Raw genomic sequence first — 125358 nt, forward strand, 5'->3', positions numbered from 1 at the left:
CTCTTGTTACCCAGGCTGGAGTGCAATGGTGCGATCTCGGCTCACCGCAACCTCCGCCTCCTGGGTTCAGGCAATTCTCCTGCCTCAGCCTCCTGAGTAGCTGGGATTACAGGCACACACCACCATGCCCAGCTAATTTTTTGTAGTTTTAGTAGAGACGGGGTTTCACCGTGTTGACCAGGATGGTCTCGATCTCTTGACCTCGTGATCCACCCGCCTCGGCCTCCCAAAGTGCTGGGATTACAGGCTTGAGCCACCGCGCCCGGCCAATTTGTTTTGTATTTTTGGTTTCACCATGTTAGCCAGGCTGGTCTTGAATTCCTGACCTCGTGATCTGCCCGCCTTGGCCTCCCAAAGTGCTGGGATTACAGGCTTGGCGAGACCCAGAATCTATAGCCACCCTTGGACTATGGTTCCATGCACTACAAGCCCCCATGAAGCTGCCACCCTGTCCTCAGGCCCACACAAGGCTGAACTCACAGCCCCAAGATGCTCCAAAGCCAGCAGCTTCGGTCCAACAGCACTGAGGCCAGCGGCTGCAACCTGCTCCTACTCTCTCCCACAGGGACCAGAGCGGGCAGGCCACCAGGTACCACGTAAAGACCCTGCAGCTTGGGGTGGGCACAGGTCTCCACCAGGGTCACATGTGCCCATCTGTACCTGCGCATCAGCATGGCCCCACACAGGGATACTGCAACACACACACACACAGATGTACATAAGGGAACACCCCACGGTCAGGTATCCACTGACATGCGCGTGATCACATACCACATGCCCCCTACTCACACATACACAGTACTAACACATAGTGGCATGCCACACACACACCCGCACACATGTGCACACTAGCATTCGCATTCACCTGTGCGCTTTCATTCATTCAGCAGTTATTTACTGAGCACCTGTTATGTGTCAGGCAAGCATAGCGCACAGTGGTGAGCAAAAGAAACCAAAGCCCTGCCCACATGGAGCTGGCATTCTAGGGAGCAGAGTCAGATGACAAGAGCAGTAAAATGTCTAGCATTTTAGATGGTTCCAGATGGTGGGGACAGCTGGTGCACAAGCCCTGAGGTACGAGCATGGCCGTGCGTGTTCACATCTCTGCACTCTTCACAGACGTGTGTGCCGGGACACGTGTGTACACAAATGCTCACTGACCGACTGCAAGCCCAGGCCCACAGGCATGGCGTCTCGTGTGTGGGTTAGCTTAGTGGCCACCCAGGAAGAGCTCCCGCCTCCTCCTCTTCCCTCTAAGCCCCTCCCCACCTGCTGTCAGACCTTCCCGAAGCAGCTCCGCCTGGAGCCAGACCCCACTGGGTGAACACAGTGTCACAGGCGCAACTCCCCTCCCTAAAGGCAGCCCCCCACCTCCAAGCTAGCAGAGCAGGCGATGGGGATTTCCTTCCCCCAGCCACAGAGGGAGAAGAGAGGGGAGTGAGGGAGGCTGGAGGGAGCTAGGAGAGACAGGGGCTCCACAGAGGAGAGACAGGGGCTCTGGGGGCACTCCAGGGGCTGCAGGGACCCGGGTCAGCTGGAGGGAGAACTTCCCTCACTGATGTGACCTGGGGCACCGGGAAGACAGAATGCCAGGGAGCCCCTCCATAAGCCAGGCTGGTGGGGGTCTCCAGACCTAACTGTACTCCCCACCCAAGGGCTTTGTCCCTCCCCCCTCACTCCAGGCCTTGGCACTGGTGGGGTCTAACTGCTCAACATCACACAACCTTGATCATGTGAGTGAGGGCTGTGAGGTCTAGAGAGGTCAACGAGGCTGCACAGACATCACCTGGCCTGGCCACCCATGCTGGAGCCACCCCTCAGCCTGCCAGGAGGAGAGGCCCCTTCCCTGCCCACCCCAGGCTGGCACTCAGCTGGGACCTAGGCTCCCATCCCAGCTCTGATGCGGCCACCCTGACTTTGAGCTGACACATCATTGACTTCCTCTCCTGCCCCCTCCTCAGAAATAGGACATCGCCCTCCCTTCCACTGCGCCCCGGGACTCCAGGAAGACAACATGCAAAGAGCTGTGGCCTGGGTGCAGCAGATGAAGCCACAATACAGTCAAGTCCCCTCCCCCTCAATGGCAGCAAGAACCTGATCCGAATCTTGGAAGGGGAGGGTGGGGCAGGCCCACTGGATGTGCCAGGGACCAGGACCAGGCATCTGGGCCACACTGGGTCAGAGCTGTCATGGTGCAAGCCCTCGCACAGAACCACAGAACGTGCTCAATAAGCACGTAAGCTTAGGGGCAGCGCAACCTACCCTAGGGCGCAGGGCACCTGCCATGGGCCGATGGCGTGTTCACCAGGCCAGGCACTATCTCACCTAATCACCGCAGAAACCCTGGGATGAAGACCCTGCTATTACAACTGTATGCCCATTTTACAGATGAGAAAATGGAGGCCCAGCAGTGCCCTGATACAGCCAAGAGAAGGACTGTGGGTAAGCAGCAGAGCTAGGAACAGACCCTAGCTGTCCCCACTGGCGAATGCACAAAACCATTACATCATCTCATCCCCAGACCCAGCCAAGAGGCACCCACACCCCATGGCAGCAGAGGCTGAAGGCCTGGAGATAGGAGAGGAGGCCCCCACATATCCCAGCACCCAAGGCAATGAGAGAAACTGAGGCTCTGGAGGGTGCTACGTCCGTGAGGAGGAAGGTGGGAAGGTAAGGCAAGCTGCCTGGGCAGGGCGGGGCCACCCGGTTAATGATTCAGTTAATAATTTCTGCTCCCAGTTCCTTATCAGGGAGGGCAAAGTCCAAGGGCAGTAGCCAATCAGCAGCCCTGCTGGGCTGTTACCCAGAAACCTCTGCTGCCAGGGCCCTCCCATCTGTAACCCCTTGGGATTGGGAAGTAGGGGGCCAGGCCCCCAAGGAAAAGGACATTTTGCCCTCAAATGCCTTCCCTGGCTCTACCTAAGACCCCAAGGAGCACTCTGTCCAGCCTTCCAGACTCAGGAAAGACCCTGAGGCCAAAGGGCTGGAAACTGCCAGCTTCTCAGCCCTGCACTGACCCCAGGCCCTCCAGAGAAGTGCTTTCCGGGGTTCGTCCCCCACCGCCGCCGCCTCTGCTCACATACCATTGTTGTCTCTGTTGACCCTGAGAACACTTCCTGCCCACTCCCCCACCCTGCCCTGCACTGGGTGCTGGGGACATGAGGATGAGTCAGACCCCCTACTACCGTTTCCTCTCCTGCCTGGGCTCAGGGCCTGGGGCAGGTCTGGCAATCAGCTCCATGCCTTGGAGGTGGGACAGGAGTCCTGGGGCGGGGCGGGGGGGCTTCGGGTGGGCCCAGGAGGCAGGTCCTCTCCTTGAGAGTCAGGGGTCAGGAAACTCTGTTCCTGGCCACCCCTCCCATCTACCTACTCCCTCAATGCTCCAGGGACAGATAGAGACGGACAGGCTGACATGGCCACAGTGCCACCCCCATCACACGGCACAGCCCAGCCCCAGATTCCTGGCCAGGTGGGGTCCTCTCTTCCAAATCCTCAGGTAGTCTCTCCCTGGGACCTTGTCCTGAGGCAGAGATCCTGGCCGCTGACAGGTAGCCCCTGACCCCAATGCTCTGGTGGCAGAGCAGGGAGCTGGGGACTAAGTGTCCACTCTGGCTAACTCCAGCCAACTCCCTTCTCTCTGAGCCTCAGCCATTCCCCTCCCCTCACCCATCCCACAGCTGGGAAGGGTGGCTTTCAAACCAGTATCCTGGTGCACCGGAGGCTGTGGGGAGCCCAGCCCTGCTTATTCACTGTAACTGTCCTGTCAGGAGACCATGAGTTTGTTCGATGGCTACAAAATCACATTGGAAGCCTCTGCTCTGGTCCAACCCACTGACTTACCCTGGGAGGGGAATGAGGCCAGAGAAGGAAATCACCAGTCCAGGCGGCCCATCAGGTTCAGAAGGGCTGAAATCCCCGTCCTCCCTCCTCCAGCCCTGGTAGGCTCCAGAGGCCAGGCAGAGGCCTACTGAACTCCAAGTGGTCTTTCCAGCACCTGCTGGAAGGCAACTTCCCTCCATCCTTCAAGGCTCCCTGCACAACACCTGCTTCCTGGGGGGCACTGGCTGCTCGCTCGAGCCTCATGTGCCCCCAGAATCTGGAGCCAGCAGCTGCCCTTCGTGCCATTCATACTCTAAAATGTTCCTGGTCCCCAGGGCTGGGAGGTGAGGTTCTTCAGAGCTGAGAAAACTTTCTTTGCCACCCCCTCCTGTCTTGCAGCTGACGAAAAAGGACCTAGAGAGGGCAAGAGCTCTCTGGGGGTTCCTTGGAGGGCACAGACGGTCACCCCACTCTCAGTGGCCCAGCCTGTCCCGGAACTCTCAGGTTCTGGCCAAATCCTGTCCTGGCTCTGGGAGTCCAAGGCCCCAGCCCATGAGTGGATGAGGAGCACACCTGACCCTGGGACCCGGTTTACCTGCTGGGAGCCAGTGCATCCTGCCGGGCGGGTCCCCTCTCTGCAGGCCCTGTGCCCGCCGATCTGGGCTGCCTGGCCTCTCTCTAGGGGATTAGCTGGGCGGTCACGGGGGCCCGGCTGTACCAGCCTCGAGGGGGCCGCCCTGTCCCAGCCTCCCACCCGAGGCCCAAAGCGCCTTAGCCCCCAGCCCACCACTGGCACAGGGCAGGACCCAGCACCTATGTCGTCGTGCCCAGGGAGGGGCACCGCGTCAGGTGAGGGGGCTCGCCGTGCTCCTGCCCCTTCAATAAAACCCTCTGCCAGTCTCCCAGCCCAGAGCCAAGAGCACAGGGTCCAAGACCCACTGTCCTGAAGGATGATGGAGGCCAACTGGGGACCAGGATGAGAGCTCAGGTGTCCCTAGTCCTGGCCCCAAGTGTGAGCGCACACATGGCTCTCATGCGCTCAGGAGTGACGCAGCCACCACTCAAAAGCACAGCTTCCACTCCCTCCACTTCACACTCACACACACACCAGGCCCCGCCACCCCCAGGACCTCCCTCACACCTACAGGGGGTCCCCCACATGGGCTTCCCCCTCCCAAGTGGCCCAGAGACCCCGGCCCTCAGCGCCCACCCACACCTTCCCCCACCACAGGGGCTAGGAGCCATTTCCAGCCCAGCCCTCCTAGGCGGGCAGCCTCACTCCCTCCCTGCTCCCCACAGACATTCTTGAGTCTCCTCTTATCTCTCTGGAGGGAGCAGCACAGCCTCCCCCCACCAGGCTGCCGCATGGCTAAGCCGTGGCGTCAGCCCCCACCCCTCCACCCATGGCCAGGAGGGAGCCAGGGAGTCCAGGCCGGCCAGGCCCACCCCTCTGCTCTCTGTCGGGGCCCTGGGTTCTGGGGGAGGCAGTGTAGAAGTCAAGGAGCCTGGCTTATGGGTCCTCTAGGTACCTAGCAGGCTCAAGGCACCACAAACAGTAACCCAAGCAAGCACTAACGTCTTGTCCCCTCTTCCCTGAAGGCCTCAAACCTCGACAGGCCCCTCAAGAGCTCTTAAGGATCAACCATTGTCTGGGGAGAGACAGATGCGGGGTGGCCTAAGACCCTCAGATGGCCCAGCTGACTCAGGATCAAACATTCAATCTAGTCCAAGCCTGAATTCTTGGGGTCTGGGTCTGCAGGGTGTCCAGAATCCTGGAGGGGGACGACTGAGTCTTGGGGGTGCCCCTGCATGGGCTGCTAAGCCAGCAGGCATGAAGAAGGGTTCCCACCTCCCAAGTCACAGAGGAAGAGAAACTGAAGCACAGAAAGACCTGCTTCTGGCCAGGCGTGGTGGCTCACACCTGTAATCCCAGCACTTTGGGAGGCTGAGGCAGGCAGATCACAAGATCAAGGGATCAAGACCATCCTGGCCAACATGGTGAAACTGCATCCCTACTAAAAACACAAAAATGAGCTGGGCGTGTGCGCCTGTAGTCCCAGCTACTGGGGAGGCTGAGGCAGGAAAGTCGCTTGAATCCTGGAGGTGGAAGTTGCAGTGAGCCGAGATCACGCCACTGCACTCCAGCTTGGGCGACAGAGCCAGACTCCATCTCAAAGAAAAAAAAAAAAAGACCTGCTTCTCTCCTCCACAGGACTCCACAGGAATTTGGGGCTTGGAACTTGGACCCGGGTTCCCTGCCCTGAAGCCCTGATAGGGTCACACACGAAAGGAAGGTTCTCAGTGCACCAAGGAGCAGGATGTGGCCTTAGGGACCGGGGACAGGGGGAGTTCCGGCCAGGGGCTGGGCCCTGACGTTGGTAGACAGGGGCACAAAAGAGGGCCAGAGGGGTCTGGCTAGATGTTCCAGAGACGTTCTGAGAAGCAGAGTGGGCTGGGAGGTGTCAGCCTGCACCTCCCCTCCCCCTCCCACAGCCATCCCATCCCTCCAGAACCCAGCTCCAGGAGGAGTGGCAGCCCTGCAGGAGAGGCAGGGGCTGCCCAGGAAAAGAGGGGGAGTTGGTTAGATGTAGGAGGAGACCTCCAAAACCAATGTCGGGGTGGGGGCAGGAGAAGCTATTATGAGGTGTATTTCAATTCCACCCCAGTGGGAAGGTTCTTTCAGGGTGGGGGGGTGAGGTCACTCTTTGAGGGGAAGAGGTCAGAGAGGCACAGCTCCAGGACTGGGGACATAGTGCTGAGCAGCCTCAGAGGGCTGGAGGAATGCAGTTCACAGCACCGGAAGGGTCTGGGAGAGCAGAGGTGGCTGGTGGTGGGGATGTCAGCTTCAAGAAGGTTCCAGCCCTAGGAGAGCATGCTGTTGGAGGGGGAGTACGGGGGAGAGCGCAGCCCCAAACAGGAGAGGAGTCACTAGGGGCAGCATGGTGGAAAGCAGGTGGCAACGTCAAGTGGCAGTGTCCTAGGGGTCGGGGTCTCCAAGGTGGTCCTACTCTCATGGAAGCACAGTGGGGCGGTCCCAGCTCCTGGAAGTCAGGGCAGATGGCGCCAACCTGAAGGGCTCACTGGGGTCTTGGACTCTAGGCGGGGGTCCCAGATTCTGGGAAGCAGGCTGGGGTGCCAGCCTCAAGAAGTATAAGAAGGTCCTAGAAGGCACACTGGGGTCCTGGGCCTTGAAGTGGGTGCTTGGGGTACTGGGGTTCTGGGGAAGCACAGTAGAGGGTCCCCAGACTCGGGAAGTGCGCTGGGGCCGGGAATGTGGCAATTTAGGGAAAGCTCCGGGTCCTGGAAAGCTCAAAGGAGGTCCGGACCTGGAAGGGGGCACAGCCCCAAGGAAGCTGCGAGTTGAGGAGCGGGGAAGGGGAGCCCAACTCCAGCGGCGGTGCGTGGTAACCCCCGGGAGCCTGTCTCGGCGGGCTGGTGCCAGCCTAGAGGAGGGTTCCAGTCAGAAGAGGCGGAAGAAACACAGCGGGGGACCCCAGCCCCGGGGGAGATCGGCCGGGGGATTCCCAGAGCCAGAGTGTCGCCTCCGCCAGCCCGCGGTTTCTCACCTTCGAAGAAGCGCTGCAGCGCCTCTGTCTCGTCCACCACCTCCATGTCCCGCCTGCCCGGCGCGCACTCCGGCCGCGGCCCCGCTACAGCCCGGCCCCGGGGCGCGGCATCGCCGGCGCGGCCCGCGCGACAGTCCCGGCTGGGCTCCTGCTGCGATCCCGCCCGGTCCGCCGCCGCGCTCGCCCCCCGCGCGGCCCTGGCCCGGCCCCTGCCCGCCCCACGCGCCCCACGCGCTCCGCCCGCCGCGTCCAGCGCCCCCTGCCGGCCCGCGCTGCGCCGAGCCCCGCGGCGGGCACCACGCGCCCGGCTCCTGCAGGCGGCGCTCGGCGCACGGCCGTCCCGGGTCGGGGGGCGCAGGGCCGTCCCAGGCTTGCGGGACGCGGAACCTTCCCGGATCGGCGGACGCTGGGCCGTCCGAGGTTTACGGGGCCCGGACTCGTCTCAAGCCGGGGGAGAGGGGCCATCCCAGGTTTGCGGGGCGCGGGGCCCTCCCGGGTCGGGGGGTTGTGGGGGCAAGGGCTGCCTGGCCTCTGTGGGGTCCGGACAGGAAGGGCCTGTCCCCGCCGTCCTCGCCTTTGCCTTGGACAGGACGAGACGTCAGGATTCCGAATCCAAACCTCAGAGACAGCCCCCATCCCTCTCCTTACCTACCACCCCAGCTCAGCAATAATAACGGCCTGCATTTAGGGAAACGTGTGTTCTGTGCCGGGCCACACAGGCGTTAGTTATCTCACGTAGTCCTCACAGGCACCCTAGCAAGGAGATACTGCTGTTACCTGCATTTCACAGATGGGAAGACTCAGGCTTAATGCATTAAGGACTGCCAGGAAGTCCTGTCCTGAGGCTGTGATGATGGAAACGTTCCCTGTGTTGTCCAATACGGTCACTAGCCACAAGTGAGCACTGGAAAGGTGCCTATTGAGACTGAGGAACGGATTTTTTTTTCATTTTGTTTACTTGTAATTAGTTTCAACAGTCAATTGTGGCTGTGGTATTGGACAATACAGGCCTGAGAGTTTCTCTTTTTTTTGAGGTGGAGTTTCAGTCAGTTGCCCAGGCTGGAGTGCAATGGCAGGATGTCAGCTCACCGCAAGCTCTTCCTCCTGGGTTCAAGGGATTCTCCTGCCTCAGCCTCCTGGGATTACAGGGCCCCGACACCACGCCCAGCTAATTTTTGTATTTTTAATAGAGAGGTTTCGTCATGTTAGCCAGGCTGGTCTCGAACTCCTGACCTCAGGTGATCCGCCTGCTTCAGCCTTCGTAAGTGCTGGGATTACAGGCATGAGCCACCATGCCCGGCCCTGGCCAAGAGTTTCAAGGTCATTAAAGTTCAGAGCTAAATCCTGGCTGCCCCGGGAATCTGAGCCCTCCTTCACTGTGGCGCTGTCTGGTAGAATGAAACCTGGAGGTTCTAACTCGAGATATGTCCCGGATAAAGCCATTGTCCTTGTGCCCCTGCTTTCACCCTTATGACTGTCTCTGCATCTCCATCCTACCCAACTGCACAGCCTCTCTTCTTACTGATTTCCCCTACAATCCTCCAAATCACCCTTTCTGAAACATACATCTGATCATGTCACTCCTTTGCAAGTTTCCCTTTGCACTCAAAACAACATCTGGCTGGGCACAGTGGCTCAAGCCTGAGCCACCTGAGGTCAGGAGTTCAAGACCACCGTGAACAACATGGAGAAACCCAGTCTCTACTAAAAATTTAAAAATTAGCCAGGTGTGGTGGCTTATGCCTGTAATCCCAGCTACTCGGGAGGCTGAGGCAGGAGAATCGCTTGAACCTGGGAGGCGGAGGTTGTGGCGAGCCGAGATCATGCCACTGCACTCCAGCCTGGGCAACAAGAGCAAAACTCTGTCTCAAAAAAAAAAAAAAAAAGTAAACAAACAAAAAAACAAACCAAACAACATCTGAACGTCTTGCTCTGGTTTCTCAGGCCCCGCCTCTACCACTGACCTCAGCTCTTTCCCTCTCTCAATTGCTCACTGAATAACAGCCACCGAGGTCTCCTTGCCATTGCTGAAACATGCCACGCCCATACCTGCCACAGGCCCTTGACACATGCCATTCCATCTGTTTACAGTGCTTGTCTCTACATGGCTAGTCCTTCTCAGCAGTTTGCCTCAGCTCAAATGTCATATCCCCAACCACCCTACCTAAAGCAGTTCTCCCTACCTAGGCCTTTCTTTCTCACCATGTAAAAGATTCTTATTTAGTTTCTGTTATCATCCTTCTTGCTCTTGAATGGAAGCCCTATGAGGGCAAGAGATTTTTCTTTGTCAGTCACTGCTATAGCTTCAACACCAAGAACACTACCTGGCTGGCACACAGTAGGTGCTCAATAAATGTGTATTGAATGAATGGATGATGGCATCTTCAAACTCCCAAATCCCGTCAGGCTCCAGTGGCTCACACCTGTAATCCCAGCACTTTGGGAGGTTGAGGCAGGAGGATCACTTGAGGCCAGGAGTTTAAGACCAGCCTGGGCAACATGGCAAGACCGTGTCTCTACAAAACATAAAAAAAGTTAAATAGGCACGGTGCCACATGCCTCCACAGGCACTGCGCCTAGTTAACTTTTTAAATTTTTTGTAGAGACAAAAATAAAAAATAAAATAAAATTTTTTGTAGAGACCAGGAGGCTGAGGCAGAAGGATTGCTTGAGCCCAGGAGGCTGAGGCTGCAGTGAGCCATGTTCATACCACGGCACTCCAGCGTGGGTGACAGAGCAAAACACAAACACAAAACAAAACAAAAAACTACAGAATCCCCGACCTCTGAAACCTTGTGAGCAGATAATTCTGGAATCTCAGGCCTAGAGAATCATCCCACTTCAGAGTGGTTCAACTTGAAGCCTCTCATGACCCTTCAAGGCAGCAAGTAGAAGCTGGAAAAGCCTATCCCACCCAATCACTGTTTGACAGGCCACTGAACAGAGGCCAGAGGTGTGGGGACTGCTGGCAGATCAAGATGCCAGCCTGGCCAGCCTCCAACTCTCACCTCTGCCTTGCAACATCCCCGGGAAGGGCGGGGCACAAGCAAGGCCACGCGTGGGGATGGGGCGAGAGCCTGGAAGCTGCTCCCACCCCAGCCTCCCTGTCAGTCCTCACTGGCCAGCCGTGGGAGAGGGGCAGTCAGTGCCTGAGCCCAGATGTGGCCCAGTCAGCAGGCCCGTGGTGGCCTGCTGCGGTGGGTCAATGCCACGACAGTTCTGGGGTTGGGGGAGGGGTGCTGAGGCTGGCGGGCGCCTCACAATGAGGTTTTGTCCCTCTGGGGGCCACTCTTGGAGCTGTTGCTCTTAGATATATAGAATGGGATTTTGCTGGAGGCCCCAGCTGTGTGTGCTGACTGCAGCTCCCCCACCACCCCCGCAGGGGCTGGGCTGAGAGGGGGGAGAGGGGCCACACTGAGACGCCTATTCTTTTCCAGCTGATACACCCCAGAGGTTTTTCTCCCTCCGCAGACTCCCTTAAGACAATTGTTATTCTCCACCCCGCCCCTCCTCCACCCAGGGCCAGGCCTGCCGGTGGACAACGTAGATACCCGCCTACACCATACGATTCTTAAAAATGGATTTATGTTGGTCGGACGCGGTGGCTCGTGCCTGTAATCCCAGCACTTTGGGAGGCCAAGGTGGGAGGATCACCTGAGGTCGAGAGTTTGAGACCGGCCTGACCAACATGGAGAAACCCAGTCTCTGCTAAAAATACAAAATTAGCCGGGCGCAATGGCTCACACCTGTAATCCCAGCATTTTGGGACGCAGAGGGGGGATTTCGAGACCAGCCTGATCGACATGGCAAAACCCTGTCTCTACTAAAAATACAAAAACTAGCCAGGCATGGTGGCACGTGTCTGTATTCCCAGCCAGTTGGGAGGCTGAGGAAGGAAAATCGCTTGAGCCTAGGAGGCAGAGATTGCAGTGAGCTGAGATCGTGCCACTGCACTCCAGCCTGAGCAACAGAGACTCCATCTTAAAAAAAAAAATTAGCCCGGCGTGGTGGCACATGTCTGTAATCCCAGCTAATAGGGAGGCTGAGGCAGGAGAATGGCTTGAACCCAGGAGGTGGAGGTTGCAGTGAGCTCAGATCATGCCATTGCACTCCAGCCTGGCCAACAAGAGCGAAACTCCGCCTCAAAACAAAAAATAAAAATAAAAAAGAATTTACATTATGAGCTGCCTAGGTCCAGCCGCAGACCAGCTTCTCTGTAAGCCTCCATGCACCCACCACTCCAAGCACTCCATATCCCGAGTGCTGCGTAACTGACCACCATCTAAGGGCTCACCACCATCCGCTGAGCTGCTCGGTGTCCTTGTCCTGGTCAGCAAGCACTGCAGGTAGGAGGGAAGACTCGTATTTTCTCCCTAACACCCCAACTCCATCGCATTGTAATGGATTAAGATTATAGGTAGTTCAGTCTCTGGAGTAGCCTTGAAGTTGGACAGGGCGGAATGGAGCCTCCTGTTAATCCCATACGAGCTGACCCGGCTAAGGAAGCTCAGGCCCTGCCATCTCCCCTGTTCCACTTGGTCACTGAGCACAGGAGCAGCTGTCCCCAGGGATTTTTATCTCTGGACTGGAGGAAAGAGGTGGCTGAAATGTCCCAGACTCAAGGACTCAGCCAAGAGTCAAGGCTGCCACTGGCCAACTCCATAATGAAGTTGGGGCCCAAGCTGCTGAGGCTGAGGTTGGGGCAAGAAGGTGGCTAGGTTGGTGCAAGGGCCCCAGGGGACTGGCACATCAGGAGCGAGGGGGTCCCATCAATGGAGATGAGTCCCCATCTGTGCCCCGCCTTCCCTACTGAGCCACAGTGAGTGAGGGGCTGAGATTTCAGCCCTACTTCAGACGACAAGGCTGTCCCCTGTGGCCAGCTCTGCTTGTTCCCCAAGGCCTGCCCTCTGTCCTCAGATGCCTCATCTATAAAGCACGCTCAGTATCCCTGCCTCACAGTGGAGGTAAAGTGCTGGGTAAATGCTGCCGTCTCCAGTTCTGGTCAGCTCTCAGCACCCATCACTGGCCCTTGAGTGGCAGTAGGGCCAGGAGGAGGTGACAGACAGAAGGCAGCGCTGGGGAGAGGGATGCTGGGACCTGAAGGTTCGTGGCTAATGGGCATGGAGGCCAGCCCAGGAGAAGGTAGAGCCCTGTCCTCCCACCTCAGGACTCACCTGCCCTCCCACCCCGGGACTCACCTGCCCTCCCACCCCGGGACTCACCTACCCGCCCCACCCTGGGAATCTCCTGGCCTCCCCACCCCAAGACGCTCTGGGCCTACCATGGACCCACCACAGCACTGGCATGAGGCCATTTCGAAGAGGAAGAGAGGAGGGCTCAAAGTGGGGTGTGTGTCAATCCAGCAAGCCAGTGAGGCTGGGGGTGCAGGTTGCCTGGACTAGGGCCTGAGGGCACATCTGAGTGTGGGGGCCCACAGGGTAGACTCCCCTCCTGACTGCAGAGGCACTGGGACAGGAGGGGGCGGCTGCAGGTACTGAGTGGACCTAGAGGCAGAGTGCCTCTCTAGGCTTTCCCAGCACCTCCCTCTCAAGCCCCTCCCCATGCCACACCCTGGCCATGGCCACAAGCATGCCACAGACCCTCCCTGGCCTTCAGTTTCTTCCGCCTGCGCTGCACTCACTGGACAGGATAATTTGCAGACCAGTGAGACCACTGAGGGCAAAGAACCTCTGAAAACCATCCGGTGCGGTGGAGGCCAGAGTCCTAGGCTGGGAGGCCCTGATTCCGGTCCCCAGTCTGTCCCCACCTCCCATGTAACCTTGGGCAGGTCTTCACCTTTTTTGGCCATTTCCTCTTCTGTTCAGCGGCTGTGGGTGAAGACAGGCTCTAAGACAGAGGGTATTCTTTTTTCTTTTTCTTTTTTTTTTTTTTTTTTGAGGTGGAGTCTTGCTCTGTCACCCAGGCTGGAGTGCAGTGGTGTGATCTTGTTTCACTGCAACCTCCGCCTCCTGGGTTCAAGCAATTAATTCTCCTGCCTCACTCCCGGGTTGCAGGTGCCCACCACCATGCCCCGCTAATTTTTGTATTTTTAGTAGAGACCAGGTTTCACCATGTTGGCCAGGCTGGCCTCGAACTCCTGACCTCAAGTAATCCACCCACCTCAGCCTCCGAAAGTGCTGGGATTACAGGCGTGAGCCATCGCACCTGGCTGAGGGTATTCTTCTATCACCCTCCCCAGCCCCTCACCAAGTAGGGTCACTGGCACTGGGGGCCAGAGATGGCACTGGGGGCCAGAGATGGGGGCAGGGTGGGGGAAAGGGAAAGGTTGGTCAGTTTGGCTAGGTCAGTGCCTGGGCGGGACTCAGCGGCCAAGGTGGGACTGGCTGGAGGAACAGCGCCACCTGCTGTCTGGAGGGGGCAGGCTCCTCCGCCTGGGCCTTCCAGCCAAGCCAGGCTGGGCTGGGGTCCCTGGGCTGCACTGCGCCTGGGCAGGTATTTTGTGCCCTCTTAGGAAAGCCCTCAGCAAAGACTTCTAGTGGCTCCTGCAATTCAGTGCTGTCCCACTGGGATCTTCATCCTTGCCTTCCCTGGCTGTCCACATTGTGAGGGAGGGAGGTGGCGATGGTCAGACCAGCCTGGTCCCCTAATCGCCAGCTCGGCAGTCTTGGGCACCTCATCCCCTCTGAGCCTCAGACCCCCTGGGAGGAAGGGGTGGCTAGTAAACTGTATCTTTCCAGCCCGTAATATGAGCGTGCTCCCCTGGCACATCTCTCAGGCAGGACAGCACAAGTGGCTGCCTCCATTCACAAGGAGCTTCGAGGGTCTTCTATTCCCTCCCTGCAACTCAAAGTGTGGCCCTGGGGCAGGGCACTGGCAGAGCAGGAGCAGGTTAGAAATCTATACTCTGGGCCCCAGCCCGGACCACTGTACTCACACCTGCATTTTAGCAAGCGCTCCAGTGAGTCATGAGCACCGTGAACTTTGAGAAGCAGTGTTCTAACCCAGCACAGCCAAAGGGCTGTACCTGAACCACCCAAACACACCTTGCGTCTTGGGGGTGAAAACGGGCTCTTCCCAAGGAAGCCGTTTCCCCCTGAGGCTTTCTGTTTCATCCAGGGAACAGTGGCAGAGGTCCCCCTGCTCCCCGCCCCACACCCACCCCCTGCTCTGCTGCCACCTCAGCATCCCGTTTCTGCCCAGTCCCCACCTGATGCAGACAGACAGTCAAGGCAGCCAGCGTGCTTCTACATCCAGTTTATACACAGCTCTATACAATATACAGAAACCTTTATATACAGATATATTTATAGAATAAGCTATATTAATTTGTCTCTCCTTTTTACAGCAATATTAGTTTGGATCTTTCATACATTAAGTACAAAAAAGTCTGGGGAGAATGGCACGTAGAGAGTGCGTGAGGGTCTGCGAGGCCCGGCTGCTCACTACCGATTGCATATGGAGTCACCCGGGCCCTGGGTGGACAGGCCTTCGCACTTGTGCTGCAGGTCTGGGGATGGAATGGGGGTCAGTCTGAGCCGCGCTGGGCTGAGGGGGGTGGCTCAGACCCCCCAGTGTGGTATGGGGTGGAGGAGGGAGACGTGCAGCAGGCCCATTCTTCAGGGGCAAGGTGGGTAGGGGGCAGGTTAGGGGTGGGCTGCCCCCTGGGTGCCCAGGACTGAGCCCAAGCCTGCCCCAGCCCCAAGCCTGCAACACGGTGTGGCTGCAGCCTTGGGGGTGGGGGGGTCTGTCCCTGATGGCTCAGTCCTGGGATGAGTGATGTGCCTATGTTAGCAGTCCCAGGACCCACCCTGGCAGAGGAGGAATTAAAAGGCCAGACATCAAGTCTCTTCCTGTGACTGGCCGGGGTGCTTGTCAGATCTTTCCTCTAATGGAGTCGTTTTCTAAGCTCTAAGGGTCACTGATTTTGTCTTGCTTCTGTGCTAGGCTGAAACTATGCCTCAGCAGGGGCAGGACGTCCTTGAGTCTGGTGAAGGTGTGAGTTACAGAGGATAAGGGGAGGCCCAGCTCCCAGGTCTCTGTCCCCTCTGTCAGGGTGGGCAGGGATCCCCAGGACAGCCATCCAGGCCAGTCCCAGCTATGTGGGGAGCCAGGGGCCAGGCTTCAGGCCCCTGGGTACCAGTGATTGTGAGATGGGGGGCTCTTGGTCAGGGGAGCCGAGGCCACCCAGGGAGGCTGCGGGCAGGGCTAGAGTGGGAGGGACCATGCCACCGCAGAATGAAGGCACGAGCAGGCGGTCAGCCGTGCGGTCAGCGCCTTGGTACACGCCAGTTTTCCAAAACGGGTCAGAACAGTAGGCGCAATGGGAACAGATGGTGTCTAAAGCTGAGCTTGTCCCTCGGCCCTGCCTCCCAGGCCCCATCATGCTCTCTGACCGTTTTCTTGGCAGGCTAGGAGGGGCAGCAGGCAGGCAGGGCAGGTAGGGTGGGCAGCCCCAGCAGCCCCTTCCTCAGGAATGGTGCACACTCATGCACATGCACACGCGCCAACACTAGCATGCACACCCGCCTACCCCTCTTCTGGGGAAACACCAGGGGCTACCTCCCCAGCTGCTTCCCAAACCCAGCAGGGGAGGAACCTCTATGGGGACCTCAGGCTAAACTGGGACCACTCCCAGCCCCTGGCCCCTCCTTGGGCAGTGGACAGGGGTCTCCAGCCAAGGCCCACCATATCCCAATCTTGGCCCCACCTCCTACCAACAGGACATTGGGAGTGGGAGGGAGAAAGGCCTGCTTCCCAGGAGGGTGCCCAGGCCAGCGAGGAGGGAAGGCTGAGAGGGGCAGGGCTGTCGGTTCCAGATCCCAGGCCCAGAGCTGCTTAGGCATGGTGGGGCTGACCCAAAGGGGTCAGGTGGGGCCCCCCAAGGAAGGGGGCTCTCAGTGCCTTCCTTCCTCCCAGGGCAGTGACTCTGCAGCTGGGGTGGTCACAGCAGTGCCCACCACCCTTCGAGTGGCCAGGATCCTTGGGGGTAGAAGGGAAGCCAGGAAGCCAGGAAGTAGCCAGCAGGCAGGGCAGGCCTGGGTACTAGGACCCATGGGCAGAGGAGGCAGCATGAGGGGCACCAGGTGGAGAAGGGGCGGCCCTGACCCCACCCTCCTCTGGCCTCTCCAGGCCCCTGGCTGCCTCGGGCCCTGCTTAGAGGAGGGCTACTGAACATATGATCAGGCGAGGGGCTTGCAAGCCCAGAACACACCCTGAGCCCAGCCCAGCAGCTTCTGTAAACATATACAGCACTGCAGGCCACCTCGGCAGGGGCACCCCAGGGGGCTGGCCAGCAGGCACCAGATCTGGGGGGTGGCCAGGGCAGAGGCCGGCCTGGACCACATGTGAGAATGTGTGTTGGGGGCACTGCTCTCCACCTGGGCCCTGGGACAGCAGCCAGCAGGCAGTGATGGAGGCAGCTTGCCCGTGGCCTGCCCTGGAACAGTGGGTGCCAGAACGCCCCCATGGAGGGCAGTCAGGCTGAGAGGCTGAGTGTGGCCCACCCAGCAGGCAGCCCTGGCTCCACATCCTTCTCCGTCTTTCCCCATCTGTGGAGCCACCTTGGCTCTGGGGGTCCTAAGCTGAGGTAGGGATGCGGACCCCCAGCTCAGCAGCAATGCCTGTGCCTGAGGCTAAACTGCCCCTTGGGGTCTTTTCTCAAAGCTGCCCGGCAGGGGGCAGCCGCGAGCTGCCCACAGAGCCACCTGCTCCTGCCCGGGCCCGGCTAGCCATGCGACGGGGGTGCTAGCGTGCTGAGATGACCAGCTCATCCTGCTTGGCGGGGCTGGCCCCATGGCCAGTGGGGGTAGAAGTCCGGATCTTGTCAGCTGCCAGGCATTCCTGGCTGCTGAGGCCCGTGGGCGTCAGGTCCATGAGCTCACCAGAGGAGCTGAGCGGGAAGGAGGGTGAGAGTGAGATGCCCGAGGAGGGGTCGGCCGAGCCGGCAAAGAGCCTCGGGGGCTTGGGCACCAGGTTGGGCTCGAACTGGGCACGGAGCAGGATCTCTTGCTGGCTGGGGGACTTGGGGCCCTCGGCATAGTCGCTGGTGGGGCTCTCGGGCACCACCATGCAGTAGAGGTCCTGGAAGGAGCTGCTCTTGCTGTCCAGGTTGAAGAGGCTGTCGATGAACTCGGCGAATTCCAGCACCTGAGGGCTGGGTGAGTCCCCCAGTCGCCCGTTGTGCAGCGCCAGCTCCCCTCGGGAGGCCGGCCTGCCACTGCCGCCCCCCACCTCTTCCTCCTCGTTGGCCGCGGCACTAGGGGGCCGCTCAGGAGTGACGCCTCCACTGCCCAGGGCCGCTTCCAGGGGCTGCGTGTCCTGCGAGTGCTTGGACAGGCTATCAGCCGCCAGCAGCTCAGTTCGTGAGCTCAGGGACGGGTTTTCCTCGGGGATGGCCGGGTCAATGTAGAAGAGGTGGCCCTCGTCACGCTCCAGCACAGCGTGGAGGCTGGGCGAGCCTCGGATGCTGCGGAAGCCCGAGGAGCGGCGCGAGTCAAAGCTGTACAGGGACTCCGTGTCCGAGAGGCTCTCCATGGTGGCCAGCGGCGCCCGCCGGACCTGCAGCTCTGCAGCCAGCCGCTCCTGGGTGGACAGCAGCAGCAGCTCCACCGGGTCCTGGCGAGCCGCCGCCGCCGCAGCCACGGGAGACAGCAGTCGCCCCTCCGAGAAGCCCTCCAGGCTCATCTCAGACTGGGACTTGCTCCTGCAGAGGGAGAGGAGAGCAGGGGTGTGAGACTCTGAAGCGAGAGGGCACTGAACCCCACCCAGCTCCCTAGCTAAAATGAGCTTGCAGGGAATGAGGGATACAGTTCATTTAGCAGTTGTTGAATGGTTTGGGCCAGGGAATGCTTATTTCTTATTTTTATTTTTGAGATGGAGTCTTGCTCTGTCACCCGGGCTAGAGGGCAGAGGTTCGATCGTGGCTCACTGCACCCTCTGCCTCAAGTGATCCACCCGCTTCAGCCTCCCAGAGTGCTGGGAGTGCAGGCATGAGCCACCGTATACAGCTAGGAATGTTTATTTATTTTTGTTTTTATTTTATTTTTGAGACGGAGTCTTGCTCTGTCACCCAAGCTGGAGAGCAAATGCACTATCTTGGCTCACTGCAACCTCCACCTCCCCCAGTGAAGCAATTCTCCTGGCTATTATTTGTATTTTTAGTAGAGAGGGGATTTCACCATGTTGGTCAGGCTGGTCTTGAACTCCTGACCTCAGGTGATCCACCCGTCTCAGCCTCCCAAAGTGTGGGGATTACAAGCATGAGCCACCACGCCTGGCTGGGAATGCTTATTTTTTAAAAAACAACTCACAAGAACCCAAGGTAGAAGACAAACAAGCTGCAGCTTGAGCCAGGGTGGGGTGCCTGAGGGTCTAAGGCCCTGCAGGCAGCACTGGGGCTTCAGGAGTGCCACTGGGGTTCCCTGCACCAGAACCCCCATCACTGCACCGATTCGAGAATGAGGCTCACTCATGGGCCACAGTGGAATGGGAGAGAAGAGGGAGGGAGAGAGGGACAGGGGGCAGCAGGGAGACAGGGAAGGGAGAGGGCCCTGCCAGGAGCTGCCCTATTGGTTCCACCCCAATCTCAGAGAGAGCACCCCTGGGTGCCGCTCCCAGAGATATCATCACTTCCTTCCTCATTCGGGTCTCCTCCTGCCTCTCCCATGGGCTGCGGCCCTCTGCTGGACGGGGAACCCTGGAGCCCCTGGCTCCGCAGACCACCCTGCAGGGGGGTGAGTGACACGGTAGGGAGCGGGTGGCTCGCAGCAGTCACTGCAGCCGGAAATGGACACTGGCTCCCTCATCTGGTTGGGCAGCCGCCACAGGAAAGGCACAAATGGCAGGGAGAGATGTCCAGGTGTCCCTACCAAGGGCCAAGAAGCAGCCTCTTGGCCGGATCTGTGACCAAGGGCACAGGCCTGGGTGGGAAGGTCCTAGAAAGGCAGGACAATCCTCCCCTGGAAGGACTACCACTTAAGAGCCTCGCACCCTTCAAAGAGTATGTGAATGGGTACAGTGCTATGGCCTGCACATGCACCCACCTGTGAGCGTGTGTGTGCATCTGTGAGCGTGTGTGTGCATCTCTGTTCATGTGTATGAGTGTGTAGGCCATGTCTGTGTATGTCAGCTGGCCTATGTATGTCCCTACACCCGTGTGCCTGGGTCTAAGCACAGGTGTATTCATGCATTGACATGTGTGGCTGCCTGCCCACGTGTGTCCTTGTATACCTGTGTCTACACTTTTGTCTTGGTGTGTGTCTTATACATGTGCATGTCTGTAGGGGGTGATCTGTATACTTATAACTAACAATTGTGTGCACATGCATATGTGTAAGCTTAGATACAAATATGTAAGTAAACAGGTGCTCATCTGTTTGGGTCTAAGCGTGTAAGAGTGAATCTGTGCTTTTGTGGCCCAGGGTTTGTGGGTCTGTGTACCTAAATGTCCCCTAGCTCATGATGGGCTTCAGGGACAGGAGGCTGGGGGACAGCTGGGGCACACCGAGAGAGCTCTGGAGCACAGAGGGTGTGTTTGATCCCTCCTATGCACATGTGCAGAGATGAGCCTGGTGCGTGCACAAAACGCACGTGCATACAAGTTTGCGTGCTCTGAACCACACTCACCCTGGAGGGGCCTGGGAGTAGCCAAGCTCACCTGACGTTGCTGTTGCGGTGGTCTGCAGCCGGCAGCTCCAGGGCGAGGCCAGTGGGCATGGGCGGCCCCGTGGGGAGTGGCTGCTGCTGGAAGATGAGCTCAGGAGTCAGGTCCACCTCGGTAGGGCTCACCATGACCTTGGCAGCAGACAGCAGAGCAGTCTTCCCCTTGTTATAGTTCTCCAGCACCTGAGGACAGGATGGGGAGGCTGCGGATAGGGAGGGGAGGGATGGCAGACCCCACCCTGGGGCCAATGTGGAGCCAGGGCCCAGGCCTTGCAGGCCAAGCAGAGCCTCATGGAGTCACTTGGGTCCCACTCTCCTCTTCCTGAGGTCACCGCTCCCCAAGGCCTGAGACTTGCCCATCTGGTCACGATGCGCCCCACAGCCTGGCTCCTGCTCTTGCCCTGGCTGCCTTCAGCCTTTCTGCAGCCAGGGGATGGCTGTGGCTGTCACTGCTTGCCCATGCGTCTGGCAGGTGCCCTTCAGGGCCTCTGAGCTTAGCCCGCCTCAGAGACAGGCCCCTGGGAGTCTCCTTATTTCCTCCCCACCATGGGGCAACGTGGTGATGTGGAAAGAGCCAGGGGCATGGGGGTGAAGTGTCTGAGTGGGGCTTTCTGGCCCAGCCACCTAACTTCTCTGAGCCCCAGCACCCTTGCTTATAAAACGGGGCAGTGCTCCGAACTGCAAGGCGCCTGCGGGGCTCTGCTGGGCGCCAGGCCTTGCTCCCCGGAGCAGTCCTGCCACAAGCTGCCTCACCTTGTTGAGCCCCTCCATGACCACATACGGCAGGTGCTCGTGCAGCATGGCTGGTGAGATGATCACCTCATTGAAGGCCTTGTTGTCGCCCCAGATGGCAAAGTACGTGGGCTCCTCCTGCTCACAGCAGCTGAGAGGGACATGGAGAGAGGGGAGCTGAGGGTGAGGTGGTGGCCTGGTCCTTGGTGCTAGGGCCTCCTGGCAGCAGGGCTGTGTTCCCGGCCTGGCTCCTGTCCTGCCCTCAGCCTGGGAAAGGCTGACCTTGAGCCTCAGCCACAGTCCCTCCGCAGCCTTCAACCTGCTTTTGGCCTGGGCCACGCTGGCTCCACCTAGGGCAGGGCCCAGCTCGCCAGCTTGTGTCAGGGGAGGCAGCCAACCCTGGAGGGAGGAGCCAGGCCCTGCGTCTGGAGGCACGTAGAGTGGGAAAGGTCTGCCCTCGTGCCTCTCCTGTTCTGCTCCTGCCTCGGCCCCCACCTGGCTCACAGCTGTCTCCCAGGAATCCCCCTGGTAAAGCCAAGTGACAACTGACAACTGAGGTGTGAGCCGGCCAGGGCCTGAGGGGTGAGCCCTCCAGGGTACCCACTTTTAAATGGACCAGGAGCGGGAGAGCTGCCGTGGGGGACACCAGGGAAGGCTGACACCGGAGGTGAAGCTGGACTATGGAGAGAGAAACCTGGAGTCCTGCTCAGGGCTGGCCTTTTGTTCCATTTCCAGGGCCTGAGGCTGAGGAAGGCCTCCATGGGGCCCTGGACCATCTTCTTCGAGCCTCCACCCCCAGCCCCGAGGGGCAACTGAGCCAAGGCTGGCCCTGCCCTCCACTGCCCCGCCCCCGCCACGGCCCTCTGCAGCAGCAGACCCTGGCAGAACCTACCAGCACTGCTCTGCAGGGTGGCTGTGGACCACGTGGATGATGCGGCCGGGCGGGTAGAGTGGGGTGCTGGCCGAGAGGGCGATAGTCAGGTCACTGGGGTGGGTCCAGAGCCGCGTGCTGGCCAGGGTGGTCACCTCTACCTCCTCAGGCAGCTCTGACTTGGGGATGCATTTGGTGGCCCCCACGATGATCCGCCACTGTGTGGGGTGGAACGGGGGAGATGGAGCAGGGCTAAGTGGCACTGGCTGGGGGGCAGGGGCAGGGTGCTGAGAAGGGGGGCTCAGGAGGTGAGAGGTGGGGGGCGAGATGGCAAAGGGCAGGGGAAGGGCAGTGGCCGGAGCGTTAGACGTCGGTGCCCACCTGAAGAGGCAGTGGCTGAGGTGCACGGTGGCCAGACGGCCAATAAGGTGCCAAGTACAGATGACATGGAATTGTTGAATTTCAGGGCTGCCAAGGGGCTGGAAGCCCAGCCAACCCCTCATCTGGTAGATGGGGAGACAGGCCCAGTGAGGGGAAGGGACTTATTCTGGGTCACTCCGCAAGTCTGAGGCCAAACAGACCCTACAGCTGAGTCCTGCTGGACCTGCCAGGCCTGGCCTGACGAAGGCCCAGAATTAATCTGGTGGGAGCCGTTCCACCTCCCCGGAACCAGGCTCCTCCAGGCAGACACGGCCCCACAAAGCTTTGCTGCCCTGCTCACCGCCTGGCACCTGGTACCTGGCCCAGGGCCCTGCCTGCATAGAGTCTAGGGCACCAAAGCTGGGAACGGTCCAGACGGGGCTAAGACAGTGAATGGGCTGAGGGCCCACCCAGAGCAGGGGGCGGGGGGTGAGGACGGGTGACTACCCAGTGGACCCGCTCCTCCTCCTGTGCCCCGGCCTGCCTCGGCATGTCTGGCCACCGCGCGCCCACCCCCACCTGGCCAACCCACCCGGCCAACCCACCCGCCATGTCCTCCAGAGACCTGATGCGGATTAGGAAGGGCTGACCCTCTCCTCTTGGCCACAGCAGAAAATCAGAACAAACTGTACCCAAATCCTCTCCACAGCTCATTCCCAGCCCTCCCTGAGCCTGGGGAATCTCGGCGGCGTTGGCAGAGGCCCTTCCTCACCGCTCAGTTTCCGCATCGTTCTGACTGTGGGCAGCTCCCAGGTCAGTGTGACGGGAGCCCCTTGGTTCCCGTCCTGATTCTGTTCTAACTTGCTCTGTGAGCAAATGCAAATCCCTTCCACTCTGGGTCTCAGTTCCCCCATCTGCACAATGACAGGGGTTGGATGGCTTGAGCTTGGGGATGCTGAGGGTCTGACAGTCTCAAGTTCCCATGACAGCAGCCACATGCTGCCCTGGCCTCCCATGGCAGGGCCTCTTGTACTTTGCCCAAGAAACCAGTGGGGGACAAGGGCAGGGACGGGCGAGGCTGCACAGAGGCAGGGTGCCCAGGTGGGGGCTCACTTTGGGCTTGGTGCTTCGCTGCAGGACATCCAGGAGCTGTCTGCGGAAGCCTTCCAGCTGGGAGAGGCCGATCCTGGGGAGGGAGTGAGACAGGGCCGTCAGCCAGGCCTGGTCAGGGCTATGAGAGGTACGGGGCAAGGAGCAGAGGGTCAGACACATCCCAGCCCCGGGAACAAGAAGACAAGTCTGCAGGGTCATGGGGTGGAGAGGAGTCCACAGAGCAGCTCCCCAGGGCAGAGTCGAGGAGCAGGAGCACAGGCAGGGCGGGCGCCGGCACGTGTGTTCACCTGGGCTTCTCTCCACTGACAGGGCAACTAAGGGTGGGAAGGGGCGTGGAGTCCCTTGAAAGATGGGAATCGGAGTGAGACGGATGTGGGGGCCGGGGAGAGGCCTGGAGGAGGGAGAAACAGCCTGGCAAGGGACCATGCAGCATGGGGAAGAACTCACCTGGGAACGAGGTCTTTGCCCAGAACCACAGCAGTCACGAACTCCTTGGAATACTCCATCGCATCCTCACTGCAAGGGAAGCCGAAGCAGAAGCTAAGGCCAAGGGGGAGGGGTAGTGGTGATCTGGACTCGGGGGTCCAGCCAGATGCAAGCCCTGCCCTGCATCCTGGGTTGGCTCCTGGGGAGCTGGCTGGTGGCAGGCTGGGCGGCCTCCTCCCTGCTCTGTCTTTTCCACTGGCAAGGCTTTGCTGGGTGGATCCCGGGGGCACATGGCATTTCAGACCTCCACCCTCCACTCTCCGGCCCCCAGACCTCCACGTGATCAGAACTCCGACTCCCAGTCCAGCCCGAGCCCCAGCCAACCCTCAGCCCCCACTGGTGCCAGCTGCCCCAGCCAACTCAGATGGCTTACCTCAGCAGGCCCCCTGGGGGGGAGTAGGCAAAGCACTTGAGGGTCGGGTACTGCGGGCGCAGAAGGAAGGAGAGGATGGCAGCCGTGCCCGCACCCAGGGAGTGGCCCACCACAATCAGGCCATAGTGTTTGGTTCCACGACCCTGGAGACCGAGAGAAGTCTGAGAGCCCTGCCCGCTGCCGCCAAGTGAAGGTCTAGCCAACCCAAGGGAGGCCGAGGGGTCTTCCCAGAGTCCTGGGATCATGTCTGTGCCGTGTGAATGCTGGGGCAGAGAGAACCAAGCTAGGTCCCCACAGAGCAACTGCTTAGCCAGACTGTTCTAATGAACTCCTACTTACGCTTCAAAACCTTGCTCAGGGGTTCTGTGCTTGGGGCAGCCCTCCTGTTGTTCCAGGAGTGGCTCACTCACTCTACTCATTGCATCTGTAGCGGGGATGGAGCTTTTTATCACTATGGTCATTACTCTGCTACAATCGTGGTTACCTGACCCCATCCCTCTACCCTCACTACTAGGCTGAAGTCTCCTGAGGCCAGAGCCTGCTTTGCTTTGGAAGGGGCAGCGGGTGGCACCTCAGGAGCTACCTGCACAGACCATGGCCAGTGGGCAGGGCTCAGAGCCCCCCAGGCAGAGAGGCGCCCTAGAGGGCACCTCTCTGCTCTATATTTTGAGCCTCTCCATATTTCCTTCTGACAAATGATTCTGCAGCTATCACGCTGAAAAGCCGCCTGCCCTGAATCATCGTCGTGCCTCGGGTGTCTGGCATGAATCAGGTGCCCGATGACTGTAGGTGGGGCAGAGCAGGCTGCCCGAGGGCCCTGGCACAAGAGAGGAGGGGTTGGGAGCCAGGCTCGAAGGGGTGGCGGGAGCCTGGCTTTCGTGGGAGGTGCGAGGTTCCATCACTCATCCATCCTCTCCTCTCTCTGCTGCCTCGGAGGAGGGGGACCCGGGTCTGACAAGGGCTTGGTGTCGTGGAAAATGCCTCACCAGGTCTCGCCCGAAGGCCTGGGACAGGACCATTTCCTGCTCCAGTTTCTTCTTGATGTACTCAGCTGAGAGCACCATTCCCTGGGTGGGCAGGAACAGAAGCAGGGTTAGTGGGAGGCCTCCCAGTGACCAGCAAAACCACAGTGACCTGTAGCTCAGGAACCCTGCCCCGTTCATATTCCCCTTTGGGCCTGGTGACAGCCCGGCTGTGGGGGCTGGTGGACTCGCTGATCGTGTCATTTCCACTTCACAGGTAGGCACTAAGGCTCAGAGGGGCGGTGGGGCTAATGGAGCTGCTGTGAGCTCTTCTCGGCTGCCTCTCCGGCTTTTCCATGGACAGGCTCTGGGCTGGGCAGGGCTGTGGGGTCACAGCAGTGGGCCTTTCAGACTCATCCATGCCTCTGACCCATCTCTTCCAGCACCCAGCGAGCAGGGAGGAACCCCCAACAACACATGCTTCTGCATGCTGGCAGAGGAGGGAAGAAGCCCAGGGGCCCTGGGGCCATGACTTGGGTACCTTGTGGCCCAGCCAGGTGCCGTGGTGTCCCTCCACGGGGAGGCGCTCAGCATCACCCGTCAGGTCAGTCAGGGCGTCCTTGGGGAGAGAAGAGACAGGTGAGGGGTGGGCTGAAGAGGTCAGAAAGAGGGAGGCAGGCACCCCCGGGGGCTGGGAGCCACAGGTAGCGTACCTTGGGGGACAGGGTCCCCCGGATACTGATCACCACCTTCTTCTTGTCATGGTCCACCGCCACGTAGAAGGGCGTTTCGTAGACCTAGGAGGCGGGCAGCTCGTGAGCCTGAGCAGCCCTGGTGAGGCCAGACTCAGGGAAGGTGACCAGGCAGGTCTCCTTCCTGGCCAGGAAGTCCGGATCCACCAGCCACGGGGCCTCTGCCCTTGGAGAGGCTGATGGGCTCCCAGGGTCACTGCGGATCTCCCATCCCTAGCCACAGGCCTGGTCTGCCCTCCCAGCTCCTCATTGCCTCTGGCAGCCCTGAGTGCCACCACTCGCAGAGTCCAGGTGATAGCTGCCGCTCCCCGAAGCCTCCCTGCTGCTGCCCTCACCTCCTTTCCCCGGAGGGCTAGGGCCCAGCAACCCCAACACTGGGTGTGGGGCTGATGTCTGCTTTCCCAGCCCCAGAGGTGGTGCAGGCCAGGGTCTGGGGAGGACGAGGGGGCCACCTCTGGTCTGCCCAGCTGGGGATGCCTGGAAGCTGCAACCAGCCAGCACCAACCAAGCAAGGGCTCCTGCTGGCCTGGAAGGACAGCCTCAGTACCCCAGGCCGTCAGGCCCCAGCCCTGCCCGCCCTGCCTGGCCTCACCGCATCGTGGCAGGAGGTGTAGACGATGTCCACCGCCGTCATGTTCTCGTCCAGAAAGTGGCGCCGGATGGCAATAGCATTGCAGCCGCAGCAGTTGTCTTCCTCGATGGTGACTCCAGGGGCGAACCGTGGCCTCGCAGGACACAGGCAACACCTGGGGGGTGGCAGAGAATTCAGGGCCAGGGAGTTCCCAAGGGAACCATTTTCTCCCCCCATCATCCCTGGAAGCAGTTCCAATGGGCTTTCAGCCCCACTGCCTCTCCCAAAGCGCCCTCGCTAAGTCCTGGTGACCATGCGACCAAATCTGCAGGCCACTCTTAGCCCTCCTCTTAACCGAGCTCTCGGCAGCACCTGACCTTTCGGGCCCTTCCCTCTCCTCACCTGGCTGGGGCCCCCTCCTCTCTGGGACTCCCCTGGGCAGTGCCTACACACCGGTATCCCCAACACTGAGGCCCTGGGGTCCCTCTAGGAGTAGTGGCTCCACCATGAACTCATGCAGTCTTGTGTTTGGACACCACCTGCACACTCAGGAATCCACCCCAGTCCCGCCCCGACCCCCAGATGCGTCCATCCAATGGCCTAGGCAACACTCCCTTGGACACCTGACAACCTGCCAGCTCCCAAACCCCAACCCTGCTATGTACCCCATCCCTGCCGTGTACCCCATCCCTGCCGTGTACCCCATCCCTGCCGTGTGCCCCATCCCTGCAGCGTACCCCAGCCCTGCTGTGTACCCCATCCCTGCAGTGTACCCCATCCCTGCTGTGTACCCCATCCCTGCTGTGTGCCCCAGCCCTGCTGTGTACCCCAGCCCTGCTGTGTACCCCAGCCCTGCTGTGTACTCCATCCCTGCGGTGTACCCCATCCCTGTGTACCCCAGCCCTGCTGTGTACCCCAGCCCTGCTGTGTACTCCAGCCCTGCTGTGTACCTCATCCCTGCTGCGTACCCCAGCCCTGCTGAGGTCTTCCCAAGGCCCCTTGGGCTCTGGCTTGCAGCTGTCTGTGGCTCCTCAGCCCTCACCCCCACGGCCATGCTACTCAGTCAGTACACGTGCTCAGCCTCCCTTCACACTCAGAGCCATACTTTGGGTGTTCCCTTCCTCCCCCGCCCCTGCCCTGGCAGATCTGCCTGGGACTGCCCTGGTGGCCTTGACTGGCCTCCCTGCACTTGCCCCTACCCTCTCAGCTCAGCAATGAACTGGCCCTTTTAAGGTGAGTCGAGCCACATCATTTTCTTCTTAAGCCCCTGCAGCAATGCCCTGTCTACCCACCAGGCCCTGTTCTCTCTGACCTGCTGCCGGTGTGGTCAGCAGCACCTGAGCAGCAGCAGACCTGAGGCGGTGTGGCCTGGGCCCTGGCCCCTCTGGGCCTCTGTTCAAATGTCCCACCACAGTGAGGTCTCTCCTGGCACCTCATCCAACAGCCAGGGCTCTCCAGGCCCCAGCGCTCCCCATCCCGACCAGGCACCCAGCTTTATGTGGGTCCAAAGCGCCCATCTGCTCCACCACGTGTCTTATTGCTTTGTCTATGCACTGTCCATCTCCCTGCTGGGCAGTGAGCACCTCAGAGAGGTTCACTGCTGTATTCTGGGCACACAAACAGTGCCAGGCACATAGTAGCCTCCCTGAAGAAATGAATGAGGCAGCCCTGGAGCTGGGCACCCAGCTAGGTGCAGCTGTGCCTCTGGCCACCAGAGGGAGCCAGCACCCCACTGATCAGGCACTAGGAGCTTGCGCCCACGTGACTGGGCCTGCCGGTTGTCACGGGATGACAGCTGAGATTTTATTAGGAATCTTAGATTCCGGTGATGCTGGGAAGTTTGTCTTTACTTGGAGCATCACCTGGGTGACTATTACACACTTTCCAATGGGGAGAGGCTTCACTAAGAAAGCCACGGGGCGTAGGGGGGACAACCCCGGTGTATGATGGGAGAGCATGGTCTGCCACACTGCAGGTCAAGTGTTGGCAATCAGGGTCTAGTGGCTGACTACTGTGTTCAGGCAGCTGTTCCTACTCCAACCTCAGCTGAGCATGAGGCTGTAACAGCGTGGCCTTTGGAGGCTGGAGGCTTGAGTCTGAAGCCTTGCTGTGTCACTTCCTGACCCCAAGGGCCTGGAGGGCACTTGGCCATTCTAATCCTCAGTTTCCTCCTCTGTAAGAGCAGGTGCTGACAGCTACGTCACAAGGCTGGTGTGAGATCAAAGGTCCAAGATGCAGAAAAGGTCTGGCCTATAATTGGTGCTTAATAAAACGTGTCTCCCCGCTTCTCCAGCGACAGGGCTGCCTCCGAGTCAGTGATCTTCACGCCAGGGGAACCAGTCAGGGGAGCAGGGCCAGCACCCTGGATGGGAGGGCCCTGGGGTCATCCAGGGCAGGGCTGGAGCCAAGCCAGGAGCAGGCCTGGCTCGCTGTACTCTGCATGGGCTGAGAACTGCTGCCCATGGGAGAGAGGGGGAGAGGCCTGGGCCCAAGACAGAGGCGCAGCCCTCTTCCCTCTTGCCAGGCTGCTGTGGACAGGCTGGGGCACTGAGAAGGGCACTGGCCTCTGGCGTCCTCCCAACACCCTGGGCTGTAAGCCTGCCTCTCTCTGCCCCACAGGCACCTGGTTCTCAGGCAGAGGCCTGGCTGGGCCCTCATGAGGTCTAAGGACTCTGCTCTCTCTGCAGCACTAAGACACCTAATGCAAATACCAGCATCCCTCCTGTTTGCAGGGCATCAAAAGAGCCCTGCCTGCCAGTGACGCCCTGGGTTCTGAAACACCCAGGCAGGAGAGATACTGCCTGTTACAATTTAGGAAACTGAGGCTCCAAGAGATGTCCCCACACTGCCAGTGAGTCATGGAACAAGGCCTGCCAGAGCCCAGGTCTCAGCACTCAGCCTGGGGCTCATTTTGAGAAGTTCTCTGCCATGGCTGGTACTCCCAGGGATGCGGGCAAGAATGCCAGGCACGTGCAGCTGACAAAGACGGGAAGGGGGCATGAGGGGCTCCAGTCCTCTCTGATCAGTCGCCAGATGGATGATGAGAATCAGGCCCCCCCCAGAGCCGCCCAGCTTTCTGAGGACAGGTCAGGCTCTGCAGAGTGGGTGTGGCTGCTGCGGGTCCCAAGGGCGGGGATGTAGAGGACAGAAGCTGCCGCCCAGCATGCCAGCCTTTCCAGAACGGAAGCCCAGGGAGCTGTCCTCCTTCTTCCTGGCATGAGCTGAGGGTGGAGACACCCAGGATAGGGAGGGGGTTCCTCCTGGAGCAGGTGACCGTCTCTGGCCCACTTAGGAGAGCAGAGTCCACCCAGCCCCCAAGTGGTAGGCTGAGGGCGGGGCCAGGCTGCAGGCCAGGTCTGGGGGCTAAGGCCTTTCCAAGATCCCCCGGAAGGTTGCAGCCTTTAACTAATGGGCCTTCTCGATGCCTTTTCAGAGACCTCTATGGATGGGGCCTCCCTGCCAGGAAAGCCCTTTTTTCCAGAAAGGCAGAGCACATGAGGGGAGCCGAGAGAAGGGAAGATGTGGGCAGGAGGGAATGGCTGAGGGGGCAGAGAGAGAACGCCAGAAGGGAGGGGGGGCAGCAGTGTGGGAGTTATGCAATATCTCATCCAGCCCTCTCCAAAAACTTCTACGAGGCATGCAGCAACATCTCCACTTCGCAGATAAAGAAACCGAGCCTCAGAGAGGTAGACTCGCTAGCCCAAGGCTGCAAGTGACAACGTCTGGATTCAAACCCATCACTGATTTCAAAGGCCACAGCTTCACTGCTCAGGGATAATACAGAACTAGAAAGGCCCAGAGAAGATGCAGAAAAGCAGCCAGTCAGGGCAAGGCAGTGGGCACAGCCCCTTACCTCAGCCCTTCCTCACACAGCACCCGGGAGAAGAGGCGCGATCGCTGGGCGACAGGACAGGGGTACTCACGAGCAAGACCGAGCCAGGTGGCAGAGGCCGCAGGCGGGTTTCCGCATCAGGTACATGGGCCAGCCGTAGGCGGCCAGGGCGAACAGCATGTAGTAGCAGACCTCTTTGTAGCGGAGCATTTCTTGCTAGAAGAGAGGAGGCAGAGGGCGGTCACCTCCTGCCCTTCCTGCCTGTAGCCTCAGGGCCCAGCAGTTCCCCAGGGTGGGAGCCTGCAGACCCACCCCCAGGCAGGGAGGGGCTGCTGGTCCCCTGTGGAGGTGCGGGGCCCAGGCCTTACAGGAGGGACACTACTCCAGGCGATAATTGCATTTCCCTAATTATCTCCATGCAACCAGGACACAAGTCCTCTGAGACCCGTCCTGTTGCTCCAGTCTCAGAATTAATGATTTGGGGTCAGAAAATTACTTGGTCGGTTTCCTTGCCTGTTTTCCAGAGAAGGGAAGAGTTGAGGGGCATGAGTAGTAATCCCCCCCAACCCCCAGCAATCAGCCCTGAGAAGGGCCCTTGGTGCTGTGAAAACGTAGCCCTGAGAGGTCCTGGCCCTCCAGCTGGGCGGGCTGTGTGGGCTTGGGCAGCAGGACGTCCTTGCTGGGCCCAGAGGCCAATCACCAAATCTCTGGCCCTCGGGTTGTCTGCAAACATCGAGAGCCCTCAGCTTGACTCAGACAGCTGCAGGCTCCCAGGGCTCCAGGCAGGGGCTGCGTCTGTGCAAGACTGGGATCTCTCTGTGCGAGACTGGGATCTCTCTATGGGAGATTGGGATCTCTCGGGAGAAAGGTGCCAGTTTGAAAGCCACTGTGTCTAAGGCCCTGCCGCCACTGTTGACACTGAGGAGGTTATTGGTTGCTAGGGTGGAGGGAGGAAGAGGCAGGGGTGTCCCAGCAAAGTGCCTGCCAGCTTCCAGTCTTTCCCGAGTGCCCCAGGCACCGAGAGAGGGAATTAGCCACCTTGTAAAAGTTAAAGAGGGTGATTAGTCACCTTGTGAAGTGAAATAGGTGGCACCTTAATCAGGGCCCCGAGGCCCATGGAAACATCCCTGGCCAGGCTGGCTGCTCTTCAGGAACGAGAGTGGGAAGGTAATCATCCTCTCCCTGTCGGGAGCTCCCTGCAGCCTCGGGGGCGGGGCGGGCCCTGGCAGCCTCTGCCAGGTGGCAGGTGTGACCCTGGCACCTCAATGGGAGTTGCTTGATGGGAGTCACAGCTGCCTGCCCTCCCTGCTCCCTGTGAGGCGTGGGAGGGAGAGGGTGGTGAGAGCAGCCAGGGCAGGGCCTGGCAAGCAGAAATGGGCTGTTTGGGGCACCCACTATGGATGTGGCTACTTTTAGAAAGGATCCAAATGCCTGCTTTGTGGGAGAGTAGGGGCAGACAGGGCGGACAGAGGATTTTCTAAGGGACTGAGTGTTGGGGTTTCTTTTCTTCTTTTTAGGAAACAGTGCAGCTGGAGTGCAGTGGCACAATCATAGCTCACCGCAGCCCTGATCTGGGCTCAAGCAATCCTCCTACCTCAGTCTCCCAAGTAGCTGGGGTCACAGGCATGTGCCACCATACTTGACTATTTTTTGGGGGGCGGGAGGTAGAGACGGGGTCTCACTATGTTGCCAAGGCTGGTCTCAAACTCCTGGCCTCAAGCAATCCTCCCGCCTCGGCCTCCCAAAGTACTGGGATTGCAGGTGCGAGATGGCACACGTGGCCTAAAGGACAGATTTCTAAGAGATGGAATTCTTTCCATCAGCATCCTGGCTGGCACTGTGGCTCCCCGGCACTGTGATGGGAATGGCTCATGTCCTCCCAGCACAGCTCTGGTGGAAGTTGTGCCCAGTGTCATTTCACAGATGAGGGGCCTGCTGGGGGTTGCAGCGACCGGCATCAGAGCAGATGCACACTCTAACCGTTCGCGTCCCGAGGCAGGGCCTGTTCCTCCCGGCTGCCAGCTGTGGTTCCAGCCTGGGCTGTGCTGGGCGCGGGGCTGGGCTCTCCCAGCACTGTACTGGCAGCACCTTTCCCTGTAACATGCTGGATTTCCGCTAAAGACACTTGAGAAAAGGTTCCTCTACTAAAAAAGCTTGGAAATCAAGTTCTACGCCCGCTGCGTTTCATAACAGCAGCAGCAAAAATCCTAGCAGCTCACCCTGTCATCTCAAGAGGCCAGGACCAAACACTTCTGAACTTGGTAAAGGAATTCAGGGGATTCGTTTGTAGAACCGGTGTGAGGTGGGTGGTTCTTGTGAAGGGCATGATCTGAACAGGGAGGCTCTCCAGGGAGCCGGGAGGGAGACCGGGCGGGGGCAATGTGGCTGATACTGCAAGGACAGCTGGGAGGGGTTTGCTTAGGTCATTGTGGCAGAGAGGGAGGGGTGGGGATGGGGTGGGTGGGGTGGGAGGTGATCTCTGACTCACCGAATTCTTGAGGTCGAGGTACTTGGTGTTTCTTGTCACTGGCATCCCAGACAGAAAGGCCAAGATGTCATTGTTTGCCTGTAAGACGGGCAGGTGAAGACGGACAACGGCTGGCCCAGGCCCGGCTGCATGGCCGGGAAAGGGGGCCCAGGCCCTGGCATCTGCCTGCTTCCCAAAGGCCAAGAAGCCCAAAGGAGCATGCAGCTTCTAGTTCTTCCAAGATTCAGCCACTTTTCCAAAATCTGAGGTTTCTCCATATTTCCAGATGCTCCCCTTCTACCCAAAAACATCAAGCCCCTGAGGACATTCCTGGCCCCTAGTGGGGGGTGGGGAGGTATTTTTATGAGATGCTGAGAAACCCTAACTGGGGTTGGTGTGTTGGTGGGGATGTGGGGGCACGGAGTGGTCATGCAGAAGGCTGGCTCGGGAGCTCACGGTGCCCACCAAGCCTGCAGTTAGATGTCCTTTGAGGGCCAGCTCCAGAGGCAGCCATGCAGGGCCCGGAAAGTCCCTGCAGTAGTGGTCACGGAAAGCCTGGCTAAGGGATAAGCTCAGGAAAGCAGGGGGGGCCCGCGGCAAAAGGTGGCCTCCAAGATGCAAGAGGGCGCGTGGTGGCTGCGGAGCTGCGTGGGAGCAAGCCCTCTGCTGCAGGGGCCGCAGGGAAGGGGCCCGAAAGGAGGGTGGTGTGGGGCGGTCACGGAGGAGGGGCTGGCGGGGCTCACCTCGTCCAGCACGGCGTTGCGCTTGGCCCGCTGCCGCTGCCGGAGCAGCACCAGGCCAGCGATGATGTCGGACGGGACAATGTCCAGGTCCCGGAAGAACTCCGCAAAGAGGTAGGCGATCTCTGAGTAGGCATCCTACGAAGTCCAGGAAGGCAGGAGGCAGTGGCAGGGGAGCAGGAGAGAGGACGAGAGGCCAGGAGTAAATCCCCCTGGGCTGGGAGGCCGCAGAAGTGTCTTCTCGGGGACCCCCGGGCAGGTTCTCCCTGGCACCTCCGCAGTCTCCGCTGAGCCTGACCCCGTGCGGCCCTGTGCTCCTGTGACCCTGAGGGCCCTGCCCAGGGCTCTGGCCTCCTAGACCTGGCAGTAGCTTGGAATTTCTGGGGTGCCCACTGTCTACCTAGAGCAGGTGCCAACTTGAGCCACTCCTTTTCACTTTCCCAGACACTGGGATCAAGGCCGGTGGCTCCGGTTTGTTTCTCCTCTAGCCTTTCTCTCCAGCAGAGAAACCAAGCTAAGCTCCTGGCTCCCTTGGACCCACCAGCTGTGACCTTGGAGGTCCCTCTTCAGGCCTCTGTGGAGCCTGCCAGGTCTCAGGCCTCCTCCCTCAGCTACCCACAGGCTGCTGACTCAGTGACCCCCACAATGTGCCCTAGAAGGGGGTGTTCTCGCTGGCCCAGCGGCCCCCCACAGCTTCTCTCCAGTCCCTTGGCCTGAGGACAGCGTACGTCTGGGCCTCAGGGCAGGAGGCGAGACCTGCTGGCTGGTGCACCTGTCTTCCCTTCCCCGCCCCACACTGCAGCCCAGAGCCTCTTCCCTAACCTGTCAGGAGGGGCTGAGGTGGGAACCACCACATGGCAATGAACTCTGTCTCACTAGGTCTCGCCCCTGAGTGTCTGGCACTTGTCGTGGAAAAATCAAGGGCTGCCAACTCAAATGCCAAATGTAGCAAAACAGAGCCAGCTACTGCTCGGCTCCAGCTGACCGGCCCTGGGAGAGGGCCCACTTCCCCAGTTTCAGAAGTGCAGGAGTTTATGGAAACGCCCTGATTTTTAAATGCTGGCATCCAATTAAAATGTGTAAGCAACACAACACAGGCTAACCAAACTGTGCTTGGGACTGGACCTGGCCCCTGGGACCGTCAGTGCCTATCGGGACCCTTGCCCTGGGGCTCCGCTGCGAGGTACTGCCTTTTCCCCAGATGCTGACAACAGTCACAGCTCTACCCACGCGCCTGGAGAGGTGGGTGTGCCCGCCACACAGCAGCCCCAGCCTCCATCTGCCAGGGGCCGGCTCTCTACCCTCTGCCTGGCCTGCCTGCGGCCCAGACCCCTCAGACCACCCCAGAGAGACCCAAGGGGGTGCTCCCCACCCACCAGGGAAACTCGGGGGCTTTCTTCCACTGGATTACTCACTCTACGGCTCACCAGGGCACGCTGGTGGGCAGGAGCCACTCAAGGCTTCCCGGTGGCTTCCGTGGAAGGCACTTTGCTGTCTGCCTCAGGGAGGAGTGGTCTCCTGACCTCACTGGCTCTGCTACTAACTAGCTGTGGGACGCTGAGCAAGTCACTCCACCTCTCTGGGCCTCAGCTGCCTGATCTGTAAAACGAGGGGTGGGACTGGATGATCTCTAAAGTCCCTGCCCACTGTGGGGTGCTCCTGGAGGACCCCAGGGCCTGCCTCCCTTCCCTCCCCTTGGGGGCCACCCCCAGCTGGCCCTGTCTTCCTTCTGCAAGTGCCTTGGCTAGGTCTGGCCCTCTGGCCACTTTTCTGAGCTCCCAGGTGCTGAAGACTGACTATGTGCACCCATCTGGGACCGTGCTAAGTACCTATTGGCTTTACCAGGTCTTCCTGATTAATTTGCTGCTGGTGAAACGCTAGTTTTCTTTGTCTTCAGGTCACCCTGACTTTGAGTATTTCTTCTCCTAAACTAGAGTATAAGTTCCAAGGGCTTTGATACAAAGTCTTCACAGCTTTCTGTTCCCTTGACAAAGCAAGTGGACGCTGTCTCGAATGCTAGAGCCAGTGAGTCAGTGAATAACAGGCCCCCGTATGAGCAGGCTGTATTTGCTCACACTGGAAACCCTGCTCCTTCCCACCAGCCCTGCGCCATCCCACTTTGCCAAAGGAGCAAACGGCCCCCAAACCACCTGACCACAGGATGTGAGCCAGAGGGGAGCGACCTCCCAGTACTTACTGACTGGGAGTCTTTCGTCCGCGTGCAGCAGAGGAACACTTTGAGCCGGCGTGACCAGCTGGTGGCCTGACCCTCCTCTAAGCGGTGCCTGCAAAGCGGGAGAGGCGGTATGTGTGAGGTCAGTGGGCTGGACCAGGCATTATGGAAACAGGGCAGCCTGTTCCCAGGACCCTACCAAAGCGTTCCCACAGGGGGGTCTGGGGGAGAACAGAGCCCAGGCCATTCCAAAGCTGGTGGCCAGTGGCCTGGCTGCTGGCTAGCAGGGGCACTCCCTGACAGACTCCTGCTAGCCTCAGATGGTGTGTGCTGTTGGCCACGGGTGAGTGGGTCGAAGAGGGAGGTGGGGAGCGGTGGAGAGGCTCCTTGGCATTTGGAAGACTGGACCCAGGCAGGCTCTGGGACTTCAGAGTTGGGAGCCTAAAGTGGGGCTATGCTGCAGCTCAGGTGTCCAAAGGCTCAAACCCTGGGAGAGGTCAGCAGGGTGTTGGGCCTCTCTGTCATCTCATTCTAAGGCCTGGAACAGACCTTCCAGAAAGACCTGCTTTTCCCCAGAAAGGATTTCAGATACCTATGTATTTACAGGAAACTGATGGGGCTGAATGAGGCTCTGCATTTCTCAGTTCCTTAGATCTGATACCTAGGTGGGGGGAGGGCTCTACCCCTCCCCAACATGGTCTGTTCTCTGTCTATTATTACCCCCCAATGCCACCCCCAGTGGATCTGGCTGCTCAGATGGAGAATCGGGGTCTCCAGGAGTCTGTACGCAAAGGCAGAGCAATGGGCCAGTGATTCACGAGGTTCCTCCTAGGCTGGATGTCTGGAGTCAGTGTGTTTGAACATAAAGATAACAGATCCAACATGAAAAGTGCAGACCTCCAAACCGAGCGAGAAGGGGCTGGCTTGCTTTTGTGCCATGTGCTGGCTCCTTAAAAGCCTGATGCCGGGTGGTCAGGAGAGGAAGGCAAGGGTGACCCTCAGATGAATTCAAGGCAGTTAACGCCCATCAGGAAGGACAGGCCGGGCCCTTTTTGAGCCTCTTGGCTCTTCCCCGTGTCTAAGGACTGCTTCCCACTCTCCAACCCTGGCTCCCTAAGGCAGATGGCCACGAGGAGGAGGGCAACAGGGTCTTTCAGGGCTGCAAGAAGGGAGCAGGGAAGGGTGCAGGGACTTGCTGCTTTGGGGACCTGCTGGCTCTTAGGGACTTGGGCAGCTGTACATGCTAAGACAGTGTCCCACCTTCCAGGGGCCTGATGAAGGGACAGTGTGCTGGCCAAGCAGGGTTCCCAGAGCACTGTGGGATGGGTGGTGGTGGCCAGCTGGGCTGGGAGGGAAAATGGGCTCCAGGGCCTTGGCACCAAGACCTGACATTTTGGGCTGGGAGGTGGCCAGAGCAGGCTGTGGCTGCAGTGGTGAGCTGACATGGAAGGTCCATGGGAAGCCGAACATAGGCGCAGGAGGGTGGGATGGGGAGAATTCCTGCCAGGCAGGGGGCCCAGGCAGCCCGCTCCCCAGGTGAGGGTGCTTGAGCCAGCTACTCCGGGCTGCAGGTGTGGTGCCAGTTCTGCACCCCAGCAGCATGGCCCGGGGCAGGTGACCCACCCTCTCTGAGACTTGGATTCTTCCTCTGTAGAATGGTCTCACAACAAGGCTGCGGCTCACAAAGGGATGAAATGGATGAGCTGCATAAAGGGCTCAGCATGGAGAGCTCCTTACATAATGCACCGTAGAAGCCCCATTCACAGGAGGTACTGGGGCCCACCCTGGAAGCCCCGCTCTTTTTCTTTCAGCACTGCCTGGATGCTCTCCCTCATTTTGCCTGCCATGGCACACTTTCCCCCATCTTTAAAACATCATGCAAAATTCACCCCCTCTAGGAAGCTTTCCTTGACTAACCTCTTCCAATCTCTGAATTCTAGAGGCAGCCTAGCCTAGCATTAACAGTTAGTTAAGTGGCTGGGCATGGTGGCTCATGCCTGTAATCCCAGCACTTTGAGAGGCTGAGGCAGAAGGATCACAAGGTTAGGAGTTGGAGACCAGCCTGACCAACATGGTGAAACCCTGTCTCTACCAAAAATACAAAAATTGGCCGGGTATGGTGGCACATGCCTGTCATCCTAGCTACTCAGGAGGCTAAAGCAGGGGAACTGCTTGAACCCAGGAGGTGAAGGTTGCAGTGAGCCGAGATCATGCCACTGCACTCCAGCCTGGGAAACAGAGCAAGACTCTTGTCTCAAAAAAAAAAAAAAAAAATAGTTAAGCAAGGGCTCCAAAGCCAGATTGCCTGAGCTAGTTCCCAGCCTCACCATTTTCTAGCTGTGTAACCTCAGGCAAGTCCCATAATCTCTCTGTACCTCAGTTTCTCCACCTGTATTATGGGGAAGATGACAGCTGCCTGGTGGAGCTGTAACTTACTATGCACAATGCCTGCCTTTGCTATTGGCATTGTTCTTATCAGCACTGATAGTGATGACAGTAGCTACTATTTACTGAGCACATACCCAGTGTGAGCACTGCGTTAGTCCCTCTGCAGGTATTAATCTCAGTTAAATCTCACAACAATATCATGAGACAAGAACTGTTATTATTTTATAGCAGTTTATAGACAAGGAAACAGGCAGGGAGAGGTTAAGCCCTTTGACTAATACCCACAGCTCACACAAGGTTGGCCTGCAGTCTGGGAGATCTAGGGCAGCCTCCTGGAGAATGGAGACCTCTGCCCACCAGTCAGCAAAGCCCACCCGGGGGCTGCCCGCCCACCCTGCTGACTGACCGCAGGTTGTAGGTCCGAAGGTTACGCTGCCGCCTCTTGGTGGCTCTCAGCTTGACAAAGGTGCGGCCCGTGGGGTCGAAGACACAGAGGACGGTGATGCACACACTGAGGATGACTACCCAGTTGCAGACAACCATCCCTGCAGGCAGCAGTCGGGGGCAGTAGGTAGAGGTGCTGGGGACACGTCGCTGCTTCACCCGCTCTAAAGAAAGGGATGCTGGAGCCTCCCTCCCCCCAAATGCTTCTGGGGACAAAAGCCAGGCTCCAAAGCCCCTGGTCCCAGCCTTTGGCCACATACGTGGCCACCCTTTTGCCTACCCACAACTCCAAGGGCCACTCCTGGCTCAGAGCAAGTGGCTCTGTGGGTTTTCAAGGAGATGTTGAAGAGCCTCGACTTGAACTAGGCAGCTCCGTGCCTGCTGCAGCCCACCCCAGACCAGGGTCCCCTAAGGGTGGCTGGCAGGATTCAGGGGTGAGGGAAGCTGCCTCGCCCCGCCAACCTGTTTGTGCCCTGACAAAAGCCATTTCCCTCCAGTGATGCCCAAGCTTCTTCCTCTCTGAACTGATCCCGTCCCCTGCGCCCCGGGGCTGCTGAGGCTCCAGCAGGCCTCGCCCAGACGTACCGAGGGTGACATTCTTGGCAGTGAGGTCATTGCAGGAGTTGTAGTATTGAGTGAGCCACACGATGCCCACGATGGCGTAGATGAACTCGATCACCAGGATGGCTGCAAGGAGAGCAGGCCTGGCTGAAGGATGGCTACCACCTGCCCACCAGGGAAGGGCCTGGTCTCTCCTGTTACAGAGCCTTCAACCAGCTCAGTAGCAAGGGCAGAGGCAGTGGGCCAGCAGCCATCCCCACCTCTGCCTCACAGGCCCCAAGGCTGTCCTGTCACCATTTGGCCCTGTTGCAGGGGCCCGACCCCTTGCAATGTGCCCACCACTTGTCCTAGCTTCTGTGCCTTCAGGTCCCAGGGCCTCCCTGAGAAGGTGGCTGGAAAGGTGGGTGATAAAGAGGCATTTCCTCATCCTTCTTTTTTTTTTATTTTTGAGTTTTGCTCTTGTTCATTGCCCAGGCTAGAGTGCAATAGTGACATCTCAGCTCACTGCAACCTCCGCCTCCCGGGTTCCAGCGATTCTCCTGCCTCAGCCTTCCGAGTGGCTGGGATTACAGGCACATGCCACCTCACCCAGCTAATTTTTGTATTTTTAGTAGAGATGGGGTTTTACTATATTGGCCAGGCTGGTCTCGAACTCCTGACCTCAAGTGATCTACCCGCCTCGGCCTCCCAAAGTGCTGGGATTACAGGCATGAGCCACCACACAGGCCCATTTCCTCATTCTTTCAGGATTTCAGAATCATGTGTCCAAAGTCTGGAATCAGACACATCTTAGGCAAGTCACCTAATCTCTCTCTGGGCCTCCATTTCCTCATCTGCAAAATGGGGGTGACAACAGCTATGTTGTAAGACTATGCAAAAGTTAGATGAGAGTGTGTTCACTTTATGGAAACTCTTTCCCAGCAAGAGGCCCCTGAAACCTGATGGAGGAGAGGGGAAGGGCCCAGTGGCCGGTCTGCTCAAGTCTGCATCCAGCTCAGGTCCCTCAGTACTCGGAGCCCAGGGCCGAGACTGGAGGGGTGGGGTATGGAGTGGTGGCTGAGGAGGAGATCTGCTGGCCTCACCGGGGCAGCATGGGAAGTCCCAGCCCCACAGGCAGCAGCGTGGCAGCTCAGAGACCAGACTTTGGAGCCAGATGGCTTGGGTTCAAATCCCATCGCTGACATTTACACACTTACAAGTTGTGTTACCTTGAAGGGGCTAGGCCTGAGCCCCAGTTTCCTCGTCTCTAAAAGGAGACCAATAACATCTGCTCCGTGTGAGTTAACACAGGGAAAAGGGCTTAGCACAGTGCACAGAAGCACAAGAGGAGTTCACTAGGAACGACCAGAAGAAAGGGCTGCAACCTGAGCCCAGGAAGAGGACACAGGCTGGTCCTCTGGGGAGCCAGCCCAGACCCCTGAGGGGGTTCCCAGGAAGTGGTGAGCCTGTACAGAAAAGGATCACAGGGAAGACGTGCTCTGAAGAGATGCACATGGTTTAGGATAGGGGTCAGCAGCCTTTTTCTGTAAAGGGTCAAAGAGCAAATGTCTTGGACTCTGGGAGTCCTACAGTCTCTGTAGTAACTAGTCAACTCAGCTGTTATAGGGGCAAAGCAGCTGGAGACAACACCTAACTGAATGGATATATTCCAGTCAAACTTTTTTGTTTTTAGACTGAGTCTTGCTCTCTCGCCCAGGCTGGAGTGCAGTGGCGCGATCTTGGCTCACTGCAACTTCCACCTCCTCGGTTCAAGCGATTCTCCTGCCTCAGCCTCCCAAGTAGCTGTGATTACAGGCACGAACTACCATGCCTGGCTAATTTTTGTATTTTTAGTAGAGACGGGGTTTCCCCATGTTGGCCAGGCTGGACTTGAACTCCTGACCTTGTGATCCATCTGATGTGGCCTCAAAGTGCTGGGATTACAGGCGTGAGCCACCCCACATCTGGCCTAAAACCTTACATATAAACACATACAGCAGGCTGGATTTGGCCCTCGGGCTGCAATTTGCTGGCCCCTCGTCTAGAACATAAGCCATAGAAGGCCTTAGCTCACTGGTGTACCCCAGTGCTAACACAGGGCCTGGCTCATAGCAGGTGCCCAGTAAATCCTGGCTGAATGAATGGAGAGGTGGGAGTTGTCTGGGGCAGCACCCCAGGGTGGGTGGCCCTTACCCAGGCGCACGTAGAGCACGTACTGCATGGAGTCGCGGGGCTCCGTGTAGAGGATGCCCCCACGCATGCTCAGCCAGATGATGGCCATCTCAGCGATCATGCAGCTCAGCAGGATGCCCAGGTAGCCTCGGCCGTGGTCCACCAAGTTCAGGGAGCAGGCCTCGTGCGGGCTGTAGACCAGGCCGAAGAGCACCACGGACAGGATCACAAACCTGTCAAGGGAAAGCGCATGTGAGCAAGGCCAGGCGGCCCCCACACCTCAAGACGCTCCTAGCAGGCAGGCCCTTCCCCAGCCCGGATTCAGAGGAGGGAGGGGTGGCAGCAGGTACCTCCTCCTAAGACCATTGTCCACCTGGCACTGAATGCCTAGAACGGCTGGGTGGCCAAAGACTCAGGGTCAGCCTTGGGGAGACAGTGGCAGCAACCCTACCCAGTGCCGGGGTTAGGTCCAGCAATGGTAGCAGGGGTCTCAGCTCCATGTGGGTACTGTCCTAAGGGGCTCAATGTTTCGGGCACCTCCTCCGGGCAGCTGGGAGCATGACAGGGTCAGGACTTGGGCCCAAGCAGAGAGGAACAAAGGGCCAGAAAGCTTCCTTCCAGGCCTGTCTCCCCAAACCCAGGCCTATGGCCCCAGGCCTGGGGACTCACCAGGTGGTGTGCAGGAGGAAGAGGAAGATGGCCGGCAGGACAAGGTCATCGCTGCCCACAGACCAGCGCCGCCGGAACACCACGATCCCGGGCATGGCTGGTGGCTCTGCAGAGGCTCAGCGGGCCTGGCGCTCACCTCCTGCAAGAAAGCAGAGGACCCTGTGGCTGCCTGGCGACGTGGCGGCACCCAGGGCCACTGCATTTCTCGGCCACTGGATCAGTCCCTTCTGTGGCCAGCAGTGCAGGCATTTTTGGAGCTGGCCACAGGAAGTGCTGACCCATCTCCGGGCAGGAGCCCACACAAAGGACCTTAGCAGCAGGACACAGACTTCAGCCTTCCCCCTGGGGTCTCTCCTGTCCCCCGAGACTGGCATTGGCCCATCGGTTTCTACCTGAGGTTACCCCAGTAGTCACTATCCAGCTCTATTAAAAACCTAGGCTCACCCCCCCTGTTTCCTCCTACATGGGATCAGGACCCTCAGCCTAGCCCTCAAGCCCTATAATCTTTAGACCTGGCCCAGTGCACACTGTCCTTGGAGTCAAGGGAGGGGGCTTCCCAGACCAAGAACAAGCCTGCCCAACAGCACAAAGCCTGGCGAAGCTGGAAAAAGGCTGAAGGCCTTGGGAAGGTGGGGGCAAGGGAGCGTGTATGGTCGGACTCACGAACACGGAGGATGAGGACTGCCTGGCAGACAGCAGGTGCTCAATAAGTATTTTTTTTTCTTTTTTCTTTTTTTGAGACAGAGGAGTACAATGCCGTGATTTCAGCTCACTGCAACCTCCGCCTCACAGGTTCATGTGATTCTCCTGCCTCAGCCTCCCGAACAGCTGAAATGACAGGCATGCACCACCACACCAGGCTGATTTTGTACTTTTAGTAGAGACGGGATCTCTCTATGTTGGTCAGGCTGGTCTCGAACTCCCGACCTCAAGTGATCTGCCCGCCTTGCCTTCCAAAGTGCTGGGATTACAGGCATGAGCCACCGTGTCTGGCCGTTAAGTATTTCTTTTTTTTTTTTTTTTTGAGACAGAGTTTCACTCTTGTTACCCAGGCTGGAGTGCAATGGCGCGATCTCGGCTCACCGCAACCTCCGCCTCCTAGGTTCAGGCAATTCTCCTGCCTCAGCCTCCTGAGTAGCTGGGATTACAGGCACGCACCACCATGCCCAGCTAATTTTTTGTAGTTTTTTAGTAGAGACGGGGTTTCACTATGTTGACCAGGATGGTCTCGATCTCTTGACCTCGTGATCCACCTGCCTCGGCCTCCCAAAGTGCTGGGATTACAGGCGTGAGCCACCGCACCCGGCTCGTTAAGTATTTCTTGAATGAGGTTCTCAGTGTCTTGCTTTGCTGCAAGTCGAGATCATGCTCTATGACTTGGTTTTGATCCCATTAGACAGAAGTCCCCACCACAGCAATGCCTCCAGGGAGGGAAGGGAACGGTTGAGGTGCAAGGTCAGGAGTAGGGCTTGGGACACCTTCCACCCCACACTGCTGGAAGGATGGGGTGAGCCCTGCAGGGTAACCCCCCTCCTGGCAACAATACCTCCCAAGCCCACCCTGAGCCGTGCAGCTTTTACGGCTGGATTTCCAACTCTCTGAAGTAGCTGAATTCAAGTCAGCCCCAAGCAAGCTCAGGGAAGAGTGCCCAGGAACTCAAGGCCCCCACTCCTCAGCACCCCAGAGAGAAGGGAAGCAGCATGGGTGGGAAGTGACCCCACAGGCAGTTTGGCTCCCCAGAGATACCCATAAAGGGCTCCAGGGTAGCCCTGCACTAAACTGTGCAGAGGGAGCCCTGCTGCAGGGGGATAGTCACCAAGTTGGTGGGCAGCTGCCCCCCCAGGCCAGTAGAGGCTTACATGGCACCTGGTCCGGGGCAGGCGGCAGATCCTCCTCTCCCCAGTGACGGCTCCAGGGAAAATGTGTGTCCAAGGAGCCCGGCATTATTCGGGAAGGAAGCAGCCAAGTCTTCCCTGGCCAGTGGGCATAGCCCTTGGGGTGGGCGAGAGGGCGTAGGGCTGGGTGGCCAGCCGGCATGTCCGCCCGGCCCGCCTCCTTATCCCCGCTGCAGCCACTTGGCAAGCTGTGGCCCCGGGCAGGCTGGCGGGCTAGCCTGCCGGGGTCGTGCCTACTCCTCCCCCCACCCTCAGGAAGTGACATCATCCCACTCTCTCTCCAAGGAGGAGTCGGAGCTCAGCTTCTGGGAAGCGGGGAGAAGGGTGGAGAGTGAGGGAGCGTGGTGGTGGGGTGGCTGGACTTGGGGGGGCCTGTGGACTGCAGGGGACCGGGGCTCCAGCAGTGCCTGTGACAAGTAGCTGACAGCACCAGCTTCAGATTAGGGTTGGACAAGATAGGACAGGAGGGGGCTGGGGCACCGCGGGTGGCAGCTGGGCTGGGCCAGAACAGAGCTGCCAACAGCTGGTATTGCCACCCCCTCCCCCTCTCTCCAGGTGGCTCACAGAGGGTAAGGTGCAGCACAGGGTCGGGCTCAGGGGGCTGTCAGGCTGCCGGGAGTCCCTCACATGAATGGAATGAAATGGAATGGAATGGAATGAATCTTGAGGTAGGAAGGCAGCACGCCCCCGCAGGTGCTGTAGCTCCGCATCCTGCTCTGATCTGGCCAGACGGGGGAGGAGGGAGCAGTGCTATCCCAGAGAGGCTGGCTGGCGGGCGAAGGTCCAGCCCTACCCAGCCTGCACCCAGCCTGCCCCCAGGCTTGCCCCTGTCAGCACCCCAGAATATCTCCTTCTCAGGTCCACCCCGTGGACGGCCCTTCCTAGTCACCCTAGGAAGTCCCTCCTCTTGCTGCCACCTTGGCATCATGGAGCCCAGGATAGCTAACACTCCTCCATCTCACACACCATCCACCCAGCACACTCACACTCACTCTGCACTCCCCTCCTCTGCCCAAACCGTGCCTGCTCGCCCCAGCTCTCAGGCTGGAAGGAGTGCGCCGAACCTGGCACTGGGCCCTGCAGAGGTGGCTGCAGGACTGTCAAGATGCTGGAGGGATATAACCAGTGGTCACCACTGCCACCAGCTCAAGGTGACCAGCCTGAGGCCAACTGCCATGATCAACACTGGTGCCTACCTAGAGCACGTGGCAGGACTCCTGGGGGCAGACCCTGCTGGGTCCCCGGTGACAGGCCTGCACCTGTGGCCAGCCCACCACCATAGAATCCAAGGCACAGAGGTTGGGATTCAACTGCCAGGCTGGCTGGTTTTGAACCTGGGCTCTACCACACACCCACTGTGTGACTTGTGAGTTGTGCCTCAGTTTCTTCAACTGTTAAATGTCAGTTTGTAAAATGTCGATTATCCCTACTTCCTAAAGTCCTGGTGAGAATTACATGAGAGAAGATCTGCAGAGGCCCTAGCTGTCTTAGCCGGGGTGGGTGAGGCAGAGGGAGTGCAGGGGAAACCTTTCAGGACCAGCTGCCCCTCCCGCCTGGCCTGGTGGATTCTCCAGCTGGTCATCAACAGGTCAAGGTCTGGGGTGGGGGTGGCAGGGCCTGTGCGGCAGGGGGTTTGGGGGTGGGCCACACCACTCTACAGGCCAGTTCATACATCTCTCCAGGCTGCTATTTTTAAGGGCCTCAATGGTATCCTTTCTCTAGAGACCCCAGCCCATCACAATAAGGGCCTGTTCCCCTGCTGGGGATGTGATTTCATCTGGAGGAAATGTCTCAGGAGGGGGAGGACAGAGGCTATTTCCTGGTCTGGGGCTGCCACAAAGCACCTCTTCTGACTGTCTTCCCCTGGGGCACAGGGTCCTGCCCTCTCACAGCCACAGTGGGGCATGGGTGGGTGCTGTCTGTCCTTCCTATCCCACACCAGTGGGGCTTCCAGGGCAGGCACGGCACACCTTCCAGCAGGGGGCACGCATTGCTGGGGGCTCCTCCTGCCTCCGGTTGGGCCCCCAGCACAGGCAAGTGTGAACGGGGTGCCAGGGCTCCTCTCACATGGATGGAATGACTTCAGCAGCCCGAGGAAGCCTTGTTCTTCCCCCACCCACACAGCCCAATTTCACCGCTGGTGATTCAGGCCCCTGGACTGAGTATTAACCCTTCGGGGAGTTCCTCCTTCTAAAAATGCAAACGCTTTTTAAAAATGCACGTTGCCCCCTACTTTAAAACCCTTCCTGGCCCCCCATGGCCTGCAGGACAAAGTCCAAGCCCCTCGGGCAACAGCTAAATGCCTCAGTTACCCTGGAAGGACAGCACATGCCTCACCCTCTCTGAATCCATGCATTCCTTTATCCCCTGAGCAGAAAGGGATCCTGGTTCAGACAGACTCCAGCACAGAGCCCACCCTCGGCTGACCAGTCCTTCTGGCTGGGGAGGCTCTCCAGTACCTTCTTACACTGCCACACCCTTCTTTCTTAACACCCCCGAAATATGCTGCTCCCCAGACACTGGAAGGGTCCATGTTTTGCTTACTCTAGCTCTGACAAGTGAAATTCGACTCATCTCTCTAAGTCAGCTAAAAGTCACCTCCTCTCTGAAGCCCTCCCTGACATCCTCCCTGTACCCCACTCTCCTCCTGGGAAACAGGCTGCTCTCTTATGGGAATCCTGGACCCCTTCCCCCAGCGTGGCCCTGGTCACACTGTGTTACAGTTAACCTGCTGACTCCTTGCTGCCCATCCCCTCTCCAGCTCAACAGAGAGTCCCTGGGGCCCGAGTCTCACACCACCTATCGTCACACCTCCGGGTACCAGCTGCAGTGCCTGGCTCCAGCCCCTCAGCCCCACCCCATGGCCTCCTCGACACAGCTCCCCTCCCAGTCACAAGGGCTGAAACAGTGGCTCCTTCCCCCTCTGGGCTCACACCCTTCCCTCTGGGGAAACGTCCCTCCCTTCCTGACTGCCAGGCTGGGCTCCCACCCCAGGGCCTTCCCTGACAGCTCAGGGAGAACCCTCTCCCCATCCTCTGGCTGGATGAACTGCTCTGGGGCCTCAGTTTCTTCTTTTATAAAATAGGGTTAACAATACCCCTCTTAAGGCTATGGTCAAAATGGACTGGGGTGACATCACTACAGGACTCTGCACAGCCCAAGGATCTGCTGATGGCTGCTGCTGCATCAGCAGACACCCGGGGGTCTTTGTGGGGACCTCCTGTGATGTGACCTGTGCCTCGGTCCTGGGTCTGGAAGGTGCTGCTGGTGCCCAGCTGGTCGGAAAGGGCTGGAGCGAGCAAACAGAAGCCCTAACCCAGGAGCCTGCCCCCACCGTGAGCTCTCCGGTGCTAAACGCACCCTAGGCCGGGCCTCGACCCCTCGTCCCAAGGTGCCCTGTGGGCTTGACCCTGGGAGCAGGTTTTAGGGAGCAGAGCCCCTTGTAAGCAGGACTCCCAGCAGATGGGACTCCAAGAGCTCGCGGGGGAGGGAAGAAGGTGCTGGCTCAGCCCTCTGGAGTGTCCCAGGGCACTGGACAATGAGCTGGGGAACGCCAGCCAGTGCCACCTTTAGCCCATGAGATTTCCCACCTGGCCAGAGATGGCCTTAGTCACTGGCCTGGGGATGGGATGGAGGTTGAGCCTGAAGGAGGGGATGACAGCCAGGTCCAGCCATGGGAACCCATCTGACATTAGCTGAGCACCTTCTGTGTCCCAAGTCCTAGACTAACTGCCTTCAGTCCTCATAGCAGTAATGCAGGTGGCAGTGTCGCTCTTGTTCCACAGAGTGCGTGAGGGGTGATTAAGAGCCGACACTCTTAAAAGCAGGCTATATCTGAGTCTTGGCTCTCACAAGACTTGGACAAGTTACTTCACCTCTCTGTGCTTCAGTCTCCTCATCTCTAAACCAGGGATAAGAGGATTACCTACCTCCAAATGATCAGGAGGGTTAGATCAGTCAACACTTCAAACAGCGCCTGTCATCTGGTAAGTGCTCAGCAGACGCTGCTATTATTATTTCTACTGAAGAATTCGGAGACAGATGCAGAGACTGCCTGACACCACTCAGGGATCCAGAGGCCGGGCAGGCCCGAGGCGCAGGTCATTCCTACTGCCATCCAAAGCCCACACCTAACAAAGGTCAGAGTTAAAAGGGGTCTCAGGACAGTCCCACTGTCCCCTTTTATGGGTGAGGTTCAGAAAGAACACAGAGGCCCTAGCTCTTCCCACAACGTCCATCACTGCAGCGTCACCGTCAGGGGCTGGACACACAGCCTGAGCCCCCAAGCCAGCCCACTCCCTTCTACCCCACTCCATACCCCACTCAAACTCCCCAGTGACATCAGCATTAACAGCATGTCGCCCCAGGGAGCCTGGCTGAGATCCTGTCTTTGATGCTCTTGGAGATGCCCAACCCTCCTAGAAGCCAGCAAAATCGCAGGAGCTCCCTCGCTGGAGATAAATCTGCAGGGAGGCATCAACCATGTGTCTACTTCAGTCACCTGGGGCTGGCTCTCTTGCCTGCAGCAGCTGTGGTTAACAGAGGGGAGACTCTCAGACCCAGAAAGCCACCTTCCCTGGGCCCCCATTTTACTCCTGCCTGCTGGGGCTGGTGATGGGGACCAGGTCCAGCCACACCCTAGAGCTGCCTAGTGCTGGACCAAGAGCAGCGTCCCCAGGAAAGAAAGTCCCGACCCCTCTAGGCCCCAGTAAATCAAAACAGAGGGCCCGGGAGGATGAATCCGTTGCACACGTGTGAGACATGAGGGCACTCACGGCTGCTGTAAGTAAAACTATCACCAGCCAGGCGTAGTGGCTCAGGTCTGTAATCCCAGCACTTTGGGAGGCTGAGGTGGGCAGATCACGAGGTCAGGAGTTTGAGACCAGCCTGATCAACATGGTGAAACCCCGTCTTTACTAAAAACACAAAAATTAGCCAGGTGTGGTGCTGCACGCCTGTAATCCCAGCTACTCGGGAGGCTGAGGCAGGAAAATCACTTGAACCTGGGAGGCGGAGGTTGCTGTGAGCCAAGAGTGTGCCATTGCACTCCAGCCTGGGCGACAGAGCAAGACTTGTCTCAAAAAAAATAACAATAAAAAAAATAAAACTATCACTGGATACCACACTTCTTGGTGGCCAAAGTAAATGGGGAAACAGGCAAGTTTGTAAGGGCTCTTTTCAGCTCTGCAGGGTTTTCTGACTCTTGGTATCATGAAGAGAGAGCCCAGGACTCCCATTTCCATGATGAATGGGATTCCCGTGTGAAAGGGATTTGAAACTGGAAGGTGCTCCAAAGTAGTCAGAGAAACTCATGCCTGCTGCCTGGTAGGCCCTCGTGGTCCATCTGATTCTGAGTGCACCTGTGTTGGGTGCTGGAGCTTTTCTGGCATTAGGGTGGACATCTGATCTGGGGAACTTAGCACTGTGAGGCTGGGCCCCTGGTAGCCTGCCAGGCACTGGTGGCATCCCCCTAGCAGAGGCGCTGTGTTCAGTGGCTCTACCCAAGCTAGGGCAGGCTCAGCAGCAGGTCACTGTCTGCCCTCACTAGGGTGGCAGACAGGTCCTGCTCTCTTTAGCAAAGGCGTTGGTGGTGGTGAGATTCCAGCTGTTGGCTCTGCAGCTGTGGTAGCGAGTTAACCGCTCTGCGCCGGCTCACCAGGCTGACAGAGGACAGCAGAGGGAGGGGATCAACACCTAATAACTGGAACCGTTTTACAAAACTGCAAGGTGGCTCCAGGGTCCTAGGTGATGATGGGGACGGAATGAGCTCAGCCCACCTGTAAGTCGGGGACTGGGCTGCTTCGGTTCTCCTAACATTTATGAATTGCTTACAAGGTCTTGGAGCACGGCTCTGCCCTTTATAAACACGAACTCATCTAGTCCTCATAATAGCTCTGTGAGGTAGGTACTACCTTTTCCCTTGTTTGACAGATAAGCTGAAGTGACTAGCCCATAGCCACACAGCCTAGGTCCAGAACCCAGGTCTTAACCTTTGTGTGCTGCTTCTGAGAAGCCCGACTCAGCTAAACACCTGTTTCTGAACTCAAAAGCTGGCTCTAAACCTCTTCTTACAGACTGAGAATACTTCTGGGTCTTCATCTGGCTTCAGACTCACAATCATATGGGAGAGCATGGGACCCATTCTGCAGATGAGGAAAACTGAGTCCAGGGGAATTCCACTAAGCAGGCTGCGGAGTCGGGAGAGCACAGCACGAGAAACACTATGTGCCATCCAACTCCAGCCTCATCAGGCCGCGGGGGTATTACCCCAGCTTTACAGATGAAGAAACCGAGGCTCCAAGAGGCAAAATGGTTTGCCCAAAGATCGCTCCATGAGGATGTCGCAGAGCTGGGATTTCAAGCAGCCTCCTTGAATTACTTGCAAGAAAAAAACCCTCTCTGCATGTCAGTCTGACTCCTTATCCTCACAAACATAGAGTCAGAAAGACCCACACATCCCACCCAGGGATCTGGGGGCTGCAGAACCATCCCCTTCTTCCCAGTGGCCGAGTGGCTGGCCTCCGAAAGCTCAGGAGGGGGAAGGTGACAAGGGAGACGACGGAGAGCAAGCACGTGTGGGCTGGGGGCCGCATGCGCCACCAGCCTGTACCCGGGTGTGTGCAACCCAAGTGAGGGGCCTGAAAGCTGTCGCTTTTCACACGTCAGCTGTGCTGGAGCAGAAGGCAGAGTGGAGCCTGCCCAGGGCTGGGGCCGGATTTCAGTATGAGATAGGTCCTCACATGCCCAGGCCCAGGGATGAAAAGTGTACCTGGTGCAGCCGGGGGCAGGAGTGGGAGGCCTCTGACATTTGTCTCCTCCTACCCGCCGCCCAGGGTCTTGTACTAACAAACACCTTTCCCACTCTACCCGAGGACAGCCTGGAAGGGCCAGGGGAGGCGGCTCCTCCATCCCTCGCCACGTGCCAGTCACATAACCATCCTCGCCGCGACCCCAGGGGTGGGTCGAGCTGTTTGCATGTCATGGATGGGGAAACTGAGGCTCCAAGAGTTTAAAGAACCTAGTGAGTGAGTGGCTGAGTCAAACTCTGAAGCCAGGTCTATCTGCTGTGTTCTTTCTGTACCCTCCTCATTCTTCTTGGCCAGAGACCCCTCCCTACAAAACAGCAGTCAGGCAGCTGGGCAGAGTTCAGGGAGGAGAACGAAAAGAGAAACCCTAACGACTTGGGGGCAATGCTGGCCTGGGCTGGACCCACAAATAGTTCCAACAATTATTTAATCGTATGTTTATTTAAAAACAAACTCTTATATAGCATTCGCTACATGCCGGCTACTTTAACAAGCAGTTCACAAAGATTACATCCTGTAATGTAATCCTTTTAACAACCTCTTATGCCCTGTGTTATGGATGAAGAAACGGAGGCCCAAAGGGGCTAAGTAATTTGCCCAAGACCACTCAGCTCCTCAGTGGCAGAGCCAGGCCTGAGGCTCTGGAGCCTGTGCTCCAAGCCTCACCCCCGAAGCCTTCACCAGGGCCCCATTTATTACCAGGCTCCAGCTACTCATTCTCACGCTAATTATTTTCTACTCGTCTGCAATGAGCAGAATTTGCCATCTGCCATCAGCCCTGCTACGACACCAGCCAACTCCCTGGGAATCAACTGGGGCCTTTCGTTTCCTGCTGGTTGTTCTGGAAGGGTGGCTGGCTGCTAGGGAGCGGGAAGCGAGGGCCAGGAGGGCAGCAGGACCGTTTTTTGGCAGCCAGGCTGGGCCCTCCTCCTGCCCCCAGCCTCCCTCTGACCTCTCCTTTCCGGTGGGGGGTTCACACCAGGGCCCACTCAGTCCTGGGCTCCGATGGACATTTTCCAACAGTGGAAGGAGTCTCCAGGCTCTGGCCAGGCCAGGTCTGGCTTCTGGACTCTTCCTTGGAGACTATTCATTTTTCTGAAACTCGGAACAAGCCGATGGTCCCACACGTCCACGTCCCCTCTGGAGAGGCCCAGACAGGCGGGCTCTGCGGGCCTCTGTGATGGGTGTGGCCAGGCGGCCTGGATCTCCAAGCCCTCGCACACAGGCTGACACGCCCCACACTGGGTGGCACCAGGCCGGTTTCTCCTGCCTGTCTGTGGGGAAGGGCGTCTGCGGTCTGCGTCCTCCCTACCCGCCCCTGTGGTCTTCTCACTCCCCTCACGGGGCTATCTCAAGGGTGTCGACGTGGACGGGGGTGGCCATCCCGTGAGCTGACCCAGGCCTGCCTTCCGGCCCTGCAGCGAGACAGCCCTGAATTTGTATCTTAGTTCCATCACTTCTACTTGTCTATGACTGTCACTTCTCTGAGCGTCAATCTCCTCATCTGTAAAATGGAATAATGAAGGTACTCACTTCATAGGGAGTGAGTCATGAGGAGTTAATGAAAGAATGCACACAAAGCGCTCAGCTCTTAGAAGACAGGAGCCGCCATCATTGCGATTTAGTAATCATCTCTCCCCAGTGTGCGGAGAACCTTTCCCTCACCTTGCGAGGCAGGGGCAGTAACTCTCTGTGATCTAAGTCAGCCCTCCCAAACAGACAGGTGACCAGGCTGACCGCACCTGCCCTCACCCTTCCAATCTGCGGAATCCTCTGACCTGCCTTCGAGAGCAGGCAGGGCTGCATCTCCTAGGAGCCCAGCCTCCTTTAACCCACAACCACCCAGGGAGAGGGGACTCAACACCCAGGACAGCTTGAACCACAGAGCTCTCACCCAAGGTCCCAAGACTCTAGAACACTCCAAAGCCTGAGATCCTGCCGGGATGCCCTACCATCTATCTGCTTGCATGTCTGAGCTTCCGGGTGTCTCATTGCAGGCCTCTTCCCAGCTCAAACGCAGGATGCCCTGACAGGTAGAGACCCCCCCACTCCCGCTTTTAAGCCCATCTGCCTTTCCAGCTTTCCACCGACCCCACCCTCTGCTCCTCCCTCTAGTCACCCCCTCTCCTAGGAGCCACTTGCTGGAAGTTCACTCCCCAGATGGCCTCCCTGCCAGGCAGTTCATCAGCTCCCAGCAAGAATCCCGGTGCTCTGGCTTCTCAGAGCTTCCTCCAGAGGAGACTCCGTCTGGGTGCTGGCAATGCCTCAGTGAAGAATTAGCACCTTCCACTTCATTAGGGAGCCCCCTAATGAAGCTGTTAATGATATGCTAAGTGGGCACACCTAGCCTGACACCTCCCCTCTTGGGGCCCCGCCCCCTTGCCCAGCCTACCCTGAGCCCTGGTCCTGCTGCTTCCTCTTCTCAGGCTGTGGGCTGGCCCTTGGGGTCTGGCTGGCATGGGTGCATGCTGCTCAGAAGTGGGGAGGCTTCGTAGGCCACCTCCCTAAGCTGCATGGCCATCTAGGGCACAGGCTGGCCACTCAGGCTATTGGGTTTCCCTTTAACTGTTTCCCGGGCATCTGGAAAGCAAGCAGGGATCGAGTGACTTCGTAACAGGAGTCTTTCCCCAGGGGAGGAGGTCTGCAGAGCTCCAGTATGTGACAGGAAGGGCCAACATCCCCTGCCCCCATGGAGACTGGAGAGGGAGGTGGCATCTGCTGCCACCAACAGCACACAGGCTGCACCCCGTCCCCTCCCTCTGTCACCCTCCTCTCCTTCTGTGCTCAATGAGGAGGATCTCGGCGCTCTTCAGTGGGTTTTCCGAAGCCCTTGGGGACCCCGGATGAGGGGAGGAGGCCATAGTGGGCAGGCTTCAGGGGGCTCGCAGGCAATGTCAATCAGAGCAGCTTGCAGCTGCTTTATGTATTGGGGTTCCTTGTAACATTGTGTTTGAACAGAACAGTTTCAGGGCTTAAAAATGTTTGAAGGGGCCGGCACAGTGGCTCACGCCTGTAATCCCAGCGCTGGGAGGCTGAGGCGGCAGATCACCTGAGGACAGGAGTTTGAGACCCGCCTGGTCAATATGGTGAAACCCCATCTCTACTAAATATACAAAAAATTAGCTGGGCATGGTGGCACACTATGCAACTGTGGCAGAATTGCTTGAACCTGGGAGGCGGAGGTTGCAGTAAGCCAAGATGGCACTATTGCAGTCCAGCCTGGGCAACAGAGCTAGACTCTGTCTCAAAAAAAAAAAAAAAAATTTGAAAGCCACTGAACAGGATGTGCTGTCAGGTCAATTCTAGACTTAACTTTGAGAGTTTTACCTGCAGAACGGCCAAGGAAAGCACCTGGGGGCTCCATACAGGTACCCAAGCTCACGCAAGGATCACAGCGTCTCCTCCCCTTGCCTGAGCGAGGAGGGCAAAAGGGGCCACAGAAAAAAGACACTGACCCAGAAACTTAGAGACCTGGGCCGACAGCTGAGTATTCTGTCCTTCAGACCTCCCCATTCCCTCCCACCACCCCAGGCAGGGCAAAGCCGGACCCAAGCACAAGGCCTCCAGGAAGGGGCAGGGGCTCAGAAGGCCCTCTGCTGCCGGGTGGAGAACAGGACTGGAGCTGGCTTTGGTCCCAGTGCCTTGATTTACTCAAACGGCCACAGAGTTGTGACCTTCAACATACAATGCAGGGGCTGGCCACTGCCCAGGCTGAATCAACCACCCTCTCCTTGTCTGTCAAACAGGATGATGAAGATGACAGTGCCTCCCTCTTGGGGTGGCTGGCAGGACAAAGAGGGTTAAAAGTTGTAAAGTGTTGAGAGCAGGCTCCAGCTTAGAGGAGGCGACTGGTGGCATCCAACTCTAATTAAATCCACCCCCAAGCCAAGTGCGGTGGCTCACACCTGTAATTCCAGCACTTTGGGAAGCCAAGGCAGGCGGATCACTTGAGGCCAGGAGACTACTAAAAATATAAAAATTAGCCAGGCGTGATGGTGGGCACCTGTAACCCCAGCTACTTGGGAGGCTGAGGCAGGAGAATCACTTGAACCAGGGAGGTAGAGGTTGCAGTGAGCCGAGATCATGCTACTGCACTCCAGCCTGGGCAACAGAACAAGACTCAGTCTCAAAAAGATAAAAAATAAAATAAATAAATTCCTTTCTCAAGAGCATATTATGACTCCTAAATGACCTTTAAATAAAATTAAAACTTCCAACCATCAGCTATAAAGCTTTCCATCAACCACACCCCTACCCCGCCCTGCCCAGCCCTGCCACGAGCACCCACACCCTGAACTTTGGCTGGCTCGGTCCCTGCCGGCCGGGCATACCCACTCCCGCTCCTGTCTTTCCACCTGCTCAGCCGCTGAGTGTGCCCTGTGCCCAGGCATTTCCTCCTTTCCAGATGGCCCCACTAGCTTCAGGCACTCCTCCCCAGCGAGGCCTCCATGGCCTCCAAGGCCTGCTCAGTGCCTGTCCCAGCTGGCCTTCAGCCCCAGCCCTGGAAGACCAGCCCATGAATGATCAGGTAAGCCCACGATCCACTTTCCTGCCGGCTTCTGGTGCACCTGCCTCGCCTCCTCCGTGACACGGTGGGTCATGGCTTCCACCTGCTTCTCTCCACCGGCCTGTAGAGGAATAGGCCAGGAGGCTCTGGGCAACATGGAGAATGGAAAGGGGAGGGGAGCTCGGGCCTCTGTGATGAGGGCAACCCCAACAGACCCCTGACAATTACCAGCCTCTGCCTGCCCATGCCTGAGCAGGGCCACGGACCCATCTGTTCTGGGCAGGTAAGGGCCCACCTGCTCGACCTCTAACCCCGGAGTTTGGCATCACTTTCCTTCCCAGGGCACTCGCCCTCAGAAGTTTGGGGCCCCAGCCTTGTGACGCTGTCACTTCTGTGACCTCTGCTTCCTGACCTGCTCCAGGGGTGATGGGAGGTGAAGCTGGGTGGGGCCACGTGCTCGGCACAGCCCCTCTAGTCCGAGTAGCACTCCGCTCCTACTTCAGAAGGACAGGGCAGGGAGGCGGCGGGAGTTTGGCAGGGCCTCATCCCAGTCAACAGGGGCCGGCACAGTCGGCCCCCTTAACTATCAGCAGTGGGGCGGAGGCAGGCCCCGGCTGACCCCTACTGCCCAGGGGAGGTCAGTGAAGCTGCCGTCACTCCAAAGGATAAACCTTTCCGCGAAAGAGCTGATGGCACTGTCTGAGAGAGAGCAGCAGTGCTAATGGGATGCCCAGCTGGGGCTGTCAAGCCAGACAAGGTCCTGGTGAGACCAGCTGAGGCCAAGGCTCCTGCCAGGCAGAAAGTGGCACCTCATCTCCTCTGGGGTATGGGGAGGCAATGTGACAATGCCTGCTTCCTCAGCAGGCCCAGTTCTTCCCTGCTCATCCTAGGAAGACTCTGGAATGGGGGCAGCGGTAAGGGACTCAGTGAGAGCTAGGGGACCTCGGCGGGGTCAGCCTGCGTCACAGCTCATGCTGACTTCTCCACCCTCAGTGGCCGCTGGCTGCTATAAATACCACTCCTGTCTCTGGATGTTGCAGGAGGTGACCTAGAATCATGGGCTCTGAGGCCTCCTGGGTGCGCTCCCCGCCTGTTTTAGACAGAGCCTGCTTGACCAGAAAATACTGGTAGCTTAGAGCCCACCCCCAACCATGAGCAGGGCCCTCAGGTAAAATTCCAACCCTCAGGGAGATGGCTTCAAACCCAGATCTTCCTCCGTCTTGCACCTCGACATGTTCATGGGCAGGACGCAGCTACCAGGTCCCTGGGAAGCAGAGCCCTGGTCAGCCGAAAGAGACATGGCACCCAGAGCCACTGGCTCAGCCCGAGACCTGCTGCCATTCATTCTCGTTCATGCCCAACCCACTCTGAGGCCCAGCTGGAGGGTGAAGGCTCCAAAGCCATTTGATCCCAAGTCCCTTCCCCGCCCCCAACTTCTCAGTCCCATGCATGTCCTTGATTCTTGAGTCAGCCTGGTTTCCAAACTTGTCATCACCCTGGAAGCCTCTCTGGGATGCAGTCTACTTCGAAAGGGGACCTGTTAGACTGTTCAGCAGTTGCAGTGAGTCCTCGACAGTTTCATACTTCTGCTCAGTAGCGTGCTTCTGAGCGAGCCCTTCCCTCTTAGAGAGGTCCCACACAGGCCCAGGCCTCACATCCCAGGCTTGGCTGACCCAGGAGCAAGGACAGGAGGTGGTCCTGGCCCTGGCAGGTGTGAGGACACCAACACCCACAGATGGCCAGGGCTTGGTTCCAGGCTCCTGGCTTAGGACAGGGGCAGGCTCTCAGAATAGAAAAGGCTGGAAACAGCGCTGGGACTGGGCCCCGGGTGGTGTGAACACAGGTGAAATCTGGATAAAGTCAAGTTCATGCATGCAGCCATTCTCCATCCATGCATCCTTCCACAAATCACCAGAGTGCCTACTATGTGTCAGGGAGTGGGTGGATGGTGACACATAAAAGCCGACACAGTGCCAGCCCTCATGGAGCCTGTAGCCCAGAAGGAAAGAGACTGAGCAAACCTTCACATACCACAAGGAAAAATCCTCTGATGCATGCTCAGACAGGGAGGTGAGGGCGGCTGCCTTCAGAACTAGGAGCTGAAGCTGTTTCTGAAGGAATAGCAGAGGGAAGCGACCACAGGAGAGGGCGGCAGGGAACGAGCACCGGAGGATACCCTCGGCAGCAGGGCCCAAGTGTGAGGACAACGGAGGCCGGGAGGATAGAGCCGAAGCCAGGCCAGCAGAGAGGAGGCCGAGGCAGACAGCTGGCAGGGCTAGGACCTGGGCTCTGAGCCTGGGAACAAGCCAAGGTGGGTGTGAGGGCGAAGAGAAGTGGGTGGCCCAGACGGAGATTCAGCAGACAAAATGGGGACAGACAGGGTGGGTAACAAGGATGTTTACTGGGCTGGGAGCCATGGCTCACACCTGTAATCCCTGCACTTTGGGAGGCCAAGGTGGGCGGATCACCTGAGATCCGGAGTTCAAGACCAGCCTGACCAATACGGAAAAACTCCATCTCTATTAAAAATACAAAATTAGCTGGGTGTGGTGGCACATGCCTGTAATCCCAGCTATTCAAGAGGCTGAGGCAGGAGAATCGCTTGAACCAGGGAGGCAGAGGTTGTGGTGAGCCGAGATCGAACTACACTCCAGCCTGGGCAACAAGAACAAAACTCCATCACACACGCACACACACAAAAGGATGGTTACTGCCCACTGTAGCACTGGTGCTATGAAAGGCGACCCCAGCTGTCTGGCCCATGCGACTGGGCGAGCAGAGGGGGTACCCAATCCCAGAGGAACGCCTTGAGAATGTGCCTGGGGCTGCCCACCCCACCCTCAGGGCTACAGCTCCGGGAGCCAGCCCTGGGCTCTGTGAACACAGGTGAAGTCTGTATCCTCCCCTCCCCCAGTCTCAGTTCAGTCCAGTCCCGAGCTCAGGCGAGCCCGGGCACAGCAGGTCAGGACATTGGTCCAGGAGTCCCACTCGGGTAGTCAGTGGGCTCTGCCCCCACGGCCAAGGGTTCCCAATCATGTGCTTGAGGGGGTTTGGGGCACTTCTCCTGAACATTCAGCTCCCCACTCTTCCTGTCATGCGGGCCTGACCATGAATAGGACCATGCAGAGGGGCTCTCAGAGCTACTTCAACCTATTACAGGAGGGGAATGGAGAGAGGGCCTCTGTATGCCAGTCATCCCCACGCTACCATCTGTTGGCACTCAGAAAATGGTACCACAAAGTGAAGTCCTCACAGACAGCCTGAGAAGCAAAACTTTTCTCTGGCCTTCCACCTTCCTGTCTCTACCCCTCACTCTCCTGACATAAGACACAAACCACAAACTGTAGAAACTAGAATTCCTCTTTCACAAGACAGGTCATAGAAACCAGAACTCCTTTTCCCCAAGGCCACCCATAAAACCTAAAAGTATCAGCCTGTCCCCGCCTTTCTGTATAGGAGCTGGCCAGAAATACATTCTCTGGCTCGGTGGCTCATGCCTGTAATCCCAGCACTTTGGGAGACCTAGATGGGCGGACCACTTGAGGTCAGGAGTTCAAGACCAGCTTGGCCAACAGGGTGAAACCCCATCTCTAGCAAAACATAAGAAATTATCTGGGCCTGGTGGCACTCATCTGTAATCCCAGCTACTCAGGAGGCTGTGGCAGGAGAAGTGCTTGAAACGGGAGGCAGAGGTTGCAGTGAGCCGAGATAGTGCCACTGCACTCCAGCCTGGGCAAGAGAGTGAGACTCTGTTTCAAAAAAAAAAAAAATTATCTATTTTGTTTGATAGTAGGTCATGAGACCCCCATTCAGACTCCTGCCCCATACTCTGGAGGAAGGAATGCAGCACAAGAGGCCAAGAAGAATCTGAAGGAGCAGGCCTTGCTGGGTTGCCCACTCCGTTACTCCCATGAGGTCTTACTTTTTCTGTCCAATCCCAGTTCTACCTGGTTGTCCATTTCTCCTCAAACTTAAGTAGCATAAAAATGGAGTTTTCCCTGGATCTTTGGGTCTTCATTCTGAAGGCTCCCATGTCATGTAAAACTTTGATTAAATAAATTTGTTATGCTTCCCTCTTGTTAAGCTATCTTTTGTTACAGGAATGCTGGCTGTGACCCTTATAATGGGGAGAAATGGGATCACCCCATAGCTGTGCCTACAATCCATCCATCCATCTATCCCTCCCTCCCTCCCTCCCTCTATCCTTCATCCGCCCACCCACCATTTCCAGTCATTTTATACTGTTCAACACACTTAGAAAGCCCTCTCTCAGCCGGGCGTGGTGGCTCACACCTGTAATCCCAGCACTGTGGATGCCGAGGCAGGTGGATCACAAGGTCAGGAGTTCAAGACCAGCCTGGCCAAGATGGTGAAACCCTGTATCTACTAAAAATGCAAATATTAGCCAGGCGTGGTGGCGGGCACCTGTAATCCCAGCTACTCGGGAGGCTGAGGCAGGGAACTGCCTGAACCCAGGAGGCAGAGGTTGCAGTGAGCCAAGACTGTGCCACAGCACTCCAGCCTGGGCAACACAGCGAGACTCCATCTCAAAATAAATAAATAAATAAAGCCCTCTCCCTCTCACGCTGGCCTGCCAGCCCTGCGGCCTGGCCTCTGCCTGCCCTCACCTGCCTCCCAGGCACACTGGCCTTCTCTCTGTTCCTGCAGCAGGCCAAACATGCTGAATGCCTTTGTCCTCACCCCTCCTCTAGCCTGGACAGAGCCCCATCCCCACCCCCAGATCTCTGCGGGGCTGGCTCCCTCCTGTCATTTAGCTCCTAGCTCAAACATCCCCTCCTGGGACTGCCTGCCACATCTCAGGTACCCCGAGCGCCCCATCACAGGACCCTGTTCTGTTTTCCTATCAGCACTTCTCACGATCTAAGGTTCCCCTTAATGTGTTTACTGTCTGGCTTCCTCCACCAGGGTGTGGCTTCTCAGGGAGGGGTCTTGCTTATTTTCTTCCTTGCCAGGTTCCCTGCACTGAGTAGAGATTTGGCAGGTGGGGGGAGCTCACCACGGCCCTGCTGCCTGAAGGAGGAACCATTTCTGAGCACAGCCTGAGAAGGACAGAAACAGGAGATTGTAGGAGCCAAGGCAGAGCTGCACCTAGAACCCAGGGCTCCTGAATCCCAGCCCTAGGCTCCTTCCACACCATCTGCTGGCCACGCCTGGGATCCACAGCCCTATCCTGAACTGCCCACATATGCGACTTCACTGGCCACCGAGGACCCAGCATGGTGGAGGCAGGGAGGAAATGCGGCATCTTGACTGATGAGGCAACTGTGACAGGAAGGGCTGCAGGGCGATTCGCCTGCAGTAATGCAGCAAGTGGTCCTGCTACTGGAAGGCTCCCCAGCATTGACAGGCCTGGCTCCACGCCGCCTCCCTGTGCATCTGGGTGAGGGTGACTTGCGTCCACCTCTGTACAGCATCCTGTGGGAGGGAGGGGGTCCCTCCAGGGAAGAGCACAGAGAGCTACATTCTCAGGATGCAGCGAGGAGACTCAAGCCCTTTCCCACCCCGGGCCTGGAGGGCACCTCAGCCATGGCCTGGCCATAAGCGAGAAGGGGAAGGACCTGGGAAAATGACTTCCCTTAGTTCTAAGGGCCTCAGCGTCTTCATCTGGAAGATGAGGAGGTTGACCAGATGTTCTCTAGTTTCCCTAGGATCTACTTCCCCTGTCCCCCTGCTCAGTTCCTAAGGGTCTGTAGCCTCTGGCTAAGGAATATAATCCCACAGAAGTCTCGGAGCCTTCAGGTACTATCGTCTTTCTCACCCACTTTCTTCTGGTCCCCAATGCTGTCCTGGAGGTAGGGAGGTCAGGAATCTCCACATCATGGCCCAGTGCTTTAAAGGATTCCCACTTTTGAAATCTGTCAGAACTAAGTTCAAAACAACATGTTCAGCCCGCAATTATCAGAGTAAAAAAAAGGAGACAGAGAAAACCCAACATGGATGGGCTAGGTGTGTTGGCTCACACCTGTAATCCCAACACTTTGGGAGGCTGAGGCTGGAGGATCATTTGAAGCCAGGAGTTTGAAACCAGCCTGGGCAACATAGTAAGTACCTATTTCTACAAAAAAAAATTTACCATTTAGCCAGATGTGGTGGTGCATGCTTATAGTCCCAGCTACTCAGGAGGCTGAGGCAAGAGGATTACTTGAGGCCAGGAGTTTGAGACTAGTTTGGGCAACATACAGAGAATCTGTTTTTATTTAAAAAAAAAAAAATTATCTGGGCATGGTGGCAAATGGCTGTAGTCCCAGCTACTCAGGAGGCTGAGGCTGGAGGATCACTTGAGCTGAGAAGCTCTAGGCTGCAGTGAACTGTGATCCCAAAACTATACTGAAGCCTGGGCAACAGAGAAAGACCCCATCTCTAAAAACAAAACAAGAAAAGCCTAACCTGCTACTGACTGCCGCCGTGTGACCTCAGTAGGTTCGGGGGTGAGACTGGGGAAAGAGTAGGTTCTCGGTGTCCTCATTCACCCGCTTCCCCGTGACCCAGAACTGCCCTCTGCCAGCTTCCTGCAAATGTGGGAAACAAGATATACTGAAGGTTCCGTGGCTGGGCATGGTGGCTCACATCTGTAATCCCAGCACTTTGGGAGGCCGAGGCAGGCGGATCATGAGGGCAAGAGATCGAGACCATCCTGGCCAACATGGTGAAACCCCGTCTCTGCTAAAAAAATACAAAAATTAGCTGGGCATGGTGGCATGTGCCTGTAGTCCCAGCTACTCGGGAGGCTGAGGCAGGAAAATTGTTTGAACCTGGGAGGCAGAGGTTGCAGTGAGCAGAGATTGTGCCACTGCACTCCAGCCTGGCACCTGGTGACAGAGCGAGACTCTGTCTCAAAAAATACATATATATATGGAAGGCTCCTTAGAGGAAAGAACAAGAAAAATCCTCAGCAATATTCTTTCCCTTTAAGCAGAGCCTTGGGCTCCTGTGTGCACACATCCCTACCACGTGGGGCTCATGGAATGCTGGCTTCTCTGCTCCTCCAGGTTCGCACAATCCAGGAGAGCAGAGGAAGACAGCAGGTGCCCAAGATGTGCCTGACACTCAGCAGCTTTCCTACCCAGAGCAGAAGGCGAGGAGGGTAGCGGGCATGTGGTGGGGCTGAGGCTGGCGGCGGAGAGACCGGCTCCTAATCCCTATGGCCCCTCTGAACCCAGCCTTCTCTCCCTTCTTCTGGGGCCTTGGCAGGACACATGAGATCACGTCTGGGCGGTGCTCGGGGCATCTCAGAAAGAAAAGGCCCAAGGGATGGAGGTGGGATTAATTATGTATTAACATGCTTCTTTATTAGCACTTCTGTTTACTGCAGGGCACAATGGAAAACACATGGGGCTTGGTGTCAGAGAATCCAGGCTGGAAATGGGTCATTCAAGAGGTTCATTATGGCCTCTACCACTATGCCCAGATCATTTTTTTCCCGGTCATTCCGGCCATTCCAGAGGTGTGGGCAAGTCATAACTTCTTTAAGCCCCAACTCCTGGAAAAAGGGGATGAACATCTGAGCGATGTTGGACAAAGCATGACACAAATCAGATTTCCTCAGCTGTCCGTGGGATTGCAGGAACACCAGCCTCCCGGCATCGCTCACTGTGAGGAGACCAAGTGTCTGGCCTGGGGCTACATGTGAGTGACACGAGGGGGTCTCATTATTGCTGCTGGAGGAACAGGGAGGTACAGAGTGAACAGCCTGAAGATCGGGCTGTTGGCAGTGCCGCCCAGGCTGGCACTCTCTGGGTGTGTCCCAGGTGGGCATGCTGGGCCAGCTCTCCCCAGACGGATCCCCACAGGGCAAGAGAAGGAAAGGGCTGTGCAGGGCCAGGTGGGCCACGGCAACTCAAACAAGTCACACGCCTCAGAGGGAACCAGCACGCCCTCTCCTCCACACCTGTCTTGCCTCCCAGCTAAGAGGCGTGGGTGCACCTGGGCTCCCCATAGCCAGGAGCCAGAGGCTGCCCTACCCAGGTCAGGCTACATTGGCCAGGCTCCCCACAACCCCTAGTACATATCCAGGCTCCCCAAGGGCCAGCATAGGAGTGACCAGGCAACCTCCTACAGCTGTGTCCACATGGGAAGGCTGCCACCATGACTGCACCAAGATCCCCCCCCCCGCCCCCGCCAAAGCTGCTCTATTTACAGAGCTCTTTGCCCACAGAGGGCACAGTACAGCCTCTTGGTGGCAGTCTGCACATACTCATGGCTTGTATGACAGGTACCAAGTGGTGGAGAGATCACAGGCCAGAGCAGTGGGTTTGCTAAAGGCCAAGCAGGGTGGAAACTCCAAGACAGTGCCTTGAGATTCCCCTCCCCACAGGACCAAAGCCATTCCCGGAAGCTGGCCATAGGCGGGACTGCAGGGAGGGAGGCACCTGGCTCCCTGCCTGGCTAATGCAAGCCCCTCTTTGAAGTCCCAGCTGTGGAAGAGAAAGGGCTCCCTCTTCTTAGGATGCCAGATCCATCAGCAGCTGATTAAATCTGTTCTCCTTGGCCTGAAGATCACGACCACAGCCTCAAGGTGTCACTGGCCAGGAGCTCAGTCTGACAGGAGAGGATGCTGGGAGGCCACACCCTCAGGAGGGCAAGTGTTGGGGAGGCAGGTCCAGGGCTTCTGCCTCCAGGGCAGGCCCAGAGGCTGGAGAAGTCCAAGTTCAAGTTCCTGGGGCTGACTCATCAGAAAGAGGGTAAAGAGAAGGTCAGGGCAGGGACTGGTTGCATCAAGACAGGCTTTCCTTGCTAGGAGGAAGGGTGAGGGCCTGCAGACTGGCTGCTGCAGAAAAGAAAGGGGCAGATGTGTCCACAAATACTCCTGGGTCCAATCATGTGCTCCTCTGCCTCCTGCCATACAAAAGTCCCATTGATGCATCCCCTTACCCCCACGCCACAGGCCAGTGCCCCAACAGGAGGGCTCTGGGGGCCTCTCCAGCTCCAGTCCAGCTGCTGCTGCCCTGGCACGCCAGGCATGCCAGGCCCGGGCACTGCCAAGTCACATGCTCTGAGTGGGCTAGGCCAGACACTGCTGGGGCAGCCTCGGGGACGCAGGGTGACATGGCATTCGCAGATGATGCGGGGCTGCAGGAAAGCTAGGTGGCCAGAGGCAGCTGGCCACCTGTCTGCCACCCTCCCCAGCCCCACCCACCTTCCAGGGGAGAAATCCTTGGGCAAACAGTCAGCCAGGTGAGAGCAGCACAGCAAACGCAGGGCTGGGAAAAGCAAACACGGAGGGCCTCCACGCTGCGGGGCCTGCTGCCCTACCAGGTGGCTTTCAGGTGGCTCTGCCCACAGCTGCCACTGGTGTCCTCAGCACTTGGCCCAACAGTATTTGCAGGTCTCCCAGGATGAATGCTTTGGCCTTTTCTTCATTGTAGTCCCCAGAGGGGCCTGACTGTGAGGTGACGGGGGCAGCCACAGTAAAGGACCGGCAAGCCATGAGTCTTCAGAGGGTGAGGCGGACCTGGGCCTGGAGTCTCTGCTGGGCCACGCCTTGGCTGGGTGACTTGCAGCAAGTCAAAGGAGGACCTTAGGGTCAGGGATGCCTATCGCACATGGCCTTTGTGAAGGTTAAATGGGATGAGGCCCATGTGGGACCACTGAGAGAGGATTTGGCACAGAAGGGGGTCTGGATGCATGGGTGCCCGGCCTAGTGCTGCCTGCGGGTATGGGGCAGAGCCAGGGCAGGTCGCAGCAGGAGAGGCAGTGCTGTGGCGATCTGGACACCACACTCTCCCAGGGCATGTTCACTTGGCTGATCTGTGACCCCCTGGCCTCAGCCCCAGGGTAGTAAGGCCAACACCGGACTGTAGAGCCAGCCAGGAGAGAAAGATGGTCCAGTTCTATTCCACCAGCAGGGGCTGCATCTGCTGGCCCCAAACTCAGGGCAGAACTCTCCCCAGCTGAGGAAGGCCTGTGCCCCCACTGGCTCCCATCCAGGGCTTCAGCTTGAGGCTGGCCCCCACCATTCGCGGCCAGAGGAGGCACTGTCTTTCTGAGGTGCACAGCATGTCCCACTTGCTCTGCTCTGCTGCGTGCCACGGTTGAGCGTGCTCGGCAGGCGGTCTTCATGCCTCTGCCTTTGCACAGTCTGTTCTCTTTGCCCGAAAGGCCTTTTCCAATCTTGCTCTCCTGGGAACACCTCAGTGTTCCAAGGCTCAGCCTAAACACAACCTCCTCTGTGAAGCTGCCAGGGCCCACCAACCCCCAGGGGCAGACCTAATCAGTGCCCCTCCGTTCCAGGCTCCCCACTGGGCTGGGAGCTCCAGGAGACCAGGACTACACTTTGCATCTCTTGTCCTTGGCACCCGGCACCATGCCTGGTGCCTAGCAGCTGCTAGAGAAATGTCAGACAAGGCCCCCGGCCCAGCTCCCTTGCTCCTCTCAGCTCACGCTGCCAGCACATTTGGCCAAAGAGACTCAGAGATGACGTGTGGGAAGCAGGGCAAGAGTGAGCTTCCCAGGGGAAGCAGGTGGGGCATAAGGTTTCCTTTCCTTTGGAAACTGTCCGTGCTACGTGCACCAAGCTTCACCCACAATCAGAAGTGGCTCTGGAGGCTTGCAGGCTGCCTCCCCATCTCCAAAAGCAGAAACCAAAGTTAGCAGGGTGGTAAGCAAGGGAAAGGGAAGTGCACCGGAACTGCAGAAAGAAAGGCAGTTGTGGCTGCCATCTGCTGTGAGCAAGATGTTTGGAGAACATGCACTCCCCATTCTGAGGTCTCCCAGCCAACTTGCAGAGAGCTGGGCCACCCCTCTACAGATGGGAGCCAGCAGCTCAACCAAGCTGCAGAGGCCCCATAAGAGAGATGTCAGGGACCCTGCCTGCCTGCTCTGACCCTCTGGCTGTCCCAGTCTGACCTTCTCATTCTTGAGCAGACTGGGAGCCAGGATGCCAGCCCAGGACATGAGTCACACTGCCTTTTCCAGGGAGCCCCCAACAGGCTCTGAGATGGCAACTCCACAATAAGGCCGATGATAATGTAAACATAAGGGTGACAAGGGCAGTACCAGACATCGCTCACTGAGAGCCCAACTACCTGCCAGAAGACCCAGTACTGGGAACTTCCAGCCATTATCTCACTTTGCCCCATGACTCTCAGGGGAAGAGGAAATGGAGGGTCCAAGAAGGGACCCTGGCACTGTTCCTCACTGCAGAGACACCTGGCCACCCAGGGCCATCACAGGAGAAAAGTAGCTGGGCATGGCAGGGCACACCTGGAGTCCCAGCTGCTTGGGAGGCTGAGGTGGGAGGATGGCTTGAGCCTAGGAAGTCGAGGCTGCAGTGAGTGCAGAGAGCTATGATTGCACCATGGCACGCCAGCCTGTGTGACAGAGCAAGACCCTGTCTCTTGAAAAAAAAAAAGAATAGGAGAATATCTGAGTGGGAAGGAACCTCTGAGCTCTAAGCCACTGAGTCACAAATGCTCATTTGAGGGAGGAAGGCAAGGGTCAAGGAGTAGATAGCTGGCCCTGTCCAAGCAGAGGTCAGCAGCAGGCTGGGAGCAGAACCTGGAACTCTGCAGCAGCCCAGGCTCCTGGGGCTTGGTGCGCTCCTGTGCAAGAATGGCTCCTGTTACTTCCTGTCCTGGGTCCCCACCTCAGGGCTCAGCCACTTGGGGCCATTCCCCCAAGCAGCTCAATTCATTTCCTTTAGCCCAGGAGGACTGAGGTAAAGCTGGCCCTGCCTGGAGGGCCCATCTCAGTTTGGACCAGGCCTCCCCTCGTCCTGTTCCGGCTTCTATGCTCCTGACCACAGCAGCCGGCCAAGCTTGGGAGGCTGGGCAGGGCCAGGCCAACATTCCTTTCTAGGACCACCCTACCCTGGGCCTACCCACAGAGGAATGAGCACAGCCAACAGGCTCATCAGTCACTGGACTGTCCCATGGCACTGGGCCAAAGAACCCGCTTCATTTCTCACCGGCCAGGCAAGCAGGTAGGGGGATGAGAAGTCTGCCCCCCAATACCAAACCATGCCAGGGTCCTGAATGTCACCCTGTGCCCTCAGCCCTGGCAGACCAGTCCCCAGAGGCTATCATCCTCCGCTATGCCATCCCAGGGAGGTCGGGGTGACCTTCCTCCCATTGGCGATAGGAAGGTAAGGATCTTGGGGCCAACCACCCAGATCTGCACCTCCTGTCCCATCCCCCATGGCTCTGCTGCGACCGCCCCCACAGGCCAGCTCACAAGCCGCACACTCCACCAATCTGTCTGCTCAGTCCTCCCCCAGCCCCCCACACACTGTAATTGCAACACCTCCGCCCCACTGACAGCGCCTGCCGCTGCCTGCTCGCTGCCAAGGGGGCTGGGAGGGCCCAAAGATGTGCTTCACGCAGACCTTACTATGGGAAGGGATGGCAGTTTGCCCCCCTTCTCCAAGGGGTCATCAGATCCGGGTGCTGACCCTACTTCCTGCCTCTCTCACTGCTCCCCACCCCACCCGCAACCCCGGGTGGCCCAGTCTGCAGAATGCCTCTTACTCTGGGAGGGGTGGAGGGAATCAATGGCTTCCCTATTCTCCTGCTTCTCCCACAGGGGAAGGGGAGGGAAGGCATGTGGCCCCTGGGGGGATCTTTCAGGGAGCGCCCGGCCCCATTGCTCCTCCTCTCTGGGAAGTAGGGGTGGTGTGCCTGATGGACAGCTGGGCTTCAGGTCCACAGGGAGTGGAAGGCAGGCAGCCAGGGTGGTGGGCACCTCCACCCCCAATCTCCCGCTCCCAGGACTCCATGGAAATCGCTGCCACTATCCAGACACCTTCACAAAGAACTCATGCCTAGGCTGAGGCACAGCCAGGCCGAGGGTGAGTCAGCCAGGGAAATCCCAGCACTGGCACCCACCGCTGGTGACGGTTCCGCTGACACCTACAGAACGGGGTGCCCAGCCCCGCCCGCAGAGGGTGAGAGGAACACCCGGGCTCCCCTACTCCCATTTCCTGCTCCCTGAGAGCGAGCCTGGTGGTGGGGGCAGGGAGGAGTCTCAGTGGGGGCGGAGTCCTGGAGCGAGGCCTCGGGCACACGACTGCTGTCTCTGGGCCTCTGGTCCCTCATCCTTGGACATCAGTCGGGGAGGAAGTGAGAGAACGGTCACCACGGCTTCTGGGCTCTGGCCTGGAGCCTGCCACCCCCACTCTGGGTATCAGGCTTTCCAGGGTCTCATGGGGGCATGTGGGGATGCATACCTCACCTCATTCCTGAAGGGACTGCCCCTGCCCTCTTCCCAGGCAAGGCCACTGTTCTGCCTGAGCCCAGCACCCCCACTATATGCTGCCCAGGACCCCAAAAAGGCAGAATGGAGAGCAAACTCAGGCCAGGAGTCAGTGCCCTACCTGGGAGGAGAGAGGCGGAGCAAAGAGGAGCTGAGAAGAACAGAAAGCCAGACACAAAGCCTCCTCACAGCAGGACGTCCTGTCCCTAGAGAAGCGCCTGAGGCCAGGTCCCCACAAACCCGCTAGACCGGTTGGCTGGAGGGGGTGGGAGGCTCAGACCTGGGCCAGAGAGCAGGCCTAGGGCCTGGAAGCTCCCAGCCAGGAAGCTCCCACCATTCCTCCCCTACTGGGAAGTGGGGGTGAGCTGTACTCAGCAGGCCCTTAAGCAGGAGCTTCTGGGGACATGGACTCAAGGGTGCCAAGCCCTGTCCTCAAGGAGCTCACAGTGCAGAGTAACAAGGAAACTGGGCAGGTCGGTAAGCACAGAGCTTTGATGCTGAGGCCTGTACCACTGCTCAGCCCCAGGCAGACGGAAAGCTTCCTGGTGGGGCCTCGTGGTTGAACAGAAAGAGTGGGGAAAGCAAGGCTAGCTACCCTCCTCTTCCCCCTCCTCCCACCCGGTATCCAAAAGCCCCCCTGGTATCCAAAAGCTCCCCCTACCCCAAGCCTGTGGGCAGATGCACCTTGTGCAGGGCTGGATTCCAGCCAGCAGAGAGTCTGGGCACCACCATTGGCTCCCAACAACCCTGCCTCTCGGTTGCTGGCAAAGGTAGCTTCCGCAGGTTCCCCAGGCCAGGAAAAACACACTTGAGAGTAGAGAGCGGGCCCGTGGGGCTGCCTCCCTGGCATCACCAGAACGCACATGCTTGGTATTGCCCAGGCAGGGCCCCTCCACTGGCGGGGGGACATGCGCGTGTTCCTGTTTCGCCAGCCCCCCAACTTTTATCTTCTAGGCTTCCCCTCTCCATGGTTCTTCCTGAAGACCAGGCCTCTTGCACTTCCCAGGCAGGGAAGCGGGTGATGCAAGCGATCTAGAAACCCATCTATTACTTTGAAAGAAGACTGAAAACATGTGACCGCATGAATCCCATGGGTTTACTTCAATGTCTTTAAAACAAATGGCTTGAATGGATTTCTCCCACCCTTCCTCCCCATGGAGCCACTCAATGGAGAACAGCAGCTCAAAGGGCCACAGACTCAGGGCTGCCGGAAATGGGGTATCAGACACAAAGCCTGGCAGGGGGCACTTGAATAAAGGCAGCTTTGGCCAGGAGAGGATGAAAGGCAGACACCTGACAACCGCCAGCGCAGAGCACAAAGGGTGCACGCGAGGCCGACGTCAGGTCCAGGCATGCACAGGCACCCCGGCCCTTGGCCACGGGTGGTGGATGGCTCTCACGTCCCAGCACAGGTCTCCCTTCCTCCTGCCCCGGCATGGAAGCCTGGCTGTGGTGACAGCAGGGCCCTTGCTCAGTCCCTTGCCTGGAGAGCCCTGACCCGAGCAGCCATTTACTCGCAAACTCACTGGGCAGCTGAAACACGCAGGTGAGGTCTTCTTAGGCAGCACAAATTGCTGAGAAAAAAAACAGGCAAGGAAGCAGGGCTGAAGACATGTGACAGTCCCCAGAAGATGAGAGCTGGAGGGGCCTGGGGATCTCAGAGGCCAAGCCTCCCTGATTCCCCGAATCCCGCAGATGAGTACCCTAAGCTCGTAGAGGAATGCTGACGTGCCAAGGTCACACAGCTTTGGGCCTCAGCCCCATCCTTGGCTGCCATCCCAGCCTCATTCATGCAGACATTACTTTCTGAGCACATCCTATGTGCCTGGACTCTGGAATTTAGGTTTAGTCGCCTAGGTGACGTCCTGAGAAAAACTAAACTTGGCCACAGAGGTTTGCAAGCTGGGGGCTTCCCGCCTCTCAGCTGTCCCCTCCCCACCCTCTCCTCTTATGTAAAATGGGAGGAGTGCTGGCCATCAACAGGAAAGACTCAAAGCAGAGAGGAAGTAAGAAAGCAGGAGAGGCCGGGCACAGTGGCTCCTGCCTGTAATCTCAGAACTTCGGGAGGCTGAGGAGGGTGGATCACCTGAGGTCAGGAGTTCCAGACCAGCCTGAGCAAAATGGAGAAACCCTGTCTGTACTAAAAATACAAAATTAGCTGGGCATGGTGGCGCATGCCTGTAATCCCAGCTACTCACGAGGCTGAGACGGAATAATCACTTGAACTCGAGGTAGAACTGTGGTGAGCCGAGATCGCACCATTGCACTCCAGCCCGGGCAACAAGAGCAAACTGTCTCAAAAAAAAAAAGAAAGCAAGCAGGAGAAGTGGTCTGAAGGCCTGGGGATCATCAGCCACACCCTGAAGGTGAGGGAGACAGTGAAAGTCACCCCAGTAGAGGAGTCTGGGCTGCCTCTGGCTGGAGGAGGCCTCAGCTCAGGTAGGGCAGGTGTGCTGTGACCAGGGACCCCAAACCAGGCATACTAACTTATGCAGACCATTTTCTTCTTATTACAAAAATATTCTCTATAGAAAATTGAAACCGGCCGGGTACAGTGGCTCACATCTGTAATCCCAGCACTTTGGGAGGCTGGGATCACCTGAGGTCCAGGAGTTTGAGACCAGCCTGGCCAACATGGTGAAACCCCATCTCTACTTATAATGCAAAAATTAGTCAGATGTGGTGGCGGATGTCTGTAATCCCAGTTACTTGGGAGGCTGAGGCGGGAGAATCGCTTGAACTGGAGAGGCGGACTGCACCACTGCACTCCTGCCTGGGCAACAGAGTGAGACTCGGTCTCAAAAAAAAAAAAAAAAGAAAGAAAGAAAGAAAACAAAATAGAAACCAAAAACAAGAAAACAGAAATCACCCATGATCCCTCTAGGAAAACTATCAACTATTAGCATCCTTCTCGTCTTTTTTTCTCTGTCCAAATGTGGGATCATTCAGTACCTATCACGTTTTTTCACTGAACTAAAAGGTGAACACTTCTCCTCCTTAAACATTTTCCTGCCACCACCTTTCCTCATTATTGTGGAGTGGTCCACGTACATGATGTACGGAAGTTCATTCAACCAACTCCCTAGTGGAGGATGCTGGGTTGTGAGAAAACCCTGCAGCTGGGCCCCAGGCAGAGTGGCTCTGGGGTCCTGGGCTTCGGTGGCAGGATCATGCAGGAGCCCCAAACTCCTGACCCCAGCCTGGTATTCCTTCTCCTCCTGGCAGAGGTGAAGGTTTATGTGCAAGGGGTGGGAGTGGGGAGTGGGGATTCTGCCCTTCAGAGCACTCAGGCAGTGAGTGGTCCCCTAGTGACTCTCAAACTCATGCAGATTCCCAGGCCCCACCCAGCATTTCTGAATTAGTAAACCCAAGGCAGGTCTCAGGAACCTATATTTCTAGGTTCCAAGTTGGTTTTTGTTGTATTTTTTTGTTTGTTTTTTTTTTTTTTTTGAGATGGAGTTTCACTCTTATTGCCCAGGCGAGAGTGAGTGCAATGGCACAATCTCAGCTCACTGCAACTTCTGCCTCCTTGGTTCAAGCGATTCTCCTGCCTCAGCCTCCCAAGGAGCTGGGATTACAGGCATGTGCCACCACGCCCAGCTAATTTTTGTATTTTAGTAGAGATGAGGTTTCTCCATGTTGATCAGGCTGGTCTCGAACTCCCAACCTGAGGTAGTGATCCACCTGCCTTGGCCTCCCACAGTGCTGGAGTTACAGGCATGAGCCACCGCACCCAGCTAGGCTCCGAGTTCTACTGTGGCCAACCCCAGGAGACTCTGAGGCTGGCGTTAACAAACCTGCACTCAGAAACCCTGCTCTGAAGGATGAGTCCTGACCAAGACTGCTCAAGTGTGATAAGCCGAACTTCCAGAGCTGGTTGTGGGCTCCTCTCCCAGCAATGATGATGTGGAGGAGGTGGTGGTGAAGGGGTGCCAAGATGCTGCATGTCTAACCTGGTCCCAGGTCATGCTGCTGCTGCCTCTCATGGGCCATGTGGGCACCTGTGCAGGCCCTGGGCTCTGCCTGGACATATGATCACAGCAGGCCCTAATGCACTGACTATGGGTCCAACACTTCGCCCTCCAGGCTCCAGGTAAGCTGTGCTCCAGGGCCCGCAGCAGCAGCATTACTGGGCGCTTGTATAGAAATGCACATGTGGGCCCTGCCAGCCTGAACTGGAATCTGCATTAGCAAGCTCCCCAGTGATCTGTGTGCCGATCAGAGAAGCACGATGCTGAGTCTGTCACAAGCCAGCGTCATCTCACGTCACCTCCTAACACTCCTCAGAGGCCAATTATTCCCTGATTTTATAGGTGGAAACTGCAGCTGAGAGGTTAAAGGACCTGGTTGAGGACTGAAGACTAACCCCAGCAGGAGCTGCAACGGGAAGCCAGACTGTCTGGCCTGAGCTCTCAACCCCACATCCCAACACCCCCTGCGGTTCCCCATTCAATCACCACCAGCGCTCTGAGTGGGTCCACGCTCCATTTTATGGCGACTTGAGGAGGTCAAATCAACTGCTCCGAAGCTCTCCCTGGAGCACGGTGGAGCCTACCCCTGTGCCTGTGTTCGTTCCCTCTCAGCCCGCTCTGTCTGCAGGCACAGAGCCAGAGCACAGGGCCAGGTTGGGGTGGGGGGGTCCCACCTCCAAAGCCTGCAGACTCTGCAGACACAGTTGGAGCAGGAAGTGGGAACCGGGGCGGAAGAACCGGGAGCTCAGTTTGGGGTGAGGATATTCTTTCTTTGCAGTCAGACTCAGTTTTGTGTGCCTTTTGAAAGGAGACAGAGAATAGCTGTGCTCGGCCCAATGAGGCCAGCCTCTTTCAACCTTCTGGTTGCTGCCATTTCCAATTACAATTTCAGAGGGCTCCTATCATTTATACATCCCAGGATGCACTGCTCCAGCTGCTTTATGATGGGAGTTCATTACACCATTAGGTTAAACTTTTATAAAGTACTGAGCAGCTGGTAGGCTGGGCGCTCGGCTTCGTTACTGCTACTGGAAGCCTGCTGAATAGGGTTCACCTGGGGAAGGAAGAGGGTTAAAGGGGCCAAGAAATGGAGACGGCAGCTGCTCAGGTGGCTCGAGCCCTCCATTAGGCTGTGTCCTAAATTGCATGGTGTAGCAGGAAGGCAGCAAGGAGAACAATCTGGAGTGGCTCAGCAGCACCGGCAGGGGTGTGTGGGGTGAGAGGAGCCATGCTGTGTGAGCCTGAAAGCTGCCTGCCACGGCCGGCGAGGAACAGGGTCCGTGAAGGTCAGGTTGGGCGGCAGGAATAACAAGGTGGCCCCAGCCACGGAGGGGTCTACCCGTGGGGGGCGGCGAGGGCTTCCTGGGAGTGGGGGCTGGCCTTCACAGCAAGAAGATGGCCAAAGGGGGCCTTCCTTTTGTGGGAGGCTGTTCCTTCTGTGGCTTACAGGGTCCTCAAACCCCATGCCAGGTGGGGAGAATGGGAACACCCTGAGAGCAGGGGTCAGACAGACAGGACCTGAGTCCCAGCTACAAACACAAGGCCTCTAGCAGAGTCCCTCAATTCCCCAAGGAAGCTGAAGTCCTAGACCTGGACCCTGCTGTGAAATGAGTGTTCCCTCCATGGATGCATGGGACTGTCCTGAGCACAGAGCCTAGAGGGGGACGAGTATCTAGGGAACGGAAACCATCATTGTTCATTGCATTAGATGTGTCCCTACACGTAAAGCACTGCGTAGCAGAGAGGACTCACCGCACAGCATTTGCCCTTGTGGCTGCTGTTAGAACGGTAGTGTCTGTTTAGGCTAACTCGGGAACTCCCTTAGAACGAAGTGATACCTTTTCTCTGACTATTCCCAGCTTCAGGCACAAGGCTTACTGTCAGGTCTCCAGGCTTTCAAGCCTGGAGCCTGAAAGTCTGAAGCCCTGCTTGCCTCGGCTGATGTCTCCCACCCCCTGCCTGCCTTCGCCATTGACCCGGATCGTCCAGCAGAGCTTCTCCCGGACAAGCCCCTCACCCAACCCTGCCATCTTAACTGTTCTTATGATAATGTGAATACCTCTCACCCAGCCCTGCCATCTTAACTGTTCTTATGATAATGTGAAGACCTCTCACCCAACCCTGCCATTGTAACTGAACTTGTAGTCATGTATACTCCTTGTCCCACCCCCCACTACTGTAACTGAACTTACTCTGCAACACCCCGGCCCCCCAAAAAACTACCCAAACCTATAAAACCAACTCCAATCCCACTGCCCTTTGCTAATGCCCTTTTCGGCCTTAGCCCACCTCCACCCAGGTGAATAAGCTGCCGTATTGCTCACACAAAGCCTGTTTGGAAGGTCTCTTCATTCAAAGTGCTCGTTTTTCAACACTTAGCATGCAGTAGGTGCTGGATAAATGTCCTTGAATAAAAGGGTACATGGGAGATGACACGTGGCAAAACTATTCTTGGGTCCCAGTCCCAGGGAATGTGTCAGAGAACCAAGTTCTTTTCAAAGGTGTGAAACAATCTCTTAAGAAAAATCCCTTAAGTTGCTGGGGAGAAAGAGACTTGGATACAGCTGGTGTTCTGGCCCCGGGGGTGCACCGGGGTAGACTCTGGCCTTGCAGCTCAGGACAGTTTGCGGTGCCTGGAAGCTCCAGCCTCAGCTGGGACTCTGCACGCCCCGTGGGCTGGGCTCCTGTTGCCCCGGAGAGACTGCCCAGACCTGGAGGCTCCCCAGACCAGAGAGGATGGCATGGAATTCTGTGAGGCCAAGTCGTGACCCCCCAGCTCTTAGGAGGGCAGCTGGAGGGGCTGAGGGGCTTTGTGTGGGGAGGCTCAGAGAGTCTGAGGAAGAAACTGGCTTCCCCCAATAGCCTCAGAGAGGAAAAGTTAGACAAAGAAAAGGCAGCGGATGGAAGAGATGCCAAAAGAAGGAAACCAGAATAGAGGAACCAAAGGCAACCAGGGACTGTGGGCTGGGAAGGCCAGTTCTCATAGAGGGTCAGGACGGGAGCAGGGTGACATGCCAGGCGGGTGGCAGGATACTGTCAGCTTTGAGAAGTGGCCCAGCCGCTCGTGGGGAGCGAAGCCCAGGAAGCCGGCCCCAACGCAGGAGTGCTGCAGGGGAGCCACCGCATCAGGAAAGGGAGGGTCCCATCAGACACAGCACAGGCCTGGGCTGATGCAGAACAATTATGAGAAGTAATCGTGATCATTAACAACAGCAGTTAACATTTCCTGAGTACCCATGATGCTCTTGGCACTGGGCGGAACTTCCTACGTCATCTCATTTGATCCCATTGTGCCATGTCCCATTAGAGCCCCATATAAGAAATGAGGAAACTGAGGCTCAAACAGGTCAAGTGACTCTCACAAGTAGTAGTGCTCTCAAAGTGCTGCCTTTATGCTGCAGCCCATGTCTGGAGGCCTATGCCATGCTGAATTTAAAGAGGGAGAGAGAATGAATCAGAAGTGGATAATCTTGGAGACCGGAAAGACTTGAGTGGGTGAGGTGAGCAGGTGCTAGCTGGGAGGCAGGGCACTGGGGGGTTCCCAGGCCCTGCAGCTGAGGCTGGAAAGGCCAGGACAGTCCCCTCAGCCACTGGGCCTAGGGCTGCCCGGTGATTCTGCAGCCTGCCCCAAAACTGCAGCGGAGCAGCTGTCCCAGGGCAGTGGAGGAGCCTGGATGAAGAGGGAGTTGGCTACAGGGCGTGCCAGGGGAGCCTGATGTCATCTCGGCCTGTAGAGGGCGGAAACTTGGGAAGTGAAACAAAACGTCCCCTAACGGTAGCCTAGCTTCAATTTCCAATGAACGATGGCAGGCATGCCTTGCCCCCACCCACGAGTCCAAGGGCCCTGCCCTTTTCGTCAGGCCCTGGCAGCACGTGTCATCTTCCCCAGCCCCAGCCCGGCACTGAAATGTGTTCCAAGTAAAGCTGATGAGAAAGCAGAGGATCCCCAGCCAGCGCCCCGGGAGCCTTGCCACTGTGAGGCTGGCGGCCTCACCACTTTCCGGAATAGACACAGGGCTCACCTCCTCACAAGGCTTTCTGCATGTGTTGAGGGGTGAGGGGAGGTCTGGGCGGCTGCCTGGTGAGCTATCCTCCTTTCTCCCCACACCCAGCCTGAACTGACCTAGTTAGGCGGCATGTGGAAGATGGAAGAGGAAGTAGCACCCAGACCCCCCTCCCCGCAGGCCCCCTGCACTTCCACACAACCCTGGCGCCCAGACTGGGAGGGACCACTTCCAAGGCCCCAGGCACTGCTCATCCAGCCAGGACAGCAGCCCAGGGCCTGGCACCCACTATAAGGACCTCCTGCCCCTCTCCTAGCCACACAGGTTCCTCAAGCAAGTTCTTGGCAGCTGGCAAACTGCAGAATTCATCTGCTGGGCCAGGGTGGCTCGGAGGGTGGGTGCAGATGCCTTGGCTTGGGTTTGTGTGCCCAGTCTTAAGAATTCCCGGCCTTCATGCCAGCTCTTGAACCTCACATACGAGCAATCCTAATCCTTGGTTAGTACAATGTCTTTCCCGAAGTCCTTTCCCGTCCGGTGTCGCCTTTGAACAGTGAGGGAGATAGGATAAATATTGCTGCCACTATACAGACAGGGCGACTGAGGCTACGGAAGGAAAAGTGACTTGTCCACAGCTGCCCAGCAGAGCCAGGAACACTCCAGGCCCAGCAGTCCCATGCTCCTTGTTATGGTCATGAGGATTAAATGAGAGAAGGTATGGAAATTGCTGAGCATGGTGCCTGGCACCTATGTCCCCTTAATGTTATTTTGCCATGATCGTTATGCTTCAGTGAGGACACAGATCAGTGAGGGGAACACACATGCTCTCTCTGAGGGCCGCCAGCACTATTCAGATAAGAGAGTGCTAGAAGATGCCTTTGTTTGGCCAGGCGCTGTGGCTCACGCCTGTAATCCTAGCACTTTGGGAGGCCAAGGTGGGTGGATCACCTGAGGTCAGGAGTTTGAGACTAGCCTGGCCAACATGGTGAAACTCCATCTCTACTAAAAATACAATAATTAGTCAGACGCAGTAGCAGGCACCTGTAATCCCAGCTACTCAGGAGGTTGAGGCATGAGAATCGTGTGAACCTGGGAGGCGGAGGTTGCAGTGAGCTGAGATCATGCCATTGCACTCCAGCCTGGGCAACAGAGCGAGGCTCTGTCTCAAAAAAAAAAAAAAAGAGAGAGAGAGAGAGTGATGGAATCGGTGAAACACAGAGAAAGGGCTCATGAAGGAGTTGGGCTTGTGTGGGACCTGAGGGAGAGGTGGGGTGTGGACAGGGATACCAAAAAGAACCCATCCTGGGTTCAAACCTTGGCTCCCTGCCTCGCTGAGTGTCCTAGAGCAGGTGACACAAGCTCTCTAAGCCTCCTGTAAGATGGATGTTGGAGGGATGGGAGCATGCAGAGGGTTGCTGTTGCAAGGGGTAAATGAGATCCTCTGTGCACTGTGCTGGGTTCAGTTCCTCCACATTCAGAAAATGGAAGCCAGGCCGGGCGCAGTGGCTCACACCTGTAATCCCAGCACTTCGGGGGACTGAGGGGGATGGATCATGAGATCAGGAGTTCGAGACCAGCCTGACCAACATGGTAAAACCCTGTCCCTACTAAAAATATAAAAATTAACCAGGCGTGGTGGCATGTGCCTGTAATCCCAGCTACTCAGGAGGCTGAGGCAGGAGAATGGCTTGAACCAAGGAGTCAGAGGTTGCACTGAGCCAAGATCACACCACTGCACTCCAGCCTGGGCCGAGACTCCATCTCAAAAAAAAAAAAAAAAAACCCAGAAAATGGAAGTTATTGTTATTATTACTATTATTTTGTGGCTGAGCAAAGCCTCCTGGAGACATGCCCTGATGCCCTACCTGACCCCAAACCTGGAAGGCTTTGAGAAAGCTAAGTGCAGGGCCCTGTCCACAGGGGACAGAGGTGCAGCCCCAGGAAGCCCACTCCACTGTGTCCTGCCCAGCAGGAGCAGCCAGGGGCTGGGAGGTGCAGGGTACGTTATATAAACGAAGGGACATCAATAATAGATTAACCTCAAGGAAGTCCAGGAACATCAATCATCAATTAATTAAATGGCTCCAGGAGAGACAATGACGAGGGGCCCATTCAGGATGAATTCGAAGCAGCGTCCTGTCTCAAATTCCACAGCCGAGACCCACCGCCCAGACTTCCACCCCAGAGCCGCAGGCTCTCTGGCCAGGACCTTCTCCAGGTGTAGAACTGGTTCGCAGGCGCTGCCCCCAAACACAGGTGAGGGCAAGCCCTGTTCTCCTCCCAACCTCCCCCGGCTCAGAGAACTCCCAAACACTGAAAGGGTTTTGATGAAACTTCCCAGAATAGTAACCTCCTGGGCTGAACTCAGGCTGGTGAAATTTCAAGGGGTAATTTGGTGAGAAAATGATCGAATGTCTGGAAATAAGTGCTGGGAACACTGGAACCCCCTCAGTGGGTCCTTGGGGATGGGAACAGCCTTGAGGGCAGCCCTGAAAACCTGGCGCTCACGCCCCCACCCGGCACTGATGGAAGCCAAACCCGCTGACAGTCAAGTGTGGCCAACGCATTCCAGGCAGCGACTCCCGAGGCCCAGTTCAGCTTCCCGGCCCCACTTCCCAGCCCTTCCCCTCCTAGTACCACACTGACACATCTCACGGCTTCTGTCTCCCCTCCATAATCAGCCAGGCTTGGTCTCTCCCTTTCCCCTGCAGAATGGCCACTGCCCTGGTTCGAGCCCTCTGCAGCTGGGCACCCCCAACTCCTGTCCCTCAGTACCCTCGTACCTGCTGCCACACAACTCTTCCCAGGGGGTGGCACCAGCCCCCAAACCCTTGCTCAGCACAGTTCAGTGAATGCCCACAGATTGGAGAGTAAACCATCGTGGCTCCCAGGGACCCAGCTCCAACTAATTTTTCCAACCTTACCTTTCACCACTCCTGTTGTGTGCATCCTACACTAGAGCCAGACAGCAAACAGGCAGCAGGTTTCCTTTCCAGCCACCAGTCACCCCCCCAACCCACCCCCATTGCTGCCATTCCTCTACAACCACCTTCCTGTGTCCACAGGTCCCCATGGCCCACGTAAAAAGGCCATGCCCACCTGAGTCTCCCTGGCTCGAGTCACTCTCCCTCCTTTGATCTCTGGTGTCACTTACTTCTAGAAATCAATTATGTCACACCTGTAATCCCTGAACTTTGGGAGGTCAAGGCGGGCAGATCACCTGAGCTTAGCAGTTCGAGACCAACCTGGCCAACATGGTGAAACCCTGTCTCTTCTAAAAATACAAAAAAATTAGTTGGGCATGGTGGTACATGCCTGTAATCCCAGCTACTCGGGAGGCTGAGGCAGCAGAATTGCTTGAACCCAGGAGACAGAGGTTGCAGTGAGCCGAGATCATGACACTGCACTCCAGCGTGGGCGACACAGAGACTCCATCTCAAAAAGCGGGGGCGGGGGAAGAGAAATTAATATTTTCTCAATAGATTTTAAGCCACTTGAGGTCAGAATCTATACCTTATAGGCCCTGGTATGCCCACCGCATCCATGTGTCCTCACTGACCCCCGACTCACAGCAGGTGCTCAAGAAACGGCTATCGACTATGTCCAAGTGGAGACATTCCTCAATGCTAAGAGAGACTCTTGCTGATGACACTGTTAATGGATATGCAAGATTCCGTCTATCCCAAGATGTGGGGAGCCAACTTCTTATCAAATAATGAGACCCATTACATCTTCCCTGCTGCTAATATATGCAGATCATGACATAACCACTTTTCTATGGAAAGGATTCCGGCTGCAAGAGCAAAAACATGTTTTCAGTGCGTGCTTTCCTCATGATCCATGTGCCGGGCATCACTCAGTAGAATTGCTGCCATTACGCCCTCAGAGGTTTGTTCCCATCTTACAGGTAAGGAAACTGCGGTGTGCCAGCATCCAGTCTGGGCCTGTGAGGCTCCAGAGTCTAAAGTCATAACCACCCATGGGCTATGATGCTATCTTCTGTCATGGGGAAGGGGACTGTCCCCAGCTGACTTCCAGGTGGCTTGAGGAGCATGGAAGCAGGCGTGTGAGACGCCCCCAGGTAGCGCACAGAAGGGTGTGTGAGAGCCCCGCCTGCAGACCGCCTTCCTTTTAAGCAATGCTGAGAAAGCACTCGGCCCCTCATGTTAAGAGTCATAACATGAGGTATGAAACCCACCCTCCGCCCTCCCACAGCCTGAAAGCAGCCTCCTCCGACTCCCACTGTTCCCTCCTGCTGTGAAGAGCCCAGCGACACTGGCTCCACACACCCACCGACACCAGGCCAGCCAGACACCACCAGGCATTCCACACCCCCTCAGCCCTCACTTCCCACAGAAGCACTCACGGGCACAAGCGGCTTTATACAGGTGCATGCCCAGGGCAGCCCCATGGTGACAACAGCCCCTTCCCCATCTAGGGGACTTGGGCATTCCTGCCAAACGCCCTATGAAAACAACACCCTCACCTGTGGTCACACCGACCCCCGCCACGGCATCTCCCTGGACTCCTTCCTCAGCAGCAAAGAGGTTCTCACAGATAAGGCAGTTTCCTGGGTCCTTCCTGCCCACACACACACCCACGTCCACACCCACACTCACGCTTCCCATCCAACCCAGAAAGACCACGCCCAGCCCAAGTCAGTATCAGAAACAAAAAAAGAAAATCAAAATAAGCCATTTTCAGCCCTGCCCGCTGGAGAGGTAACCGCATCCTGCAATGTCCTGGGCTCCGCGGTTCTAAAAGATTTATCTTCCTCTGACCACACGCTCATTCATATTTCCCCCAGTGCTACTTGCCCAGTCCGCTGGAGTGTAATGTAAAGCTATTCCGGTGAGAAATTGAACTCCTGGAGTGATGGGCCAACAGGTGATTAAACACTGAGGTTCCCCTCTGGTCTCGAGGAGAGGAACTGGGGGAGGAGTGGCCTCCAGCGACAAGCTATGCCTTCGGCTGCAGCCTTCTGACCTGCTGCTGTCAGCTCTGGTCCAGCATCCTCTGGCCACAGATGCGTGGCTCCCTGGCACCTCTAAAGCAAAGCAGCCAGGCACTGATTTATGGGGCAGCTGAGGAATTGCCAGGAGCTGAGTAAAGCAACTTTGAAAGAAACATGGACAAGGAAAATGGGAATATGACTGAGGAGCAGGGTTGAAATATCACAGCTCCAGGGAGATGCTTGCCCTCAAGGTCCACTCCTAAGTGATTGGCCACCTGCCTCAGCTGGAACCTGGAACCTACTCAAAATCAGCATCTGTGCACAATGACAAGGGTGCTAATCTGGCTGGGCTTCCTACTGCCCCCAAACCCCAGGACTGGGAAGAAAGCTCAGCTCTCCTTTTGGGGGACAGAAGCCAACTCCTCCTCTCAGTATCTTCAGATCTGCCCTGCCTGACACCCAGCTCTGCTGTGCAGTCCCGCCATCCCAAACAGATGGCAAAGGGTGGCTGAAAAGGGATCCTGGAGCCCCAAACTATAAAGCTGAGCCATAAATCAGAACAAACAGGCGGAGGCGTGGAGGGTGAGCTGAGGGGACTTGAATACTGAATATTCACAACAGGGAGGCTGGAGACTTCCTCCTTAATGGACTCTGCACTTAAGAGAGCTTTGCAAGCATGAACTGATGTGCCCAGCAACTCCTCAGGGGAGGTATGAAGGCGCTGCGGGGAAAGGGTGGGACAGGCCTTGGACACCCCTCAGACCAATGTGAGAACCACCAGGAAAGCACCTGCAATGCTGGACAGTGTCTGGGTGGCAGCCACTGGGACAGGGTAAGTCCACAGCATGGAAAAGTCAGCTCACAACCCTGGGTCTGGCAGGGCTGTGTCCTCCTTCCACCCACATGGCTTGACAATGCAGCCTGGCACAGGGCAAAAACTTCTGCTTTGGGGAGCAAGGATGTGAAATGGGTTGGTTGTTGGCTAAGGCAGACACCACAGGGAATGCTGGAGAAACAGCCTGGGTTAGGTGAAAACAGGCCTTCCAGCACCACAGGGCAGGGTCTGCAACTCAGGCTCTGCAGCTCGTTATCAGGAATTAGGCTCCCAGTGGCAGAGAGCAAAGCCTTGTGCAGCGGCCCTCATCCTCCCAGCCTAGGAAGGAACTTTGGCCAGAAGTGGGGCCACACTGGGAGATGTGCCATACCTGTCTGCTCTCAGAGCACCCTCTAAGGGTGCCCGTAGCCTCCTTTCCTTTCCCCCATGTGTCTGAGGGCATCCTCCACACCCCCTGGGTCCCCCTGCCATCCAGTCGCAACCTCCCGAAGGACCATCCGGGCCCAATCCACATCAATCAATGGATGGTCTGACCCACTTCATTTCCTTCAGGCCGCAGCCCAAAAGACACTGACTGATGTGACTGCTCCCCATCCCTGTTCTCAGAACCCAGAGCCAAAGGAAATTCTCAAGAGAAAACACACACTTCCCAAGTCTTCCTCCCACACAGGTACCCCAGATCTGTCAGCCACAGACACCTCCCAGACCTACCCTGGCGACGAGGCATGTCTGCCGCCCAAGCAAAGTGCTTCCTCCGGCTTGGGCCACTCCTGCGGACTTCACAGCTGCCAGGACCATGCTCAGGACTGTCCTCAGGAGACTGGGGGCCTGGTTCCAGCTCAGCAGCTGACTCACAGTGTCAACGGATCCACTTGCCCCCATCAGGAGCATGTGCGCTCACGGCCTCTAATTCCCCATGACAGGCCCTTGACCTTCCGGCTCCCTTCCTCCCGATCACATCCCGTGCCTCCATTTCCTATGGCTCCTGCCTCCAGCCCTGGTCTCTTTACTTGATGAGACTCTCTGACCTTTGTACAGCCTTTCGCTGTTTGCAAAGGGTTTCCACGCGCACCATTTCCTTTCATTCTTTACTACCAGACCACCACGTGACATGCCTTGATTGGTGAAGTCACCTGCTGAAGGTCACACAGCCAACACTGGAATTCCAGTGATCTGGCTCCAAAGGCGTTGGACAATGCCCCAGCTATAGGGAACTCATCAGCATCTCCAAGGACTCACCTTGGCAATCTGGCGACCACCTGCCACCGTAGTCTCCAATACCCTCACCATCATCTCTTTGGACTCTTAAGTGCCTTCCGCAGCACAAGCTCAACCCTAGTATTCTTTTACCACCGATCCCACTCCCCCAAGAGATCCACAAAAAACTGAAGATTTCCCCCATACCCTAAGACCTCTCCTGGGGGCGGGGGCGGGAAATTGCTCCTCTGTAAAGTAAGGCACTAGGTGATGCTGAGGAAGACCTTCACCCAAAGCTTCCCAAAGACTGGTGAGAGTAGACACAATCCCAGCACACTTTGGGTGTCCCCAGCAGACTCCTAGTGCCTGCAGAATCATCCTTCAAGCATCCTCCAATCGATCCAATCCTCTGGACCCAAAGGCTGCCAAGCATCAAAGAAGAGAGATACCCTGGAGTGAACCCATCAACCCCAGGAGAAGGCAGGACCCGGCGACTACAGAGAAATGGTGCTCCATACCACTCCCTGACCCCTGACCCGGGTTACCTCCCAGCCCTGCTTGCTTCTTAAGATATATTCCAGGACAGTGATCACCACTGAAAATCATCCACCCCTCCCTTCTTCCCCAAAGCTACACGAATAGAGAGCCCAGGACAATGGTAGTACCTGGACAGATCTCTGTCTGGGCTATCATCAGGGACCCTGTGGTAGAAGCTTCTCCTGGCATCTCTTGTTTATGCCCATTATAAAGGACACCCAGCCCTCTGTCCTCCCCAGTGCAGTGTACCCAACAGGAATTAAAACTGGACCCCCATGACAGAGGCAGTGTCCCCTTCATGACCCGTGAGGAAGCATAGGCATTTACCCTTCCCATTCATCAGGGTGGGAGGGCTACGGATTCCCCCCGTGGCAGTGCCAGAAAGCCACCTGCACCACACCGTGCCAAGGCCCTTTCTCACAGTCACGCCACGAACTCTAGCCATGCTGAGGACACCAATTCTTCAAGCTCCCAGTGCTATCACCCCAGACCATGTCAAGCCTAAGGCCAGAACCATCCCAGCACCCAAGCAACAGCAGCACTTCCTCACACCCATGCCAGCAGCACCACCATGCCGGCACGAGCCCAGAACCAGTCCGAGCGCCGTGCCCATCACCTACCTGTGCAGACAGCTGCACCGTCTCACACCTGGGCGGCCACCACCGCACCAAGGTGGAGGCGAGTCTTCTGACACCGGTGCCAGGAAAACCACACTGCTTGTGCCGGACCCACGTTGCCCACGCCCGTGCCACGCGTGTCACCATCCCCACGCCCGTGCCAGGGGCTCCGCAGACCTCACACCTGCCATGGGCGCGCGTGGCGGCTGCAACTCCGCCCGCCGACCCGTCGGGCCGGCCACTGCGCGCCCTGGACACTGCCCAGCCCGCCGCACCGCTTGCAACGCGCCCGCGCCCGGGGCCGGCCCGCCGCGCCCGAGGCCCCTCTTACCTCCCGTCCTCCGCAGGGCTCGGCCCGCCGCCGCGACCGCCACCTCCATCCTGGGCTCCCCAAGGCCCCGATTCACTAACGCCGCTTCCGCAGGGCGCCGGCGCCGGCGCGAAGGCCGCCTCCGCCCCCCGGGGGACGCTGCGTCCTTTACGTAAACCCCTCTCCGCCGCCAGCGGTGACCATGGCGACGGTCGTGGTGCGGCAGCGCCCTCTGGCGCCAGGGAGGGGAGCGGCGTCTAGGCCCGGGCGAACCGAGCCTTCCGCGGGCGCTGGCCCTGCGCGTGGGGGCGGTGGGCGCCGGGCTCAGGAGGCGGCTGGGGGCCCTGTGGGCGGCCGGGAGGGGCTGGACGGGGCGCGCTGCGTGCGGGGAAGGGAGCCGCCTGGGTGCCCCTCCTTTAGGCCCCTCGTGACCAGTTTTAGCGTGGGAGAGGGAAAAAAGCAAGTAGGATCACCGGAGAACTGGTTCATTTGTGGGGAGGAGAGAGACGGGTCCCACCTCCTCGGGGTGACTGAGCGCTGCTTGAGAAGTCGGGGCACATCTTTAGCATCTGGGTACCCCCTCCTCCCCAACCCCCGCGCCCAGTGCCCAGCATCGTGCCTGGCCTCCAAAGGGGCTTGCTTGGTCAATTTTGAATTTCTGATAAATGAAGAAAACCGCCCCTCCTGTTCCCCTTCACGCCCATTCATTCACCGTAAGTCGCTTACACCTCCTTGGGAGCACTGTGCCGAGCTGGGGGAGTGGAGGACAGAGAGGAGTAGAAGGCGGGCCCTGCCTTCAAGGAGCTCATTCTGCTGGGGAGGAGACGCAGATGGATGGGGTTTTCACATAGGAGCTAAGCACAGAGCACAGGCAGAGCCCTTGGAAGGGAATTTAAGCCTGGGGGTGGGAGTTCGGTCTGCAGGTCAGGATGACTCAGCTGGGTCTCAAAGATCCGGTAAAGATTCATCAGAGACAAAAAGGGGAAGAATGTGTTTCTTTCAGACAAGAGAAATGCCTCTAAAATGTTTACTAAGCCCTGGTGCCATCCCCCAAAATCACAGTGATCGCGCAGTTCAGTACAAGTGGGAGCCATAGGTGAACAAGGAGGTGTGTGTAGCGGGGGCCTGGGGTTGAGGAGAAGCTTCGGTCTGAAAATTACCTGAACATTTGGGTTGGAAATAAGATTGTGAGTCCAGGACTGCCTTCTATTGAAGCAGATGGAGCCACTTCTGGAAGGAATTCTGTTACCTGTGATTATTTAGAACGTAAACTCACATAGGTAACAAAGAAAATGGTGAGTGGGCACAAATACCCAGTGGGGCACCTCGGGATTCATGGAGGAGTTGAATTCCTCAAGACTCAGGAAGGGCAGAAATCAGGGGAGGCTTTAAGGGCCCACTGTAGCAATACCAGTTTAGGGATCTTCTTTCTAGATCATTGCCATTAATCAGAATCAAAACTGCCAGACTTAATGTCTCTTGGTTCAAGGTTCCGGATTCCCAGAAAAAAAGAATCTCATTAGTCCAGATTGGGCCACAGTCAATCAGCTACAGTCAGGGCAGAAAGTGCCTTGTGTGTGATACAAACATGTCAGTTACTTTTCCCTACTGAGACACACTCGTAGAGGAGGAGAATCATGACCTGAGCAGCCATTCCAAAGACTGTCTACTACAATCCACCCCTTAGCTGCCCCATGCACACAAACTCACGAAAGTCCATGTGCACACACGTGAGCCCACGCATGCCAGTCTTTCTTCCCATTCCTCTAAAGTTGTCCTCACCAAACAAGTGATGCCATGAGACTACTATTATTTCAAGATCTTCAAGGTGAATAGCCCCACCTGGCCATTTAACTGAATTAAAGGGTAACTTACCATCAGCAAACCCTCTGAACTGTCGCTACTCAGAGTGAGCCATTGGTGCCACCCAGGAGCTTGATGGAAATGCAGAATCTCAGGCCCGAGAATCACAGCTTGGCAACAAGATTCCCAGATGACTGGAATTCACATGAAAGGCTGAGAAGCACCACTCTTATTAGGTGGCTGGGTGTGGTGGCTCACACCTGTAATCCCAGCACTTTGGGAGGCTGAGGCAGGTGGATTACCTGAGGTCAGGAGTTTGAGACCAGCCTGACCAACACGGTGAAACCTCATCTCTACTAAAAATACAAAAATTAGCTGGGCATGGTGACAGGCGCCTGTAATTCCAGCTACTGGGGAAGCTAAGGCAGGAGATTTGCTCTAACCTGGAGGCAGAGGTTGCAGTGAGCCGAGATCTTGCCACTGCACTCCAGCCTGGGCACAGAGTGAGACTCTGTCTCAAATAAATAAATAAATACATAAACAAATACATATATACATACAGAAATGTTAGGTGAAAGACAAAGGAAAGATAAGAAAAACATTTTCAAATTGTGATTCATATTTTTTTTGTGTGACAGAGTCTTGCTGTGTTATGCAATGGCACGATCTCAGCTCACTGCAACCTCCGCCTCCCAGGTTCAAGCAATCCTCCTGCCTCAGCCCCCCTAGTAGCTGGGGTTACAGGCATGTGCCAACCATGCCTGGCTAATTTTTGTGGTTTTTTTTTTTTAGTAGAGGCAGGATTTTGCCATGTTGGCCAGACTGGTATTTTCTTAAAGGAGGGAGTTGCTAATTATTTAATCTTCAACAACTCTAGTAACAAGCAAAGAAAGACAGGGAGAGACTCCAGTCTTTATTTTTGCAATTGGTCACAAACTAGAAGGTACTTTGGACTTCCTCCCTCTAACGCCTTGCTTCTGTGTTCTGTAGGTCTCCCGCCTGCATCTCAATCGGTCAGGATTCTTTGCCTGACAGACTGACCTAAGTCTTTTTCTTGAGGGCTGAGCAGTGGCTGTAAGGCATCTCAGCAGGCCTCCAGTGACATTGACCACTGGGCACAGTGATGTAGGAGGAGCTCCATGGGGGCTGTGGGTTCTACCCGGTGTGTGTGTGTGTGTGTGTGTGTGTGTGTGTGTGTGTGTGTGTGTGTAAGATCCCTAAATGGACGGGGCAAGGTGGCTCACGCCTGTAATCCCAGCACTTTGGGAGGCCAGGGTGGGTAGATCACTCAGGAGTTCGGGACAAGCCTGGCCAACACGGCAAAACCCCATCTCTACTAAAAATACAAAAATTAGCTGGGCGTGGTGGCCTGCGCCTGTAATCCCAGCTACTTGGGAGGCTGAGACTGGGTTTTTGCAGGAGAATTGCTTGAACCTGGAGGGCGGAGGTTGCAGTGAGCCTAAATCACGCCGTCGAACTCTAGCCTGGGAGACAAGAGTGAAACTCCGTCTCAAAAAAAAAAAATAATCCCCAAATGGTCAGTCCCAGTTTCCAGTGAAACCACAATGGGGCCTCCTGCTGGATGTGTTCCTCCCTTCCATTCTAAAACCACCAGACACACAATCAAAACCCAGAGCCGCCTGCACAGGAAGCAGGCATTTTGATGAGAGAGGCACCCTCATCAAGTCTATTTCTAGTTCCAAGACACTTTCAGAAAGAGTGGCTGTTCCACATCACACACTCCCCACTGGCCTGCCTGGTCTAGCTACTGGAGCTTCATCCTCTTCACCTCCACCTCCCAGGTCCAAGCAATCCTCCTGCCTCAGCCCCAAAGCCATGCCTGGCCCTTCTCTCTGAGCACCTTCAGGCCCAGTTCAGAGTTTGGCCGAGTGTCTTTGGAGCAGACAGGGGCTAGGAAGGAGGACAAGGGCGAGGGCACCAGAACAGACAACAAGACATATACTGGTCCCAGTCCAGCTGTCAGGCTGTGCTCCCTCTGCTCTGTGCCAAGTTCCCACTCTGGTCTCAGTTTCCCTCTGAGTCCCAGTGGGGATAATAACATGACTCTTCCTCCCAGGGGGGCTGAGCAGATTAACTAATTAATGAGTGTGACGGCGTCTGCATCCACAAAGGGGCTGATTAAATGCTGAGTGTTGTTATTAGGAGCTGTGGCGGGTGTGTGACGGGCAGTTGGCTGGAGACAGATCTTCCCCCTGCCTCCTCCCCACCCCCTTCCTCCATCTGCCCCACCCTCCACAAGCCAAACATCTTGCAAGACAAAACCAGGATGATTTTTTGCACCCCAAAGGCAGTGTAGAACTTTTGCGCATTTCCCCTGAGCTGGAATGTGAGTCACGGCCGAGCTTCATCGTGTAATCTATCTCCGACAGCTGGTACAGCTGTACCCTGCCCCAGACTCAGCTCCCAGCAGCTGCAGGATGGGATGGCTTGGTCAGTGACTGCAGTAGGGTAGAGCTGCCTGCAGAAAGACAACTGCGGAATTCCTGAGCTGGGCACCGCCCCCAACTGCATTGCCCTGTGGAGGCAGGGGTTGAATGACCACCTTTCCTCACTGCCTGAGAAGGAGGTGCCAATATGACACCTTGGCTAAGGGGTGGGGGAAATTCAAAGCATGCAGGGGTTTAAAGTACAAAGTATCTGCTTATGGCCGAGGGAGATCCAGTGACAATATTTTAGCTTCGATGCAGGGTATCTGATAACTGGATGAAATCACAGCTCTGGGGCATGATGGCTTTAGCCTAGCTTGTTCCCAGGTGTAGAAAGTCCAGAGAGGCTGTGAGTTAAACAGTGACTGTGACGTTGCAGTACACAGCCCTGGATCCCCGTAGTTGGCGTGAGATCTGTTGCCCACTCCTCCGATGCTGGGTCTTCCACCCTTGCGCGTGATAGAGTGCTGGTTCCCACCCTGAGTCCTGCTGCCTCTCAGGGGGTGCGTAGGAGGGAACTGCTGCAACCAGGTAAATAAGTCTGCCTCTGACAACCAAGGCGAATGTTGTTTACCCAAATAGCACAAACTCAGCCTGTCTGGGGAGGCCAGAGAAAAGCTCTGGAGGCTGGGCTTCCAGACTCCCACAGGGACAGAAATTAGCCAGTTGCAAGGTCTAGGAAATGCATGGGAAATGAACCTCAGGACACCCGGAGCCAGCTCTGGATCACCAGGGCTTCTCCTGGTAGGATTTCAGACCTTCTTGCTTCTGAAAACAGCGACTCTCCCTGCACTGCCAGGACTTTTCTCTCCCTGCCTTGTCCCTCCTGCTATGAAATAACAGGAATGGATCACAGGACCAAACAGGCTGGAAGTGGGAGCTGGACCACACGGCTTTGCTAGTACCCCAGGGGTTAAAAGGTCAGCCACTACCAAGAGGTGAGTTGTTCCCTCTTGCCAGACGGGCACCTACAAGCTCCTATATTTTACCTGAGTAAACACAATTTGCAGTCAGAGTCTCAAAAATCTGTGTGGTGGTGGTTGTAATGGAGGTGGTGACGGAGAAGATGCTGGGGGTGATGTCTGTGATGGTGGTCTGGTGGTCATGACAAGAGGGAGGAGAACAAGGACCGGTGGCTTCCTAGGGGAAGTTGTGGGAGCTTTTTCCACCTCTGCTTAATCCCCCATTAGCTTGGGTGTCACCAGCACTTCCCTGAAATGCCCAAAGGATTGGGAGATCCTCGCGTCTCATCAAACCAGCGTATTTGTATCTGCTCACTGCTGGGTATTGCAGCAACTAGGTTTTCTCCTTGGGGCACTGGGGAGCTATGGGAGAGTAAACACAGATATCTCAGAGGAAAACTGGGGTATTTACTGACTAGTGTGATTCATCTGTACTTTTTGGACACCAACAATCAGAGGAGAGAGTCTCCTCTTGAGGGTGTTCATCCATCCACTCATTCACCCACACACACCCATCCACTCATTCTCCCCCACCTCTTCACCCATCTACTCATCTATATACCTGCAGACGCAACCACCCATCTGCCCACCCAACCATCGACCTACCTATTCATCTACCCAGTCTGTCCATTCACCCATGCACCTACCTATTCACTCATCCATCCATCCATCCATCCACTTCTCAACCTGTTCATCCATCTATTCAACTACTATATATCTCCTAAATCATGTCCTGTTGATTCTTTCTCCTAAATATATTTGAAATCACTCACTTCTGTCCATTTCCCTCAGTACCTCCTAAGTCCAGGGCACCTTTGTCTTCAGGGCAATAGCAGCTGCTCTCATTTCTCATCTGTTTTCCTCCCAACAGATAGAGTGACCTTTTTTTTTGAAATGGAGTCTCACTATGTTGCTCAGGCTGGAGTGCAGTGGTGCGATCTCAGCTCCTTGCAATCCACCCCTCCTGGGTTCAAACGATTCTCCTGCCTCAGGCTCCCAAGTAGCTGGGATTATAGGCACAGGCCACCATGCCCGGCTAATTTTTGTATTTTTGGTAGAGATAGGGTTTCGCCATGTTGGCCAGGTTGATCTTGAACTCCTGACCTCAGGTGATCCACCTGCTTTGGCCTCCCAAAGTGCTGGGATTACAGGCATGAGCCACCGTGCCCAGTCTTAGAGTCACCCTTTATAAGTGAACACCAGATTATGTCATGTCACTGCTTGAAACCCTGCTGTAACTTCCCATTGCTTTTGAAATGCAGACTTCAATTTTTCTAGATATAATTCATAGATAGTAAAGCACGCAGCATGACAAACTTATATATATGTGCATACCTATGACCACACCCAGATGAAGATTCAGATCATTTTCAGCCCTTTGTCCCCTGCAGAGTCAGTTCCCACCCCCGAGAAGTAACCGCTATTTGGATTTCTGTACTATGGATTGGTTTTGCTGTTCCTGAACTTCCTGCAAATGCCATTGCCTAGTATGCAGCCTTTTGTGTCCAGCTTCTATGGCTCAACATCGTGTCTGTGAGATTCATCTATGTTATTGTGTGTACATTCTTTTTTTTTTTTTTTTTTTTTTTTTTTTTTTGAGACAGGCTCTTGCTCTGTTGCCAGGCTGGAGTGCAGTGACATGATCTCCGCTCACTGCAACCTCTGCCTTCCAGGTTCAAGCAATTCTCCTGCCTCAGCCTCCCAAGTAGCTGGGATTACAGGTGACCGCCACCACGCCTGGCTGATTTTTGTATTTTTAGTAGAGATGGAGTTTCACCATGGATCACCAGGCTGATCTCCAAATCCTGACCTCATGATCCACCCACCTCGGCCTCCCAAAGTGCCGGGATTATAGGTGTGAGCCACCACACCCGGCCTGTGTGTACATTCTTTTTTATTGTAATATTTCATGAGATGAATATACAATGATTTGGTAATCTGTTGGTAGATTTTGAAGCTTTTTCCAGTTTGGGGCTCTTATGAATAAAGCTTTGCTATGGTTTGAATGTACATGTCCCACCGAAGTTCATACATTGGAACTTAACCACCAAAGTGATGGTTAAGAGACGAGGCCCTTGGGAGGTGATTGGGCCATGAGGGCAGATGGCATTAGGACCCTTATAAAACGGTACAAGGGAACTTCAGCCATGTGAGGATACAAGAGACACCATCTTGAAAGCAACCAGCTAGCTTTCCCCGATAGCAATCCTGCCAGCAGCTTGATCTTGGACTTCCCAGCCTCTAGCACCATGAGAAATAAATTTCTGTTACTTGTAAGTTACCCAGTCTAAGGTATTTAGTTATAGCAGCAGGAACAGACTAAAACAGCCTGCTATGGACATTCTTATACAAGTCTTTTGACAAATATTATACTTATTTCTCTTGGGGTTAGTGTGGTAGGCAGAATAGTGGTTCCCCAAAGATGTCTGTGTCCTGATTTCCAGAAGCCATGAATGTGTTAGATTACATGGCATAGGGAAAAGTTTTTTTTTGTTTTGTTTTGTTTTTTTTTTTTTAGACAGAGTCTTACTCTATCGCCCAGGCTGGAGTGGAGTGGTTCGATCTTGGCTCACTGCAACCACTGTTTCCCAGCTTCAAGCAATTCTCATGCCTCAGCCTCCCGAGTAGCTGGGAGTACAGGTGTGTGCCACTATACCTGGCTTATTTTGGGGGGTTTTTTGTTTCTTTGTGTGGGTTTTTTTTTTTTTTTTTTTTTGAGATGAAGTCTCGTTCTGTCTCCCAGGCCAGAGAGTGGTGATGTAATCTTGGCTCACTGCAACCTCCGCCTCCCAGGTTCAAGTGATTCTCCCTGACTCAGCCTCCCAAGTAGCTGGGATTACAAGCACCTGCAGCACACCCGGCTAATTTTTGTATTTTTAGTAGAGACAGGGTTTCACCATGTTGGCCAGGCGGGTCTCAAACTCCTGGCATCAGGTAATCCGCCTGCCTCAGCCTCTCAAAGTGCTAGGATTGCAGGTGTGAGCCGCCACACCCAGCCAGCATAGTGAAATTAAGGTTGCCTATGGAATTAAAGCTACTAATTGGCTGACCTCAAGATGACGAGATTATCCTGGATTATCTGGATAGGCCTCAGGTAATCATAGGATCCCTATAAGTGGAAGAGAACAGCAGAGTGAGAGGACCAGAGAGATGGCAGTATGAGAAAGACTCAGCCAGCCATTGCTGGCTTTGAGGATAAGCCTGGGAGCACGGGCAGCCTCAGGGAGCTGGCAGAGACAAGGAAACCGTTCTCCCCTACAGCCTCCAGAAGGAGCAGCCCTGCCGCCACCGTGAGGACAGCTCAGTGACACCGCTTCTGACTTCTGACCTTCGAAACTGTAGGATAGCAGATTTGTTTTAAGCCACCAAGACTGCAGTGATTTGTTACAACAGCAATAGGAAACTGAAACAGGAAGAAGCCTAGGAGTAGGATTGCTGGATCCTAGGGTAGGCTAAAGACTCCAATTCTTGGCTGGGCACGGTGGCTCGTACCTGTAATCCCAGCACTTTGGGAGGCTGAGGCGGGCAGATCACCTGAGGTCAGGAGTTTGAGACCAGCCTGGCTAACATGATGAAACCCTGTCTCTACTAAAAGTACAAATACTAGCCAGGCGTGGTGGTGCATGCCTATAATTTCAGCTACTCAGGAGGCTGAGGCAGGAGAATCACTTGAACCTGGGAGGCAGAGTTTGCAGTGAGCCAAGGTCGCGCCATTGCACTCTAGCCTGGGCAACAAGAGTGAAACTCTGTCTCCAATTAAAAAAAAAAAAGACTCCAATTCTTTGCATGGTCTCCACCATCCAGCATGGCCAGCCCTGCCAATGTGTCAGCCCTATCTCCTGCCACTCTCTGTCCCACCCTGCTTACTCCAGCCATGCCAGCCTTCTCACCATTCCTCAAAGGTCTCCTTTGCATGTGAGTGATCTGCTGGGGTGCCTTTCCCCATCCTGCCCTTCAGTTCAAAGGACATATCCTCAAGGGAGCGAGGCCAGGTTCCTTGTTTTGTACTCTCTCGGTGCCCTGTTCTTTTCCTTCAGGGCACTTGCCAAGGTTTCTCATGCTGTCTTCACTTTAGGGATTATTTAACTTTGTCCCCTCATGCTCCACTCTCAGACTAGAAGCTTCATGTGGGCAGGGACTGAGCCCATTGTATCCTCAGCACTTGGTAGGCTGTGTGCCTAGCACACAGTAGTCCCACCACAGCCACTTGCTCGATGTGAGATGAACTCTTTCTATTTGGTAGGGAGGGGGAGTTGTCATCTGGATGCCTGAGGATGTCAGAGAGAGCGAGAATAGGAGGGAGGAGAAGGAAGGAGAGAGGAGAAGAGAAACGTACACCCTGGAGATCACCTCTGCCCTCAGCTTTAGTCTCAGGTCAGCATCCCCAGGACAAGTAGATTCTTGAAAACCATTCAAAAATCTTGAGTGGATGGATGGATGGATGGATGGATGGGATCAAACCACAGAAGGAAAATGCTGATTTCTCAGTGAGAAAGGCTCTGTATTCTTTCATAGACAACTTTATGCCTTTCCAGGGACCTTGTAATCCATGGTTACTGCTCTGGGAACAGCTTGCTCTGCCCCTGAGGCAGGAGGGACATCATAAGTAGGTGAGGAAAACTCAGACAGAGGCAGTGAGTGCCCAAGGTCACCAACATGTTAGAATCAGCGAGCTGGGACCCACAACTGAGACGCTTGACTCCCAGCTCAGGGATGGGGTGAGACAGGATTGCCAGATTTAGCAAATCAGAAAACAGGACACACAATTAAATTTGAATTTCAGATAAACAACAAATAATTGTTTAATATAAGTCTAGCCCAAAGATTTCATGGGACATACTTATACTAGAAAGTTCCCTGTCCATCTGATATTGGAATTTCCCTGGGCATTCTGTATTTTATCTGGGGTCAGGATTGGGCTTCAGGGGGGTGGTGAGGGTAATCCTTGCTTCACTACCAAGCAGTCCTTTCTGGGGACCCTGCCTATGCTACCCAGAACATGGCCTGTTTGTCCCCTGGACAGAGCTGGTCAGCCTCTGACCTGTTTGGCCACCTTCCTTGTTGCCTCTGAGGAGACTCCAGCCTTCAGACAGGTCACTGGTTCCCAACTTAACACATTAGAATCCCCTGCCCCAGTAGTTGGCACCCCAGGCCAATTACCACAGAAACTCTGGGGGTTAGACATCAGGAGTTTTACAACTTGCCGGGTGATTCCAGCACACAGCTGAGGTTGAAATCCACTCTGCCAGAAGTGTTACCAGAAGGGTCCCAATCCAGACCCTAAGAGAGGGTTCTTGGATCTCGTGCAAGAAAGAATTCAGAATGAGGTCAGGCGCATTCGCTCACACCTACAATCCTAGCACTTTGGGAGGCCGAGGGAGGTGGATTACGAGGTCAGGAGTTCAAGACCAGCCTGGCCAACATAGTAAAACCCCATCTCTACTAAAAATACAAAAAATTAGCTGGGTGTGGTGGCAGGCACCTATAATCCCAGCTACTCGGGAGGCAGAGGCAGGAGAATCGCTTGAACCTGGGAGGTAGAGGTTGCAGGGAACCACTGCACTCCAGCCCAGGCGACAGTGTGAGGCTCTGTCTCAATAAAAAGAAAAAAAAAAAAAAAAAGAATTCAGAACAAGTCTACAGTGCAAAGTGAAATCAACTTTATTAAGCAAGTAAAGAGGTGAAAGTACAGGTAGGGCGTCCCCTAAAGTAAGAGGAGGAGGAACGAGCCCACCGTAGGTCCAATACTTGTTTATATACAGGATAAAAAGAGATCATGGGGAGATGTGCTGGGCTACAAGGGTTTGTGATAAAGGATTAATTTTCTTAGTTACCTTGTCTTACAAGAATCGATATTACTATCTTCGAAGCAAAATTAGAAATGCTTCTGCTCTCTAGACATCGGGATATCACGACACTCCTAAGTCTGGGTCTGTTTAGTCAATGTTATCAATCTGTTTCCTTAACCGTAAAGAGGCTAGGAATATCTAACTTTCTGGGAACGCAGCCCAGCAAGTCCCCGCCTCATTTTCCTAGCCCTCACTCAAGATGGAGCCGCTCTGGTTCCAATGCCTCTGACAGAAAGAAGGACTTGCCTCTCTGCTGTTAATGTGGAATGAGCTGTGCCTTCGCCGATTGGAGGAGCCTCAGGAAGCTCCGCAGTCCCAGCTCCCCCATCTGCAAACCTCCCTGGGATGGACCCTTCTGCTTTTGACCTTCTCAGCCTTTTCTGGTTGATTCGAGGAGTTTCCGGTTCTAAAGATGACAGTTTATGTCTACCTTCAGGCTCATCAGGAAAGCAGGGGTGAGAGCCCCCCAACTCAGGATCTGAGCCCCTGATGTACTGACCCCAGGTAGTGGGCATCTCGAGCATTAGGGAACAAGAAGCTACTTGGGGCACCAAGACAAAGCCCAGGCAAAAGCTGAGTTGTTCTTTGAGCTGCTTCTTTGTTCTAACTAAGCCCAGTGCCTAAGGCTGGGTTGCATCTGTGAGCCCCTGCAGTCCCCTGGACTTGTCTCCAGAGTGCAGTGTCCTTGTGATTACTTGTCAGTATCTGTCTTTCCCTCTGGACTCAACTTCTGGAGCAAGGGACAGGCCAGTCTTGCTCCTAACTGTATCCCCAGAACTTGGCTGCCGGCTGAAGTAAGGGCTTAATTAATATTTGTTTCGCCAGTTCATTAACCCTTAGCAACCATGAACTCCAATTCTACTGTTGTACAGATAAGAATTGTATGGGCATGGTGGCTCACGCTTGTAATCCCAGCACTTTGGGAGGCCGAGGCAGGCGGATCACAAGGTCAGGAGTTGGAGACCAGCCTGGCCAACATGGCAAAACCCCGTCTCTACTAAAAATACAAAAAAATTAGCCAAACATGGTGGTGCACACCTGTAATCCCAGTTTCTCGGGAGGCTGAGGCAGGAGAATAGCTTGAACCTGGGAGGTAGAGGTTGCAGTGACCTAAGACTGTGCCATTGCACTCCAGCCTGGGCAACAGAGCAAGACTCTGTCTCAAAACAAAAACAAAAAACAGAGACACTGGCAGGGGAAGAGACCAGCCCCCAGTTACACAGCATGGTGGGGGTTGAGTCAACAATAAAACTCATGGTTCTGCTGGGCTCTGTGGCTCATGCCTGTAATCCTAGCACTTTGGGAGGCTGAGGCGGGCAGATCACAAAGTCAGGAGTTTGAGACCAACCTGGCCAATATGGTGAAAGCCCATCTCTACTAAAAATATAAAAATTAGCTGGGCATAGTGGTGGGTGCCTGTAATCCCAGCTACTCGGGAGGCTGAGGCAGGAGAATCACTTGAACCTGGGAGGCAGAGGTTGTAGTGAGCTGAGACCAAGCCAGCCTGGGCGACAGAGCAAGACTCCATCTCAAAAAAACAAAAGAAAAGAAAAAGAAAAACTCATTGCTCTGACTCCCATTCCAGGGTTCCTTCCACTCAAGAGCACTAGGAGTGCCCTGACTCCTATACCTACCCTCCCATCCCTCTCACCCTGTTCTGAGCCATCGACTTCTCCACTCAAGATATGTTCCCCAGAGGTTGGGTGCGGTGGCTCATGCCTGTAATCCCAGCACTTTGGGAGGCTGAGGTGGGCAGATCACCTGAGGTCAGGAGTTTGAGATCAGCCTGGCCAACATGGTAAAACCCTGTCTGTACTAAAAATACAAAAACTAGCTGGGAGTGATGGCAGGTGTCTGTAGTCCCAGCTACTTGGAAGGCCGAGGCAGGAGAATCGCTTGAGCAGCAGGAGAATGCCTTGAGATGCAGAGGTTGTAGTGAGCTGAGATCGCACCACTGCACTCCAGCCTGGACGACAGAGCAAGACTTCATCTCAAAATAAATAAATAAATGAAAAGATAAAAAAGATATGCTCACCACCTCAACACACATACATTCTCTTTTCCCAAGGCTTCCCTTTCTGGGAAGGATTAGGGTGACCCTGGCTGTTGGCAATGAGGCAGGCAAAAGGAGAGGCGAGCTGTATTCTGTGGGAGACACAGAAGTCCCTCTAGCCAGAAGCCTCCTCTACCTAGAAGACTTCTGGGTGAAGAGACCCTGCCGGATATGCAGGGAGCCAGGACTTCTATTTTGACAGGCATTGCAGAAGGGGCTGAGAGGGGACTTTGCCCTCTCTCTCCTGCCTCCTCTTAACCCTCTTATCTCTGAGAAAGGGCTCCTGTTGCTTGTAAGCTCACAGAGCCTACTGCCCACCAAGGCCAGCCATGAGTCTGGAAGGTCTGCAACTGGGATTTAGAACTGGCTCTAAAGTGTGAACCCCTCATTTTCTGGTTGTGGGATTCTGTGAGGCTCGGTTTCCTAATCAGGAAAGTGTGTCCAATGATGTCCTCCTTGGGTGGTGGGAAGGATTCCAGGCGTGGCGTTGGTGCACAGCAGGCACTCCGTCCAGGTGCTTTCCCTGAGCTTTTGCCTGGGGTACTGGTGACATTCAAGGCTGAACTTGAGCGGTTAGCAGAAACTCAAGGCCGATTCCTTGATTGGGCAAGCATGTCATCCCATTCTCTCCGGCCTTTTTGGTAAATTAATGAATGATGATGGCTTCCTAATGGGCCCCCAAAGGGACCAAAGCGCCTTTCAGAGACTTCCTCCTTGGGAAGTTGATGTCAAGGAAGATCAGCAAGCCCTTGAAGTCCAGGGCAGTGGAGGCAGGTTTGTGATGGGGTCTCAAGGAACGGGACCAGCTGCACGAGGAAGGAGGAATCCAGGAAATCTCAGGGCAGCCTCGGCTCTCAGACACCTTTTTCTTAGCAGCTTTAAAAAAGAAATTGAGGCTGGGTGCAGTGGCTCACACCTGTAATCCCAGCACTTTGGGAGGCCAAGGCAGGTGGATCACCTGAGGTCAGGAGTTCAAGACCAGGCTGGTGTCTCTACTAAAAATACAAAAAACTAGCCGGGTGTGGTGGTGCATGCCTGTAATCTCAGCTACTCTGGAGGCTGAGGCAGGAGAATTGCTTGAACCCAGGAGGCGGAGGGAGGTTGCAGCGAGCCAAGATCACACCACTGTACTCCAACCTGGGCAACAGAGCAAGACTCCATCTCAAAAAAAAAAAAAAAAAGGAAAAGAGAAGAAATTAATCATGCTGAAATATACACAACATAAAATTTGCCATTTTAATCTTTAAAAAGAAATTGACAAAGTATCCCTGTTAGCCCAGGCTAAAGTACAGTGATGTCATCATAGCTTGCTGCAGCCTCGAACTCGTGGGCTCAAGAGATCCTCCTGCCTCAGCCCTCAGAGGAGCTGGGACCACAGGATGTGCCACCATACCTTGACTACTTTTTTATTTTTGTAGAGACATGGTCTCGCCATGTTTCCCAAGCTGGCCTCAAACTCCTGGCTTCAAGTGATTCTCCTGCCTTGGCCTCCCAAAGTGCTGGGATTACAGATATGAGTCACCATTTAAACATTTTTTTTTTTTTTTTTTTGAGACGGAGTTTCGCTCTTGTTACCGAGGCTGGAGTGCAATGGCGCGACCTCGGCTCACTGCAACCTCTGCCTCCTGGGTTCAAGCAATTCTCCTGCCTCGGCCTCTCAAGTAGCTGGGACTACAAGCGTACACCACCATGCCCAGCTAATTTTTGTATTTTTAGTAGAGACGGGGTTTCACCATGTTGACCAGGATGGTCTCGATCTCTTGACCTCGTGATCCACCCGCTTCAGCCTCCCAAAGTGCTGGGATTATAGGCATGAGCCACTGTGCCTGGCCTAAACATTTTTTTTTTTTAGACGAAGTCTCGCTCTGCTGCCAGGCTGGAGTACAGTGGCATGATCTCAGCTTGCTGCAACCTCCAACTCCCTGGTTCAAGAGATTCTCCTGCCTCAGCCGCCCGAGTAGCTGAGATTACAGACACATGCTACCACACCCAGCTAATTTTTGTATTTTAAGTAGAGACAAGTTTTCACCATGTTGGCCAGGATGGTCTTGATCTCCTGACCCCGTGATCCACCGACCTTGACCTCCCAAAGTGCTGGGATGACAGGCGTGAGCCACTGTGCCTGGCCGCAGTTGAACATTTTTAAGTGTAGAGTTCAGGCTGGGTGCAGTGGCTCATGCCTGTAATCCCAGTACTTTAGGAAGCTGAGGTGGAAGGATCCCTTGAGCCCAGGAGTTTGATAGCAGCCTACGCCACATGGCGAGACTCTGTCTCTACAAAAAATACAGAAATTATCCAGGCATGGTGATGCACACCTGTAGTCACAGGTATTCAAGAGGCCGAGGTGGGAAGATAACTTGATCCCAGGAGGCTGAGGCTACAGTGAGCCAAGATCACACCACTGCACTCCAGCCGGGCAAGATCCGGTCTCAAAAACACATTGTTACCCTGTCATTACCACCACACAACTCCAGAACTTTCTGACTTCACAGACTGAAACTCTGCTCCCATTCCTCTCTCCCCTCAGCCTCAGTCACTAGGATTCTACTTTCTGTGTCCATGAATTTCACTATTCTAGATACTTCATAGATGTGGAATCATATTTTTCATATATATATATTTTTTTGTTGTTGTTGTTGTTGTTGTTTTGTTTTGTTTTTTAAGATGGAATCTCATTCTGTCACCCAGGCTGGAGTGCAGTACTGCAGTCTTGGCTCACTGCAACCTCCTCCTCCTGGGTTCAAGTGATTCTTCTGCCTCAGCCTCCTGAGTAGCTGGGATTACAGGTGCCTGCCACCACACCCAGCTAATTTTTGTATTTTTAGTAGAAATGGGGTTTCACCATGTTGGCCAGGCTGATCTCAAACTCCTGACCTCAGGTGATCCACCCTCCTCAGCTTCCAAAAGTGCTGGGATTACAGGCATGAGCCACTGTGCCTGACCTGGAATCATATAATATTTATCCTTTGTGACTGGTTTGTTTATTTCACTTATGGTAATGTCTTATAGAGATTCATTCATGTGATAGCATGTATCAGAATTTCATTACTTTTTAAGGCTGAATAACATTCCATTGTATGTATCATATTTTCTTTTTCTTTTTTTTGAGATGGAGTCTTGCTCTGTCACTCAGGCTGGAGTGCAATGGCTCGATCTCAGCTCACTGCAAACTCCACCACCTGGGTTCAAGCGATTCTCCTGCTTCAGCCTCCCTAGTAGCTGGGATTACAAGCACCTGCCATCATGCCTGGCTAAGTTTTGTATTTTATAGAGATAGGGTTGTACCACATTGGCCAGGCTGGTCTCAAACTCCTGACCTCAGGTGATCTGCTCTCCTCAGCCTCCCAAAATGCTGAGATTACAGGCGTGAGCCATCGCGCCCGGCCGTATGTATCATATTTTCACCCATGTCTGAAAGCCGCATTTCATTCATTGATGGCCATTTGGGTTGTTTCCACCATTTGGCTATTGTCAATAATGCTACTATGAACATAGATGTACAACTGTCTGTTCAAGTCCCTGCTTTTCATTCTTTTGGTTATATACTCAGAAGTGAAATTGCTGGATCACATAATTATATGTTTAATTTTCTTTTCTTTTGAGACAGAGTTTCACTCTGTCACCCAGGCTGGAAGGCAGTGGGGTGATCTCGGCTCACTGCAACCTCTGCCTCCTGGGTTCAGGCGATTCTCCTGCCTCAGCTTCCCGTGTAGCTGAGACTAAAGGCACTTGCCACCACGCCTGGCTAATTTTTTGTATTTTTAGTAGAGACAGTGTTTCACTGTGTTAGCCAGGATGGTCTCGATCTCTTGACCTCCTGATCCACCCGTCTCGGTCTCTCAAAGTGCTGGGATTACAGACATAAGCCACTGTGTCCGGCCCCTATGTTTAATTTTCTAAGGAATAGTTCTACCATTTTCCACAGTGGCTACATCATTTTATATCCCACCAATGGGCACTAAGTTTCCAATTTCTCCATATCCTTGCCAACATTTGTTATTTCCTGTTTTTGTTTTGTTTTGTGTTGCTTTGCTTTGTTTTCTAATAGCTATCCTGATGGGTATGAAGTGGTGTCTCGTTGCAGTTTTGATTTGCATTTCTCTAATGATTAGTGATGTTGAACATCTTTTCCTGTACTTATTGGCCATTTTTAAGTAAAGTTTTTGTTTTTTATTAAAGTTATATACTAATCCTAAATGAAGAGCTTGATTATTTTATTTTATTTATTTATTCATTTTGAGATGGAGTCTTGCTCTGTCACCCAGGCAGGAGTGTGGTGGTACGATCTCAGCTCACTGCCACCTCTGCCTCCCGGGTTCAAGTGATTCTCCTGCCTCAGCCTTCCACGTAGCTAGAACTACAGGTGCCCACCACCACACCCAGCTTTTTTTTGTTGTTGTTGCTGTTGTTTTGTATTTTTAGTACAGACAAAGCTTCACCATGTTGGCCAGGCTGGTCTTGAACTCCTGACCTCAAGTGATCAGCCTGCCTCTGCCTCCCAAAGTGCTGGGATTATAGGCATGAGCCACCACACCCAGCCAATTAATTTATATTGCATATGTATACACACAGGTATTTCTGAGGAAGCACACGCACACAAGTGTTTTTCTACCCTCTCACTCAACACAACCACAATCAACACCACAGAATACCTCTGTGACCAAATTTGTGGGTTTTTTTTCCCCCACGCACCAAGCAGCAGACATCAGCTGGGTGTCCTCTCTTCAGTTAAATTCTGATGCTGTCTGCCGGGCGCGGTGGCTCAAGCCTGTAATCCCAGCACTTTGGGAGGCCGAGGCGGGTGGATCACAAGGTCAAGAGATCGAGACCATCCTGGTCAACATGGTGAAACCCCATCTCTACTAAAGCTACAAAAAATTAGCTGGGCATGGTGGTGTGTGCCTGTAATCCCAGCTACTCAGGAGGCTGAGGCAGGAGAATTGCTTGAACCCAGGAGGCGGAGGTTGCGGTGAGCCGAGATCGCGCCATTGCACTCCAGCCTGGGTAACAAGAGCGAAACTCCGTCTCCAAAAAAAAAAAAAAAAAAAAAAAAAAAATTCTGATGCTGTCTACCTGGAGATAACATCCCTCAGGCTTAGAACTCAGTCCCACTGACTGTGCCCACTTCAGACACCTGCACGAGCAAGCTTCCAGAGCTTCTGACTGACTGGTTTCAAGCTGGGGTTCCCCAACCTCCTCGATTAATTTGTTAGAGCTGCTCGCAGAACTCAGGGAAACTTACATTGACCAGTTCTTTTTCTTTTAATTAATTTTTTTTTTTTTAGACAAAGTCTCTCTCTGTTGCCAGGTGCCAGGCTGGAGTGCAGTGGCACGATCTTGGCTCACTGCAACATCCGCCTCCCAGGTTCAAGCAATTCTCCTGCCTCAGCCTCCCAAGTAGCTGGGACTACAGGCGCGCACCACCACGCCCAGCTAATTTTTGTGTTTTTTAGTAGAGATGGGGTTTCACCATGTTGGCCAGGATGGACTCCATCTCCTGACCTCATGATCTGCCCGCCTCAGCCTCCCAAAGTGCTGGGATTACAGGTGTGAGCCACCATGCCCAGCCACATCTACCAGTTTATTATAGAGGATTACAAAGGACACAGATAAAGGGATGCTTTGGGTGCGGTATGGGCTCTGAGCTTCCGTGCTCTCCCCTGGGCATGACTACAGGATTCTCCAGGTGTTCAACTCTCCGACATCCTTTGGGGCTTTTTTTTTTTTTTTTTTTCCCTGAGATGGAGTCTCGCTCTGTCACCCAGGCTGGAGTGTAGCAGTGTGATCTCGGCTCACTGCAACCCACACTTCCCGGGTTCAAGCAACTCTCTGCCTCAGCCTTCCCAGTAGCTGGGAGCACAGGCACAGACCACCACGCCTGGCTAATTTTTTTTCTTGTATTTTTAGTAGAGATGGAGTTTTACCATCTTGGCCAGGCTGGTCTCGAACTCTGACCTTGTGATTCAACTGCCTCACCCTCCCAAAGTGCTAAGATTACAGGCGAGAGCCACCACTCCCAGCCCTTTTTGGGCTTTTGTAGAAGCCATGGGAAAACTTCCCCTTCACCCACTGAAGGTTTGCTGAAAAATCAACTGACAAAAGGCTGATTAATAGAAGAAAAGGTGGCCGGGCAGCATGCCTCACGCCTGTAATCCCAGCACTCTAGGAGGCCAAGCTGGGTAGATCACATGAGGTCATGAGTTCAAGTCCAGCCTGGTCAACATAGTGAACCCCCCACCACCCCTGGGTCTACTAAAAATACAAAAGTTAGCCGGGTGTGGTGGTACATGCCTGTAATCCCAGCTACTCGGGAGACTGGGACAGGAGAATCACTTGAACCCAGGAGGTGGAGGTTGCAGTGAGTCAAGGTCATAGCCACTCACTCCAGCCTGGGTGACAGAGCCAGACTCCGTCTCAAAAAAAAAAAAAAAAAAAAAAAAAAGGAGAAAAGGCATTCACATTTGTTAACATGAATGAGAGTTTTACAAAATGTAAGTTCTCAAAGAAAGGGAAGTTGGTGGATGCTTTTATATCATCTTGACAGGTTGCTATAAAATTTTGACAGAAAGAATAGGGGCTTGGATCCTGACAAAGCAGGTTGTGTTGGCAAGACAGGTTATGGAAGGGAGAGGAGAGGAGGGCTGGCTAGCAAAGGTCATCTTCCAGTGTAGATAAAACCCCACAGGGAGCAGCCCACAGAGAATGTAGATGGTCACTATTTCGTTCAGACCTTCAAAGGTGTCAGGCTATCAGTTCATCATCCTTGACTGAGACAAAGCAGGCCTCAGAGAAAGCTGGGCTGCGCCAATGCACATTTTCTCTACAGATGCAAATTTCCCTCACAAAAGACAGCTTTTTAGCTATTCTTGTACCTCCAGCCCTTCTGAATAGCCATTTTGAAATATGTCAAAGAAGCATATTTTGGAGCAGAATATTTTGGTTTCCTTCACCTTTTGTGGAGACTTCAATGGATAGGCATGATCAGCAACCACGCAGAAATGCGATCAGATAAAAAGGGGATGCTTGGCCCGGCACGGTGGCTCACGCCTGTAATCCCAGCACTTTGGGAGGCCGAGGCGGTGGATCACGATATCAGGAGATCAAGATCATCCTGGCCAACACGGTGAAGCCCCATCTCTACTTAAAAAAATTACAAAAATTAGCTGGGCATGGTGGCATGTGCCTGTAATCCCACCTACTCAGTAGGCTGAGGCAGGAGAAGCGTTTGAACCAGGGAGGCGGAGGTTGCAGTGAGCCAAGATCATGCCACTGCACTCCAACCTAGTGACAGAGGAAGACTCTGTCTAAAAACAAAAAAGAGGATGCTCTAATGCTGATGGGCTGACGGACTGAGCGGGGAAACCCAGCAAGGCCTGTCTGTTCAGATTGTTGGCCTTTCAGGGCAACCTTCCCTCCTCCAGGGTATGGGGTAGGACCCCTTCCGAAAGATGTGGGAAGATTAGAGTCCTGCCTTGGAGACAAAAAGGAGCAGGTAGAAAGAGGGCAGGGGGTCAGAGAGAGAGAAAGATTCTGTTTTCTGAGACCTGCTTCTGAGGCCTAAAATCCCCCAACATTGTAACAAAAGAGGATAACCAGAGCTGGGGGAGGTATGAGCCAGGAACCATGGACAAAAACCTGTACAGACATACGCCATCATATCACAGTACCTATCGTCAAGGTTAAGATGGAGAACACAATAGCATCCCAGAAAAGTCCCTGATGTCCCCTGCCAGTCAGTACTCCCTGAAAGAAACCACCATTCTGATTCCTATCACCATGGGTAATGGTACCTCTTCTAGCACTTCAAATAAATGGAATAACAAAGTCTCTTTATTTTTGTGATTGGCCCCCTTCACACTTGTACCTGTGAGATTCATTCACATTGTGACATGTAGCAGATCTCATTCCTTTTCATTGTTGCGTAGTATTCTATTGGATGGATATTAGGTTTAATCATATGTATTTGCTAATTTTTGACCTGTTTATCTTTTTTTTTAAAGGCATTACATAAGACTCAACCTTATATGTTTCCCTTTTTTTTTGAGCTGGATTCTCACTCTGTCGCCAGACTGAAGTGCAGTGGCAAGATCCCAGCTCACTCCCAGGTTCAAGCAATTCTCCTGCCTCAGCCTCCCAGGTAGCTGGGACTACAGGCACCTGCCACTAGGCTCGACTGGTTTTTGCATTTTTTTTAGTAGAGATGGAGTTTCACCAGGTTGGCCAGGCTGATCTCGAACTCTGACCTCAAGTGATTTACCCGCCTGGATCTCCCAAAGTGCTGGGATTACAGGCAGAATCCACCGCACCTGGCCTTGGTTCTTTCATAGCAAGTGGCAGCTCCTTTCCCCTGGCCCGCCCTCTGGCCATGTGATGTGCCTGCTCCCACTTCACCTTCCACAATGAGTAAACCTCCCTGAAGCCTCAAGAGAAGCTGTGCAGGTACCAGCGCCATGCTTCCTGTAAAGTCTGTAGAACCTCTTTTCTTTATCAACTACGCAGCATCAGGTATTTCTTTACAGCAGTGCAATAACAACCTAACACGCTCACCAACCGCATCTGAGAGTTTCAGGTGCTCTACATCCCCACTTTCCAGCCACTTTTTTTTTTTTAATGGAGTCTTGCTCTGTCACCAGGCTGGATGGACTACAATGGTGCAATCTTGGCTCACTGCGACCTCCATCTCCCGGGTTCAAGTGATACTCCTGCCTCAGTCTCCTGGGTAGCTGGGATTACAGGTAAGCGCCACCAAGCCAGCCAATTTTGTATTTTTAGCAGAGACAGGGTTTCACCATATTGGCCAGGCTGGTCTTGAACTCCTGACCTCGTAATCCGCCCGCCCCGGCCTCCGAAGCTGCTGGGATGACAGGTGTGAGCCACTGCGCATGGCCTCCACTTTTTGAAGACTGTAGCCCCAACCTGCTCCTTTTGTTACCATAAAGGGGCCCTGATCCAGACCCCACGACAGGGCTCTTGGATCTTGTGGAATAAAAATTTGAGGTGAATACATACAGTAAAGCGAAGGCGAGTTTATTAGAAAAGTAACAAAACAAAAGGGCTGCTGGTTGACCATTTTTATGGTTCTTCCTTTTTCTTTTCTTTTTTTTTTTTTTTTGAGACAGAGCTTCACTCTGTTGCCCAGGCTGGAGTGCAATGGTGCAATCTCACTCACTGTAACCTCTGCCTCCTGGTGCAAGCGATTCTCCTGCCTCAGCCTCCCGAGTAGCTGGGGTTACAGGTGACTGCCACCACACCCAGCTCATTTTTTGTATTTTTAGAACCCTGTAGAGACAGGGTTTCACCATGTTCCCCAGAATGGTCCTGAACTTCTGACCTCAGGTGATCCATTCATCTCAGCCTCCCAAAGTGCTGGGATTACAGGCATGAATCATCGTGACTGTCAGGTTATTTCTTGATGATACGCTAAACAAGGGTTGGATTATTCATGCCTCCCCTTTTTAGACCGTATAGGGCAACTTTCTGACATTGCCATGGCATTTGTAAACTGTCACGGCGCTGTTGGGAGCGTACCAGTGAGGGCCACCAGAGGTCAGCCTCATTGCCATCTTGGTTTTGGTGGGTTTTAACTGGCTTCTTTACAGCAGACTGCTTTACCAGCAAGGTCTTCATGACCTGTGTCTTGTCAAACAGGGGCCGCAGGAGCCGACCTAGCTCATCCTGTGACTTAGAATGCATAATCATCTGGAAATACAGCCCTATAGGTCTCAGCCTCATTTTACCCAGCCCCTATTCAAGATGGAGTTGATCTGGTTCAAACGCCTCAGACACTTCATCCATCCATTGCAGTGGGCTCCGCTGGGCACAGCTGATTGCCCTGGACTCACCTCCAATCTGTCCAGTGCCTCCATTTGGGCTGGACAGGAGGTCAGTTACCCCTTGGTGGGGGCTGGACTAAGCCCTGTCCCATGGAGTTGCTTCATAATGAGTGGCACTAGGATGGCCCAATCAAAGCCTTTCCTCAACACATATACCAGCAGGGAGTAGGTGACATGAGTCAGGACTGTTGTACTGGCCCTGAGCCATCGCAGTGGGTTGATCTGGGCCCTGGGGGATGGTGGCACTGGTGCATCAGTCACTCCTTTCTTGCCTTTTCCTAGTTCCCACCTATGCCTTCTACTCAGCATTGGCCTTAAGTGCCCCAAGCAGTGTCGCTGGAAAGCATTTGGCTTCTGCAGACGTAATGTTTTCCAAATGAATGTGGACGGCACCGTGATTAATAACATTCAAATTTGCTGAAAGCCTTTCAGAATTCAAAGTAGTCTTTTGTGCTGTATTTTCTCAGCCAATGAATACATTAAAATACAGCTACTAACAAATGGAGTGGAAATAGGTAAAATTTAAGAGTTCAGAAACAAACAGAGTTCGGATGAGCCCTGGATGTAAACCCATATGGCAATTTTGGGGTTTCCACTGGGACAGGATGCTGTAGGTCTTCTGCATCCCTAGAGTCACCCTTGCTTGTAAGATCCAGTGAAAATGGCTGAGTCCCTGTCCTTCCTACCAGGGAAGGCTAGCATCCTTCTCAGTGTTTCTGCGAATCGAATCTCCAATGGATGCCTATGATCTCCTGTTACGTCTTAGTCCAGATCTCTTCAACCTCGCCCCAGCTCCCTGCATGCTGCTGCGGTTTCCCTTCACAATGGTTCACCCGAGCACAGGCCTGGCCTTTGCCAGTGGAGTGATCAAACAGAGCCACAGGAGCCAGACCGTCTGGGTTCAAAGTCTTGCTCTGCAGCTGATGAGCTGATTGGCCTTGGGCAATGGTCTATATCTCTCTGGGCTTTGGTTTTCTCATTATAAACTGGGGGTAAGTGTGGCCCCTGCCTATTAGGGCTTGTTGGAGTCCACATGAGTTGGTGTGAGTAAAGCATCAGCAGTTAGGGAATATGAGCCATCATTTTTACTGATTCTCCTCCAAGCACTATAGTGTGTAACCGCCTTTTTATTTATTTATTTATGTATTTTTGAGACAAAGTCTGGCTCTCTCAGCCAGGCTGGAGTGCAGTGACGCAATCTCAGCTCACTGCAACCTCCGCCTCCCAGGTTCAAGCGATTCTCTTGCCCCAGCCTCCCAAGTAGCTGGGACAACAGGCGCACGCCACCACTCCCAGCTAAGTTTTGTATTTTTTAGTACAGGTGAAGTTTCACCATATTGGTCAGGCTGGGCTTGAACTTCTGACCTCAGGTGATCCGACCGTGTCAGCCTCCCAAAGTTCTGGGATTACAGGCAGGAGCCACCTCGCCTAGCCTGTGTAACTGACTTTTATGGATGGTTTGGGAACAGCAGAGGGGAATGATAGCCCAGCACTGGAACAACTTACAACTGAACCAAGAACTTCACGGTGTTTGGCACCTCTTGTCTCTCCCCACCCCAGGAAATGTCTCAGCGGCCTTCCGTCTCCTCTGGCCCTGGCCTGTTGCCATTTCTTGGGGCCTGCTCACTTCCCACCTCTCTGGACCCTCCTCCCAACTGTCCTCTAAGTTCCATTATCTCCCGTCCTCTTCTCAGCCACCAGGAGAAGATGCAGAATTGATTTGACAGGGCATCTGCATTTTGGTTTCAGCTGCTGTCATTACAGAAGAGGCTCTAAGACCACGACACCTAGTGAAGCCAAGGCAGCCCCTCAGAGGATTCTGGGAAATCTTCAAGGGGCATTTTCTTTGTCAAAATGGGAGAGAGAGACCTGTTTATATATAAACACAAGATAAATAATTTTTGCATGCTTTCAACATACACAGACTTTTCTAGGAACACGGCTATTGTGTACACAAAGAGAAGATTGTCCTTTGTTTGGTTTGGAATTTGACCAAGATTCGTTGCCCATTTCCTGTCGCTGGCAACAGAGCTGCTTGTGGGGTTTGAATCACCAACACAACCACCTGTGTTCATCTGCCTTGTGGCCGCCAGGGTCCCCGTGGCCCCGCCCCTAGGAGCAGGTGTGGGGCCACCTCATCTCAGCTCCTGCTGTAGTCAGCCTGCAGATTTTTCCTTTTTTAAGATGGAGTCTCACTCTGTCGCCAGGCTGGAGTGCAGTGGCACAATCTCGGCTCACTGCAACCTCCACCTGCCACGTTCAAGCGATTCTCCTGCCTCAGCCTCCCAAGTAGTTGGAATTACAGGCATCCGCCACCTTGCCAGGCTAAGTTTTTTTAGTTTTAGTAGACAGGTTTCATCGTGTCAGCCAGGATGGTCTCTATCTCCTGACCTCATGATCCGCCTGCCTCAGCCTCCGAAAATGCTGGAATTATAGGCATAAGCCACCATGCCTGGCCTATTTTTTAAGATGGAGTTTTGCTCTTGTTGCTGAGGCTGGAGTGTAGGGGTGCGATCTTGGCTCACTGCAACCTCCAACTCCTGGGTTCCAGTTGATTCTCCTGCCTCAACCTCCCAGCTGGGATTACAGGTGGCCGCCACTATGCCCAGCTAATTTTTGTATTTTCAGTAGAGATGTGGTTTCATCATGTTGGCCAGGCTGGTCTCGAACTCCTGATCTCAGGTGATCCACCTGCCTCGACCTCCCAAAGTGCTAAGATTACAGGCATGAGCCACCATGCCTGGCCTGCCTGCAGATTTTCATCCTGAAATTTATATTATTCTATTAGAAATTACCCTCCTTGGTCAGGCACGGTGGCTCACACCTGTAATCCCAGCACTTTGGGAGGCTGAGGCGGGTGGATCACCTGAGGTCAGGAGTTTGAGACCAGCCTGGCCAAGATGATAAAACCCCATCTCTACTAAAAATACAAAAATTAGCCCGGCGTGGTAGTGGGCGCTTGTAATCCCAGCAACTCAGGAGGCTGAGGCAGGAGAATCACTTGAACCAGGGAGGTGGAGGTTGCAGTGAGCCAAGATCATGCCACTGCACTCCAGCCTGGACGACAAGAGTAAAGCTCTATCTGAAAAAAAAAAAAAAAAAAAAAAAAAAAGAAATTACCCTCCTTTTATTTCTCCCTCATATTGTAGTTAGGATATCACTGATTTTTTTTAAGTATGTGTGAAGGTAAGTTAGTTTATGAATTTCATTTCAGCTTGGAAAAGGGGACATTACAAAGTATTTGTAATTGGGGGCTGGGATTAAGTGACCTCTCTACCTTTGCATAATTCAAGAAACCCATTTCAGAGCTCTTGGCAACCGGGAGTGATTTGCTGCTGAGATGAAGTGCCAGATGTGTAGGCCACTGCTGCCCTTTAGTCTTTGGAGTCACTTTTTCCTCTTCCCTGTAAGTGTTCTGGGTTCACCATCCCATTGCTGGTCTCTTACTCCCAGGCCTCACCCTAGACCTGTCCTCCGCAGAATGGCCCAGGAGATGTTCCCAGCATATCAACACTTCTTGGCTTGAAACACTCCTGTGGACTCACGTCCCCCATGATTTATGTATGTCCCTTGAGCTGTGTGCAGGGCCCAGCCTCAGCTCAGCCCACTCCTCCCCTCTCACTTTGCATCCAGCCTCTGTGCCTTTGCCTATGCCGTTCTCTCTGCCTGGAATGCTGCATCACCACCCTGCACCCCTGCACCCTCACCACCCCGCATCCCCTGCACCCTCAGTACCCCACATCTCCTGCACCCTCACCCCCCTCAATCTCCTGCACCCTCACCTCCATTTCTGGCAGTCCTCAGGGACTTCTTCTCTTTGTTAGAAACTCAGACCTGAAGTTCCTGCTTCTTGAAGATGCCTCTGGAAAATCAGCTTCCAGGCGGGCAGGGGGGCTCATGCCTATAATCCCAGCACTTTGGAAGGCTGAGGCGGTTGGATTACCTGAGATCAGGAGTTCGAGACCAGCCTGGTCAACATGGTGAAACCCCGTCTCCACTAAAATTACCCTAGCGTGGTGGTGCACACCTGTAGTCCCATCTACTCGGGAGGCTGAGGCAGGAGAATCACTTGAACCTGGGAGGCGAAGATTGCACTGAGCTGAGATCATGCCACTACACTCTAGCCTGGGTAACAAAGTGAGATTCTGTTTCAAAAAAGAAAAAGAAAAAAAAAGAAAAATCAGCTTCCCCCTGGGCGTGGGGTTGGGCAGGGGAGAAGGGTCCACTGGTGCAAGAAAGAGACAGATGTTGGATTTTAGAGGATCCAGTAAAGGACACTCCTCTTTCCATCTAAGTTTGAAAGTAACTGAGAAAGACACAATAGTCAGACAGAGAAAGATCAAAATATTTTCCTGTGACTTAAGAACAATGGCCAAGTTGGCTTCCTGATATCCTACCTTTGAACTTGACATTCACCCACTGAAAATGCCCAGTCCCTGGCTCAGTGGGAATACCAGAGGCTGCTAACTGCCGGGCAACAACAGACCAGTAAAGGCTTCCAAAAGAGATGGCACACTGGGCTAGGCACATCCAGGAGCTCCTCCCAAACTTGGCCATCAAGTAACTGAGTTCTCTGCAGGGGAGAAAGAGGGAGTGAGCACATGGCATTGCTGTAATTCAATGGACACTCTTCCCCATGAAAACACCATGGTGTTGGGGAGGGAGGGGAGGAAGGAAGGGCGGTGCCCAGACAGGAGGAAAGCTGTGACCTGAGATGCCATTGCCTGGTTAACATTCTTGGCGAGTCCTGGATGGGGCAGGAGCTGGAAGAGGAAGCTGAGGCCACAGGAGACTGTCAGAGTACGGGACTGTGCCAAGAACTTCTCTACTTGAAAATAACTTTTGGCTGGGTGTGGTAGCTCATGCCTGTAACTTCAAAACTTAGGAGTTCAAGACCAGCCTGATCGACATAGTGAAACCCCATCTCTACTAAAAATACAAAAATTAAAAAAAAAATACACAAATTAGCTGGGCGTGGTGGCATGCCCTGTACTCCCAACTATTTGGGAGGTCAAGGCAGGAGAATGGCTTGAACTCAGGAGGCAGAGGTTGCAGTGAGCTAAGATTGTGCCACTGAACTCCAGCCTGGGCGACAGAGTGAGGCTCCATCTCAAAAAATAATAATAATAAATAAAATAACATGACTTTTATTATCAGCAAAGCTGTGTAGGGGTGGAAAGGTGTGCTAACCTTCCTCATTCATCATAAAGGTCGTGGCTGACACTCCTATAACAAAAGACTGGTTAACAAGAGGAAAGCATAACAAATTTATTTAATCAAAGTTTAACAAGACACAGGAGCCTTCAGAATGAAGACCCAAAGATCCAGGGAAACCTGTCTATTTTTAAGTTAGGTTCTATGAAAAGCAGACAGCCATGTAGAAAGGCAATTGAACAAAAGCGCAAGGCTTCATGGAAATAGACTGAGCAGGGAACCCAGCAAGGCCCTTCTATCGAGATTCTTCTTGGCTTCTCTGTGTGGATTCCTTCCTGCAGGGTATGGGGCAGGATCCTTTCTGGAATGGGGGTCACGGGGAAGAAGGGAGAGAGTGATCCTTTCTAGGTTTTACAGCTTGCTTTAGAGGAGAGAGGTTGTGGTTTCTATGACTGGGGAAGAAGAATTCTGGTGTCTGTGGCTTGCTTTGGGGGCAAAAGAGGGGCAGGAGACAGGAGGATGGGAGAATGTCAGAGAAGCTTGGCTTCTGAGACCCTCCAAAGTCCTTTAGTTCAAAGTACTCAGGCTGCCACAGTGCCATACTTTAAAGTATCGTTTTCTGAGCCCCAGTAGCTGTGCAGCGCACATTGTGCAAAGTCAGAAGTTGCACATGAGCAAAAACAAGAAAACAAAACCACTCTATTCCTACCAGCCAGGAGTATTCGCATTGTCTATCCTCCCATCTCTATTTTTAAGATTTTGTTTTTGAGACGGAGTCTTCTTTGTCTCCCAGGCTGGAGTGCAGTGGTGAGATCCCGGCTCATGCAACCTCTGCCTCCAGAGTTCAAGCAGTTCTCCTGCCTCAGCCTCCCAAGTAGCTGGGATTACAGGCACACGCCACCACACCTAGCTAATTTTTGTATTTTTAGTAGAGACAGGGTTTTACCATGTTGGCCAGGCTGGTCTCAAACTCCTGACCTCAGATAATCTGCCTGCCTCAGCCTCCCAAAGTGCTGGGATTACAGGCATGAGCCACCGCACCCGGCCATATGTAATTTTTAAAATCAAAATGAGATCATGCTGTCCTTGTCAGTTACCACCTCAGCCTCCCCCCGTTAATACATCTCCACCTTACCTAACTCTCAGCCCAAATTCTCTCATTGCTCTCAAAATGTCCTTTATGCTGGCTCCTGGAAACGAGGGTACAGTTGAGGACCCTGCCAAGCCTCTGGTTGGATCCCCTTAAGTCTCTTTTAGCCTGGCAAGTCCTTTTTTATGACAATGATATGTCCTAAAACTGGACCGGTTGTTTGCAAAAGGCCCCCCTGCCTTCAGGGTTTATTGTGTTGTTTTGCTTTTGTTTTGTTTTCTCCTTGTCTCCTGTATTTCTGGTAAACTGGAAATCATTGCACCCATGTTATTAGGCATTTTGGGCAAAGAAACATCATGGGTGATGGTGGTGTGTCACGCTGCATGACACCAGAAGCATGCTCACAGCATGAGTGATACTGAGCTAGGGGGACGGTTTTCTACAGGACTGGATTGGAGGCCTTCCTGGCTAGAAGGCCCCTGAGAGGTCCTTGCTCTTATTTTACACATGGAAATGGAGAACCCGAAGCAGCTTCCGGGAGCACAAGCCTTTTCAGGTTATAGAGGGTCTTCTCAAATCTGCAGGGGCTTCTCCACAGGCCCAAGATATAGTTTTTATTTCTTTTCTTTCTTTTTTTTTTTTTTAAGTATCTTAGTATCTTTCTTTCTTTTTTTGGGAGGTAGGGTGGATGGGGGAGACAGTTTCGCTGTTGTTGCCCAGACTGGAGTGCAATGGCGTGATCTCAGCTCACTGCAGCCTCCGCCTCCCAAGTTCAAGCAGTTCTCTGGCCTCAGTCTCTCAAGTAGCTGGGATTACAGACATTTGCCACCATACCTGGCTAATTTTTGTACTTTTTTAGTTGGCCAGGCTGATCTCCAACTCCTGACCTCGTGATCCACCCACCTCATCCTCCCAAAACGCTGGGATTACAAGCCTGAGTCACCATGTCCAGCCTTCTTTTTTTTTTTTTTTTTTTTTTGAGACAGAGTCTCACTCTGTCACCCAGGCTGGAGTGCAGTGTTGTCACCATGCCCGGCTAATTTTTTTTTTTTTTGTATTTTTAGTAGAGACAGAGTTTTACCATGTTGGTCAGGCTGGTCTCGAACTCCTGACCTCGTGATGTGCCCACCTCGGCCTCCCACAGTGCTGAGATTACAGGTGTGAGCCACCGTGTCCAGCTGATTTCTTTTCTTTTCCTTTTTGAGATGGAGTTTTGCTCTTGTTGCCCGGGCTGGTGTGCAACGGTGTGATCTCGGCTGACCGTAACCTCTGCCTCCTGGGTTCAAGGGATTCTCCTGCCTTAGCCTCCTGAGTAGCTGGGACTACAGGCATGCACCACCATGCCTGGCTAATTTTGTATTTTTAGTAGAGATGGGTTTTGCCACGTTGGCCAGGCTGCTCTCCAACTCCCGACCTCAGGTGATCCGCCTGCCTCATCCTCCCAAAGTGCTGGGATTACAGGTGTGAGCCACCGTTTCCGGCCGAGGAGGAGTTTTGATTTTTTTTTTTTTTTTTTGTGGAGGCGGAGTTTCGCTCTTGTTACCCAGGCTGGAGTGCAATGGCGCCATCTCGGCTCACTGCAACCTCCGCCTCCTGGGTTCAGGCCATTCTCCTGCCTCAGCCTCCTAGGAGTTTTGATTTCTATGTTAAGGAAACAGACACTCCAAGGGGTGAAGCGAGCAGAGCTGGGACATGCTTTGTTTCCCCCGTGCCAGGCCCTGGGGCTCTGCCTGACCTTCTGCATCAGGAGAGACCTAGTGTATCTGGCTCTTGGGTGTCCAGGACGTGCTGCAGCTCCAAGGAAGCCCAGGACCTGTCCTTGCGTTTCAGAGGAATGGGCCTTCACTCTGGGCTTGGGGGCGGTGAGGGGACACAGCTCTCTGGGCCCCAGAATCTGCTGACTCAGCAGGTCTCAGGTTTCCCTCTGAGAGGGAGGTGGCCTTTTTGCAGGCAGCAGAGGACACAGCCGGAGCTCTGGGGCTCCGAAGGTGGCCCTGGCTTTGTCCGTCCTGCTGCTCCCTGGCTCTGCTTCCTGACTAGGGAGTAAACTGAGTCTCAGAGAGTCTGGAAAGCAACTGACCCTGGACACACAGCCAGATATGGCAGAGCTGGCTGTGCTCCCGCTGCGACTTCAGGTTGCAACTCAGGGCAGCTTCCACTGTGCCTTGGCTCTCAAATCCACCTGGGGGAGGTCCCCTCTGGCCAACCAGTCCCCAGGCCAGTTAGAAGCCTGGTGAAGTAATGAGGGCACCAGGTGAACTCCGGTCACGGCCCAGCCTGCCTTCCACCTAGCCAGGCCTGTTCACGCAGGCTTTCGTTGACATTCATTGTTGCCTGATGTGAGCCAAGCTCCCACTAAATGTCCCACTTCATGTGGGGGATATAGACATAAAAAATGATTTAGAATCAGATGAAATGGTTTTCATACTTGGCTCAGTGACTCACATGTTGTGTGACCTTGGACAAGTCATTTGACCTCTCTTAATCTCAGTTCCATTATTCGAAAACAGTGATAAAATTCGCTGGCTGGCTGGGTGAGGTGGCTCACGCCTGTAATCCCACCACTTTGGGAGGCCAAGACGGGCAGAGGTCAAGACCAGCCTGGCCAACATGGTGAAACCCTGTCTCTACTAAAACTACTAAAAAATTAGCCAGGCGTGGTGGTGCATGCCTGTAATCCCAGCTACTCGGGTGGCTGAGGCAGCAGAATTGCTTGAACACGGGAGACAGAGGTTGCAGTGACCTGAAATTGTGCCATTACACTCCAGCCTGGGCAACAAGAGCAAAGCTCTGTCTCTAAAAACAAAACAAAAAAACAAAACTCACTGGTTGGTTTACTGAGAGAGGTAAACGCACATAGAGTACTTAATAACAGAAGCTCATGCTTTTATGATGCTTCCTCTGTGCCAGGCACTGTTCTATGCATGGCATAAAGGTTTATTTAAACTGTACAACAGAGGTAGGTACTGTTATTATCATTCTCATTTCACAGATTAGGAGCCTGAGGCCCAGAGAAGTTAAGCAACCTGTCCAAATTCACACAGCATGTAAGTGGTGGAGCTGGGTTTCAAACCCAGAAGGCAGTCTGGTTTCAAAAGAAAGTAATGTTTGTGGGGCCAGGCATAGTGGCTCATGCCTGTAATCCCAGCGCTTTGGGAGGCTGAGGCAGGAGGATCAATTGAGGCCTGAAATTTGAGACCAGACTGGGCAACACAGCAAGACCCTGTATCCACAAAAAAATTAAAAATCAGCCAGGTGGGGTGGCACACGCCTTAATCCCAGTTAATCAGGGGGCTGAGGTGGGAGGATCCCTTGAGCCCAGGAGCACAAGGCTGCAGTGAGCTATGCTCACACCCCTGCGCTCCAGCCGGGGATACAGAGTGATGAGACCCTGTCTCAAAATTTTTTTTTTGAGACAGAGTTTCACTCTTGCTGTCCAGACTGAAGCGCAATGGTGCAATCTTGGCTCACCGCAACCTCTGCCTCCTAGGTTCAAGTAATTCTTCTGCGTCAGCCTCCCAAGTAGCTGACATTACAGGCATGTGTCACGCCTGGCTAATTTTTTGTATTTTTAGTAGAGATAGGGTTTCTCCATGTTGGTCAGGCTGGTCTCGAACTCCCAACCTCAGGTAATCTGTCTGCCTTGGCCTCCCAAAGTGCTGGGATTACAGGTGTGAGCCAATGTGCCCAGCCCTGTCTCAATTTTTTTTTAAAAAATCGATGCTTGTATGACCCGGCAAGGAGGCTCACGTTTGTAATCCCAGCACTTTGGGAGGCCAAGGCAGGTGGATCACTTGAAGTCAGGAGTTTGAGACCAGCCTGGCCAACATGGCAAAACCACATCTCTACTAAAAATACAAAAGTTAGCTGGGGCTGATTGTGGTGGCTCATGCCTGTAATTCTAGCACCTTGGGAGGTCAAAGCAGATGGATCATCTGAGGTCAGGAGTTCAAGACCAGTCTGGCCAATATGGTGAAACTTTGCCTCCACTAAAAATACAAAAATTAGCCAGGCGTCATGGCACATGTCTGTAATTCCAGCTACTCGGGAGGCTGAGGCAAGAGAATCGCTTGAACCCGGGAGGCAGAGGTTGCAGTGAGCCAAGATCATGCCATTGCACTCCAGCCTGGGCAGCAGAGTGAGACTCTGTCTCAAAAAAAGAAAAAAAAAATGATGCTTGTAATCACTGTGCTTAGACTATGGCCTGGCCATGACTCTTGTCCCAAAAGGGAAATGTTCTCTGTCCAGTCACTCTCCCCTGCTGTGTGAGGTCCCTTAAGTTCTCTGAGGCCGAAGAGCTGATATGTCTGTCCATTGCACAGTTTGAGAAGGTATACGAGGTAACAGTGCTGTGATCATCCTGCACAGCACCCCAGAGCGCAGAGGCTTAAATCAGCAATCATCTGTTCTCACACTCACAGGCCTTGGTGGGACTTGGCTATGTGGCTGTGCCGCAGACAGGAGGTCCAGCTCAACCCAGCCGCATGCCTCACCCAGGGGCCTGATAATAGTCAGGGAACTCCAGAGAGACAGAACCGATAGTGTGTATGCATATACAGAGGAGATTTATCATGCAAATTGGCTCACATGATGATAGAGGCCAAGAAGTCCCACGATCTGCCGTCAGCAAGCTGAGAACCAGGAAAGCCAGTCGTATATCTAATTCAGTCTGAATCTGAAGGCCCAAGAACCAGGAGCACCTAGATGTCCCAACTCAGGAAGAGAGAGCGATTCTCCCTCTGCCTTTCTGTTCTGTTCAGGTGCTTAACGGACTGCCGCCCATCTCTTTTATCAAAAACGACCTTTTTTTTTTTGAGACGCAGTTTCGCTCTTGTTACCCAGGCTGGAATGCAGTGGCACAATCTCGGCTCACTGCAACCTTCGCCTCCCAGGTTCAAGCGATTCTCCTGCCTCAGCCTCCCCAGTGGCTGGGACTACAGGTCCACACCACCACACCCAGCTAATTTTTGTATTTTTAGTAGAGATGGGGTTTCGCCATCTTGGCCAGGCTAGTCTGGACCTTAGGTGATCCACCCGCCTCAACCTCCCAAAGTGCTGGGACTACAGGCATGAGCCACCAAGCCTGGCCTAAGAGCAACCTTCTTTACTCAGTTCATTGATTAAAATGCTATTCTTTTCCAGAAACACTCTCACAGACACACCCAGAAATAATACCAGCTATCTGGACACCCTTAGCCCAGTTGAGCTGATGCGTAAAATTAATCATCACAGGTCTGGGGTACAGGGGCAGCAGCAGCCGTCTGGGAGGTGTTCTTCCAGTGGCTGTAACAGAAGCACAAGGAACCAGGAAAGCTCATTTCAGCCTCTGTTCGCCTCCGAACAGCAAGTCCTGGCAAGTCACATAATCAAGCTCAAAGTCTATAAGCCGAGAGTACACTCCACCCACCAGCAGGCCACGGTTGATGGGCAAAATACTAAACACCACTACAGGTCAATGAAGAATTGGGATCAAGAACTCAAATTTTCACAAAAGGGAAGGGCCCAGGGCTGGGTAACCCAGCCTGTGGCCAGGTATCAGGTTAGGAAATCTCTAGAAGCCGAGAGAGACCTGGGCTCCTTCTAGTTTTGGAAGCTCCTGTGTTTTTTCGCTTTTTGTGGCTTTTTTTTTTTGGTAGAGTCTCGCTCTGTCGCCCAGGCTAGAGTGCAATGGCATGACCTCTGTTCACTGCAACCTCCGCCTCCAGGGTTCGAGCAATTCTTCTGCGTCAGCCTCCCGAGTAGCTGGGATTACAGGTGCATGCCATGACGCCCGGCTAATTTTCTTTATTTTTAGTAGAGATAGGGTTTCACCATGTTGGGCAGGACGGTCTCGATCTCCTGACCTCGTGATCCACCTGTCTCAGCCTCGCTAAGTTCTGGGATTACACAGGTGAGCCACTGCACCCGGCCTCTCCTGGTTTTTTTAAAAAAATCAAGACATGCTAATACGGTTTACGATTGTGGCATATTTTAGATGTTTACATCTAACACATTAATGCTTTTAGCACACACACAAATTGTCAAGCAATATAATTATGCTATTTACAAGAAAATTACAGGATTTATTAGAATTATTAATTGCCGGTACACTTCGGGCGGTGGGCCACAGGTGTGAAGTTTCTTAGCGAATGTCATCATCAGTCAGGCCAGGCTCCCTGTCACTGGGCAGGTGAACTCCTTTGTAGATAATGCCCAAGACCTAACGCTGAGGCACTCACTGCGCATTAGAAATACCTGGGAAGGGTGGGAGTAGTGGTTTGGGTTGTAATCCCAGCAATTTGGGAGGCTGAGGTGGGCGGATCACCTGAGGTCAGGAGTTCGAGACTAACCTGACCAAAATGGTGAAACCCCGTCTCTGCTAAAAATACAAAAAATTAGCCAGGTGTAGTGGCAGGTGCCTGTAATCCCAGCTACTGGGAGGCTGAGGCAGGAGAATCGCTTGAACCTGCAACGTGGAGGTTGCAGTGAACTGAGATCGTACCACGGCACTCCAGCCTGGGTGATAGAACAAGACTCTGTCTTGAAAAAAAAAAAGAGAAAAGAAATACCTAGGAAGTTGGGAAGTTTTTAAAAATGCTGAGGCCTGGGCTTCACCCACAAAGTTTCTGATTTGTTAGGGCCAGGGTGGCACCTAGGTATCAATATTTTTTCAGAAACTTCTGGTGTAATTCTGATGGGCCGTCAGGGTAAGAATTATTGGATTACAGGATGGACAGGTCTAAGCTAATTTGCGCTAACGAGATGAGATGGAAAGGGAGGCTTACTCTCGGCTTTTGGGAAGGCGTCTTCCTCATTCTGGAAAACAAGCCCTGAGAAGCTCAGTGTCTCTTCTGCTGGACGGGAATAGGAAGCATTCTGTCCTGCTGCTCCTGGTAGCTGTCTCGAAGCCATGAGGGAAGCCTGTGTGAAAAAGAAAGTCAAAGAAACAGCCAGAGCCTTGATCCCACCATACCTGAGGCTTACAAACCCTCGGTTGCTCCAGCCAATGGAATCTCCTCTTGCTTAAGCCAGTTTGTATCTCATTTCCATTGCTTGCTCCGGCACATGTCTAATAACGAAAGCTCTTGTGGAGACTGAGTGAGATGTTGTATGTGGACTGCTCAGCACAGGGCCTGGCACTGGAGAATGCTCTGAATGTTAGCTACGACTTCTCACCCTCACAGAGCGAGTGCACAGAGGACCGGCTGCTCTGGCAAAGGTAGTCTGAGGCGTGCTGCATTGCAGAACCTAGACCCAAGGCCTAGGTTCTTGATCAATTTCTTTTTAAGCGGGTACTTGATAAATTTCTGCCCAATGGGATGGATGCTTTGTGCTTTCATTTCCCTTTACTCAGTGCACTGATCTCTGCCAGATGCAAAGAGGAAGTAATCTGATGATCTGATTAAAGTAACAGGGTCCCTTGTACCAGCAACTCTGAGGCTTAAGCCACAGGGGCAGATTTGTGTGAGTAAGAGGCTTACCACCCAAAGGGTGAAATAATCAGACAGACAGCGGAGCAATTATTTAAACAAAGGCTTACTAAGTGCCTACTATGTGCTGGGTGCTGTGCCAAGCCAAGGCAGCTGAGGAAGCCCCAGGGTCTTTGCTCTTAATAGAAAGCTTGGAAGTCTTTGAGGAGGGGAGGAGCACCCTGTCCCTTACCTGTGTTGTCTTCTGTATACCTCAGCTAATATAATGGGGGTCAACGCCACCAGAGAAGGTCCGAGGCTTCACCTCTGAGCTGAAGCACCAGACAGACTGATAGATGCGGCGAGGTGTTTCAGGAGCACAGAGTGCACTGCCGTCCACCAAGCCTTCTCCTCTCCCAAGGCTCCCACACCTCCATGATGTGGGAACAAAGGAAGGAAAGCCACTCTTCCACATGCAGCATTTTTTAAAACGATGATTTTTGCACCAGGCGATACAGTCCCATGGTCTAAACATCAAAAGAGGATAAAAAGGCAGGGAGTGGGCCAGGTGTGCGGTGGCTCACGCCTTCAATACCAGCACTTTGTGAGGCTGAGGCGGGTGGATCACGAGGTCAGGAGATAGAGACCATCCTTGCTAACATGGTGAAACCCCGTCTCTACTAAAATATACACACACACATACAAAAATTAGCTGGGCATGGTGGCAGGGGTCTGTAGGCCCAACTATTTGGGAGGCTGAGGCAGGGGAATTGCTTGAGCCTGGGAGGCAGAGGTTGCAGCGAGCTGAGATGGCACCACTGCACTCCAGCATGGCTACACAGCGAGATTCCATCTCAAAAAAAAAAAAGGGGGGGGGGCTGGGCATGGTGGCTCACACCTATAATCCCAGCACTTTGGGAGGCTGAGGCAGGTGGATCACAAGGTCAGGCGTTCGAGACCAGCCTGGCCAACATGGTGAAACCCCGTCTCTGCTAAAAATACAAAAAATTAGCCAGGCGTGGTGGCGGGCACCTATAGTCCCAGGTACTCAGGAGGCTGAGGCAGGAGAATAGCTTGAACCTGGGAGGCGGAGGTTGCAGTGAGCCGAGATCGCGCTATTGCATTCCAGCTCAGGCGACAGTGTCCCATCTCTAAGGTAACCCTTTTTTCTGTTCTTTGGATGTCTCTCTTTAAGAGCTGATGCTGCTGTGGTCGCCTCTGTACTGGTCGTTAAATATTTTGGTATCACCCTGCCTTCCAGCATCTCTGTGACAAAGAAGGAGATGCAAAAATAGACGTTTTTCTTGTCTCCTGCAATGGACTGCATGTCTGTGTCTCCTCTGTCCCCCGAATACCTATGTTCCTACCCCCCAAATTCCTATGGTGTAATCTCCATCCTCAATGTGATGATACTGGGAGGAGGGGACTTGGAGGGTGAGTGGGTCGTAAGGGCTACACCCTCATGAATGGGATCAGTGTCCTTATAAAAGGGACCCCAGAGAGCTCTCTCGTCCTCTTTCTGGCCCGTGAGGACACAGTGGGAAGTTGGCAGTCTGCAACCTGGAAGGGACCCTTACCAGACCCAACCATGCTGGCACCTGATCTTGGACTTCCAGCTTCCAGAACTTTGAGAACTAACTTTCTATAGTTTCTAAGCCACCCAGTTGATAGTATTCTGTTATAACATCTCAAACTGACTAAGATACCTCCTTTTTTTCTCACACAGAAGTAACATTATAAACACACTGTTCTGTATCTGGCCTTTTTATTAAATATCCCAGGGGTTCCCCTATCAGTATAGAAAGCTTCTTTGTTCTTCTTCTTTTTTAAAATAGTTGAATAATATTCCATCTGGGCTGGGCAAGGTGGCTCATGCCTGTAATCCCAGCACTTTGGGAGGCCAAGGCAGGTGGATCATCTGAGGTCAGGAGGTCAAGACCAACCTGGCCAACATGGCGAAACCCTGTCTCTACTAGAAAATACAAAAATTAGCTAGGCACAGTGGCAGGTGCCTGTAATCCCAGCTACTGGGGAGGCTGAGGCAGGAGAATCGCTTGAACCCAGGAGGCAGAGGTTGCAGTGAGCCAAGATCGTGCCATGGCACTCCAGCCTGAGTGACAGAGCAAGACTTTGTCTCAAAAAAAGAAAAGAAAAGACAAAAAATTCCTTCCATATGTTTAATCAGACCCTGGTACAATGCACACTTACATTGTTTCCTATCTATCTTTTTTTTTTTTTTTTTTTTGAGACAAGTTCTGGCTCTGTCACCCACCCAGGCTAAAGTGCAGTGGCACAATCATGGCTCATTGCAGCCTCAACTTCCCAGGCTCAAGCAATCCTCCCACCTCAGCCTCCTAAGTAGCTGGGATGACAGGCATTCACCACCATGCCTGGCTAATTTCTTTTTATTTTTCATAGAGATGGGGTCTCACTATGTTTCCCAGGTTGGTCTTGAACTCCTTGGCTCAAGCAATCCTCCCGCCTCAGTCTCCCAAAGTGCCCGAATCTGGCTCCAATTTTTTTTTTTTTTTTTTAGATGGAGTTTCACTCTTGTTGCCTGGGCTGGAGTGCAATGTCACGATCTCAGCTCACTGCAATTTCCTCCTCCCAGGTTCAAGCGATTCTCCTGCCTCAGCCTCCCGAGTAGCTAAGATTACAGGTGTGCACCGCAAAGCCCGGCTAATTTTTGTATCTTTAGTAGAGATGGGGTTTCACCATGTTGCCCAGGCTGGTCTTGAACTCCTGACCTCAAGTGATCCACCCACCTCAGCCTCTCAAAGTGCTAGGATTACAGGCATGAGTCACCATGCTCGGCCTCAAATCTTTTGTTACTAGAAGCCATGCCACAGTGAATAACCTCGTACATCATCCTTGCACGGCTCTACCTATAAGAATAAAATGTAGACTCAGGACTGCTGACTCAAATACGTTGCGGGCAAACGCATTAACAACTTCGATAAATATTGCAGGATTGCCCTCCGTAGGGAATATAACATATTGAATCCCCCTCCGGCAACAAACGAAGATTTATTTTTTTTAAGAGAACCAAATGAAATACTTTTCTTATTGAAAACAAAAACATACTCCTCACGGCGGACTGGGAAAATATAATCACAGAGCAGAAAGTAAAAATTACTCATGATCAGAATGTGCAGAGACGTCCCGGATTTGCAATCTGGCATATTTCCTTCAAGCCTTGATTCATACCCTGCAGACTGTTCCAGAACCTGATTTATTCACTCCACCAATATTTTGTGAACAGCGTTGTCTCATGTCAGTAAATATTTTTTTATTATACATTCGGAGAGAAGATGGAACAGAGATATTAACGAAGCAAATGAACCCTGGTTCAAATCTCAGCTTTACTACTGTCCATCTGGGCAATGCTGGGCAAATTATGTGACTATTCCCGGCTTCTAGTTCCTCACTGTGAACTGAGGATCATAAAAGCACCTACCTGGAGGATTATTGTGAGGGTTGAGTGCATCAGAACACATGAAATGCACAAACAAGGCTTGGCACAGTAAACACTATAAATGTGGCTGGGCGTGGTGGCTCACGCCTGTAATCCCAGCCCTTTGGGAGGCCGAAACATGCAGATCACCTGAAGTCAGGAGTTTGAGACCAGCCTGGCCAACATGGTGAAACCCCATCTCTACTAAAAATAGAAAAATGTGCCAGGCATGGTGGCGGGAGCCTGTAATCTCAGATACTTGGGAGGCTGAGGCACGAGAATTGCTTGAACCTGGGAGGCGAAAGTTGCAGTGAGCCGAGATCTTGCCATTGCACTCCAGCCTGGCCAACAAGAGCGAAACTCTGTCTCAAAACAAAAACAAAAACGTTGGGCGCAGTGGCTCACACCTGTAATCCAGCACTTTGGGAGGCCGAAGTGGGTTGATCATGAGGTCAGGAGATCCAAACCATACTTGCCAACATGGTGAAACCCCATCTTTATTAAAAACACAAAAATTAGCCAGATGTGGTGGTGCACACCTGTAGTTCCAGATACTCGGGAGGCTGAGGCAAGAGAATCACTTAAACCAAGGAAGCAGAGGTTGCAGTGAGCCAAGATCTCACCACTATGCAGAGCGAAACTCCATCTAAAACACACACACACGAACACACACACACACACACACAATAAATGTTAGCCAAAGCTGCGTCATTTTTGACTGCCTGGTATTCCCTGGGATGGACAGACCATAGTTTGTTGGATAAATTCCTTGTCGTTAGACATTTAGGTTATTTCCATGTTTTCGGCAATACCGCGTTCACACAGTTTGGTGGAT

General features: G+C 54.8%; 2 protein-coding genes across 14 annotated transcripts in view; both read right to left on the minus strand.

The window, feature by feature from the left end:
- The window catches only part of MYRF (myelin regulatory factor), a 36864-nt gene extending 29332 nt beyond the window's left edge, over positions 1–7532 (minus strand). For 7 of the 9 annotated variants that reach the window (XM_032283175.1, XM_032283176.1, XM_032283174.1 and 4 more), the window contains exon 1: positions 7386–7532. In XM_032283175.1, the coding sequence (XP_032139066.1) occupies positions 7386–7431 (46 nt within the window). In that variant the 5' untranslated portion in view covers positions 7432–7532. Of the gene's footprint in view, positions 1–4414; positions 4475–7385 lie in introns of those variants that run through there. The other 2 variants (XM_032283177.1, XM_032283173.1) reach the window with 2 other exon arrangements.
- Positions 7533–14585: 7053 nt separating this feature from the next.
- DAGLA (diacylglycerol lipase alpha) lies at positions 14586–84637 on the minus strand. Of its 5 annotated transcripts, XM_032283182.1 has the most exons (21): positions 84512–84637; positions 52745–52932; positions 41652–41790; positions 41004–41215; positions 38856–38957; positions 38233–38371; positions 35463–35550; positions 33269–33403; positions 32547–32624; positions 30150–30274; positions 26248–26401; positions 25617–25700; positions 25445–25522; positions 24928–25008; positions 23942–24084; positions 23530–23598; positions 23083–23155; positions 21631–21827; positions 20760–20889; positions 20002–20189; positions 17091–18048 (listed from the first exon to the last, which is right to left on the minus strand). In XM_032283182.1, exons 3-21 carry the CDS (start codon positions 41744–41746, stop codon positions 17091–17093), a joined length of 3129 nt encoding a protein of 1042 aa, XP_032139073.1. In that variant the 5' UTR covers positions 41747–41790; positions 52745–52932; positions 84512–84637. The 5 variants fall into 5 exon arrangements, with proteins under 5 accessions (XP_032139072.1, XP_032139076.1, XP_032139073.1 ...); XM_032283181.1 differs by lacking the exon at positions 52745–52932 and having other exon boundaries at positions 14586–18048; XM_032283184.1 differs by lacking the exons at positions 52745–52932; positions 84512–84637 and adding an exon at positions 84184–84405.
- Positions 84638–125358: the final 40721 nt, after the last annotated feature.

This window comes from Sapajus apella, unplaced genomic scaffold, assembly GCF_009761245.1.
Source record: "Sapajus apella isolate SASKATOON/1434 unplaced genomic scaffold, GSC_monkey_1.0 scaffold14, whole genome shotgun sequence".
In the NCBI taxonomy this organism is placed as follows: Eukaryota; Metazoa; Chordata; class Mammalia; order Primates; family Cebidae; genus Sapajus; species Sapajus apella.

Coding starts and splice junctions, on each gene's coding strand:
- DAGLA (XM_032283181.1), bottom strand. CDS start 41,746: ATGCCCGGGATCGTGGTGTTCCGGCGGCGCTGGTCTGTGGGCAGCGAT. Junction 35,551..38,232: donor CTTCGGACCTACAACCTGCG/GTCAGTCAGCAG, acceptor CCCGCTTTGCAG/GCACCGCTTAGAGGAGGGTC. Junction 33,404..35,462: donor GGACGAAAGACTCCCAGTCA/GTAAGTACTGGG, acceptor TGGACTTCGTAG/GATGCCTACTCAGAGATCGC.